Consider the following 106,560-nt stretch of genomic DNA (forward strand, 5'->3'; position numbering starts at 1 on the left):
GTACCAGAGAACAACACACCCGGGCAGTTTATCAGTGCAGAAATACCCGACAACTCACCTGCATGAGGAAAGATGACACGCACACATGTGTGTGCATTTCTGGGAGTCCACATAAAGAATTGTTAATAAAATGTTCAACATGTACTGCCATGGACTATAGCCCTTATTGCAGACAACTGGATCAGGAACAGTGAGAAACCTTTCAATCCACAGTCCCACCTGACTAGAGTGGCAGTCGGAACAAGCAGCAGTTTGGCGCAGTGAAGAAAGGAAAAAGAAGCAACTGCAATTCTTTTTTATTAGCAAATGGACAGTATCTGGACATCTAAAGGAAATCAGCCCTTTCCAACATTAACTCAAATGTCATTGTCAATTACTTGCACCACTCCCACACTTCAGTCTTTGTCTTTCATACAGCTAGAACCTTTGGGTAAACAAAGAGCACAGAAACACAAAAAAAATACAATATATACAGGTTTCCCACCAACTAAATGGACTTAGATTTTTGGAGATTAGCAATGCTTTGTTCATTTGACTTCGCAAGTAATATCAAAACATCTCAAGTTTTAAAATAAAAAAATACTACAATATTCACAATATAAAACTTAAATACATTTTTTTTAAAAATTAAAGGACTGCTAATAGCTATTGATTTATCACGGCTGTCTCTCTCAACAGAAGCTCTGCTGATGAAGCACTGAGAATTTAAGGTTCACAAAGTGACATTCACATTCTGCACTGCTCCTGGTCAGAGTTAAGACGCTGCCACGCTCATGAGACAGTGCCACTGGAGACTTGTCCAGGAGTTCAACTCAAATATGTCCCACTGAGGGGTACGGCAGGTCACAGAACAAGGCAAACGCCCACGTTCAGTGGGGCTGCCCACTTCCCGAGAGGAGAAATGCAGGTCCACACATCAGCATCTCATGTACATCTTATCTAGTTGTCTGCACTCCCAGCTCAAGCCCTTCAGTTCATGGCTAGGCAAACAGAGTGGAAATGACCAAGAGGTACATGACACTTCCTCTCCACTGCTATTCCATCCCTGCTAACGTACTCCTGTGCTTTATTACATAGTCACTGAATAAAGTGACTGGAGAGAAAAAGCTCCTGGGTCTGTCTCCTCTCTGGTCTAACTCTGCAGAGTGCAATGGAACCGCACCAACGGGGACTCTGCCCCACCGTGCTGAGTGTGCAAGCTTTACACAAACAGGGCAGACAAGGGAGCAAGAACCTACAAAGGAGAAATTCAATCCACCCTTATGCAATCTCACCCACAATAAAAGAGATCATTAAGTGTGCTTGAAAGGCAAGAGAATCAAATTTTGCCTAGGAAATCTGGATTCTGTGATGGAATCCAGGTTTGGTTATTTTATTTTCACTTCACCATTCAAAGGAAGCAGAAACTAGGACAAACAACAGCTACAGTATTTATCTCTTTGGTAACTTCTGTAGAAGAGTCTCTAAGCAATGGGTACATCTTACAGTAATCATCATAAACGCCCAATAAGATCCTGTAGAAGTTTCATAGATTGAAATAAACTGGGGCATGAACTGGGAAAATAGCTTGCCCATAATTAAACAGGGCCTTTGGGAGGGTGAGAAAGACTGCACAGGAACTGGATCCCTCAGATTCCTGCTCTAGCCACACAACAGCGCCGCAGTGAAAGTGGCTCCCAGATATACAAGCTGAATCAATAACCTCTTAGTACAGACAGAAGGTCTGGAGTGCATTTTAGGGTATTTCTTTAAGGCAAAAATGGGTGAATACTAGTTGAGGAAACAGGCAGGCTTGGCAAATAGTCCGATGGTGGACCAAGTAGCTGTAGTATACTTTCACAGCCAAGTGGCTCCATGGGTCCGTTTAAAGAGGATTTGGATCCTATCGCATCTGGTCACACACTACTTTTAAATCTGGCTCAGGTAAGCTGCAGCCTTTCTATGACAGAAAAGTACCTGTCATGTAAAATGCCTTTGCTTTTGTTTAGTTCCTTATAAATACAGTTTTACATTCAAAGTTAGTTTCCATAACCAGCTCTCCCCTCATATTGCAAAAAGACTCAGCTGATATAGCAGGGGCTGAAGAGGCAGCAGAGAACCCAACCGCTCCCACCAGCTGAAGGCACGGTTTCCTCAGAACAGGCTGCAGACAGTCTTGAGGCAAAACAGCAAGGCTTGCATTGCCACATTTCATATTTTACCTGTTCTTTGTCTTGAGTAACAGCGTAACCTGGTGACCCAGTCAGCAAGTAGACCAGCAAAACAATGAAGTCCTGTATGTCTCTGAAATTTCCAACAACATGGTAAAACAAGAGCACTGAACAAGAGGTTTGTCCAAAGTGATCTAATGCTGCCATGAAGTGCTGTTTCAGGGCTGAAATCTCAAGTACCTGCCTGAAAACCTACCTACGGAGAGGCAGAAAACCGCACTTCAGAAAGTACCCACTACCGAGTCACCCACATACAGCTGTCACTAAAGCAGCTTGCATGGAGCATATTAGAAATGTGCATCTTCCTTAAATTTCTGGAATGACAACCAACTAGCTGCACATAGTCTCCCCAGATGAAAGACTGTCGATAGCTGCTAATTGAAGACTGCGGTAATCTTGAAGTCCACCACAAAAGGATTATGCAACTGAAGCCTGCAAAGGAATGGGAGACGAATAAGCTTTCTTCCAAACCAGTGATGGCATCCACCATAAGTAAAGAATTTTTGGAAGTGGATCTCAAATAACTGTCAGGCCATGGATCCAATTCCAGAAAGTAAAAAGGCAGGAATTAATGAATCAGTAAGAAACAACCCGAAAACAACCATTCCTGCCTCTGTTTTGTGTAGTGCAGACCATAGGCTGGTTTATATAACTCTTCGGTCATTATACTGCTTGCTGTTCTGTAAAGCGTTAAATTCTGATCTTACTCAGTGACTGCATCCTTTCAGCTGAGATAAATGGACTCCCAGGCAAAAGGACCACTGGGAAATACATATGCCATGCTGTGACAACAACATGCCTCCAACTAAGAGGACGGCTTGAGGTCAGCTTTCACTTCCTCAGCCTTCTGCTTCTCTGGCTTTCTTGCCACCACTGCTAAAATTGGTTCAAGGGCACTTGAGACTTTTAGTAGAAAAGATTTTTCTCCTTGCATCAAAACCCAAAAGGTTTAATATTTACTATGACCACGCAAAAGTAGAATCTGAATGTGAATTGGAAGTTAGTGTTATCCGAGTACCATTATTGGAGAGCTGAGAAAACAAAACAGTCCAGATTTCCTGCTTAAGGGCACATCTCCATTTTGCTAGCAGCTGCAACAAAGAGCATATAGTTTATCATGCTTGAAAGCTGCACAAATACCCATCAGGGAAGAGAAATTACTCTCCTTTAAAATATACTTTTTGGTTGGAGAAAAAGAGATTTGAGAACAGTTTTTTGGCTCCACCAAGAACCACTACTCCCTGTTTTACCTTTCGGAACAAGGAGGCAAGCTAAAATTTTACCTGGAGAACAAATATTAACACATTAGTCTGACCTAACAACTGAATTTTCTTTAAAACTTCATCTGTATTTAACTGTAGTACGACACAAGATTTCACTAATTCAGGATTGTTTTCCTGAAGTGACATAAGAAAAAGCTGCCCTAAATGTCATTTCAAGTGATCATCTTCATCCCCACCTGAGGGGTCTGGGGACAAGAGAAGACATGAAAACCAGCCTGATAATAATACTCAGCCCTTTGGGCTTTTCTTCTCCCGAGTGCTTTGTAAAGAAAAAGCCTCACCACATCCCTGTGAGGTAGGTCAGTAAGTATTATTATAGTCCCTTAATACAGATACGGAAACTGAGGCAGAGAAGTTACTTTCCTGAAGGCCACTGCAGGAGTCTGTCTCGGAGATGGAACCGGGAGACAAGATTCCTTAGCTCTCAGAGAACTTCCCTTTCTCTCCCATATCTCCCCTCTTCCCCATACAAGTCTTAATGGAGAAATGAGCAACAGAGAAAGGGGCTACAGTGCCACATTTCTGACAAATAGCAGGACTTCTAGTACTACTCCACATGCTCCAAAAAGGATTATTAAATATACAGGTACCTTAGAATTAATGGCAAAATGACTGCACACATTATAAAGAAGCCAACATACAATACAAACCTAGCTTAATAAATAAGTAAAGACATGCAGCTGCAGTTGTGACTGAGTGCTGAGGGGTCCTCAGCTCAGTAAGGTCCCAGATGCCAATGGGTAAGCCCACGTCATTCCTGTGACTCTACTGCCACGCCGACAAGTGCATGTCTGATAGTGCGACCATGGAGTTTATAGCCATCCTGAGTCACCAGTGCTATTGTGCCTGGCTGCATTCCCTCGGCTGGTACATGGCAGACTATTTCGTGGTCATATGGGTCATATTTGCCACCAACAGGGTTCATTTTCTGAAGGCCATGTTTGGCAAATACACTTTGCAATTTGGCCTCTATGAGAGAGAGGCCTTCATAGATTTTCTTCAGGGTTGGATTTGGATTACTAGGCTCTGCTTCTTCTGCGGCACTCTCGGCAGTCTTCTCCAAGATATCTGCTACCTCCACAAGGTCCCTGCAGAAACTCTGGATCCCTACATGCACAAAGAAGCAAGAAGTAAATGAAGGGCAGTTTACAGAACATACAGAGCTACAGTACCAATGACAGGCACAAAGTCACAGCAGTTTGAAAGCATGTTTAAAGCTCCTAATTGATGTGAACCGTTACTTCGTGAGAGCAGACGTTGTCTTCTGTATCCTGTAGCCAAACCTTTATCATTACATGGGTAGTAATCTAAAGACTCCCCAAATCAAGGTATATGCAGGAAAGGTACATCTATACACATCAACATATATATATACACACACATAGTATACCTGACAAAGCAGAGCATTAGTGTTTCACTCCAAAAAGTTCTTGCAACTAAGACTTGTCATTTAGGACACTGTTCCACACCCTCTCATACAGTCCCACAGACATAAGTGTTTTGCCAAGCAACTCACACAAATGCACATGGGCACAGGGAACAAACACAATGGGGGGAAGTAAAAACAATACATGACCATTCAAAAGTACATCCTCAATTTTATTCATAAGTTAAAACTACTCTGGAAGGACTGGGAAAGATGGTCCTTCGGTTGGTCATGAAAAGTCACGCAGTCTTTTCCATTAGAAAAATGGGTTTAGATTGTATACATTTCCAGAAGTGGTGTACTACACAGTGCAGAAATTTCAGGAAAAACAGCCTCCTTCAGTTATATAGATGCCAAAACTAACTTACTGGAAAGACATATTAGGAAAACAAAGAAAGAGAAACAATAGTTAGGTGCTGTCTGTGGTTGTACATACATGTTTAAACATGCGCAGAATGAAGAAGCATAAAGGAGAAGCAACAAAGGAGCACACAGAAGCAGACCGGTTACTAACCATTTCATAGAATCACAGGATCATTTAGGTTGGCAAAGACCTTTAAGTCCAACCGTTAACGTAACACTGCCAAGTCCACCACTAAACCATGTCCCTAACTGCCACATCTACATGACTTTTAAATACCTCCAGGGATGGTGACTCAACCACTTCCCTGGGCAGCCTGTTCCAATCAATGCTTGATAACCTTTTCAGTGAAGAAATATTTCTTAGTATCCAATCTAAACCTCCCCTGGCACAACTTGAGGCCATTTCCTCTCATCCTATCACTTGTTACCTAGGAAAAAGAGACTGACACCCACCTTGCTACAACTTCCTTTCAGGTTTTCCTCTTGCACCAGCGTCTGTTTTAATGCTCTACAGACCCCCATGCCTCACTCTGTGAGCAACTTCTAATAAAGAACCTAATTTTTCTTCAGATCTGAAGCATACTACATATAAAATTCAAAGACCTCACCCCCCCCCCTCAAAACCAATGGTGCTGATTATCCCAGAACTCGACAGCCATTTTATAGCACAATTGGTAGAACAGTAAGAAAAATACAGCAACTCTTATTTCAAAGCTAGAACAAAACTAGAACAAAAAACCTTCCAAAATTCATGCATTGTGGAGAATAACAATTTCTCATTCTCAGAGATGGTGCTGACAGAGTGCAATGATTAAACAGCAGTTTATTTCCCCTTCACCTGCCTCTGTGGCCAAAGCTACAAATTCAGCTCACTTCACTGATTGTAAAATATTTCTTACAGAAGTTTTAAAGAATGTCTGATATAGGAATTGACAACCTTTGTCCCAGGCAGCATCTACCTCCTAAAAGCTAGAGCAGAAGAGAAGAGGCTGTTAATATAGTAAAGGAGATCACAACCTGATGACACAGCTGAGTATGAAATACACCCTGCCAGAGCCAAATCTCAGCATACAGAAGAGCCTGTAATTTCAACCAAGTCAGCAGAACTACACTCAACTGCACTGGGCCTATTTTATTAAAAAAAAAAAAAAAAAAAAAAAAAAATCACAAAACAGTCACTGAGATAAACCTGATAGGACACAGCTGGACATACAGAAAAAATAGTGAGTAAGCCCAGACACCAAAAGTCCAGGCCAAACATCATGCTAAACTTTACAATGAATGAGGGCAGGACAGGGGGGAGAGAGAAAAGCTGTTGATCAGCATTTTATGCTTAGACAGGCAGGCCACCACAGTAAGCACAGCTCTGTCTCACTTTGCTTACCAAAGAGCTTGGCATCTTCCACAAACTTCTGCGTTCTCCTCCGGACATTCTCAGAATCTGCCAAGGCTTTCCGGTATCGTTCCTGTAACCACAATAGCAAGGGGACACATCAAACAAGGAGGTAAACCCCATTTCCTGACAGCTGGCAATCCCTTCGAAACACTTTAAAAACAGCCCACTTCATGTCAGAATGTTGTGCTGGGCTTCTGCATTTTCACTACATGCAAACCCAGGTCTCTCTCCTACTGATTAATCAGCACAACTGCAACTCCCTCAAAAGACCCAAGTGAAGTCCAGAAGCATTCAGGGCAAAGCTCAGTGGAACACCACACTGCATTGTCAGGCTGCTGCTTTTTGCATGACTCACTGTGGCTATTCAGACACTCCTTTCTCTAGCAGGCAAGCTGGTAGTCTCAGCAACAGATCTGCAGCTGGCTGATTTATCGCTTGGTGCAGTAGTATTCTCAGGGCCATTATCTCCAGAATTGCCCGGTGCTGCGGTATTTAATCCTCTCCTTAGTCACATCTGTTCTTCAAAGTCCCTATAACATGATCCCTACCATTTCCACCACACCACTGTCACTAAAGAGGACTTCCCCTCTTGGACAATCTGAATCCCGTGCAACACAGCATGTGATACTAATCAGACGAACCTACTGCTATCCCCTCTGTACAACGCTGTGAAAAAACTGACAAGACCACCTGCAGCATACAGTTTTGCCTGCCAGGATCATACTATCAGTGTCTTGCTCCTAGGTGCTACTGACAGATGGTGTTTCTGAGGAAGGCAGACTGTACTTTCACAGTGCACCCTCTCACACTCAGAGCACAGCTGCTTTGAAGGCTGCCACAGGACAGCAGCGTTGTGTGTGTGTTACAGGGCTTACAGAAAAAGCCAGGGCTGAAAGACAGACCTAGTCAAGGGGATTGAACGAAAGACATCATGATGCCACCAGCAGCATACTCACAGTTAAATCCCGGACTTGTTCTTCCAATTTGATGGCTTTGTGCTCTAAGGCACAGTCAGAAAGGGGATGCTTGGGCTCATCACGGGGATCTTCTGGACCACACTCGTCTCCTGTACTTCTCTGCTGAGCTGCAGTGCTGAAAACACAGTGGGATCCCCTGAAATACAAACTAGAGACAAAGAAGAGAAGTTAAGTAACAACAGGCTCAACAAGAATTCTAGTTTAGTGTCACTACTAAAAGCAGGCTCTCTTAAAAAAGGTACACAGGATTCTAGATAAAATTTTAGCACTTTTCAGAAAATATGGACAACTAGCACAGAAACACAAAGAGACGAATGTTTTGCAAAATTCTTTTATTTTAGACTCACATGTCACTACAGAGGCTATACACCACTTCTTTGACATACCTTGAAAAGAGTCAGATTTTCACAGGAAAACAAGTTGTGAGTTGCATTTTTGCTGACCTCCTAGTACAGGTGGTCAGTATCAAATGACAAACTTCAGAAAAATGTTTGCAAGGTAGTCTTGAAAAGGATGCAGGTAGTGTAAAGCTGTTTTTACAGTTAATTAAAAAATCCCCAATGTTCTGAGCAAAATTCAGCAAGATCTGCAAACCTATGACACTTAATAAGATAGGCATGCAGAGCCTAGCCTGCTACCCAAGATGGTACAGTGACCGCAAAAGGGCAAGTCACACCAGTGGAATGGCTGTGGATTTCTGTGGAGCAACTCAGCAAGCAAGGAAAGACATACACATCTCAAACTGCTGGCTAGCGGAGGATCCAATTCCCAGATGCTCTGACCCATTTGTTCTCCTGGTTGCAAACAGACATTGTATTTGGTGTATTCAGTTTTCCTCCTATTGAGTGAAGAGGATGAGAGTCTGAACCTTTTGCCAATCAGTTCTTCTTCCAAAGTAGCAATTGCTAGACTGTATCCAGCCTTCATGTCCACTGCACAAACAACAGTTAAGAAACCAAAGAGAAGTGTCAGAGACATGACCAAGTTGTGTCCATCCCAAATATTCTGGAGCCTTCTGCCAGGATCTTCACAGCTCCATTAGCTGTGTTTGGAAAAGGGACTGAACATGCCAACTGAAAATTGTCCCTAATATTCTCCAATATTTCTAAGCACTTAAAATGTTTTTATCTCTATTGGCAATGAAAGAGTCCCAAAGGCAAAAAAACCCAAAACAAGCCCAAGCCTCAAGTGCTGAAGCCTACCCTATTTCCAGTGACTTTTTCATCCCAAGTATGCTTTTCAACTAAAAAGCACACTTGTCAGTGGTTCGTGTTGGTACAGCAGGTGGAGCTCATCTAGGAGCCTGGCTCCACAACTTGCAGATGAAATGATGAAACAACCAAAGAGCCAGGTAATTGGATTGAGCTGTATAAACACCGCCTAGGTGCTTAGCAGCCTATTCTATACTGTAACAATCTCACATGTTTTCAAAAAAACTAGATAATAGAAGTCTGTCTGAAAACAGTTTGGTCAGAAGATGATCAAAACCAGCATGCTAGACACTTTGAAAAATAAAGAAAACATTTTTCACTTCATTCTGTTCTTTTCCAGAAAGCCCTTCAGCTGCGGTAACAATGCTGTCACTCCAAGAGTGAAACCAAGAGTTTTCACTCCCCCTCCTACACCACTTGCTTTTAAAAACCAACCTAGACAGGACCCATTCCTGTCAGCATGAGGCCAAAGCCTCAGCCCACCTCCTTCTCACGCCTTACACCATGAACAGGGTCTACAGTAGAAAGTTCAATTTACTTCCAAACCAGCTCCATTCAGGAAACATTTTAATATACGCTTAAGAAGGAAGGGTGTGTCCTTTTTTGGGAACACCTGGGCTCTTCCTTTGAGCAGGGCTTTCAACATCCCCTTTAATAGAGGGGTTTTGCATATACTAAGTGCACAGAGGTCGCTGCACTGGCACCGACTCAAAATACTGTGTTTATACAGCACAATGCAACACTGCACAGAGATGCTAATTTAGGCCCCAGAATCGATATAGCTGAGTTCATGTTACCAGGCCTGCACCATTAAGCTTTCTTACTTTTCAGCAAGACTATATTGCTCAGGTACAATGTCGCAGAAGTACACACCTTTTGTTTCTGGGTCTATCAAACCGGTCATGAGACCGAAGTGTTGTTCAGCAATCCAGGTAAGCTGAGCTTACAGGGGCAACTGGGACAGGTTTGCTCCCCTTATTCCAGTACTGGAGCTGTGCAGAATGAAGGTTCAGGGAGTTAAACCAGCTGAAAACTAACCCTACAAAAAACACCCCAAACCCAACTTTTCTGACTGTGTCCCTGAATAGGTTTGCTGACAGATCAGATGAGTGCAAGTGCCAGTACAAAAGAGAAGACAAACACGTGAAGCCTGGTGAGATGTGGGAGGGAGTATATGGGGAAGGGGTGTACCCCTTTGGGTGGCAGCCAGGGCTTCGGCTGGCTCAGCTCTATGACCAAAGCACAGTTTAAGAGATTTATATCTGCCCAAAGACCACCAAGCATCTCCTACCACTGCCTGCTTAGCAGCCCAGATGTTTCCTCATTTTATCTTTAATACAAGGTTGCTAAATGTCCCACAACACTAATAACAAACTTCCTTCTCCCACCTGAAGACACTTGCATATGCAATTTTTTTATTAAGTGGGTACTTAAAACATGATCTGTATGTCAAACCACTCCTTCTCAACACATTACATACCAGACACAAGTCTGAAAGTGCTTCTGCTACCTACACTTGCTCTACATCAGGACGTTCCTCACACTAATCTTTAAAGAACCAGACAAGGGGCTGTCACTAGGCTCTTTTCAAAAAGCTGCCCAGCCACGGCGGTTCTGGGTTCCAGGAATGCCAACACAGAAGAAAACCCCACACTTTATCCCTGGCTGCAGAGAGATTTGTTTGGCGCACAAGACCCCATCTTGAATGATTTTTAAGATGCTTGTCACATTCTTTTTGTTGACTGGTTAACATCGCACTTTTTCAAAGTTATAGAAAGTAGACTAAACAGGAGTTGAGGACAGAAAACGACCCCCTTCACCAAGCCTTCAAAATCAACCTGTGAAGCTTTAAACAACTGCAAAGCTTTCTTTGTAAATAAAAGGTGCGTCCGTGGTAAGCACCAGCTGCAAACTTTGTCCTTTATCATCTTGCATTTCATTTAAAGAGCTGCAGGGATGGAAATTAGCCATGCTACAGATGAACCAAAGAACCTGAAATGCAACTGAGAAAGCAGCCTTGCTAGGTGCCTCACAGGTTAGACTCCTGTGTCTTAAAAAAGCTATACAAATGAGTTAACTCTTCTGCATCCAAGAAGCAAAGGTGAGTCATTTCCCTCTGCAAGTGATTTACACTACACACATGGGTGTGTTTCAGTGTGTAGGAGGAGAGGGGCATGAATGAGCTGGTGCCTCAGCTACGGGGACCTGCCTACGTGAAGCAGAGAGCTGCCTGCATGGACTCCTTTTTCCAGCTTGTGAAACCAAGTCAGAGAACACTCCCCCGTGCAGTGAAATGCCCTGGGTATCAAGTGCTGTTCAGACGAGCCTGCCTAAAAAGTTGTAGGCAAGAAACAAGAACCACAGACTGACTCCAAAGGGAATACTTAAGAAGGACTATTATGCACAACTGAAAATGCCACTCAGTTTACTTCTTCCTTCAGGATGAAAGAAATACACCACTAAAAAGGGCAAGTGCTATTTACAGTCTGTCCGCTGCACTGTGCTCCATCTTCTAAACACAGTCTTGATCATAGCTGCCCTAAAAATAGGCAGAAATCCCACTGGAGGAGTTGACACATCCTGAAGTGACAGACACGTGGAAGTCCCAGAGCGCGTGAAGGGATTATACAAGTAAGCTGGTGATACAAAAAGATTTACAAACTGATGTCACAGAAAGCCAAGTAGATAGATATAGCAGAGGAGTTGATTGTAGCCATATGGTTTAAGCCAATTGTCCTTGAAGATTAGAATTTAAATATGAGAACAGGTCTCTGTGGTCAGAACAATAGTATCACCTCTTTCTGGAGCACAGGCACCATACCCTAACATCCCAAACCGACGTTGCCAAGTTCCCTCAGAACACAAGGGTCCTACCCGATCTCTCCTTAAACACTCCCTCGTCCTCCCAAATCAGCATGACAAAGCACGCAAGTGCTGAGACACACAGAAACATCTGCATTGGTGTTTTAGCTCTGATGAGCGTGCTTTGGAAGGAAATCTCCTAATTACCCTCAATTACTGCGCTCTGTTTCATCAGGGAGCGATACCAGAGATTAATACCATGTGGATTCCTCTTTGATGAAACTGGAGAACAAGCTTGTGCAGTGCACTTTAATGCAGGATGGCTGTTAACTGGGCAGTAGGCTCCCAGTCTACAGCGAGCCCAGGCTAAGAAGTCCCCAAGACGCGGGCAGCATGGGTGTCTGGGCCCCACCACCCACCGCTTTGCTGTACGGAGCCACTCCTGTTGGCTGCAACGCAGCCACAGGCACAGAAAACTTGCATAGAAAGAGGAGTTTCACACCGATGGCAGGTTCTGGCAATCCTCCATGAAGGAAGCCTGCTCAGCTTCCGTCAAAGTCACCTATTTCAAACTTGGTGGACATGTTGAAAGGGGCAAAGCAGTTTTCACACATGTAAGAGCATATGAAAGAGGAAGGACTTTCAGACACGCATCTTTACATTTAGTCCCAAACGCAGATGCTGCTATGGTGCTGCAGAATTATTTTATTGCATTTAAATGGTCTTTTTTTTTCCCCCAGAAAAAAAATCTGGGATAAACTAACATGCATTTTGGCATTTTTTCTTTTCGCCTGCCCACATTCCACTCAAATAACCAAAGCACCTCTTATGGATTTCCATTTTATAAGCCATATTCCACAATGTCCAAAAATATGACTGGACACTGTTTTTCTGTCTAAATATTGACACAATTAAATGGACCCTCTTCCCTCGACCATCCAAAACACGCTGAAAGTACAGGTGCTGCATCACTAACAAAAATAAAAACTGAGGAGCACATTAAACATATAGGTCACGAATAAATGGTTCAGATGGGCAAGAAGAGACTCAGAAATCCCCCCGTGGATACGTGTAACGGCAGGAAACAACCTCACAAACGTGACTTACTGACCGCAGAAACGCTTTACCTTAAAAACGAAAAATGATTTTTTTTTTTGTTTTGTTTTCCTCAAAACGCCACTTTTCCAGGAAAGAGCTTGCTTATTGAGGGCTTATTTTTCTTCCAGGCCTTCTGAAGAGCTAAGGGCCGGCTGCGTGCCCCTCATGAAGGGTAAGTAGTTGGGGGGGGGGGGGGAAGGGGAAACGGCGTCCTTCCAGGGGAGGCCCGGGCCGGCCCACACCGCCGCGGGCGCCCCGGGCCCGGGCCCGGGGCGCTGCCACGTCTCTCAGCGAGCCCGCCACAGGAGGGGAGGGGTCAGCGCCGCAGCCGTTGGCGACCGTTAACGGCTGAGGGAGAGGGACGACGCAGCCCCGCTCCCCTCCTGCACTCCCGCCGCCTCACGTACCTGCCGCGCCGCGGCGAGCCGCCGAGGGAGAAGACGGTCCCGAAGCGCCGCAGGGAACGGGCGGCCATCGCCCCGCCAACCGACGGACTGACTGAGGGAGGGGGAACGACGCGCCGGCGCCGCCCGCCAACTACGACTCCCAGAAGCACCCCCCCCCCCCCCCTCCCCGAGCGGACTACGAGTCCCGGCAGGCAGCGCGGCGGGGCGGGCAGCGCCTCAGCGCGGGTCTGGCGCCGTGCTTCGGGCCGCTAGGCCGGGCGCGGCGGGGGCCGGGACTCGGGGGCCGGGGCTTCATCCGCTGCTCCCGCCGCCGCTGGCCGCGCGGCCTAGGGAGGTGGTAACGCGACGGGTTTCACCTCTTGTTCAGTAAAGGCTGAGAGAGGCTTGCGCCAGCAGGCTGACCTGAGGCGGAAGAAAGCGTTTCTCACCCCGTGGTGAATAAAGATTAAAAAAAAACCCCAAACCTTGGCCAAGTGTGCCTTTTAACTGAGGACTGCCTCCATGGGGGGCCTATGGGAAAGATAGGGAGGGACTCTTTATCAGGGAGTGTAGTGAGAGGATGAGGGGTAACGGTTTTAAACAAGGAGGGTAGATTTACATTGGATACAAGGAAGAAATTCTTCACTCAGGGTGGTGAGGCACTGGAACAGGTTGTCCAGAGAGGCTGCGGATGCCCCATCCCTGGCAGTGTTGCAGGCCAGGTTGGATGGGGCTTTGAGCAACCTGGTCTGGTGGAAGGTGTCCCTGCCCATGGCAGGGGGGTGGAACTAGATGAGCTTTAAGGTCCCCTCCAACCCAAACCATTCCGGGAGTCTATGACGTGCTTTCATGGGCTGTGATGGTCCAGCTCCATTCCTCCCCACTGTGGGCAGAGCCTCCTCATTTCTTTAGTGGGAGAGGCAATGCTTGAGGAGCGGGTTTTTACCTTTTTCCTAAGTGAAATGGGACGGCGCAGCTCCAGGTCTCAGAGGGGACAGGAGCAGTGACAACCGGCACAGGGAAGCTGCTGCCAAGAAGAGGATGAGCACCATCGGGAACGGGGCTTTCCTGCACATCATCCCTGGGAGCCCCTCCAGCCTGGGCAGCGGACAGCTAAGCTCACGGCTCCGAGCTAACTGCAGTCACTAATGCGGTGTACAAGATTCACCCAGCCTGCCTGCTCCAGCAGCTGCTGTCGCAGGGGTACCGAGCCCACCCCAGACGCACCCTGGCCCATTTCACTGTGAGCAGGAGTAGTTTACCCACCGTGCTCCCTACAGCCAGGGGAAGGGGCATGCCAGTGCCAGCGTTTTTATTAAAAGCTGCTTACCTAGTTACTAACAAGAGGGCTTTCGAAAGAGCGAGCTCCAAAGGTTAATTGTGGCAGTCGTTAGCATGAGTGGGCAACAGGCCTGCTCCCTTGTTCCCAGCACAAAAGCCTGGGCCTTTCCTTTTTATTCCTGTCCCTTGTTTCTGCCTGTGCTAAATGACCTTCCTCTATTTCTCTTTTCTGTTCCAGACCCCTCATTTGAAAGCACCTTTTTTTTTTTTTCAGTTTTAAACTTCCCTTCACTCCATTTTGACCACATGCCTTGGCAAACCATGTTTGACCGCAGCAGCAATAGTGTGAATGCGCTGTTGGCCAGGAGACAACACTGTCCCTTTCCCTGCTTCCCTGAAAGCTGGCATGGGGCTAGGTCAGAGAGAGCTGGGCTGCCTCCAGCCTCAGCCCTCTGCAGCACTTCTAAGCTGTTTAGCAAGGTTGAAAGGTATCTGCTGTTAATTTGCTTTCAAATGCTGACACTTGAGCTTTGTTCATTCCCAAGGGAAGCCAGCATGCCCTCACCCTTACTGCCTGGAGGACAAGAAGGAAATACTGGACAAGGACACTTGGTTGAGGCATAGCGAGCTTGAGACATGAGGAACCCTGAGATGAGACCCTGCGGAGCTGTGAGCAGTGAGCAGGGTGAATGATCGGCGTCTCTGAAGTGTCCAGTCCTGAGCAGCTCATGAACTCCAACACTGAGGGGGCCAAAAAACCCCAATAAGTCCGTGGTCGCTTTGGAAAGTGTAGCCTGGTCTCCAGCATCCCAGGGTGGCACACGCTGATCCTGATAAATCAGAGCACAGCGCCGACTGCCAGCCCCTGGGCTCTCCCCTCCTTCCTTATGCACCACCACTGGCACACACACCTTGCGTCGAACTCCCGGCCCCGTGAGAGGCTCCTCCCAGAGATGGGTTTCCCAGTAGTATGTGACCCTGATCCGCGAAGGACTCCCCTTCCCCCCCGCCTCCCAAATCCCCCTCCCGCCCCCTTCCCCATGGTTTATAGTGTTGCCCACGAGGCAGATGGTGCCGCAGTGGTGGGGCATGGGAGGGCATCACTCCCCGCATGCCTTCCCAGCACTCTCCCGGCGCCTCGGAGAAAGGGGGCTTGTAGCTCCTCCATGAGCCCCAGTGTCCGGTGGGGGCTCAGCAGGTGTTCCCGCAGCCCAGCTTAACTCTGCTTCTTTTCCCACTCCTGCACAGAAAGGAAAAAAAGCAGGGGATGAGGAGACATCGCTGGAGAAGTGAGCGCTGAGCCCTTCGAGGGCATCCCACCCTACCAGGGGCTTTGGACCGCCCCAGCATCTTCAAAGCCTGGGGTCACTGCTGCCCCAGTCATCGTAGAGGCGATGCTCTCCCCCCTGCCCACCCAGCCCTGCACCTTCCAAATCTCCCTGCAAGCCAGGCTCATGCTAACAGTGACTGCTGCTAAGCTGGGCCAGCCTGGCTGCAGGGGAACCTGGCAGTACCCCCTGCTTTTGGGGTAGGGAGCATCCCCGGTCCCCAAATTTTATGGTCAAGGAAGGGGGACAGAACAAAGGATGAGATTTCCCATGGGGCCAGAGATGAGAGGGAAAGCGAAGCAGGACCTTGGCCTTTCGCAGCACATTTCCCTTGTTGGCAGGGAGGATGGAGGGACTTCTTTTCCTCAGTTCGGCTGCACAGTTAACGGGGACCAAGTGCTCAGGAGGGCTCCCGTTTGGCTTGTTTGTAGCTTCCTATGGAAAAGGGTGAGAAAGAAGGAAGAGGATTTAGGAGACCCAGGGAGCAAGGACAGCCAGGGGGGAAAAAAAAAAACCCACAAACTGTCATGAGGTCAAAACTGATGTGGCCAAACCTAATGATGCCTTGCTTCCGACCTCTGTCCACATGGGACAAAGCAGCAGGGATGTCCCTTCTTCCCCACGTGCTGCTCCCCCCGCCACCCCAAGCACCTTGCTGGGGAAAGCCAAAGCCACGAGAGCGAGGAAGAAGGGATGCGTACCCCATTCTCAGCCTTGCCGGTCACAGCTAGCCCCAGGGCCGGCCCTCCCGCCAGCGACTGCTTCAGCTGCTCCTTCACTTCAGACAGCTTAAGCTCCAGGTCGACGCGGCGCTCCTCCTTCTGCCGGCACTGCTCCTCCAGCGCTGCCACCCGCTGCTCCAGGTCCTGCAGCTTCGTCCCTGCTTGCACAAGTGCACCCAGCTCAGCGCCTTCACCCGGGCATGAGGCCATGGGGACGGAGAAGCCACCCATCCTCCTGGATGGGGACACTAGATGGGGCTGCCAGCCCGGCAGCGTGCTGCAGCCAGCCCCACTCACCACCAGAATGCCACCGCCAGCCCAGCGTCCCCATCCCACCCCAGCTCTACAGCCTTCCCCCTGTACCTGAGCACCTTCAAGCAGCTGCAGCACTCGGATGGCACCAACCTACCCGTGCTGCCCTTTATGGCTTCCCGCAACTCTCGCTTCTCTTTCCGCAGCAACAGCAGCTCGCTGCGGATTGATGCTTTCTCCTTCTCCAGCTTCTCCTTCTCCGTCAGAAATCGCCTGGCGTCCTCCTCGGCCCGGTTCTTCCCGTACCTGTACTGGTTGGCATCTGCATGCACAAGGAGAGCCCGTTATGAAGGCTCTGGCCCCAGCTACACCGATGCCACCCGCGGTCCAGCTGAGCTGGTGCAGCACAACCCATCACCCGTGTGCTGGAGCCAGCCAGCCCCAGCCTGGTTGCAGACTCCCTTGGGGAAACAGCATCCTCCCACACTGGCCGGGGTCCCCCTGCGGAGTTTTGCAGCTGAGGGTCCCCACTCACTCGACGCGTGCCTCTTCACTTTCCCTTGCGGGTCCACTCGCCGCGACTTCTCGCTGCAGGAGGAAGCGTGGCGCTTCACCTGGGCTCCTGCCGGCCGCCCTGGCTCCTCCTCAGCCTGCGGCAGGGACGGGAGGGAAAGCGTGCTGAAACACCCGCGGGGCCATTGCAGCCTGGCCAAGGCTCCCGGGGGCACCTTCTGTAGCCTGGCCACAGTGGCGGGAGAGGGTGAGCCATGGAGCCTTGCTCACCTGAACCTTCTCATAGGGGACATCATCGTACACCACACGGGAGGAGTCTGGTCGGTGATCCTGGGAGGAGCTGGCCCACCTGCAGAAGGAGGGATGGGGTCTTTCTTTCCAGGACATCCTTGCCAGCCCCTCAGTGAGCCCTTCCATCTCAGAGGGCTTCCTGCTTTGCCCTCCCAACTTCAGTCATGAGCACCCTACCCTACCCTACTCTACCATGTGTATCCCTTAAGTCCTTCATCAGCATTCATGAAACACCTTTTGCTTTCCATCCTGCCCAAGTGAAACTGCCCTGCTTCAGGAACCACCAGCCCCTGGAACGCTGGCTGTCCCTGAGATCACAGCACAAACTGTGTCCCAGCCTGTGCCTTTTCTAGGGAACACACAGGGCTGAGGATCGCCATCCCCAGCCCAACTCTCTGTCCCCGGCACAGCAGGAGGACAGCCTTACAGGTAGGAGTGCCTCACAGCCGTCACTATGTTGGCAATCGTCTCCACGTCCACGTAGTCGTAGTGCAAGGCCTCCGGTGCCGTCCGCGAGCCCGTCTCCACCAAGAGGAGACCCAGCCAGCGGCCTAGGTCTTCGGAGCAGCTTGCCTGCAGGAGAGAGAAAGTGTTGGGGTGCATGCCCAGGTCCTGGTCCCTCGCCCTCATTCCTGCCTCCCGACGCAAAGTCCCACTGTGGAGAAGGGCCCTTCGACACAAAGCGTGTGTGCAAGGCTTAGGAGGCTCCAAGAGAAAGCGCACGGGCACATGCAAGAGGGCCCAGTCCCAAATCCCCGGCCACCACCTGCAACCTGCCTGCTTCAGCCCTGCCAGCCTCCTCCCTGCATCCAGCCTGCAAATACCTGCGTGGCTGCCCCCGGCTCCCCCAAAAAATGATGCCCTGGGCTTCCTTAACGTGCAGGGGAGCGGATAACAAGGCACTGCTTGCATGCGAGTGTTGATCATCACAGGAGATGCTCCCCCAGCTTGACAACCCCCTCCTCACAGGACCAGCACACCCTGCCCGCCCCACTGCCCGCTCACCTCCAGCGCGGCCACCTCCTGCCCGTTGCGAAGGATGCGGAAGGCGAAGGGGTGTTTGGGGCCCAGCCCCGGGACCACCTCACAGCCCCGGAGGACGATGGCGTTCACGTGGGTCCGCAGGTCAGTGCGGTCCTTGTGGAAGTAGAGGGTGTTGCCCTTCAGGCGACACCAGCGCTCCTTCCAGCACTGGTTAACCAGGACGCTGAGGTAGCCTGGGGGGTGGCAGGGCCGAGGGAAGGGTCTCAGTGCCTGCTTGGCTGGACCTCGGGCAGGCTTGAACGAGACGTGGCTGCCCAGAGATTACAGCATGGCTCTCTACATGTTTGGTCCTTCTGTGCCTCAGTTTCCCCAGCTGGGACACCCTGGTCCCAGGTGAGGTGCCAGCTCAGTGCCACACAGTCACCCGAGCCTGTTTTCTGGGACACGGGTGACCCCTCAGCCCCTTCCCCACGCAGCATGGGAATTTGCAGAGCTGGGACTGGGCACCATTTCGTAGCCTGAGGCAGTGTCACAGCCCTCCAGCAGCTCGGTGAGCTTGCCCCCACCCCACTGCCCCCTTACCCCCACCGCCTGCCCCCCAGACGGCCAGGCTGGGGGGGGAAGGATGCCAGCTCCCCACCGCTCCCGGCCCAAGCGAGCCAAGCCCCGTCTCTGCCCCCGGCCCACACGAACCGCAGCAGGGGATGTCCTCCTCGGTGGAGGAGGTCTGCGTGTCCTCAGGAGAAGGCTTCTTCTTGGAGAAGCTGATGATCCTGGTGATCTTCTTCCCCGCTGCCCGGCTCATCGAGCCCTTCAGGTCAGCCAAGCCACTCTTTTTGCCTTTCCCTGGAAGAAGGACAGGGTAGCTGTGTGCCCCCAGCACGTGTCACAGCATCCCCCCTCACCGGGAGAGGATGCTCCCCAGCTGTGGTGCACGCAGCCGGCCCCTCCGGCGGGGGGACAGCCCGCCTGGCTGGGGGCAGGAGCTGTACCGTGCTCGCCGGGCTCTCTGCGGGCTGCCGGGGAGCCGGTCTCACCCGTCACCACGCTGTCCGAGTCGGAGGTGTGCTTCTCCTGTGACAGCCGCTGCAGGGGGAGCGGAACAGGCACCCCGTCAGCAGCGTCCCCATGCACAGCCCCCAGCAATGGCCACTATCGGCCCTTTGTCCCTCCTGCGCAGGGCTGGGATGTCCCCCAGTGCCAGGGGAGCCCTGTTCCCCTTCCCCAGTGGCAGGGAGCCCCATAAGCCCCACAGAGGTCCTGCGAGGATGGGAAGGACTCCTCACGCAGCACCCGGAGCTCAGTGCTCCCCCGGCCCTGCGTTCCCCAGCCTCTGCTACAGCAGCCCCACACAGCACCTCGGCAGGGCGGTTAGAAACCATCACCTTATCCAGGTCCATCTTGCACGACATCACTGGGGACGTGGGGGCTTCCATCCCGCCTGCTGCCGGAGTGCTGGCTTCCTTTATCACCTGCAGAGACAGCCCCCAGAAACCACTCAAAATGGACCTGAGAGCCAGGGCTACTTTCCCTGGCTCAGCACACTCCCGACTCGCCGCCAGAGCCAGGCTGAACCACACGGAGAGAGGTCCTGGTCTCTGCAGGACGGGACAGTGAGCCCTGCTCGGGGCACAAGCCTGGCTTGCCTGGGGGATTGCACACACCTTGGCCCCTTCAAAACTCCAACTAGTTTTGCAGATTTTGGAAATCTCAGAGGTAAGGGACTTGGGTGCCAAGCCACACAGTCATCCTGCCAGCACAGGACACCTCATGAACCCCCGTTTTACAGGCAGGCACAGTGTAGCTTGCCCTGGCCATGTAAAATAACCCGGTTCTCACACATTTGGGGTAACAGCGGGGTTTGTGGTGTGCGCAGAGGCTCCTTTCCCACCCGTGGCCCCTTCCCCGCAGCCCCCGCCTCCCACCCCTGAACAAAGGCAGGAAAGGGCCACGGGGAAGAGGAGGGGGAGAGCAAACATTCCCACCCCATGGGGGCTATCAGCACCGGAGACGCCCAGGCCCTGGGAAATGGCTGGCCAGTCCCCCCCAGCCGATATGAGACAGGAGCAAAGCCCCCTTCCCCTTCCTGGGGGACAAGACCTTTCCCAGGGCAGCCTCCTCCCTGCCTCAGCCACGGAGGATGCCAAGGAGAGTCTGCGGCCCCCCCCGGGGCGAAGTGGGGGCAGACACGGTACCTTCAGCCACTCCTCAGCCTGCTCCTTGCTCTGCACGGCCAGCACCAGTGCCTCGGCCCCCGGCAGCGAGAACCGCAGCTCGTGCTTCTTGCGCCGCCCGTCCTTGGGGACGTAGATGACGTTGCAGGTGCCCAGGGACACCTCCACGTGTGGCTGCCGGTCCTTGGAGCTTTTGTAGCACTGGGAGAAGCAAAGGGAACTGCTCAGGGCTCAGCCGAAACCTGCCTGTCCCGCTGCCATGCCGGGCAGAGCTGGGGTCCTTCTCAGGGTCCCTCATGTGTGGCACAGATGGAAGTGGCTCAGTCTCTGCAACAGCCTTGGTGGCAGAGGGCTGCAGGGTGCCCTCTCGCTCCCTAGGGTCCCAAAAAAGGGGAGCCCCCCGTTCACTTGCAAGGGAAGCGAAGGCAGCCTCTGCATGTGCTGTGGGACAGTGGCAGCCTTGGGGCAGGGTCTTGGCTTGGAGAGTGCTATTTTTCTTTAGCTTGGACCCAACCACCCTCATAACCCACCAAGGGGTTTCTGTCCCCCACCAGCTCTGGGCTCACCAGCAGTTTGCTGTCCCGTATGATGGTGAGCTGCTTGGCCCACTGTCCGAAGCGCTTTTTGCGCAACAGGAAAGCACAAATCCTGCAATCCTTCACCAGGTTCATGGAGGCTTCCTCTGATGGCCACTGGTGTGTCAGCTGCTGGCCCTTCCCCTCCTCCTCCTCCTCATCATACGACTCATAAGAGCTGCTCATCGCATCCGAGTCATTGTCTGGAAGGAAGCAGGAGAGTCACCCCGAATGGCACCCCGGAGCCCTACCTGCCGGGCACGCTCGCACACTGCCAGGGCTCCCCACCCCCGGAGGGCTCCAGCACAGAGGCTGGGCTGGGTGCTGGGATGGATGGACTCTATGTCATCCTCTGCAAACAGCAGCGTTTTGACCCCAGCTGTCTCTGTTTCCCTTCCAAACAAGGCAGAATGCCTGCGGGCCAAACGCCAGTCCCAGGTGCCTCTATCCAAACCCCTGGGCTGGCTTATTTCTTTGCAAGGTTCAAACTTTGAAAGCCTGGATTAAACCTTCTATCTGCAACAGAGGATCACGTGCTGACCTTCTGCCCCACACCTCCCACGCAGGGCACGGAGGAGCAGGGCTCTGCAGTGGTGTCCCTGCCCCAGCCCTCCTCTGCCGTAGCACAAGCAGCTCACGCAGGGCACGAGAGCTGCGTAGGCAGGGACGCCCCTTCTCCGTGCTGGTGACAGACATGGCACTGATTACATCTCTTCCGCAGCGCAAGGGCTCTGGCTTGCATGACAAACAGCACCCCATGCTCCTTGCTTTTTGCCAGCAGCCTCTGACACGAGAGGTCCTCCAGCTTCAACCCCACCGGCCCCCAGCCCAGCGCTCAAGCCCCCATCTCAGGGATGGACTTTGCCGAAGCTCTGCCCTCCCTGGTGAGGGCACCTGGATACTTACAGGAGTTTTTTTGCTCCCCGTTCATCCTGGTGACGGGGTAGTTGCTGTCTGCATCCTCGTAATAGCCATCCTCGATGGAGTTGGGGGGGCTGGAGCTATCTGCGGAGGAAGCAGAGGGCAGCGGGGGCTATTACACCTGGTTTCCCACCAGGGATGCTTCGAGCAGCGAGCATGCGAGCCAGGCAGAGCAAAGCACAGCCTCCCAGGGCATCTCAGCATCGGTCCCCCCATGGCTCTGACCTCTCCTCATCACCCCCTTCGCAGTCGAGCTGGAGCAAACAGTTCCCTGCAATAACAGTGCAGCGGGATGGAAAGGCAGCAGGACAGGAGCGATGCCAGCGGGAGCAGCGATGTTTCCTTCCCCAGGATGAGCCGTCACACCCACCGAGGGCTGCCTGCTTTGCCAGGCGGGCAGGCAGGCGGGGGGATGCAGTGGGCAGCTTGCCGGGCTCCCCCCACCCTCCTGCCGCCCCGGTGCAGAGCAGGACTCACTGCGGGAGGTGATGTACTCGGGGGCCTTGCCAGGGCCCAGGGGCAGGGCTTCCTCGTAGTAATCCTCAGGCGGGGGAGTGGTGGGCAGCGGCGGAGCAGGGTCCACAGGAACCTACAGCAGAAGCACCACTGGTATTAGCCAGGCGGCAGAGAGTCACGAGTCCCAGCAGCTACTGCGGTGGCAAGGGACAGGAGGGGGTCCCAGCCTAGGCTACCGCCACCTCCCCATGCGGGTGCAGATCAGACCCCACAGGTCGGCATTCAGGGACTTACAGTTTTTGCTGTCTGGCTCCTCACCAGGTCCAAGCCAACGCCATCGCTGGTGTCCCCCTCCTCCTCCTGCATGTCCTGGAGATCCCGCAGGTCACAGTCTGCCCAGGGGTAAGCGGAGAGGGTGAAGGGAGCAGGAAATCCCTGAGCTGGCCTCCCCAGCCATGCCCTCCAGGGACCCCCAAGGCAAGCACCCATGGCCCCTCACTGGGAAGGTGCTGGGAGATGGGCATCACTGGTAAACACAGGTGGTGCATGGACCGCCCATGGCCAGCCCCCAAACAGCTATGGGGGAGTGGGAGCAAGCACCCGGGGTAACGACGCTCACCCTGGACACAAGGATACAGCTTTCACCCTCCTTTCCCAGGGCACCTCAAGAGCCCGTGCTGTCAGTGGGGACCCCAGGGCCAGCACTGCACCCACCCAGCGCGACCCCCAGGGCATCACTCCAAGTCAGCCACACGTACCGAACTCCTCAAAGAGAGACTCCACGAAGCTGGTGCCATTGCTCAGGGATGCTGTGTTGACGTACATGTAGTCCACGTCCTTCCCTGGGAGCGAGGGGGATGCTCTCAGCCCGGGGGTGGGCAGGGTGGCCGGGACAAGCACTGGCACCCCTCCTCCCCACAAAAACCAACCCAAGGACACAGGGCAGCTCGCCCACGGAGCACGCCTCCGGAGCAGGGGCCCAGGGAGCAGAGCAGCCCCCAGGGATGCTGCTGCCCGCCCCGCCAGGAGGGCAGGAAGGTGGGAAGGCTGTGAAGCCCCAGGTGCAGGGTCCTCCTGGCCTTCCCACGGAAACCCCTGCGCTCAGCAGAAACCGGTGGCAGGAAGACCTCTGCGAAGCAGCGTTTCCGCAGGGAGCAGCCCCCCTGCAGCCACAGCAGGGCTGACGCCAGCCCCCACGCCTGGGGTGGGGAGAAGCTGGGAAGCAAAAGCGGGGAGCAAAGTGCCCTGAGGGGGCTGAGCAGGTGCTGGGTGCTGGGCACAGAGGCAGCTCATCCTTGCCCTGAAGATGGTTTTCCCTACTCTGCTGGGGTTTTGGCCCAGGCCAGCTGCTGGGGACACCCACTGCCACTGGGGACAGCCACCGGGCACCGCAGGAGGGGGACACAGACCTGCGGGTGGCTGCAGCTTCTGCAGGATGGTGGAGACAGCCAGTTTCTTCTCCTGCGTGGTGGCACTCAGGTACTCATGGTCCAGCAGCTTGAGCAAGATGCTGAGCTCTGGCAGGAGCTGGTCCAGCACTGGAGGGAGCAGGAAAAAGCCCGTCAGCCAGGGTGGTGTTGGGGTGCTGGGGTTAAGACAAGGCAGAAGGGGCTGGAACATGTGGAAGACCCTAGAATGGGGGTCTTTCCCAGCTGGCCCAGCACAGCTCAGGCGGAGTTTGCTAAGCGCACACGTGCTCCTTCCATGCACAAGCTCTTCCACCTGCACGCAGACACCGGGATGCAGCCTGCTGAGCCCACGAATGGAAACACGAGCTCTGCAGGGCTGCTGGACCGCTATCAAAGGGCTCAGCACACATATTTTTCCACGCAGATAAAACTATACCTCTGTGTGCCTGACAGCATATCATTGCTGCTGGTGCCCCCTCGCTGTGACGGGTGCTGGGTGGTGGCGGAGAGAAGGAAGGAGGGAAAGGAAACCCAAATGCCATCTCCAGAGCCACCTGGCAATGCCGCCCAGGGAGACGCCCTCCCACCCCTCGCCTGCTGGGGGACATTCATATTCCCCTGCTGTGCTCAGACTACCTGTGACCTCCCAACCCAGTGCCACCTCCACAGGATCCCCATACACAGGCTAGAGCCTTCCTCTCCACGCTCACCAACAGCAGCTCCTCTGCCCTGCTGTCACTCCTCCCCTGTATCATCCCAGCTCATCCACACCACTCCAAGGCCACCCCACTCTTCCCTCCAGGCATGGAGTGACTGCCCCAAGGGACAGTCCCTGCCCCACACAGGCACCTGCAAGGTGCCCAGGGAGGGGATGGGGACTGCAGCACAGGAGGAGCTCTCCCTACCCAGCCCTGTGTTAGCTGAGCCTCGCTCCAACACACACAGCCCCAGAGGCGGCCAAGAGGGTCAGAGCAGCTGAAATCTTGGCAAAGGGGAACCACACCAGAAGCCACCGCTTGTTTGCTTTCCAGTGTGTGGGATCCCAGTACCCATCAGCTCCTGGGCTACTGCTGCACCTGCAGCATCAGCCCGCAGACAGAACCTGGCAGGAGAGAGAGCCCCGCAGAAAGCAGGAAAAGAGAATTTGCCACAATCATCATCACAGGCACACACATAAAACTGTGGGTCTCCTCTTTGATGTGGTGATTCATGGGCTAGTTTTTACGAAGCAAAAGCACGCTGCAGCTGTGGGGTTACCCATGCAGCAAGGCTCCAGAAAACACTTGGGTGTTAGCATATCAGAGCAGGGCTACATAATAAATTAATCACTGAAAGCAGTATGTACAGTGCTGCCAGCAGCTGACGGACAGCTTTGGGAAAATGTGTTGGCCAGGGATGGGAAGGACGGGGAGGACTTGAACAAGGTGAGCTCTGGGCTCCAAATCTCTCATGAGCTCCCACACCTCCAATTCTGCACGTGCACCGACATCCTCACCCCAGGTCTCTTCCTGTACCTTGCCTCCTCCGAGCAGGATAAGACAAAACTGAGCTGGATCCAAACCCAAGCTCCAGTTTTATCCAGGACCACATACCCGCCCAGCTCCACTGGCATCCAGGGTAGTTCCTGCAGGATCCAGCACCTGTGGGAGATGGCCTGCATTGGAGAGGCCAAGCTCAGGGACACCAGCAAACCTGCAGCTCTGGAGGCTACAGAGGGTGGAACAAAAAAAAGCTGTTTCTTCCAGTGCAAGCAGGAGCAGGATCCTTTCTCTTGGCAGCAACCAAAAGTCATCACAGCACAGCTGGGGCGGCATGCAGCTGGCTTGGGGTCTCCAGGGATAGGAAGAAAGGCCAGAGGTTACCACAGAGGCAGCTCGGACGTGCTGACTGATGGGGATGGTTTGCAAGGAGGGGAGAGTGTGCGCCCCGGCAGCACGGAGCATTGGGGACACCCTGCCCGGGCTGTACCCGTCCCCACCGCTGCCCCTCCAGGTTCTGCCAGGGGAAGGGCCCTGGCAGAGCAGAGCTGGGCAGCAGTGAGGGCTGGCATGGGGCGTATTTCCCAGGGGAAGGGCAGGATGCTGTGCTGCTGCAGCTGATGGGATCCTCCTTACTCCTGTTCCTTAACGAGCTTCTGCTGGGCCCTATCCAAACACCATATCCACTCTGCCCAACACACATCAAAAACTGGGCTGCTACAGGTTTGACCTAGGATTTTGGGTGTCCTCCTTCCACCCCTGCAAGCCATGGCCTGGAGCACGGAGCGAGTCTCCTGGGACCGGTGGGAAGCAAGCTGGCACTGCTGCCCAAAGCAGGGACGGTGCAGTAAAACCAACTACTCTTTCAAAGATTTTTGGCTGAAGGGGAGCCCAACACAAGTGGGTTGATGCGGATCAGCGCCCAGCCAAGACGAGCCCCAGGGCAAGGAGACAGCATGCCCAGCCCCAAATCACCACCTCCCCAGGACGTGAGGCAGGATGCGGCTCACAAGTCTCTCTTCCTGCCGCCCCAGCCGATGGGCTTCTATCTCCACAGACCTTCTGCTTCCTCCTCCCTCCACAGCGCCAAGCTAAACAGCAGCCTCAGCCCTTTCGGCAAGAGCAGCTTTGCCAGCGCCCATCTCCCGTGGGCAGGCCAAACCAGGACAGGTAGCCCCCAGGCAGGAGGAGAAGCCTCAGCACAGCTCCAGAAGGAGCAAGCAAGCCTGGGGAGCTGGCAGCGTCCCCCAACCTGTGGGGAAGGAGAGGGAAACCACAGGGGGAGCGGGGCTTCTGCTCCTTGAGCGCAGGACCCAGGTCCTGCTGATGCTCCACTCGCTGCCCCCCTCGAGCACACGCCTCCCAGGGAGGGGACCTGTTCCAGCCACCCGAAAGCCCCATGCCTGTGATGAGCGAGGGTAAGCACTTGGCTCCCATGGCCCTCTCCTTGCCCCTCTGCAGAGGCAGGAAGGGAGCAAAGAGGGGCAGATCCTCCCTGGGATGTTTGCAGCATGCTGCACAGGCAGGATGGGAGCAGGCTCCTGCTCAGGGATGCGGTGGTGTTCTCCAGGCCAGGTGACATCCTCCCTTGCACGGCTCAGTGGGCAGGGGGCTAGCAAGGAAGCAGCTGGGACAGAAAGCAAGATGCCCCCCTAAGTCCACCCAGCACCTGCAAGCATCTAGGGAGACACTCATCTTCCTGCCGCCCCAGCTCAGCAGGCTCTCAGCTGGCCGTGAGCTCCCACGGAGGAGATGGGGGCCATGCACATTCCCTGCATCAGCTTCCCACAGCACACCGAAGCCTAGGCCGTGGTGCTCACCAGCGTCCCCATCCCCTGCTCCGCGTAGGACGTCTCCCTTCACAGCCACCAGCTCCTGTGTCAAGGCTTCGGACCAGCCAAGAGCAAAAGGGCAAGAGGGTTCCTATTAATAGTGACAAAGCAGGCGGCGTGCGGTGAGGAGACCCCGCTGCGCACAAGAAACGAGAGTGCCCGATAAGCGAGGTTTGTCGCCCGCCGTGGCAGGCGGGTGAGCTCATCAGCAACGCCCCGAGCGCCGGCTCTGAGCCGGGGGCACGAAGCACGGCGCGGCCGAGCACTGAAGGCGCCTTTGTTTCCCCCCAGCTGAGCCGTCCCCTCCATCTCTCTTGTTAAACATCCTCCAAAATACAAGGGGGGGAGGGCAGTCAAAGAGGCCTGTGATCCCAGGAGGGCGCACAGCCTGCTGAGCCCAGCCTCTGCCCGGGGGAGCGGAGGGAGGGAAGGGATTAATTTCCTATGCTCCTTAGGCTTCCAGCCTAAATAAGGTTAATAGGGTGGCTGCAGGAAGCAAGGGGAGATTGCTCCGGGGTTGCTGCGTGGAGGGCAGCGGGGACCAATGTGACTGACCCGAGGTCACCTGGCGAGCAAGGACCGGCACGTAACTTCGGCAATAGCAGGCAGGAGCGAGCGCAGACCCCGCACCAGCCTGCGGCCGTGCCCACGCCGCGGTGGGCAGGGGACCGGGCTCGCGGGCCGCGGGTGGGCGCCGGTGTCGGTGCACGGCCCTGCCCTTGGGGGCAACTGTGGCGTGAAACCGTGGAGCCTGGGGACAGAGGCGGCGGCAGGACATCAAAGGGCTCCTGGGGGGAAGGCGGCACGACCTCAGAGCGGCCACAGGCGCTGAGCAGGTGACGAAGCTGAAAAAGGGACCTTGCATCCCCCTCCCGCGAGCCACCGCTTCACTCGTGGGATACCTCCGGCCTCGCACCTGCCTCTGATGCTGACAAATGGCTCCCACCTGCTGCTTTCTTCTGGAGCTTCTTTTGCAACCAAAATCCTGTGGGGGATTGCACGGCTTCGCTGGGCTCAGGCTTTGGACACAGCCATCCCAGGACAGGGAGCGACGCCAGCCTCCCCTCCCAGAAACTCACTCCTCTCCACATCTGCAGCCTGTCCCACAATCGTGGCGGGATGGGGAGATGTCAGTGAGGTCTCTGAGCCTGGGAAGGCCAGGAGCCGTGGCAGCAGATGGCTTTAGCATTAGCTAACTCAGGCTGGATGGGCTGGGGGGACCCAGAGTAGCTTTGCTGGGATGGGGTGAGCTGGGGGACCAGCACCAGGACGCTGCTGCTGTTCAGGACAACGGGGCAGTATTTACTCTGCTGCTAAAGCCTGCCCTAGAAGCAGCACCAAGCACAATGCTGGCAGAAGAACTGCATCCCCTCCAGCACCCCACCACATCTCTCCGCCCTGCACCCAGGCCAGCTCTATTTTTAGACCTCGCGAGCGCTCCCCACCTCAGGGACCCGCTTCCACAGTGCGGAGATAAGGGTCCGGGTGCAGTCTGCAGCTGCAGAGCCCATCTTCCCCTCCCCAGCCTCTGCTCCGTCACAGGAGCAAAAATCGGGTCTTGCTCCAGCAACCTGCAGAGAGGAGGAAGAGGAGGAGGAGGAAGAGGCTCCGGTCAGGCCAAAGCAGAAGTTTCCTGGTGTACAAACCCAGCTTTTGCAGGGGGAAAGATAAGACAATCCATGTGGAGTTGTCACCCCAAGCAAAGCCGGCCTGCAGCCCGAGAGCGAGCCCCGGGGAGGGCAGATGCTGTTTCACAGCACTGTAACGCTTCGAGGCTGCTGCAGTGGGAGGTGCACGGGGACCCCCGTCCTGCGGCCGCAGATCTCCCGTCCTCCGCCTGCCCCCGGCCATGCTTCCTCCCGCGCCAGGTGAAGGCTGGGGGCGAGGAGGACCGGGGGGAAATCGGATGCTGGGAGTAACGGCCATTGTTTGTAGCTAAAATAAAAACCAAGCAAAAATAAATCCTTCCTGTTGGCGCGGGCAGGGCCCTGGGACGCTCTGCCTGCCTGCCTGCTTGCGCAGGGCTGCTTAGAGCTGCCACCGGCAGTAAACAAACGTTTATAGCTCCTGGGATGCCATAAATAGGTGGGGTGTGGGCCAGGGAAGGGGGCTCAGCCAGGGGCTACCCCAGCACCCAGTGACAGCGGTGACACCCCAGCCCCCGGAGGAGCCCTGCAGGGAGGTCGCCTGCCCTGTGGGACAAAAAGACCCAGCGCTGCCGGAGGAGTTGCTCGCAGCACACAAACCGCTCTGCCCTCTCCACGGACTGATGTCGAGCCGCCTGCAAGGGACACCCGGGTGCCGGGATGTGCCTCCATACCTCGCTGCCTGCCCCCAGTCTCCTCCTGCCCCACCATGGGCTGCAGGCATCAGCAGAGGGGTGATGCCTGAAGTAGGTGTTGACAGACCCTTCCAGCCCGTGTGCTGCTTCCCACCCCGGCAGGGCCAGCCTTCCCCCGCCGCTGCTCCTTGAGGAAGACCATGGCCTCCTGAGCTCTTTGCTGAGCTCCCAGGGCAGTTCCTGTTCCCATTCCCATTCCCAAGGAGGTTTCTTTCCGATGGGGAGGAGGCAGGCGCACAGCCGGTGAGGAAGTGCCTCGGCGGGGGTGGCGCGGCGCTCCCAGAATTGTTCCTTTGTGCAGAAGACAGGAGGACAGACTGCTGCCTGCCTGCACCCTGCCTGCGGCCACCGCTCCTCCGGTGCAGGCAGGAGGAGCACCCTGCCAAGCAGGCAGGAGAAAAGCAGCGCTCAGCCCCCGGGAGGCGGCGGGGACAAGCAGGGCATCCCTGCCAGCCAGGCTCGGCTTCCCAGCCAGCCATCACCAGCTGGGTGTGGGGCAAACTGGGATGACTGGGACTGGCTGGTGGGGCCAGGAATGCCAGCCTGGAAAGCACCTCCTCCTCCCAGCACAGCTGTCTGTACAGCTATGGAGCAACTTGGCGTGCTCCAGCCCAGAGGGGTTTTAGAGAAAAGCCAACCATTAATGATCACACTTGAGCTCTGACAACATCCCGTAACAGTGGAAGATTTGCTAAGGGGCCACTCCGTGCACATGAATCATCTCCTCCCTGGAAACAAGGGCCCCTTGAGTGGGGCGGATGGGGGGAGCACCTCTGGCTTGGCATCCAACAATGTCGGTGGGAGCCTGACTGCTTGGGGCTGGCTCCTGCATGGCTGGGAGCCCCCCACCCTCCCTGGCTCTCCAACTGCCCCAGCCGGTGCCTCTTCCCACCCCTCACTGTGATTAACCCCCTTGCCATTAGGCCCAGGACCCTGGCAGTCACCCCTGCTCCCCCAGTGGCTCCCAGCTCAGGCACCGCAGCATCCCTGAGCGTTGGGGAGCACAAGGCGAGCTCAAATCTTTTGACTTGTCCCCCAGACTCCTGGCACCTCCCTGCCGCCTCCCCACCACCCCACAGCACACCCCGTGCCCTGCCAAGACACGCTGCAGCAGGCAGGGCAGGGATACGCATCTCCTGGGGATGTCATCATCGTGACCTTACAGTAACTAATATCCTTAGCTGATAACCTTGGAAAATCAATCCTGGGAAATGAATGTGAAACCTGCTTGCTCAAGGGGGCAGAAGGTCCCCCACCAGCTCTCCCTCCCGGCACAGTCGCCCGCTGGCTTCTCTCCTTACACGAAGGAGCCCGCGGGGTTCACAGGGCCCCTCCATCCTGCTCCAGCCCTGGGAGAGGGGGAGATGAGCAACCAGAGAGGTTAAATAGCAAGAAGGCTGCCCTGGCTATGCCTGCTGAGCCTCCTTCATCTGTGGCCCCATCTGCTCCAGACACACACCCCAATGCTGACAGCAGCTCGGGGGGGCATTCCTTTCCTAGCACAGCTCCAGCAGCACGGCCAGCTCAGCCGCTTTCAGCAGTGCTCATGTGAAGGGTCCTGCATCTGGCCCGATGCCTTTGCCAGCAGCAGCTCGTCTCCCCAGTATAAATAGCTCTGCAGAAAGCCTTATCGCATGGCCTTGCTCCCAGCCGCTCGCCCACCCCAGCAGAGACCAGCTGAGCAGCAAGTCCAACCTGGGGCCGAGCGGCAGAGCTGCCCTCTCAGCCAAGCTCTCCCCAAGCCCTCCTGCTTCACCCTGGCCCTCTGTGCAGAAAGGGTTTCTCAGAGTCCTCACCACCCCCCAAAAAGGAGAGCAAGGGGAGCTGCAGCACATGCCTGGGGCAGGTGCTCTGCCCAGTGCACCCAGCCAGGCACAAGGGAATTGGACGCAGAAGCAAGACTCCAAACATCCCCAACCTAGTGTGCTCTTTTCTGGAGGAGAGAGTTTCACATCCTCCCCACGGTCTTAAACTAGAAAACAGAAGTCCTGAATAGAGAGAAGTGTAATTACAGGCCACCAGAGCATGCAAAGGGCAAAGATTATCACCTGCATTCACGCCCCTGCCAGTTCACACACTGTAGAAACCATCGCTTACTGCTGCGGTGCCAGTCAAGCCTCTTCTCTATATAACTAGATTAAAGGAGAAACTGGAGAACAAGGGAATCGTGGTGGTTCCCTTTCTACCCAGCCCGGTGCCGGCAGCACACCCTTGCAGCATGGCCCAGAAGAGGGGTGCTGCTCTGCAGCTGAAGCCCCAAGCTGGCTCGAGGCTCTCCTTGCAATGCCCACACTCGGAACACGGCTGCAAGTGGAAAATCTCCCCCTCAGCAGCAGCAACCACATGCCCAGACCTGCGGCCTTCCCCCAGGGCTGCAGCACCCTCACCCTGCCTGCTCTGCTTGGTGCCCCAGTCCCCTTGGGCAGTGACCGAGGGAGGGGTGTCACCTCCCCAGGGAGCCCCAACAGAGCCACGGGGGCATCGGAGGGGCCGAGGCTCTCTGAACTGGCATTGCTGCTGGAAGAAACCCCCGGGGCAGCCCTTGTTGCTGCAGGGTATGTCCTTCCTCGAAGCAGCTCGCACCAAAGCACAGCAGCTTCACAAGTGGTGCAGGTAGTAATTAACAGGCTGATTAAATTACCCACAAACATCTCCTGTGACCCAGGCAGATAAGGACCCTCCAGTGCCCCGTGCTGCAGTGGGACTTCTTCTCCAGGGGCTGCCGCGGCTGTTCCCCCACCACTGATGGCTTAGCAGCCCTTTCTCTACGTCTGGGAGAAGACCGTGGTGGTTTGCTTTAGCTCACCAAAAGCGAACTTTATCCCTCTAACCCAAAGAGGCTGCAGCTACCCCCGCCCCAGAGGAGGAGGGGGTGGTTTCTGGATCGCCCTCGCTTACTGCCGAGCACAGCAAGAGGTTGAGCAAATAAAAGCACCCAGGTGAGATATCGCTGAGTGACCCTGCTCACGTCCCCAGGCAGGGCACAGGCAGCCTCCTCACTTTGCCTGCTCTGCCCCAGACCCTTGAATCCCCGGGGGGCTCCTAATCCAACAAACAAGTTGTTTCCAGCCACAGCTCAGCCCAGTCAATGCAATTAGCTCTGCAAATAACGCGTGGACCAGATTCCGTACTTCCAGGCTACACTTCAAAACTCGGTGCCAGCCTTAGCGGGCACATGGCAGGATGCTCCGTCAGGCCAGCCTGAGCTGGAGAACGCATTTAAATAATGAATGAAAAAGAGAGGTTTGAGATACCCTTTAAAGGAATAGTCAGGCAGGGGCAAGACCTGCTGAGTAATGTATAAAAAACAAGCTTCAGGCAGAGGGGAGATGTTAGGATTAGTCAGAACCCAGAATAAACTATGTTTTCTCCAACCAAAATTTTGGTGTCGGCCTTGTCCAAACAAACTCCAGAGTGCAGGGAGCAGCAGGTTGGCCCGGGCTCCCCTCTGACACCGGGAGAGGCCCCGGGACCAGTGCCACAGCCATTTGCCCACCCCTGTGACCACCCTCCGTGATGGGAGAGCACTGGGAATCCTCCCTGGGTCACACCTTCCTGCCTGCTGCTGCCTTGGAGCTGGCGGGACCTGAAGCTCTCACCTCCCTGTAGCCCTTAGTCTCCACCAAACCTCAGCCTCCAGGACAGCAGGAATTACAGCTAATTGCAGACACCGTGGTGGGAAACCTGCTGACTCAGCACCCCCGCGCCGATGACGGCTTTCCTGCAGGCATGCCCTCCCCACCGCCCTGCGCCCAGACAGGCAGGGCCACGTTACCACCCAGGGCTGGGTGGGTCCTCCAGCCCCCAAATCTCCAAAATGGTCACTCCAGCCCCACCGATGGGGGTGGAAAGCTCTCTGCATCCCAAAAGGCGGCTCTCCATGTCCCGTACATCCCCCTTCCCCGAAGCCAAGATCCAAAACATCTCGGATGCAATACCCGACCCGCAGGACTGAGACGCGGGGAGGCTGGCAGGGCTGACGCATCTTTCTAGGAGGAAGACTCACACGAGGCGGTTGTGCCTGGACCCTCGGAGGCAGAGGAGGGTACGGGAGCCTCACCTAGCAGGGTGTGAGCAGGGAGGGCGTGGGATTTGCAGGAAGGAGCTGGTGGATTAGCCACCAGCCAGCTCCGCTTTCCCAAACACTTTCAGCCATGTTGCACAATGCAGACCCCTCTTTTCAGAGGGTGTGGGAAGAGAAACCACAGACCCTCTGCGGGGGAAATATCCCCATGGAGTCAGGGGGAGGGAATACAAGCACCTGGCATCCAGCCTCTATGGTAGCATCCCTGCCCTGATCCTGGCAATGCCCAGGAGCTCAGGAGCTGTGCAGGGCACACGTCCCCCCCTGCCTGGCAAGGGGATCGGGACCCACTCAGTGGCCACCCCAGCCCTGTCCCTGCAGAAAAGTGATGTTCCTGGGCCGGGGCAGGCAGGGCACGGCAGAGGGTCTCTGCGTTTGGGGGCCGGGGCCGTGCTTCCCCGGAGGACCCTCGGAAGGCAGGATAAGCGTATTTTCTCAGCTGCAAACAGCCCTTCCGTTTCCTTCCCTTGCCCAGCTCCGCCGGGAGCATCAGGTGCAGCGGCAAGGCCACGGCCGCCAGCATTTCCTACCCGCTTAACCCCTGCGGGGCAGGGGTGGAGTGGCAGGAAAGCCAGTTTATCCTGGCGGGAAAGCTGAAACGCTTGAGCACAGGGGAAGATGCCACTGCTCTGGTTATTGCCGATGGCTCCATCACTGCCAGGACTGGTTCACCGAATCTGCTTTTAACTCCAGGACACAAAAGCCAGCTATCAAACCTGTTGCTACATAACTTCTATTCCTGGCTCTGTGCTTTACAACCTCGGTTTCCCAAAGCATAAGATGACACTGGGACCACATAAAATGGGAGGCCGAACCCACTGGACACTGGACAGCCCCAAAAAGGGGCTGTTCCCCCATCACCAAGTTGGGAGGCTTTAATGTCCAAAACACCCAGAAGAAAGCCAAAGCCATTCTCCAAGCTGCTCCTTACACATCTCCTGCTAATTGCCAGCAATCAGAGCATACCAGCATCTCCCAGAGCTCCTTCCTATCAGTTCAGGATCACATGCACATGAAACCCACTTCAAAAAAAAAAAAAAAAAAGTACTTTGAGCATGGAAACCCCTTGCAGCAAAGATCTGTTTTTGTTCCAAACTGTTACGAAACATCAGTGTTTTCCCTTGCCTGCCAAAGAGCCTGCCTTTGATGCGATGGGAGGCATATCAGAAGCAAAAAGGGAAGGGGCTGCAGCAGCCGTGCTGTGGGGGGGAGCTGGGGGAGGGAGGGCCAAAGAAGTTATTTTCATCTTTCCCCACTGCGGAGGCTGCAGATCATCAGCACAGCATCTGCAGAGTGACCTGAGCTCCCCGAAATGCCGCTGCTTTTAGCACCGCAGGGTGATGAAAGGCAGGCTGGTGGTGGCTGTGCGGGTGCCCTCCCCGCTGGTGGCAGGACCTGCTCTATTCATCCGGCGGGTGCCCTGGCAGGGGGTGCCAGCCCTTGTTTGCGCGGTGGTGGGGCAGGGCTGGCAGAGACAATGCAGAGCTCCTTGGGAGGTTTCCAACCCAATTGTCCTGCTGCTGCCCTGGAAGAGTGACATTTAATAGATATTTTGCAGGACTGACAGTTGTGCCATTAATTTTAAGGTTTCTTATATGCAGGAGGAGATGTGTGTTCCTCAGGGGAGAGCTTTAGCTGTGCCAGACTGATAGTAGCCGGTGTAGGGAAGGGTTAAGGGGTCAGGACACGAGTCTGGGATGCCAGAAACCACTTCAAACCTCCACTCTGCTAAATCGTTATCTTCTGTCCCCAGCAAGTTATTTGGCTACTGAACAACAGGCAAATCTTGAGTCAAGCCCAGTTTTCACTCCCTGTCCTCTGAAAAGCCTTCCCACTGTTTGGGATGAGACAACTTCTTCAAAACCTTAAACAAAGTTTTCCTGGGCTGGGATAAGAACTGCCCGCCAGCTGCAGGCGAGAGGATTTCAGGCACATCGGGCCTCAGTGCTGCTCATAGCAAAGGGCACATCAGCCTGGCAGCTCAGCACATTCGCACAGGAAAACAGCACTTCCAGGTCAAGAGCAAGTGCGGGAAAGAGGCAGGTTTTCCAGACAGCCCAGGCAGATAGGACATTCCCCAGGGTCCCTGGCTGGAGGACAGTACCCCTGCAGCAGTCAGTAAGGGGCACCGGCCCGCTCCTTCCCCTCTCCAGCAGCCCCTGCCGCCACAGGCACCGGTGACGTGCAGGGCAGGGCAGGTCTGCACCCCTCCGGAGCAGCCAGGCTGGCTTCCACAGGGATCCAGTACCTACAGCAAGACCCATTTCCCCTGGTTAAAGGCAGCGTGGCACCCAGAAGGATATCAGAAGATACAGAGGGGCAAATAACTCCAGTGTCTCCCTGCTCCACTTGGCGTCAGCATCCCCAGGGCCGCCCTCCCACCCTGCTTTGCCCTGCACGGTGGGGCCGGAGCAGCCCGCGGTGGGCTCAGCCCCCTTCCCCGCACGCTCCCCAGCTATAAACAGGCGGTGGCCCTGGGCAGCTGAGTTTCCAGCGGAAGGAATGGCTGCAATGCGGGGGAGAGCTCGGCACTTGCCTGGCGCGCTAACAGCTGGCCCGATCTGTGTTTCTCACCCACTCCGCACCCCCTTCCACCGGGCTACGTGCGTGGGGCAGGCAGGATTCCTGCTGCCAGCTTGCAGGCAGCAGGTCAGGAATGATCCGGGCTCCCTCCCACCAACCCTGTGGCCTCCCCATTCCTGTGGGCGAGCTGGAGCCAAGTTTATCCCTGACACATCTCTGCCGGCTTTGCTGGATTTAGACCCCAGATAAGTTTGGTGCAGGACCTAAATTCTGGTGGCACAAAAGGTCAGGGAAGAGTCACTAATGAGAAGCCTTGTGCAAGCACAGCCCTGCTAGAGCAAAGGCTTGTGGCACAGATCACCTCCCAAACCACACACACATGCACTTCTCCATCAGCACAACCTGAAACAACTCTGCAAACAGCCCACAGCACCAATTCCCCTGGGTAGCTGCTGGTGTAGAGCTGAGCCCTGCACCGGGTGCTGCCCAGCCAGCCTGGGAAGGCAGCAGGCTCAGCTGGAGCACAGAAAGCAATGAAGAAGCTGGCAGATCATAAAGCAAGAGCAAGTCAGGATACACACAGGGCCTGAATGGAGCTGCAGGTGAAGAAAGGGGCTGGCAGAGAGCAGGCAGAGGCTGGGAACAGTGCACAGAGCTCCTACCCACCACCAGACCCAGCACACCTTGTGCTAGGGAAGGGAGCCTGGTAAGACCCCCATACCTTCCCTCCATGAGCCACAGCCCCCAGAGGGATCTGGTGGCTCTGGGTGACGAGCAGAAGGGTCTGGGGGAGGTTTACATTAGCAAAGAGCCATCCAGGTGCCAACAGCAATTCATTACAAGCATTCAAGGCAAAGCAGGCAGGCACTGCTGCTGCAGGCACCAGAGAGGGGGATAAAACAGCAGAGCGGCTCTCCCCTGGCAGGGCAAGTCCACAGAGCAGCCGCACCATGCCCAGGCCCATCTCCATGATGCTCCAGCATGGTTTCCGCAGCGTGCCGGGCACCCCCTGCCCTTCCCTGTGGTGAGGTCCCAGGTTTGATTTTTGGGGTGGGCTGGGATGCAAACAGGGTAGCCTCCCACCAACTCACACAGCAAGAGAATGGGGAAGCCAAGACCCTGTGCCCTCCCCATCGGTGAGGTCCTCTGGGACCTTGAAGAACAGCTCTGGCATCACATGTCATTTGACAACACTCCCCCTCCCACAACAGCACCCTCCTTCAGAGCTGGCAAAGCCACCCTGTCTGGCTGGCAGGCAGGGTGAGCCGCAGCCGTGGGGGAAGGCTGTCCCTGTCACCATCCCTGTCCCCTCCCGGGCTGCTGGGCACTGACATTGCTCTCCAAGCACCGACACCACGCGCTGCAGCCCACAAGTCAAACTCCTCATAACAGTGTTTCCACTGCGGAAACGCCACCCCATCCTTTTACATCGGGAAGGGGAACTCTTGACCCTTGGGTCTTTCTGGTGCTGACCCAGGGCTGCAGACACAGCACTGCCTGAACCGCCCTGGGACTTTACCGTGGTCCCAGCCCACAGAGCCGGAGCGATGCCCCTGATCCCCCCGTTACCATTTTCGGCTGGTGCTTCTATAGCACCTCTGAGGACTGGCCAAGGGCCAGGACCCCCATGCTACACCATGTCACCACCTGCTCCTCCTCTGCAGCCCCAGGCCACTGTTCGGCAGTAGCAAGCAGCAGTCCCCCTGAAAGCCTCCCGCCGCTCTCTCCAGGGACTTGCCAGCCCCAGCAGAAATCCAGGACCCTCTCTGCAAGGTTGGCCCAAAGGCCTGGCAGGTTTGTTCATATCCCAGATCAAAGCCTAACAGCTACGTGAGCCCGATGCCACAAGCTGCAGGCAGGAATCATACACATGTGGGAACGCAGCCGCTTCCCAGGAGGGTGGGGATCAGGCCCTCCATGGCTTTACGAGACCACCGGCATCTTCCCCAGCTAGGGAAACTCTCCGGATCCGATCAGCTCCATCTGGAAACACCAGTTACCTCCCTTTCTACGACCAGAACTTCCCCTAACAAGTGCTTACACCCCACAGACTAATTTACAAGCTGCTGGCTTTTCACCCATCTGACCAGCAAAGGGAAACTGGTACCAGTTTGTGTCCCAACTGGCCCTGCTGCAGGACTGGTGGGGGGGGGGCAAAGGCTCCCCGGGGGCAGGGTCCCGCATCGATCCGGTGAGATGCACCCGCTTGGTTGGGAAGGGATGCGCGACCCCCAGCCCCCCGGGACCGGGACGGGCATCCCCTCTCCCCGCCGTGGCGGGCGTGCGGAGCACGCCCGCCACGGCGGGGAGAGGGGATGCCCGTCCCGGTCCCGTTCCGTCCCCCCTTACCGCTGAGACGGTCCATGGTCCCGGAGCCGCGGACAGCACCGGCCGCCCCGGGAGGCGCGGGCGGGCGAGTGTCACCGGTAGCAGCCGCCCGGCGGGGCCGGGTCTTGGCTTCGGAGCGGCCAATCGCTTGGTCCGCCCCTCCCTCGGTGCACGGCAGCGCCGAGCACCGGCACTGCCCGGCACGGCACCGAAAGACCTTCGGGAGGTGTCCCCGCCGGCAGCACGGGTGGAAAGTTTGTCCCGCAGCACCCACCTCCCTTGCGCGGCCGAGGGTGGCCTGGGGTTCTCCCCCTCCCCGTGCATCTCCCCCCGGGTGCTGCCTGCCCCACACCGGGCGTTGAGCACCCACCCCCGGCAGCGCCAGCACCCGGAGATCCCCCCGTGATGGGTGGGGGTCCAGAGCGGGCCACCTCCACCCGCCCGCTGCCTGCCCGTGGGGGTTATTGGTTTGGGCGACTTCAGTTTGGGCAAAGATCCAGAACTAATTCCCCCACCCTAATGCACACCCAGTGAGCAAGCACAGCTCCCCCTTACCACCTCGCTCCCTGCTTCGCCCGTGCTGTCCCTGCTCCCCCCCACCCAAACCCCTTCGTATCTGCTCCCTCCTGGTGTCCCTCATCTGCCCAGCCTCTGTCTGGCCATGTGCTCATGCCACCGTCACTGTCCCTCCCCAACAAAGACCTCAGGGGACACCGGGGCTTGGGAGACGTGTGGGGTGTGCGAGGGAGCGTCCCGCACGTGGAGAGCGCGTGGCAGCAGGGGCAGTGACTCCTGGCACCCCCAGGAGAGTTTCTCCCAGCCCCAGGACTGCAGCTGAGCCCTGCTCTGGGGCCAGCAGGCTGTGACAGAAATGTCATTCGGTTTCACACATACCTAGTTATCACTTGAGAAAGCAATAATTGAAATATTAGATGTGCACTAGCAACTGGCCTCGAGGGCTTCCCCATTTGGAGCACTCTTAGCCCAGGACAGTATGGAGGCAGCAGCCCCTCTCGCACCCCCCTGTGCCCAGCTGGGAGCCAGCCCTGCCCCACTCTCCTCAGGCAGCTCCTGCCCTGACTCCGCTCCCTGCCTGGCTGGTGTTTGCTGGTCCCTCCCTTCTGGATCGAGCCCCGTTTTTCTCTCGTACTGTGGGATCACCTCTGGGGCTCTGGTCGGGGCACAGGGCGCTCGCAGGCCAGGGCTGCCAATGCCACCGCCCACGGGGCTCCGGCTGCTTTGTGGCTGGGACTTGTGAAGCAGCCAAATGAGAGCGTGGGCTCAGGCAGTGATGGCTTCCAGGGCAGGCGCTAATGCCCCCGCCGCCGCTTGCCGGGTGCAGGTGGGTGCTCTCTGCACGCTTCAGGGCAATGGGAGCCCATGAGGGTCCCACGGGGTGTCTGGTGCCCATGAACGGCATTGGCCAGAGAGGCTTCCTCGACTCTGCCTCAGTTTCCCCATCTTTGCCAGGCAGGTAGTTGTGGGGAACAGTTAGTTATTGTCCATAAAAAGCTTTGAAAAGACTCCTGCTGTTGTGTTATTATTATTAACAATAATGTCCTCCAGGCTTTATCATTGAAACTGCTGCTGGAAAGGGAAGTTTCTTATAGCCACAAATGGTTGAGCTTGATTTAGGGAGCCATAGTTTATCTGCGTAAAATCATTATAAATAAAATCGGTTTATTTACTGCTGCACTAAAGCAGACAGGAGCAATTACCAGTGCAATATTGCCATCTCCACCTCAGTCCCCAGCCCCCTCCATGCCAGCATAAAGCTCCTGGAGCTGTGGCTGCTGCTGATGGGAGATCTCCTGCCCCAAGCACCCTGCACCCTGGCAAAACCCTGCAAGGGGCCCCGCATGTCTCTCCTGCCTCACACAGGAACCCAGTGACGGCTTTTTGGGCAACAAGCTGAGCAGCCTCAGCACCCAATGGTGGTGGTGCTGATGGCAGGGAGGGCATTTGATGCACCTGATGGGAGACACCAGGACAGGAGAGTTTCAAGGAGGACCAGAACAGGCAGAAGCAGAGCTGGCCTGTAGCACAGTGAAGGTGACTGTCCCGTCAGCGGAACCCTGCTAACCCAGCTCTTGCAGAGGTGCCCCGAGGCTTGCTGACCTGTTTGGGACTGCTCAGTCCTGCGGTATGTCTGAAAACTCTGCCAGACAAGCAAATAGGAACCCAGAGCACCACAGACACCAAGAAAGGTGTTTGTATGGAAATAACCCTATTAGTTTCAAGAAAAAAAATAAGCAAAAGCAAAAAACCAAGAATCCCAATAGTTTGCAGTGGAGTGAATGCTGAATGGCCCTGGTAACGGCCTTCACTCCTGGAGGCTTGCAGGGATATTGATCTGGACTTCAGGCATCAGTGATGGGGTAATCCAGGAAAAACCCCATGAAAAGGTCCAGCAGTTAGTGGGACCGGCTTCCCCAGCTCCCCCACTCTGGCCTTGCCACCTGCTCCCGGCCAGACTGGTCCCACTGCTGCTCATGTGGGTGTCGAGACCCCGGAGCAGCAGGGCTGGGTGCTCACACCATCTCTGGTAGGGCCCGCGGACAGTGGCCCAGGACGGGACGGCAGCTCAGCTCGTCCGCTCTCGGGCCTTGCCGGCCCTGGACAAACCTGAACAGCAGCAAGAAACTGCACAGGGGAGGAGGTGGCTTTGGCCGTTTCATTTCAGAAGGGCTTGTTTTTGGGATGGCACTTTGGGAGGAAAAACTGGCTCTGTAGCAATACTGGGTTTGCAGGTAAAGCCAACAGCTCAGGACACACCGGGCTCGGGCTTGCACCTTGACCCGTGGGGGTGCACCCTGCTCCCCGTGGGGTCCCCACCACTTCTCCTTGTCCCCTGCCCCAGGCTCTGTATTTCTGATCCTGAGGGTGAGGCTGAAGGTGCCCCAAAGTGCATGGCCTTGTTAAAGGCAGGGAGGGCATTAAGGAGCCCATGGTGAGATCCCGCTTTCCTGCAATTGTACCCAGGGCGTTTTCCAACCCACAAGTAAATACATAGACCAGCTGAGCAGAACGGGATGGGACACCCCCATCCCACCCCATCGTCCCAGGGCCCTGCTCTCCCCCAGCCCTGGGTGCTGTGGCTGCAGCAGGAGAACCCCCCCCCCCCACTCCGTGGGGCAGCACTGACAGACGCCAAGTGCTTCGGGGCCCACGTGGCTTTAGCCCCTGGGAGAACCCAAGGATTGATACAGAATTGGGGTTGGAAAACAAAAGGAAACAAAGAGCATAAAATGATCTGCAAGACTCCAGTTCACTCTCAGGGGTGCAGAGGGCGCCTCTGCCACATACAGCACCGAGAATCATACAGAGCTGCAATATAGAGATCTTTCTATGTATATATTTATAGGTATGTATATATTTATAGTGCGCTGCATTTAAAACAGCCGGGCCTGCTTCTTCAGCTCGTTCCTCTTCCACAGGGCCAGGCGGTCGAACTCGGCGATGGTCATGCCGAAGATCTGGTAGAACTCCTCCTGGGAGAGGTGGCGCTGGGGAGAGACGGGATGCTGGGCCAGGGCTGGGGACCGTGGCCACCGCCCGGGGCCAACGGCCACCACACAGGCCGTATGGCTGCAGTGGGACGGGAGGGCAGGCGAGGGGGCCCGATGGCATCCCCTGCCTGGCTGGGTGCGATGGGGTGATACAACCCCCAGCAGCACTCACTTGGGAGAGGGGGAGCACCCAGCTCCCCCCTGCTCCTGCCAAACAAATTCATGCTGTGGGCATGAGGAACAGCTCTGCCAGGCCAGTGCGGCAGCAGGACCGCCGTGACAGTGTGCTGGCACACGTGTGCTCCTGGAGAGCCCCTCGCAGTCCCACACTGCCTGCTGGGGCTAAGGGGACACCCCGCAGGATCGCGTCCCTCTGAGGAGATTACCCGCCATGGAAAAGGCTCTCCTCACCTCTAACCGAGTCCTGTCCACATCTTTGGGCAGCTGGTTCCTCCCCCTCGTCTTCACTAGGAGCAGCTCGTAGGGGTATATCTGCACAGGGACAGCAAGACCACGGGGTAGCTCCAGAGCCAGAAGAGGACAGTTGGGGCACACCTGGGAAGGAGGCCATGGGGGCCACCAGGGCAAAGCCTGCTCCTGCTGTATTTAGCAGGATTTGGGTGGCACAGCTGCCTCCAGGGCTTGGATGGGACAAGGCAAGGGGGGACTCGCTCTCGGCGTGATCCTAATCCACCTTGAATCACCTTGGTGGCTCTGGAATAGCCTGCTCACTCTGTGAAACCGGGAGTGACCCAGGGAAGAGTGTGAGTAGGGGACCACCAGCACAACCACCCTTCTCTGTTCCTCACCCAGGAGACACTTCTGTTTGGCCAAGTGCTTAGGACCCTGGCAGGAGGGGAAGGACTCTGGTCCGAGCCCCACCGTCCCAGGACGGGGCTGTCAGGTGAAGGATGGAGGGGTATGAAGGTAGGGCTTTGTGGGCAGAGGGCAAAGCTTCCTCCTGAAGGGCCTGGGGACACAGGGACACGTCTCTGGGACTCCCTCTGGGTGGTACTTGCACCTCCGGCTGGCAGCTGCTCCTTGGAGCAGGAGCATCTTACCTTGTACTCTGTGGGGAGAGAGAAAAGACAAGAGAGACATGAGCCACGCTGACCCCTCTGCTGCCAGGATCCTCCCCCCAGGGCTGTGGGGACCCCCGCCTGTCTCCCAACTTCTCCCCCAAGCCTGGGCCTCATTTTCCATTTCTGCCTGCGGTGGGGTAGGCAGCCACACGGCCTCCGGCTCCATGCCTACAGGGTCCCCTGCCCACGCTGCTCCTCAGCCCGCGGCACTTTACCTCGCATCCCCCAGTTGACGGCATTCGTGCTGTCGTAGTGGAAAAGCTCGGCACTGGGAGGCTGCAGGAGGGATACAGGGAGGGAGGAGTAAGAGGGGGTCCCATCCAGATGCTCAGCATGGCACCCACCCACCCTAAAGCAGGACCCACTCCCCACACCTGGCAGTGGGGAAACTGAGGCACGAGGAGGTAAACTAACAAGTACAGGTCACACAGAGGCAGGACCAGGTCTCCCGACCCCCAGCAATTGCTATCCCAGGGTATAAAGCAAAGCTCTCATCCTGGGAAGCAACACCAGGGTCCCTCTGAAATGTGCTCTGCAGGACATTCAGGGCAGGTACCTCTGTCCTGCAGCGCCTGGACAGGGAACTTTGGTCCCTAATAAGGGTCATTTTGGATTGGCACAGACCAGCAGTGACAGCAGGGGTGCAAAGAAGCGGGGAGCAGGACACCCTAGTCATGAAAGGAGAGCACCAGGGGCTTTGAGGAGCCTGGGGAGAATGACGAAGGGTGCAGAGCTGCCTGGCAGCGGCAGGATGGAGGCAGGAGGCACTTACCCTGTGCAGCCCGTTCCTCCTGTAGGCAGGAAGGGAGGCCGATTTAGAAATGAGGGGATCTGCAAAGAAGCCACCAAGGTGCATAAGGGAAAAAGCAGGGGTGAGCCCCACACTGCAGCCACCCTACCCCTCTGCTCCCACATCGCTACCCAGCTCCACATTCACCCAGCTCTGTCTCCTTCCAGCTCCGACTCATTTCCAGCCTGGCTTCCTCCTGTGCTGATATTCCTCTCCCCAAAATCCCTTTCCCATGGCAGTCCTCCCACCTCACCCTTCAGTGCAACACAATCTTTGTTTCTCTGATTTGTCCTCTCCCAGTGCTGCCACCAGCTCTGCCCCGGTTCAGCTCTACCCTGGCCCAGCCTTTCAAGGGTACCTTCTTCTCTCCCCTTCTTCCCTCCCTGGTCCCAGCATCTCCTCCAGCTCAGGCTCTGGACCCCACAGCCACGCGGGCCGAGCTGCAGAGGGCTGCAGGCTCACACACTCACCGCTGTCGGCCAGGTAGTGTGTCCGGGGAGCTGCAAGGAGAGCAGAGCCGGGTGTCAGGGAGGACCGAGCACCCCGCGCCATGCAGAGCCGCCTTGGGGCATGCGGGTCCTCCTTGGGGCTCCCGGGAGCCCAGCAGGGCTGAGGGGCTCCCTGAGCACCTCTGAAGAGCCCCAGCTCCGTGAGGGCAGATGTGCCACGAGGAAAGAGGGCACGGAGCATGCAGGGGCATCTGTGCTGCCAGGCTCCCCAGTGCCCTAGCCCCCCCTGCAGCCCCGAGGGGACAGGGGCTGGGTGCCCTGGGTGCTGTGCAGTGTGAGCAGCGCAAGCAAGGAAGGCGACCCTGGGGCCAGTCAGCAGGTCTGGGGTGCCAGAAGGTCCCAGATATGCCATTAATGAGGAGGTACACACACAGCGAGTCCAAAACGGGTCAGAGCAAACCCAGCGCGGCTGTGCTGTGAGATTCCCAAGGGACCCTTCAACCACCCCATGAGGCACTTCACCAGGCTGCCGGGACAGACTGCAACACCCGCCGGGCAATGCCCCGTCCCAGCCGGAGCACAGGGAATGGATGGAGCCCTCCAGAGAGGAAAAGAGCTTCCCAAGTCCAATTCTGGTGCCCAGCACCTCTCCCACCACCCCTTCCCAGTCCCCTGTTCTCTCTCCAGCCCAGCAAACTTCCCACAGGGGCTGGGGCCGTGCCAGGTGGGATGGACACATGGGCAGGGTTGTCCTTACAGCCGTTGAGGGAGCCCTCGTAGCCAGCCGTGTGCAGGGCTTCTCTGCTGCTGGCCGAGCTGCGAGGGGGTGTCCAGGGGTCTGCGTAGGAGTTGGACCGAGCCTTCATCTCCTCCCTCAGGATCAGCCTGCCGATGCCGCTCTGGATCTGGGCAGGGGGGGAAAAAGCCACTTTGCATCCCTCCTTTCCCTGCCCGGCCCTCGCTGACCGCTGGCACATCGTGGCAGGGCACAGCATCTCCCATCTGCTCCCCCGTCCCTGGGGACGAGGTACTGGGCTGGGGTGTCTCGGCAAGGGGGTGCACTCCCCCTCCTTCAGACCGCGTGTTGGGGGTTGCCAAGGTGGGAGAGATGGCAGATGGCAGCAGGGATGCTGGTGGCCCCTTCTTGGGTGATGGAGCTGGGCTGGGCCTCCTCCCCAAAGCCGACCACCATGGGGACAGCTTGCTGCCGCTCTGCCCTGCCAGGCTGCGGGCAGGGAGATCACTCACCTTGTGCATGCCCCGGTCGTACCCGTCCTCCTCGCCTCCTGACGAGAACCTCCGGGCCCGGGGGGCTGCAAGGAGACAGGTGGGGTGGGTCAGATAGGGATGAAGGTGGAGACAGGTAGGGAGGAGACAGTCCCCAGCTGCATGGGGTCCCAAGGGCTGCCAGGATTTTGGGGTCACTTTGGCAGGTATCTCAGCCCAACCCCACTTTCAGGTCCAGACCCAACTCGGGGGAGCAGGGGAGTGTTACCTCCCAGGGAATGGCTGGGTTTGGGGGCAGGAATGGGTTTCCCTTTCCCCCAGCCCAATGGGGGACTGTTACCTTTGGGGGAGCCTTGGAAGGACCAGTACTCTGACTCAGAGTGGTAGTATGGGTCCGGGGAGTAGGCAGGGCTATACTTAGATGACTGCGCGATGTCTTCGCTGGTTTTGCTTTTCGTGGCTGCAGGGAGGTTGTCTGCAAAAGGAGCAGGCAGAGCTGTAAGGAGGACTCTGAGTCCCACCAGCAGGACTTGCAAAGATCCACCCTGGGTTGAAGGCAAATCCTCTTCCCTCCCCTCTCCCCAGTGGCCACCAGCAATTTTTGTCTGGGACGGCATGGAACAGAGCTGGGAATAATCCCTCTTCAAACTGCTGACACCTCCTGGAGACAAGGGTGCAGAAGCAGACAGTGGGGACGGTGACAAGCAGAGGGGCTGTTGCTGATGTGGCTGGGAAGGGACCCAAACGGCTCATAGCCCACAGCACCACGACAAGCTCTGGCTCCTGCATAGCGCTCACCCCAGCCCCAGTACCACCAGTGCCACCAACCTCCCCGTGCCCCTGTACCCCAGGCTGTCCCATCACCCGGAGGGCTATAACCGCACAGGTGGGAAGGTACGGAGGGAGGCTGAGACCCGGCGGGGAAAGGGCTCTCGGTGGGTTACTGCCAGGGAAGGCAGCAGTGGGCTGTGCAGCAGGAGCGAGGAGCAGTGGGGTGACCCCAGCAGCTCCGGCTCTGGCAGGGGCTCAGCCCCCCCATGGCAGGGCCACATGCAGGGCTCTGCTCAGGCTGGGGACTTGGCCTCGGAAGCACACATGAAAAACCCAAGGGTGAGCCCTGCTCCTTTCCCCCAGAGGCCGGGAGACTCGCAGGGGAAGGAGCGCCAAGGACAGACCGTGCGGCAGAGCCATCCCACCACCTCAGGCGCAGGGGACCCTGCCGACAGCAGCTACTTACAGCAGCGGGTGCAGCCAGCAGCGGGGCAGTGGGAGTTGGGCAGGTGGGAAGGGAGAGCCCAGGGAGAGAGAAGAGACACAGTTACTGCTCGGGGGGAGCTGCTGTCCCTCTACGTGCAGAAGCAAGCAGGGACAGTGCAAGCCAGCCCCGCTGAGAGACACCGAACACCCCTGTGCCTCCTCCCCACGCCTCAACACCCCCCCACGCCTGTTTCACCCTGGAGCGTCCATCCAGGATGGGCTGTGATTTTTCTCCAGGGCTCCATGTGAAACTGCAAATTACCTTCTTCGTCCCTTTCCCGAGGCTGCTCTGGCTCCTTCTATCAGCAAACAACGGCCACCCTTGTACCCTCTGCCACCCCTCCATGGCGTTGCTCCCCCTCCCCCAGCTATCCCTGGCTCCAGCACCACTGACAGCCTTCTCCTCCATCCCTCGCGAGAGCGATGAGGTCCAGAGCTGCCTTTTTCTAGCACTGAACCCTGCACTCTGCTGCCCGGAGGGGAATCAGGAGCATCAGCCCACCAAAGCCCAGCACCCCAACATCTCGCCTTGATGCCTGCTCCCATCTCCCACCCTGCCCCTAAACGTGACTCAGCCAGACCAAGTCCCACGCTGGTACCCTGCCCCGCTTCCCCCATGGAGCGGAGCCCGATGCACGGCAGGCAGACCGTACCGTGTCGCTTATAGATGGGTGGTTTCCTGTAGATGTTACTCTCGCCGGCAGCTGGTGGAAGAAGAAAGAAAGGGAAGAAAGAAGGAAAGAAGGGAGGAAGGGAAGGTCAGCATGGGTGTGCTCAGCGCGGACAGGACGGAGGTCCTGCAGGAGACGCTACCCCTATGCCACATTTCCATCGCACAACTGCCTCCGGGTCCACGTGTCCCACGGGAGCGCAGCACCGGGCCAGGCCCAGGCGGGCTCTGGGACGGGCAGCAGGAGCACGGTCCCGGGGCTGCCCTCGGGCAGCGGTGTGCACGGAGAACATGCAGTGAGCGCCCCAGCATCAGCATGCACCGCGGGGCGGCGGGCGCTGCCAGCCCCGGGAGGGAGCGGCACAGCCAGGAACCACCGGCCGCCCCTGCCAGCCGGCAGCAATGCACCACGGCTCGCGCTGGTGTGGTTTCTCAGGGGTGCCAGCACCCGCAAGAACCGCCTGCGAGCTAACTGGGGCGAAACAACATCAGCCAAAGCCTCTTTCCGCAGCAGAGAGAGAAAACAGCGAGCTGGGAGGGAAAGCGAACTGGAGCCTGGTGCTGAGAGCTACAGCCCCCGCGCAGGGGCCAGGCAGCGGAGCTGGCGGAGCAGGGAGGGGGCCATCCATAAACCACCGACCGTCAGCGGGAGGGCAGGGCGGGCGGCGGGGCCAAGCCCTGGCAGGGATGGGATGGGATGGGATGGGAGCAGGGGACCATGGTGGGGAGCCGCTGGGTGTCCTCACGGTGCTGTCCCAGGGCATCGGCTGTACGTTGTGGAGGGTTCCACACTTTGGAGGACAAGGGCAGCGGGAGATGCCTACGGCTGAGCAGGGTGGTCTGGGGCTCTGGCCCCCCTGCAAGTGCTGAAGGATGGATGGGCAGCTCTGCCTGCTTCCCTCCCCACTCTCCCTTTCTGCCCACTCCGTCCCCATCCCCATGGGCTCTGCGTGGCCGGGAGCGGGTGGTGGCCCTTACCTGGTGGCCCCCTGCAATCCCTGCAGAAGGGGAGCAGGCATCTGGCAAGCCCAGAAGACTCTGGGGGGAGGGAGCAGCGGGCCCTAGGGGGAGTATAAAATAGTCATCTGTAGCGGATGGGTGCGGAAAGGCCTCCGGCAGACACGCTTCGGCTCGTGATCCTGGGGGGGGAGGCAGGGGAGGGGGCAGGCTCTCCGCAGGGGACTCATCTTTGTGTGGTGGGTGGAGGAAGGTCAGGGAAGAGGGAGAAGAGGGACATTGCAAGGATCAAGCAGACTGGGCAGCTCTGGGATGTCTGGGTGGTGATGGGGAGGGAGGAGGGTTCAAGCTGCAGGTCCTGTTTATGGATGGCCTCTACCAGGGGTAGATCCTGCTGCCAGCTGGCTCTAGGCAGGCGGCGGAGCTACGCATGCGACACAGGGGGGACGGCACATGCGGGCATGCCACAGACACGGCGCTTCCCTGGGGACCGGGGCGCTCCAGAGCCTACCTGGGATGTGGAAATGCTTGGGTGCTTGGTATGAGGTTGGAGTGGAGGACCTCACATCTAACTGGCTATAGTAGGGGGAGCTGCGCCCGCTCTCGGTGCCTACGCGGTGCCGAGCAGAAGCAGCCATAAGTGACCGAGAGAGAGAACAAGAGGCAGAAGAAAATGGGTGTTAAATGCAGTGGTGTTAGAAGAGCGGGGGGCGATGGGGACGTGCGCCTGGCTGTGGTCCAGGATGGGGCGTGATGGAGCAAGGGGAGATTTCCCGCATCTCCGGAGGAAGGCGGGATGCAGAGGAAACCCCACGTGTGGGTGCTGTTACAGGGCAGCAGGCTGCCCCACCGCTGGTGAGAGGAAAGCCGAGCGTGCTGCAGAGGCAAACGGTGACGAGCCCGTGGCGGTGCAGCGTAGGGGGTAGCTCAGGGAATGCGGGACCTCCAGACTTACTGACCTCGGATTTTCCCAGTCGTTCCTCCCCGGCTCCGAAGGACAGGAGACATGGCACAGACACACTCTGCTTCCCCCTGACATGCTCCAGGGCATGCACACACATGTGTGTGTGTGTGTAAGGACCCCCTTTACAGCACTGGCTGGGCAGAAGCACTCTCGTGCACACCCCTCCCAGAGCTACCAAGCCAGCTGTGGCGTCTTTACTGGACCTGAGGGGTCACCTCCCTCCCCACCACATCCTCCATGAGCCCCAACTCAGGTCTGAGCCAGAACAAAGCCTCCTCGGCCTCTCCTCTCTGTTCGCAAGACGAGAGTCGGGGGAACACAGCACACAGCAAAGCTGGTCACTGCCCGACAACTCTTGTTGCTGTCAGCCCCCCACTGACCCCCCCAGGCCTCCTGCCTGCTTGCCAGAGGAGGGACCACTGAGGTCCCCTGGGAGAAGCAGGGGACAGTTTGGTGACCCCACTCCAGTTGGGGGTCTGAGCTTAGCCCAGCCTGGAGTTGCAGCTGAAATCCTCACCTGAACGGTAGAAATGGTGGGGGGACCTTGGGATGGTGGGGGACATGCCCTGGCGGCTGTAGGTGGGGGAGTCAATGTAGCCAGGGCTGGAGGCTCGCCTCTGCCGCATGTCAAAGCTCTCGTAGATGTCCTGGGGATGGCGAAAGGCATGGAAAGAAGCGGGGTTAGAGCTGGCAGGATGAAGGACGAGGCAGGTCAGTGCCTCGGCCGCCCTGTGAGGAGGTGTCCCATGGATGGGGGTCCCCATGCTTGTGGCAGCCCAGGAGGGTGCATGCTTTGCGGTGTGACGTGCAGGGCAGCGTGCATGCCCTCCACAGCTGGAGGGGTCCCCAGGCTGCTCTGCCTCCCTGCTGCCGAAACGCAGGCAGCAAAGCCCAGGGTTTGGGACCAGGTGACAGTGTCCGTCGAGAGGCTTTCATCCCCTTGCCTAGAGATAGTCCCCTTCCCCTGCGCTTGTTGCCAGTTACTGGTGTCCCCCTCCACGGGGCAGAAGTGGCACTCTGGGTCCACTCTGCCAGGAAGGATTTGCTTGCTGCTATCCCCGGGGGCCTGAAGGACAGGACCCTGCTGGACAGGGTCCCCCGTCTCCCACCACATCAGGGCAGCACCCGGGTGGGGGGACGTTCAGCAGAGCCCCCAGTGATCCCTGGGCAAAGGGACGCCCTGTGGTGGCAGCAGGTGCCAGAAGCCCCGGTGCCCACCGGGGGCATTACCTGTGAATATGGGGAGAGGGTCCCCAGGGACTGGAGGCGGCAGGAGGCAAAGTGGGGGGGGGGGGGGGGGGGAGAGAGAGAGAGAGAGAGACAGCACACGGTTAAGGAGAGCAGTGACAGACTGAGGTCCCACAGCAGCCCGTTTTCCCCATGTTACAGCCTCATCACAGCTGCCAGGCAGTGAGGGTGGCTGGTGGCACAGCCAGAGCCCAGCTATGGCAGGACGCAGGGCAGGGAGCCCCCGGCCAGGAGGGGAGCTGGTGTGAGGATGGCACCTCCTGAATCGGCAGCCTGCACCCCTTCTCAGAGACCTCGGTGGAGTGGCTGCAAGGGGGGGGAAGGCAGTTGCTGGCCCCGCGGTGCTCCACAGTGGGCCATGGCCATGCTGCCTGCACCATCACCGGGTGGGCTGGAGGAAACCAGACTTGTGACAAGCCTTGGGACTGGAGATGTAAGAGATGCTGCTGCTGGCCATTACAAAGTCCTCTTCCAGGATGACCTCAGGTCCCCCATCTCTGTGTGAGCTGCTCAGACCCTCTTCTTCCATGGACTTACTGAATTCATCCAGCAGCCCCAGCCTGCCTGGGGGAGTGGGATAGGGCAATCCCACGCCACGTGCTGCTTGGGCATCATCTCATCACACGCTTGCAAAAACGGACTGACCAAGCCCCCTTCCCCTGGCTGTGGGGCCAGCACCCAACGGGGCAGCCCTGCCGTGCCGGGGCTGGGTGGCCAGGAGGATTGCCTGCCAGGGGCCAGGCTTTGGCCTGAGCCTGCTGGCTGTCTGTCCCTCCACGCCGGAGGGATGCACGAGTGCTGCACGCCCTCCTCCTCTCCTGCTGTGGGCTGCGATGGGTGAGCTCTCTGCCACATCACTCCCAAGGGTGACGTCTCCTCCTGCGCAGCGCTGTCTGTCCCTGCACGTCGGGTCTGCGGCACAGTGTGGGCAGGGCGCTGCCATCAGCTGATAAGGTCACTGGTTTCTTTCTTACTCTACAGCACCACCACCAAGATTTCCCTTCCAGCCCAGGCCCTCTTTCCAGTGACAGGGAGCCTCTGGGAGAGGTCTTACCCCTGCTCCTGCCTCCCTGCAGCATTCCCACTGGAGTGAGCAAACCCACGTGACGTTTTCCCCATTGCCCCGAATCAGGGCCCGGCTCCCTGCGCAGCCCGGCATTTGGCGTATCGAGACTCAGTACCTCCCCATAGCTATATCTTTCCAGCGTCTCATCCGACGTGTATCTGTGATAGGGCTCGTAGGAAATGAGGTCAGGACGCTGCACTTCATAGATGGCTTTAATCTTGGGAAGAGCTGCCAGGTCTTTGTAATTAAGGATCTCATTATCCACTTTAGCCTAGGGAGAGGGAGAGACAGACAGAGAGACGGAAAGGAAGAGGAGGAGAGAAGGAAGGGAAGGTTGGAGCGCACAGTGTGGAGCCAGCACAGAGCAGACAGAGCCCACCGTCACCCCAGCAGCAGGAAGAGGTAAGAGGAGATGCCTGAGAGGCAGCAGAGGGAAAGGGCAGAGGAGCTGGGATGGTGGGACTGTGCCCCTCCGAGCGCTCCTGGTCTGTGCCAATGGCACTGGCAGCACGGCATGCTTCTGGGGCAAGGGTGCATGGGCTGTCCGTGCTTGTCCCCAAAAGTTGGGCTTGTCCCTTGGGAGATGCCTCACAGTGCGGAACAACCCTGGGAACTGCTGCGCCCTTCCCTGGGGCCGGAGCATCCGTCCTGCCCTGTGCTGAGGAGGGCCAGAGCTGTACTTACGCAGATGACACGGTTCGGGGAGCCGATGCTGGAACCGGGGGGTGAGATGGAGGTTTCTGACGTCCTTCTGTGCTGTGGAGGCAGAAAAGCGGAGGACATGTGAGAGCATGGTGAGGAGGGACCCACAATGCTGGGTGCAGCGAGTAAATCGTTGGTTTTGGGGCTGAATTTCACTCAAGGTCCAGTTCCTCTGCCCTTTCATGTACTTGCTGCCGGTGGCCATGGCCGTTGCAGGCCACCCTGCTGTCCAGCTTTGCACTCTGGCCTCTCTCGGGGCCAGATCCGGAGTCAGGCGAGTGGCCCGGCAAGACCCAGCAGGCAGCTCTCCCCGTGGGCACAGAGGGAGCAACAGCTCGAGGGGTGCGGAGGGGTTGGTGAGGGGACTGCTGTGCCCCCTCTCCGCCTGAGGCAGGTCCCCACTAACAGCCGTGGCCACAGCCACCCGCCGTCCTCTGGGCAGCGTGGACGGAGCTCGTGCCAGCCTCGGGAAGCCACCCCGGGCTTGGACACCGCCACAACAGTTCACCTCCAGCAGGGACTCGGGGGCAACATCACCTGAGACGTGCCACCTCTCGGAGATGACCCTCACCCTGCTGCCTACCTTTAGCTTCTTCTCTGCTCTGGCCGCCTGCTTGCAGATGGGGTGCCACACTTCGGAGCCTGAAACGCAGCAAAGGGAAGGTGTTTCAGCTCACCCCTGCTGCTAGGGATCGTCCAGCTCCCCCTGCCATGGGGGAGTCCCGTCCTGTCCCTGCCGCCTCCAGCACTGACTTGCAGCCCACGGTGCCCCCGGGGGGGATGTGTCAGTGCTCTCCGTAGCAGCAGCCGCATTGAGCAACCGGTGTTATAGGAGTGCAACCCTGCATGCTGGGGCGGCAGCTCCTGGGGGGCCCTGCAGGGGCACGAGGTAGGAACCAGAGTCTCTCCATGGGGAGCAGAGCAGGAGGGAGGCAGTGAGCCCCGAGGATGCAGATGGAGGTCACCTGCTGGGTCCCACCAGCTTTCCTGGGTGCCTTCTCCACTACAGGGCAGCCACAGGCACGTGCCCCATGGGGCAGTGGGGACTGGCGTCCCTACTAAGAGACGAAACGGCTCCCAAGCACCGAGATGTAGTGGCCAACACTACTAAACTGTGACAGCAAACCCAGGTGTGGTTTTGGCGCAGCCCAACCAGTGCTTAGCCAGGCAGCTCCTGCTGGTTAAACCCGGGGTAACACTGAGCCCAGGGCATCCACAGCCCCTCGCACGCCCTCTGGGCTGGAACCAGCAAAGCCACCGAGCTTTGCCCAGGTGTGCCCAGGGATGGATGCTGAGCACACCCATCCTGCTGTGCATGACAGGGCCTTACTGAGACCCCCACTCTCGCTCTCTCAGTGCACAATTCCCCTTTGCCACCCATGGGATCATTAGTGAGACAGGGTGACAGGCAAGCACAGGTTACTGACAGAAAACAAACCTTCCCTCTGCGCTGGAAATAGCCCCTAAGGCAGCTCCAGGCAGGGATGAGCTCCTGCCAAACCCAAACCCAAACCATCCAGCTGTGCCAAGTGAAAGCCTTACCCCTCCGGTGCTGCTCGCAGCATAACCCAGACAGGGGCAGTTGGGGGTGGTGGGGAAGGGGTCCTGGACCACCCTCCCCTGGGGTTGGGGAGAAGAGGGAGCCAGACACCCAGCACCTATCCCAGCCTCTATTCACTGGGTGCAGGCCAGGGACACATCCAGGCATGCCCGGCAGCACTTCCCAGCTGTGCAGGGAGACTCCCAGTGACAAAAATCTGCCGATGATGAACAAAGTCTCCTCCAGCTCATTGGCAGGGAAGGTTTCATGGAGAGAAATGATTGCCACGTGGCCCAGGAAGAGCGCAAGGGCTGGGGAACAGCAGAGAAGGGGTCTCTGGCATTGCTGCACAGAGACGCCCTTTCGGCACCGATTGCCCTAAGGGCCTGAACCCCAAACGCCCCCACAGCCACCACACCGGTCCATGCCCTGACATGGGGCAGGGGAGTCCCTCAGTGCAGCGGGATCCCTACCTGTGAGGTACATCTCCTCCCCTTCCGTGAACATCTGGTGGCAGCGGACACATCTGGCACAGGTGGGGTGGTAGTGCTTCCCTCCTGCCTGCAAGGGCAAGCAGAGAAGAGAGGCCCCTGAACAAGGCAGGACATGGTGACCTGCTCGTGTCCCTGAGGGCACGTGGCCCTGGCATCACTTGGTGCTGCAGACAACGACAAAGTGAATGGGGCAAAACTGCCCCGGGTGGCCTCAGAGACCGCCACAACACATGGAGAAAACCAGAGACCACTTCATCACTAATACTTCTCACCTGCTGGACTACAAGTCAGACTGGGAACCTTCTGCTCTCCTTGAACTGTCCAACACACAGGAAAGCAGAGCCAGGAGGTCCCAAACCCCCAAGGAAGGTACCCCTACAAACCTCACCCCTAATAAATTGTCCTTGCGCTCTGGAAATAACTGAGACCCTCTGCAGCAAGCAGCCATTGCTTTGCACCAGCTCTATTCCTCTACAGCTTTGAAGAGAAACAGCAAATTTGGCCCAGGATGTCGCAGCAGGGAAGCAATAAAAGGAGAAGGCCCCAAAGATAAATCTCACAATGCACAGGCTTCCTTTTGCTGTCAAACCCTCCCTGGCTACCATTGCCAGCCCCTCTCCCTCAAGAAACTTTTCTCCTTCCGTGAAGCCATGCCCAAACTTCAGCTCTAGCGAGATGCTATTCCCCAGCTGAGCGGGAGCTGGGCTGCTCCCTGTGCTCTTTGACAGGGATAATAGCTTTAATTGGTAGCTTGTTTCCTCTCAAAGTGTCTGCTAGCATTTCAATTACAGGCTTATTTTCTGGGCTGGGAGCTGGGAGGCAGGAGCTGGCTCAGGGCAGGAGGAATCTGGGCTGCGCTGTTAGAGCTCGACCCCAAAGGACATTTTACTCCCATAATAATCCAAGAGAAGAGGAAGGATAATTCAAGACAGCAGAGGGAAGATGAGGCTCTTGCTGACAAAGAAGGGGGTTATGACAGACGGGGCTGCAGCCGGTTTGAAACAGAGAGGATTAACAGGAAACTTTGCTGTGAGGATAACTGAGAATCTGCCAGTTGGTTGCCCATAAAAACCAACCTGGAATTCAACATCCTTGGGATGCAGATGGCAGCCAGTGGCTTTTGCCCTCCAGTTTATGCCAAAAATGAGTGGAAGGTTTTAGGGCAGGCAGGGGAGACGAGTGGGAGAGTTTGGACCCCTCTTCCTTTCATTGCAATGCACCCCAATCCAGGGAGGGGACAGCCCTGCACCCCAGGCACCTCCCTGTGCCAGCCGGCAGCAGCACAACGTACTTCTGGGCTGGCCCGAGTGAGCCCACAGCCCAAACATCCCCGGTTGGCACCCAAAAGCTTGATAACATGGCAGGAAAGTCACCGGTGGGAGGGCTGCAGAGACAGACCTACCGTGAACGCAGAGGATCAGCAGGGAAGGCCCCAGCCCCAGTCCCCCAGGCTCTCCAGCGGGATGGGAGAGGCCCCCACGGCAGCCCCAGCAAGAAGCCACCCTGAGCCCCGGCCCAGCCACGGCACCCCACGGCAGGGGCTTGCACTGAACGCTTCGCCAGCCTGAGCAAACACACCTGCTGGTTCCAGGCTATACAGATCCTAAACCAATTTTACCCCTAAAAGCCTCATCTGGAGCCCCTGGTGTCAGTGACATTGTGCTAACGGGCTCATCGTGTATCACGCCCGTTGCTCCAGGGAGCTGACCCACCGCCCCACCGAGGCAGAGGCTCCCGAAGGACGGCCAGTTCCTCCCGCTCTGCCCGAGCCCCTGTGCACAAAGCCCTGCCTCGGCACCTGCCCACCGCAGCACCGAGCCAGCACCCACCAGCCAGTGCACCCGCGGCAGACGCAATGAGCTGCATCAATTAGAGGAGACGGCCATAAACACAGGGAAAAGAGATGAAGAATAACCCCGGTAAAGCCCAGCTCCTACTCACTTCAAGGCAGCGTGCCTGCAGTTCCCATCACCTGTATTTCCAGCTGGCTAGAGACAGCTAACGCAGGGGACATGGGGCCCTGGTGACCGATGTGCCACCTTCCCCAGTCCCTCTCTGAATCTGGGATGGGTTTGGTGCTCTTGGACCCTGTTAGTACCTGCAAAGGCTTGGTGTGCTGACAGTAAGGAAAAAAACCCTCATATATATATACATCTTTTCCTATCTAGACTATATGGGCTGCTGTCGCAGGTCAGACAATGCCAAAAGGGGATGCCTTGCAGATCGGTGTGTGGATGTAGAAGGAGGCTGGCTGCTCCCCCAGCAGTATGCACCAGCCCAGTCTCAACTTTCATTTCAACACAGACCTTCTCCAAAAACTACCCATCTCAACACGCACCACTCCTCCTCAAGGAGCAACTCTCCAAACCATGCACAAACCTTTTTCCTTTTACATTGGTTAATACTACAGCTCGTAAAAGGCTGCTAGAGGCTGCAAGGGAAGAGACCTGCTCGTTATCACTTCGGGTCCCTTAAAGACTCATTAATCATCCAAGCCTGGCTGCGCAGCTCAGAGCGGTTGGGAAAGCCCGGAGGCTGCCGGGATAGCACGAGAAGGCTCCTTAAGGCCTAAAATTATTTAAAGGCATCCTTTCCATTTCACGCTCTGCCAGAGAAGACAATTAAAGCCTCTGGTTTTACAGATCATTCAATACTGCGAGCAGGCACGTACCTGGGGAGGGTGGGGAGCGCGGGCTCAGCCCTGGCCGTGGGGAGGCAAGGGGTGCCCGCAGTGCCTGCAGGTTCCGTGGTGCTCACCCGGCACAGCCCTCCGGCACCCAAACCCTACGCTCCTCTCGGCTCCATGACGGCACCTGCGAGGAGGTGGCAGCTCGGCTCTGCCCACAGGGACCCGGGTGCCAAGGCGCGTTACTTCCAGCCCACGGTGTCCCATTGCACAAGGAGGGCTCCCGTGCCCCGGCGTGGGTGCGGCAGGCACGGTGCTAATGTGAGATGACTGCTGTCCAGAGCATCTTGTGGCATTCAGCCAGCTTCTTCCCATGGCCTGGCATGGGTGGGCAGAGCTGGCTGGCCCCTCCAGCCAGAAAGAGCCAATGTTGGGAGCAGAGCTGGGGATGGAGGGCACAGGGGGAGGCGGAGAGAACTAGAGCTACTGCCAGGACAAGAGCCAGGGGAAATGGAGGTGAGGGAGAAGAAGGAGGGCTGTTCCCTCGTCACCGTCCCAGGGCTGTCTCCAGCTTGAAGGTGGGCTGCCACTACCCCACCCGTCATGGCCTGCAGAGCTGCTCTCTATCCATCCCCTCAGACATGCAGCGGCAGGAACATCCTACGCTCGTCCTGACTCCACTGTGGTTGCACCAAGCAAGGAAAACCCCGAGAGCAGTGCAACAAGTGGCTCGGAGGCAGTGGTGCCCGATGGTGCCAGACAGGCTGGCAGCACAGCCTTCGAGCCCGGGGCAGGGGTCCCAGGCCCCCTCTGGCTCCTCTCACCCACCCTCACCCACTGAACATCCCATACCGTGTAACACGCAGCCTGCTTGCCCTGCTGGGATGGCTGAGGATGCTCTGTCTTGGCACGGGGTTATCAGGAACCCAAACACCCAGGGGAACAGCAGCAGGCCTTCAATGTCAGGGGAGCCTCTGGCTTCACCCTGCTCCATTCGGACATTTGCTGATCAAGTAGCCCCATGATGGGCGGCTGGCCCGCGGCAGCGGCTGCAGTGCTGAGCTCACGCTCACAGCAGCCAGTGCTGGGACTGCTGCCGAAGCCTGGAGTCAGCAGAAAGTCTTCCCAGGCAGAGGCAGCTCCCTGAAGAGGGAGAAGATGCTGGAGGGCTCCTGGCACCTGGCTCCAGTTTCAGGGGAGGTTCCCTGGCCAGTCTGGGTGCTCTCAGGCCAGCCCAGCCAGCAGGACTAGAGAGGGTGACGACTTCTTGGCAGGCTGTGAGTGAAACAGGCTGGACGTGTCCTGGAACAGCTCTCAGCAGGCTGGAGACCTACACAGCCGCTGCCACTCCAGCCCACAGCACCTGTGGTCTGGCTCGCTGTGGAGGCACGGTACCTCTGATTTTGGGATACAGCTTCCTATCGCTGCTGTCTCAGGACGGCAGAGATGTGGGTGCCAATGCCACCCCAGGAGCACTTCCCTTCTGCTCAGCTGCGCAGAGGGGAAGGTCTCAGGAGTGACTGAGCACGCTTTCAGCATTGCTGCCTCTACGCCACCACAGCCCAGCTCCATAGTATCACCAGGGGGTCTAAAAATCACAACAGGCTTCATTCTGACATCTTTCTCTACGCCTCCTGAGCCTTTAGTTTACCCCCAGACAGATTTTCTGGCTTTTTTTTAACCCTGCAAACATGGGGCTAGAAACAGAAAGCATGAGAGGACACCTCACCTCCAGGAGCAGGGACCACAGGCAGGATGTGACCACCTGGCTGACGGGAAGGACCAGCCCTTGTGGACCTCTGTGCCCCTCCCCAGCAGCAACTCCCACTCCCCTTGCCAGCTGTGCAGCTCCACCATCACCCAAAACATGCTCCACGGCCACCTGCACCCATGCTTTACTGCGGGATCCCCATGGGATCCCCGCACCCCTCGGTGGCTCTGCCAGAGCAGGTCCTGCTGGCCAGCGACGCGATGAGCAAAGCCCCCTCCCTATTTGGCCCAGGGAAGAGGACCCCCCGCTCCGGCTGCTGCCCCGCAAAGGGGTGCGCCATGGGGACGGCTGCCCGTGGGCAGGGTGCTGCAGGAGCGGGCAGCCGTGCTGGATGTGTTTCCAAGGCAACAGGCAGGCTGCCTGCACAGGGATGCGCTCAGAAGGCGGGCTGGGGTGAGCATGGTGGGGACACTCCGGAGTCTGGCACGGCAGCAGCTGGTTAAGGCTGGTGTTCCCACATCTTGGGCTCCAGACACGTCTCAGCACACCCTGGCCACTGTGTGCTCTGGCTGCTTCTGGAGCTCCAGTATCCAAGCCACCTCTCCAAAGGTCTGCAGCATGGCGGTGCTCCTTCCCCCACTCCCACCCCTAGAGAAGGTGGTCACACTGTGTCCACATACCCGCTGGAGGAAGAGCCATGGCCCCGAGAGACGGAGGGTAGCACGACAAGGGTGTAGGATGATGAAACTCCCACACCTCCCCAAGGCATGCACCTCTGGGTGGGAAGCATGCGGTCCCAATTACAGACCGGGACGGGTTGGCTGCAGCCCCAGGACTCACCTCCAGGACCCTGCCGCTGATGTACCGGTCACAGGTCTCGCACTTGATGCCAAATTGGGCATGGTAGTCGGACTCGCAGTATGGGATGCCATCCCTTTGGGAGAGGGAGGAGAAGGAGGTGAGTGGCAGGGGAGCCGGGCTGGGCACCCACCCCATTGCTGCAGCCCCAGCCCTGTGGGTTGCAGCCTGGCAATGGCCAGCAGGGCCAAGCCTGCTGCCAGGACGGTGGCACTCACTTGCTGATGTACTCGCCGGTGAGGATGATCCCGCACGTTTGGCACTTGAAGCAGCTGACGTGCCACTGCTTCTCCAGGGCCAGGAGGGACTGGCCTTGCTTGATCTCCTCCTTGCAGCCTGCGCAGTCTGGGGGGACAAAAGCGGGGCGGGGAGTGTGGGACCACTGCAGCTCCCCGGCGGGGGGCTCGGCAGCGCGGCAGGAACACCCACATCTGCTGGCCCACGCTGAGGCACCCCAGCCGTTTAACCTGGCGCACCTCTTGCACCCAGAAGGAAAGCCCTGCCGCAGAGGACCCCCTTTTCTAGGGGATGCTGCTGTTACAAACACCCTGCTCCTGAGACCACTCCAGGACAAGCCTCTTGGGGATCATTTCTTTATGGAGAATCATTTCTTTATGGGAATATGCCACCTCTGCTTGTTCCCAGCAAAGGAGCCAGGAGGAAAGCCTCCTGCTGGAGCTGGGACCTCCGAGGCACCGCTGGCACCCAGCCACCCCAGCCAAGCACCCGCCGCAGCACAGTGCTGGGTCTCCCTGCTGGGCTGGCGAATTTGAGCCAGAGCAAGTGCCTGGGCTGCTGGGGCCATGCTGCCCTGGCAGGTCCCCGGGGGTTTTTCTCCGGGACAGGAGCGGTGGGAAGTGTCCGGGAGCGAGCGCAGCAGAGGAAGGGCTGTGCTCTCCGGCAGCCGCGTCCGGCCCCGCTGCAGTATTTACGAGACTCCCTTCCTTCCCCGCTTCCCCTTGGCTCCCGTCAAGGCTGGGAGCAGGAAGCACATGGGCCTCGGACTCCTGACCTTGACTTCTCCTTGTCCTCTTCTCCCCCTGGCCAGCAGGTTTGCCCGGATGGGGTTTCTCCTTAACCCCATCCCTGCCGCCTCCCTCCCTGCTGCGGCACCAGGGAGGTGCAGCAGCACCGCAGAGGCAGCACAGGCAGCCTGAGCAGGCAGGCTTTTCCACTCAGCCCACCCCAGGCGGCCCTACACCAAGTCCCTGCCCGCTGCACAAAGCTAAGAGGGGAGGATTTTCGACCCCTGGCAAAAAGCAGGCTGGCCAGCTCGGCTAAGCCAGGATCTGTTCCTTCTCTCACACAGATCCTGCTGGTTTTTGAGTTGCTCGCAGGGCTGGGGCTGCAGGGAGAGGCTCAGCATCCTTCTTCTAGGGATGTCCTCCCTGCAGAGTGCACCAGCGCGGGCTCCAGCAGGCACACCTCCCCTGCCACTCCTTCTGGGTGGCACTGTGGCCACCAGCCCCAGGCCACCTGGGCTGCAAGGGGCACGCTCGGGCAGCAGGCTACATCTGGCTGCTGCCTGCAGCTGCCTATGAATAAAGCATGGTGCCCTCAGGTAACCCAGCGCTCCAAGCCGGGGAGGAGCGCGGGCGGGAAGGGGACGGGGAGGGAGAGGAAGGCAGGCGAGAGGCAGAGCGTGCGGCTGCCCTTCCTCTGCCCGCTGCCCTGGCCCTGCTATGGCAGACAGCGGGGTGCTGCGGGCTGGCCACAGCCTGCTTCTGGGCAGCTCGGGGTGCTGATGGGGGAAGATGTGGGAAGCCCTGTCCTCTGGCTGGGGGTCATGCAAACCCTGCCACATCCCCTAACTCCATCGAGGCTGTGGTAAGAGCTGGGGGCAGGCACCTTGGGGGGATCCCAGGGACCCATCTGCACCAGTTCGTAACTCAACCCAAACAGCCACCACCAGTGCCACCGTGGCGACTGGGTGACAAGGACCATGGGTCACACCACGGTCCTGGGTCCGGTCCTGGCTGCAGGACTCTGCTCCAGGCACTGATGCTCAGGGCTTGCTGAGCCGCAGCAGCATGGGCCCCCACGCGGCCCCTGCCACCAGCTCAGCCTGCTGACATGGCAGGGTTTGGGCACCATGGTGTGGCACTGCTCCCGGCTCTCCCTGCCTTCTGCCACCTGCCCACACGCTGCGCTGAGACAGCTCCCCTGGAACTTGACAGCAGCAAACATGGAGCATATGGGAGACAGTGAAACATGGACCACACGTTAATGCTGCAGTCCCCTCACTCCGGACACAGGCTGAAGCGAGCTCTGTGTGCAGCAGCTCCATGCCAGAGGGATGCTCTACCAGCCCCCAGGCACAGCACCCACGGGACGCTCCGCAGTGGCCTGGGGCAGAGAGCAGCAGCAAGGAAAAACTGGGGGGGCAAAGCATGGCACGAAGGGAGGGTATCCCAAGGAACAACCTGGGGTCAAAAGAAAGGCCAAACCCATCCAAAAGAGCTTGTCCATTGCTGTTGCGGAGTTTTAGCTTGGGTTCATTAGTGCATCGGGATGAGCCTAAGAAGCCTTTCGGTGCTTGCAGAGGCAGCAAATAATGCCAGCGTTGGGAAAGCCGGGCGAGCAGTCCCAGGGCTGGCACTTGGACACAGACCTTGGTGCAGCTGGACATACAGCAACATCTGGCCGCTGACTCAGAGCAAACCCGGCTCCAAAACCCGCCCCAGATAGCACCCACTGGGGTGGCAGCACCCGCCCAGGTCACAAACAGACCAAAGGAGTTTCCAAAACCAGCGGTGACCTGCAATCCTGGCTTGAGCTATGGGACTACCCTGTTTCTTCTCTGAAACCTCTGCAAACACCCACGCCTCCATGCAGTGCTGCACACTGGCTCCAAAGCCCATCCCGTCACCCCCTCCGAGCACCATCCAGGGGCATGCTGTCCCTCTCCTTACAGCCATCATGTAACACAAGAGCAGTCAACTTACGGCTGGGCCCATGGATCTTGATGGGTTTGGTGCTGATGAGAGAGTGGGAGCAGTTTTGGCAGACGCAGTCCTTCCCGCTGAACGTGACCTTGTCTCCGATGGGGAATGGCTTCCTGCGGCCAAGGAGAAGTAGAAAGGTGTGAGCTGCTCACTCCCCTCCATGCAGTGCTTGTGCTGCCCGTGAGCTCCTTCCCCAGAGGCCAGCGGGACCCACGGTGCTGGGGAGCAGAGGGGCTCCAGGCAAGGGCTACAAGGGGAGGCAGCAAATGCACGTGTGCTGGGGCAGGAGGACCAAGGCAGGCATTAAGGCAGGTCTGCAGGCTGCAAAGGGAAGGGTTGGAGCCATTTCATTGCCTCCCAAGGATTTCCACTAAGATAATGCAGAGGAGGTACCTCCTATGGTGCTGAGCGGGGAATGAGGGGCTGCGGGCTAACTAACAGCCCTCTCCCTGGTGCACAGCCAAGGGCTGTACAGGGCTTCTGCAGGGGGGTCACGCACGCTCAGTGATGGCTTCAGCTCACCTGCAGGTGCTGCAGACGAAACACTTGGGGTGGTAGGTCCTCCCCAGGGCGGAGATGACCTCTCCGGTGATGAAGTCCCCGCAGCTGTCGCAGCGGGTCCCGTAGAGCTGCTGGTAGTCGTGGGTGCAGATGTACTCCTGGTTCTTAAAGAAGAAGCCCGACTGGGCCAGGTCGCAGCCGCACACTGCAGGGGGAGGACAGGGACCTGTCAAGGGGGCAGCGGGCAGGTCCAGCCCCAGGGCTCGGCCGGGATCTCCGAGCCCACCTCTGCTGCCTCTGCAGCAGTGGTCCCAGGGCATCCATGAAGACACAGCTTTCTGCAGGTATCTCAGAGGGTTTCCCTTCCCCCCAGATGCGCTGGGGCCTTCCCCCAGCACCACAAGATGTCAGTGTTGGGCTGTGGTGGGGTGCAGGATGGTGCTGCCCAGACAGCCAGGGCTGGGCGCTCCCAGAGGAAACCCCAGTGCCGGGAAGGGAACCACCGCAGCCCCCCAGTCACCATGCACAAACAGCCCGGGAGAGCCTCTGGCATCCCCTCCTGGACCCACGGCACCTGGATGGGGCTCAGCCCCTCCATTTGACACTCTCATGGTGTCAGGAAGCCAAGAACAGGACCGGCACAGTTGGGCACGTCCTAGGGACAGTTGGGGAGAGGTCTTCTCCACGCCCTGGGGCGTCTTCTCTCCGCTCCCTGGCCTGGACATGAAGCCGTGCCCTAATGGGAACAGGTCCTGGGACACACTGGGGTTGGTGCTCTCACTGCTTGTTTTTCCAAAGGTGTCCAGCCCAACATTGCTTCCTTCCCTGCTGTGGGAACCGTGGGTGGTGCACAGCCCACCAGAGTAATCCAAGGAGACGTGGCAAGCCCTGGCCCTTAGTGTCATTTCCCTCCTATGTCTTCTCCATCCAGAGAGACGTCGAGAGCATCAGGCCCTGGAAAGCACCTCAGGAGTAGCACAGGGACCAGGTCCTGGGGCCTTTGCACGATGCCCATCACCTGTCCTGCAAGGTGATGGGGTGCAGGGGGAACTACAGAGAAACGAGCACCTGCTAGCACAGCCCATCTTGCTCTCTGCTTTTACCCTTCACCCCCAAGCACCCTTCTGTCCTGTCCTTGCACACCTCACCTGCACCCACGGGCCAGCCCGCACAGCAGCCACCCTCCCCAGGGCAAGGCTGGACCCACTGGCCGCAGGGGCAGAGATGCAGCTCCTCTCCCGCAGAGCATCCCCTGGCAAAGCTGATCCCTGGAGCTGTGGGTGGACAGCCGGGGGATACGGGGCCAGCACCCACTGCTCTCCGAAAGAGCCTGCCAGTGCTTACTTGTCAGCGACAAGGGACAGGCCACCAGCTCTGGGACAGCATCAGGAAGCAGAAGGAAAATAAAAATGAGGCAGGTCTGGGCCCTGTTTGCTGTGGGACCCATAGCACATCCCCAGAAGCCGCACCAGATGTGCCAGGCTCCCGGGGACACGTCAGGGACAAGCCGTGGGGCTGGCGTGGGAGCCAGCGGTGGCAGGGGGTAAGAGCTGTGAAGGAAGGCGAGACAGGAGGATTTCCTCTCATTACTTATTCCCTTTCACTTGGAAATCAGGCAGCGAGCACTGCCAAGCTCTCCCTGCTGGCTCCTGGACCCTTTGAAGCCGGCGGCTGCCTGAGCTCTTGGGATGAGCAGCTCCCTCTCGATCCTGCACATCCAAGCTCGGAAGAGGCCGGGGGCTCAGCACAGCACCCCACACGTGTAGGTCAGCCCCGAGGGCAACCCGGGGCCCACAGCCCCTCCCAGAGATCTGGGGCTGCCTGCTCCATGGGGCACAGGGCTGGAGTAGGGGTGGTGACAGCCCAGGGGAAAAGTCCCCTCCAGCCAAACCCTCTGTTCCCTGGGGAAGAGCAGCAAAGCATGGCCAAAGGGACAGGGATTTATGTCCTGCTTAGCACAAGGTGCTGGGAACTTGAAAGACCAGAGACCTTTAAAAAGCCCTGGTAATGGGATGCTTTACAACCTACAGAAGCAGCCACCGGCCTGGTTGAGAGTGGCTGCTTTAATAAACGCACTAAGGAGCTCTTCAGCCTTGGCTCTGGACCGTTAGCTTTTACAGCTCCACAGCTCTCCTCTTGTGCTCAGGGAAGATTCAAGCAACCTCCCTCTATTTCTGCCAGCCCCTGGGGGCTGCTGAGCCCCAGCGGCAGCACACAGCATCCCACGGCACCTCAGTTGCATCCCATGCACGGGTGGCAGCGATCCGTCACCCATCCCCAGACCCGTCGGGGAGCCGCTCCGGGCATCTCCCCCGCCTCACCGCCTCTCAGCCAAGCTGGCAACACCTCCTCCTCCTCCCGATTTGGGGGCAGGCAGGCGGCTGAAGGACGCGGTGGCCCCCCCCAGATCCCAGATGGGCCGTGGGTACGTTTGGGACCGGCGCAGCGTGGGCTGCCGGCATTCAGGCAGCTTGAGGGTAGTGTCGGTGCCCAGGTCTCGGCCACCCCTGTTCACAGCCTGCCGGCTCTGGCATCGCGCAGGAGCATTGCCTGCACCGTGCCGGCCCCGTGCCGTCACCTCCCCGCGCCGTCACCTCCCCGCCTGCACCATGCCACATCCACCCCTGCGGGAAACTGCCACCCCCAGGCGGGTGACCACATCTCAGCGGGCCAGGTAGGTCTGTCCCCAGCCTTTTGCTTTCCAGACCGCAGCCAGGGCCGTGGGGCAACCTGACCACCAGCTCTTCGGGCGGCACTGTCCTACCTTGGCAGGTGAAGCAGCGGATGTGGAAGTGATTGCTCTGGACACGCACCACCTCGCCCTTGCAGGTGTCCCCGCAGCGGTAGCACTGGATGACGGTGGAGCTGCTCCCAGGGGTGTAGGGGTTTTGCTGATAGGGAACTGCTGGCAGAAAGGAGGGAGGGAAAAGCAAGAGAGGGGAAGGGTCTGTTAACATTCAGGACACAGCCGGGCGTCATGGCACTGACCTCAGCTGGGCAGCTGCAGAAGACCCCTCTGGTGACCGCAATGCAGCAGCCAGACATTAGGCCATCGCTAAGGGCAAAGGACAGCTGAGATTGTGCCAGCACCCAGTGACTCTGAGCTGGGTGCATATCCCTGTGTGGATTCGGGATTTCCCTGTCCCCACAAAAGAGCCACTACCCATGTTTGGCTCACAGGTCTCCAGTCCTAAGTGCTGTGCGGTGCAAGTGTCCAGGCACCGCTCCCAGTCCCTGCATGGATAACCAGCTCACCTGCAGCATCGCCCCAAAGCCATGCAGAGCTCCCCGGACTCTCTCCTATCTCCTAAGCAGGTGCAGAAGGACAATGCAGGGACCAGCTACCCACCGGCTCTGCTCTGCTCAGCCCTCGGGCAGTCCTGGCTGGCTGCTGACCTGCTCAGAAACACGCCAGCGAGCACTGATTTGGCAGCAGCATGGGAAGGAACTGTTGTTTTTCGGAGCTTCCACTTGTTTGGTTAGGAACTGGATGAAGAAGTAATTTTTCAAGGAGCTTTCAAACATCACAGCAATTGAGTGTTTGGCGCTGGTGGGACTCTCACCTCCCCAGAGAGGAGCAGCATCCCAGCCTCGCTGCTCCTTCCGGAGCGGCACCGCGGCGCGTGCAGGCTCTGTGCTGAGCCGGGGGCTGCAGTGGAGGGGAGGGCAATATGATTCCCCTGGAGCTACGGTCAAGAGCCGACCTTCTCTTGCTGCAGATGGTCCTGGGACTTGCCTCCACTCCTCATCCCCCCACAGCAGCTCTGCAGACCACCACGAAGGGCTGATGCTCTGCAACATCATCCCACTCTCCAGGGGAGGAATCGTATGGAGGAGGGGGTCTTTCTGCTGTCTCAGCACAATCCCCAAACACATACAGAAAACATTTTAAAGAGCAGCTCCTGCTTTCCCTGCCCCACCTACAAATGCACGGGCTGCTCGCAGGAGCTCCAGGCTGGCTGACACCATGCTCACCGCTGCAGGCGGGGGCCAAGCAGCAAAGGACTTGTGTGCTGTAAGATTTCAGAGAGGGAGTTGCAATTTGGGCAACTCGAGCAGTGAAGGGCGGGATTTCAATGGACCAGAGACTTTCTAACCTAGTGCTGAACTGCATTCCCAGGAACAAGAGAACCAGTTGATTGAAACCTGGTACGTGAACTCCCTCCAGAGCAGGGAGGAAGGGGCACAGGACAGAGGAGATCACTCATCAGAGAGGCTCCTCGTTCACCGTGAGGCAGATCATGTGGCAGGGAACCGAAACAGCCCATTATTATTGGCTTCAAAAGCAAAGGAAGAGAAGTCAAAATGACATTGAGACTAACAGTAAAATCCCATCACATATGCCCAGTGCCCAGAGACACGCTCTACGGATGTGCAGCACTGCTCACCACCGGGAAAATGGGCTGACCCTCCCTGACCTTATTATTGGCTTCAAAAGCAAAGAAAGAGAAGTCAAAATGACATTGAGACTGTCTCACAGTAAAATCCCATCCCATACACCAGGTGCCCAGAGACACGCTCTACGGATGTGCGGCACTGCTCACCACTGGGAAAATGGGCTGACCCTCCCTGACCGCTGCTCCATCCCCTGGGGCTACGGAGCTGCCGAGGACTGGCTGCCTCGCCAAGACCGACCTGAGGGCTGCAAGAAAAGCCAACGTGCTTTCCTATAAGTGTCCCCCAGCCCCCTGCAAAGCTCAGGCTCTGGCCTTGACACGAACTTCCAAGAGTTGCTGGGACTTCCCTCCTGACTGTGCTCTTGCAGGCCAAGAGCTCTGAGGCCAACAGAGGTACTTGGGGTACTAAAGGGTACTGCAGTGCCAACAGAGGAGCTACAAAACAGGAGTTAGGCCAGCAGAGACACTAACTAGTCTAGATCTAAATCACCTTGAGGTCCCAAATACGATGAAGGACACCTGTAAAGGGAGCAGGGTACCCCCACCCATTCTTTTGCAGGGAGGCGCAAGCCCTGGGAAGAGGGGTCCAGGACCTTCTGCAGCGGCTGCTGCTGGGCACCCCTGAACTCTGCAGCAGCCCAGGGGGACCCAGGCCTGACCCCAACAGGATCTCTCAAGGCTGGAATAAATGGGGGAATCTCTTCTGTAGGGGTCTCCAGCAGAGCAAGAGTTACAGCACTGAAACTTCCTCCCACGCACCCCGTGCTCGCACCCTCACAGAGAATGAAGCAGAAGCCAAGCCCTGGGACACAGCCACGGCAATCCACAAAGCTCGGAGAGAAAATCAGGAGGGAGGTGGGGTGAAAGGCTAGGAATTAATCAACACTTAAGCAAAAATGAATAATAAAAAATGGGGGAGAAAAAACTAATCAATGTCAGAAAATGCAGGCATCACTTATTCCGGGCTTCTGGTCTCTAGGGGAAACTTCTTGGTGTCCATAGCAACACATCGCCAAGCCCCTGCACTGGCAGGTCTGATGGGAGGGAAGGCAGAGGAAAAGGAGTCGATGATGGAAGAGATGCGTATAGCTGTGTTATACCGCTGGCAGAGATGAAACCGATACGGTCACTCCTATTTGTACCCATGGCGATGGGTCAGGACCCAGCTTAGGCACCATCGCCCTCCCGCCTGCCAGCTTTGTTCAGCACTAAGCCAAAAGCTCCCTGATTTGTGATTAACCTCCGGCCCGTGCTGGAATTTTGCTCTGGGAACATTAATGCATTGTTTTGCTGGGGCTCTGCTTGTTTTTGAGCAGGCAGCTGCCTGCCTCATGGCCTCACGCAGGAAGTATTACACATCACAACACCCCTGAGCAGAGGGACAGCTGAGCAGGGCAAAGCTCATTACACCAAAATAATCCAGTAATAATGTAAGTAGCATTAGTGGCCTCGCAGGCCGAGATACAGCAGTCGGGGTGAGGGGGTGGGAGCTGCCCAAGGAATGCCTTAATCTCACCCCAGTTTGCTCCCGCTTTTGCTTGTAGAGCGGGAAATTAAGCTGGCTTCGTTCAGCGACTAATGCATTTGTGCTCCACAATGCAGCGCAAAAGGCTGCCCAGGGCCAGGTTCCTGCAGGGCTGACCCCGTGTCCCGGCTGGCGCTTGATCCGCAGGGTCCGAGGAGCCGCTGTGGCCACAGCCAGGCAGCGAGCTGCCGCACAGCGCTGCGTGGGCACGCAATAGGTTTCCCATTTATCCGGATTAAGGTGGCACCTCCGGTCAGGGATCGGTGCCCCGCACAGTCTTAGGGACAGACAGCGGCAGCCATACGCAAGCAAGGGAGCTTGCGACCCGGGTGGGGGGAGAGACAGTGCCCCCAAACAACACCCAAGGCTGCGTAGAGGAGCTTTGTCCCCCAGGAGGGCAGAGGGACCTCGCCCAAGAGATCCTCCACACCGTGCTGCAGTGAGCAATCTGCAGGTTCCTGCCGTGCACGCCTGGGCAATCCCCCTCCTTCCTTCGCGGAGCACCCACCTTCCGCTTCAGGAGGGTCAATAACCGCGTTTGCCTTCCTGTCCCCTTCCTGCACGGCATCCCAGCCCTCCACCGAGGAGCGGCAGGACGGGGGAATGCTGAACCCTTACACTGCCTCTGAAACACTTGGAGCCCTTCAGGAGGGGTGGCTGATAGGAGATGATCCCCATCTACCTTGGAAGGACGGCAGCTCAACACCAACAGGGCACAGCTCCCCGCGGTGGCTTGGGGCTGAAAGGCTGACATAAAGCAAGCTCTGCTAGCTGCTCAGGCCCCCCATCTCCTACCCAGGCAGCCCCATACCCCACCAGCAGCAAACCAGGACCAAGTTTCCAGGAGCACAAGCTGCAAGGAACAGAACACCCAGGGGCTTTTATAAAGACCCATCCATCATCCCTTACTGGGATCAGACCAGGTCCTGCTGGTTTCCCACCTATCTCCCTCTCCCAGCCCATTAGCCCTCTGAGAAGCTCAATTAGGTAGAAACTGCTGCAGGTGGGGTTTGCATCATTAGCAACAGGTAATTGGAAGCTCCCACCCAGCTCGGAGAGCCTGCCCTGACACCGTGTTTGCTATCAGCATGTTTATGAGACAGCATCTCCACGGGGGGATGGGGAGGCCTGATTTAATTAATTACCAGTAATTAATATTTGCATAATGCTCAGAGAGCCACAGGTGAAGGGGACTGTGGAAAAGCAAAGCATTCACCCTTTAATTAATAACGAGAGGTGGTACCACGGTGGGAAGCTGAGGTGGGCGGGTGCCAGGGGTTGCTGCTGGGGCTGAGTGCTGGCAGGCGCAGCGAGGTGTGAGCAAAGCGGGTGCTGGCTGCGTGGAGGGAAGATGTCCCCACTGGGTGCTGTGGGTGTCAGCGTGGGGTCCAGGTCCAGGGAGTGCTGGGTGCGTGCCTGGCTGAGACCCGAGTTGGGGTGGGTGCCCGGAGGCGAGGGGGAGCAGCAGCAGGGTGTCAGGGCAGGCAGTGCTGCCAGGAGTCCTCGCACCTCCCTGGCGCTGAGCTCTCTTCCAGCAGCCGCTGCCTCCCACTCCTCCCCGCTGCCCGCAGCGAGCGATTCACCACAATCATCCTCTGCACGCTCCCTGCGCTAACTGGGGCTGTAAATCATCCTCTCGCAAAATCCCACTGGGGGTGGTGGGACCAGGATGGTACAGGGTGCGTGCGGGATGCAGCTCCCCTGGGGAGGGTGAGGGCAGCCGGGCACCCGAACCTTGAGGTGGGCTCAGCTGGCAGACCTCGTGTCCCTAGGGAAGAGCCGATGCCACAGCACCGGCATCGCCGGGCGAAGGCGAGGAGGGGGCTGGGAGCGTGGCGGGGGCTGCGGCGGCTCAGGAAGAGGAAGCCCAGCCCCGCCAGCACGCCAGAGGCGTCGAGGCCGAGGGGCCGCAATGACTGGCCAGAAAGGAATTTTGCTGGAAGCACTGGAGGCTGAGGGAGAGGCTGGGGTGAAGCGCTGGTGATGGGACACAGTGTGCTGGGCTGGGGGCGGAGAGCGAGGGGGCGCAGAAGAAACGCCCGCCGGGATGTGGGGAGAAAGAGGTGGTGCTCCGGGAGCCTGCACCCCAAAAATCCTCTTGCCGCAGCAGGGACGCAGGGCGACCTGGCCGGCTCCAAGCCCCGCGGGAGATGAGGTTGAGGGGGAGGATTTCCCCTCCAGGCAGGAGCTGCGCTGCGCCCCAAGGGCGGCCGGGGAGGAAGGGTGGGAGCTCCAGCGGCTGCGGGATATGGGTTTCTCATCAGCGGCGGGGCTGAGGGCTCCTGCCTGCTGTCCTGCAGCGGCCAAAGAGCTCGGCCGCAGCCATAAAAACGCCTTGGGGAGGAAGGGAAAGACGAGCTTGGAACCAAACGATGCTGGTGGTGCAGGGGTGACACGGGGAGAGCTGCAGCCAGCCATCCCGTGGGGCTGCCTCCGACCCCAGCACGTGGGAATGAGCCTGCTCCGGCCACCCTGGCTGCTTGCCCACCCCAGCTCCCTGCTGGGCAGGTGACGGTAGGCAAAGGTGCTGGGGGCTGTCGGCAGCGGACAGCTGGGTAAGGGGTACAATGTGGGCACGTGCACCCTGCCCACACTGCCTGCCGGTGCTGGCGGTCCAGTTGAAAGATCAGCCGAATTACCCCTGAAATAAAGGAAGGGGCTAATCAGGACGCACAGCTCCAGTGGTGAATCTGACACCTGCTGTGACATCTGCATGGCCATCTCGGTGCTCAGGCAGCTGACCACTGCTTTCCATCAGGGTTCCACAGATAAAAGTCATTTGAATCAAGGAGAAAATAATATATATTTACCTTTGGTCAAATATTTTCTCTTTTGATCTTTCCAGATCCAGAAGTGTCACATGATTCCTTACTTAGTATTTACATTTTTAAGCTTGGGCAGGCCAGGTGCTCCTGATAAAGGCATGGGCCGAGGGCAGGTACCATGGATCTGCTGTGGGATAGTTTGAGCCTGGAGCAGCTCTGGCTGCTTCTCCCAATGTTTGCATTGCATCTATTGCTGTCCCCACGTGTGCAGCACAGGAGTGGGCTGTGAGGGGCACCAGCAGGGCGGGCAGGGAGCGGGGCAGTGTGGGGAGCATGGGCTGGGAGCAATGGGGAACACCCGCCTTACGCGGACCAGGCACTGAGGTATTTCCAAGCAAAACAGTCATGTTAGTCGGCACAGAGCGTCGTGCAGGCAGGATTACAAATCCCAGCAAGTCCACGACAGCTTCCCCTCTCCTCTCCCAGCTCGCAGGCAGAGCCATCTGTGGCTTACGGCTAAAAACCGTGTCACAGCTCCTAATCTAGCCCTAGGATTCCCTAATTAGATCATGACCAATTATTGCTTCCACCTGCCTCACACTGTCCCCTTGCCCCCCACCACTGTCACTCCCGCACTGCGTCACCTTCCTCGGCGTGACACAGGACACAAGATGTGGGTGCTGCGAGGATGGTAGTCAGCAGAGCTGGAGCGGCAGATGCCAGCGTGGGCGAGGGCATGTGGCTGCCGGCAACAGGACAGGGTTGGGATGGGGATGCTGGGCCAGCACTGGCATCGTATGGGGGAGAGAGTCTTCCTTAGCTGGGTATCGCGGGTAGGACCTGAATGAGTGTGGCTGGATATCACAGAGGATAATGGCAGCTAAACCCTGTGCAAGTCCTTTCTTTGCAGAGGTAGGTCAAGGATGCAGGGCAGAGGTGCCAGCCCCATGCTCCCACTCCACAGCACCCTTGCTGCTCCCCATGTGCCACCGCCCGGCCCATCTGCACCTCTCCTGGGAGGGCTGGCAGCCGGGTGAAACCACCGCAACAGGCTCCTAACGAGCTCAAACGCACGCTCTGGCCCTGCTCCAGCCCCCAGCTGTGGGGCTCACTGCGGCTGTGGACCTCGGGGTGCTCGAAGGCTCACACGCTGCCTCGGCAGGATGGCAGGCGGGAAGGATGGGGGCTGGGGGTGTGGGCACCGTGATTTGCACTGCACAGGCAGTGCTGCCCGTGCAGAGGGGTGGAACGGGCAGAACCAGCCTCTCCTCTTGCTCTGTTCCCCAACCTCCCAGCGCCGTGCTGGGAAGCAAAGCAGCCAGTGCTGGGGGGGGGTTCCCCAGATCTCATGTCAAGCTGAAACTGGGAGGAGGCAGCAAACTGTCACTGTCACACAGACTCAAGCGGTGGCAGCTGCTGTGGCTGGCCAGTGATGCGGGAAGGTGCCCAAATGGGTGCCAAAGCCTCGTGCTAACAGCAAGGGCACGGCAGGACCATGTGCTGGGGTAGGAGCTGGTCTGCAGGGGGGACGCACTGCTACCACTCCGAAAAGAGAGAGGAGGGAGCTCAGAAACACAGTCAGAGGAGACAAAGGAGAAGGGTAAAGAAAAAGAGGGAAGGAGAGAAGGAGAAAAAGAAAGAGGATAGAAGGAAAAAGGAAAAAAGATGGAGCAGCAAAGGCCCTGCCCGCACAGCAAACTTTGTTTCTGGCTGCATACATGGAAATTATTCTCCAAATGCGAGTGGTGAGGAAGCCGGCGATTGTCTCCCCGCACTGACCCAGCTGCTGGCAGCTGCCTGTGCCTGCCCGCAGGATGTTTACTTCCCCAGCGCAGGCAGCCCAGGCAGGGCTCTAACTTGCTGGGGAAACCCGAAGACCCCACTGTCAGCTGAGGCTGCAGCAGGTTTTACCTCCTCCCCTGCAGAAACCTGCTACCCCCTGGGGAACCCGCTGCCCCCACCACCTCCCAGTCCCAGCCCCACTGCCAGCAGGGCCACGGGGTGTGCTGGGCGAGGGGCCCCAGCATGTCCCTGGTTTGCTGAAACCACTGACTGCTGCAATTGTGATTTTTCCAGATTCTCAAGAAAAAGAGGAAAAAGTTGCTCTTCTAGTTTTCGCAGCTGCAGGGAAATTTGAAGACCTCAGCGCAAAGCAGCATGACAACAGAAAGCCTTGTGTAGCGCTCACAAGCATCCACAGCCTGACAGCTATTCCCTGGGCTGCCCAGAGCTGGCGAGCCAGGGAGCATGCTGTCCCAACAACCCCCAACCACCCAGCCCAGCAGCGGCCAGGGAGCACCGCAGGGAACAAGCCTGCGTGTGGCATCCTCACTTGCAGGGTTGCAGCAACTGTCGCACCCAGAGCACCACTGTGGCAAGAGTCATCGTCCAGGGAAAGAGGTCCTTTCACCACTCACCAGGCAAAGGAGGAGGATGAGCATCCTGCCGCAGGCTAAACAGCATCCCCAGCCCCATGCTGATCTGTGCCATGGGGCACGTGCCCAGAGCTGGGCTGCACCCCTTGCTACTGATGCTCTCATCCCAGTAGCAGCGTCCGCTCAGAGGCACCAGGGTTTTTAACAGTGTTTGCTTCCCAGCACAGAACCACCCTTTAAAGTTTAATCATCACTCACCAGGCCCTGCTACTAAATAAATGAAGAAGTGGAGGGCTCGGTGGGCGCGAGCCTCCGCTGCCTGGCGAGCGCTGCGGCATGGGGCTGGCATCTCCTGAGAGCTTCGCTAACACCTTCTCTTTCCTGCAAGGGCCCTGCCAGGATGGCTGTGTGGGACCGGAGGAGGGTGAGGGGCTGGGAGTGTGGCTGTGCTGTGCACCCCCACGTGTGGGAGTCTGGGGGGCACGGAGCTCGAGAGGGGGCTGGAGCAAGGCAGGAGGTCTTGGGGGTGTAACACTGGAAGATAACACGTGTTAGAAGGAGTTTAACATCTGCATTTGAACACACGTACTTGCAGCCACATTAGCGCATGGCTTGCATGGTATGTAAGTGCCCTCCACACTGGCTGCTTTTCTCCCATCTCCAACAAGCACTGCCGAGGTCTTTTTTTCCCAGATAATACTTGTACAGCTTGTCATGGCAACAAGATCTCCTTGAACTGCAATTGCAGCCGGGACGCCTGGTGCTAGCACGTTTGCCTGTCTGCAGACATCACGGAAGCCCCTTCCAGCAGAGCTCTGTGCTCCACAGATCCCCAAACTGGGTGCGAGCAGAACCCCCAAGGGAGGGCGGCAGCCTGCCTCCCTGCGCCCAAGCTGCCCCCCGAGTCAGATGCAACAGGGATTTGGGGATTTTTTGCAATGACTAACAAACACTACCAGGCAGTTCCTCCCATCTCATCCCCTCCAAGAAGGGTCTGTGGGATGCTCAGCCCCCTGCACTGGGCCAGCTGCTCCCCACTTTGTGCACGCCGCCCACCCCCGCAGCAATTTGCAGGAGGAACGGAAGAACTGGGTGATGCGGGAGAAGTAAGGCTGTGCATCCAGCAGCCCCCTCCTCGCAGGCAGGGCAGGGGCTGGGGCTGCTCCTCCCACGGTCACCCTCCTGGGCACAGTGCTCAGAGCTGCAGGCAAAAATCCTCTTGGCTGCTGCCCACCTCTGCTCCCAGGACCTCACTTGCTCCAGGAGCCACTCTCCACAAGCAATATTGTTCTCATCCTAACATGTGGTATCACACCCAGAGTGCCTGTCCCATCGGGGCCCCAGGCTGCATCCCAGAACTGACACCGAGCGCTGCAGATAACCACACAGGTTAGAGACAAGGAGTTCAGCCCCTCCGACAGCTCGTGAAAAAGAGATCCCCCAGCACCTGGTGTACCATATCTACATGCAGGCTGAACGTGCCGCAGCTGCCTGTATATCTTACATGGCATGCCCAGTCTCCCAGGCAGGCATGGTATTTCCACTGAGCGTGGGGCTGGAGACGTAGTACTCAACAGGGAATCGCAGGCTCTAGGAATGGCAATAAATCTCCAAAAGGCACAGCTCAAATTTCACAGTAACTACTTAATTCCCCTCCCTATTATCCCTGAGAATATTTTAGCAGTTCTTGGCGTCTTGGGGAGAGGAAGAGAAAGGATAGATTGCATTTTAATTAATAATGGCTGAAATGCATGGCTGCCCAGGGCAGGAGCCATGGTGAGCCCGGAGCAGGGAGTTATGCCGAACAGAAGGGGATGGCATGGAGGGCCCCAGGCATCAGAGGGCTGGTGCTGGGTCCTGCCCCAGGGTGGCTCCGGCAGGACAGATGTGAGCAGCACCCTCTGCCCCATTCCCAGGCAGGAGCAAGGATGCTCTACACCTCTGCAAGCCAGGCAGCTACCTTCCTTCTTCCTCTTAAAATCTTTGCGAGGACATTAGCTAGACACAGCCCTGAAGCTCACACCCCACTCTGACACGAGGTCAGGCTCATGAATGGGGAAAAAAGCCCAGTGAAGGGGGAGGCGCCCCGATGGTGAAGCTGGGGAGTGGCAGCCGTCCACATAGCCAGCCCCTGCTGCAGCACCCGGAGGTGGCTAAGGCTCTTGGTTGTCAGAGCCTGGGATCACTGGGGCACTAGCAAGGACCGTGGCAGTCCCAAGCATGCTTTTGGGGTGAGCAGGACTGCTCCTTGCCGGTGCAGCTCCCCAGCATTTGGCTATCCAATTGCTATCCAGATCCACTTCAGCGGTAGGAAGCCCCCACCAGCTCCCTGGGACTAGCAGTGCTGGGAAGTGAGATGCTTCCCCCAGGATGTGGAATACGAGTCTCCATCCCCTGACGGCTATGAGTTGACTTGTGCTGCCAGTTTCGCCAGATCCGCCTCCCCCCCGCAAGAACATCCCGGCCAGGAAAACTCCCTGGCTTGTACAGGTACCAAGTGCAGCAAGGGTGGAGGGGACCAGATCAGAGCTGCTTTGGCCCCATGTGCAAGCCTCCAGGGCCAGCTGGACCAGATCCACCGGGCTCCCCAAAGCCACGCTGACATCCCTCCACAAGGCACCTTCACCCTAAGCTTGGGTGCCTGGTGGCTTTGGTGCCACAAGCCACTCCTCACAAGATGTGCAGGGCTGAGAAGGGCTTGATTCAGACACCCCGAAGCACCCTGCAGCTCCCACGGCCGGGGTCAGGAGCCCAGGGGCCACCCGCGGTCTGGGAGCCGGCCAAGCTGTGCAGGGACTGCCACCGAGCTGGTAGCCAGGCAGGGCACCATGGCAGCACGCCGGGCTGCATGGCACAAGCAGGCATAGGGCTGGGGAGCTGCACGGAGCCTCCCAGGAGTCCAGGCAACTATCGATTTGCTTTGCTTTCAAGAAAAACAGAGCAGTGAAGCCATGGGGGAGAGAGGGCGAGAGGCACGTGTGTGCGAGCTGAAGGAGAGACGGAGGATGCAGACAGCAAACAGGCGTCCCCAGGGGCCGAATCCAGAGCACGTGCACCGCCCAGAGCTCTCCTCTGCACCCAGAGGTGCCCCACCACCGTGGGGGACACGCGCATTCAGATACCCCAAGCAGATGCCTGCACGCACACACATCAGCTCTTCACTCGGGAGGCTGCTAAGATGCTGGATCCAGGCCCAGAAAGCCAGAACAGGTCCCTCTTGAGGGACTGCCTCTCGATTCAGAGGGTCAGCCGCCATTTAGGAGGTCTGATGAAGCAATAAGCAGCAGGAGTGAAGCCCAGGGCGACGCAGAGATACAGGAGCCAGCGGGGAGCTGCCTCGTACTGTGCGTCCCAGCCCTGCACCGGGGTGAGGGGGGGGTCACAGCCCTCCGGTCCACAGCCCCCACGGCACCTGCCAGGAGATTCAAGACCGGACTCCCACAGCTCTGCACAAAACCCACCCTTTTACGCACAAAACCAATGACAATCCGGCCAGGGACACAGCGAGAGCCGACAAACACCCTGCTGCCCTCTCGCCCCCGTGCACATCTCTCTGCGGAGTCCCAGCCCCGACCCACAGCTGGAGGCATCCCTTGCCTGCCACGTGCAGCCGGGGCACGGTGCCGGAGCCGCTCCCGCTGTTGGCATTTGCTGCCGCTCCCACTGACCGCTGCCTCCTCGGCAGATGTGCGGCACTCTCCGAGATCAGCATTTTGGGCTGCAGAAAGGTTTATTTGAGGCGGGCGAGAAGGGATCCCTGCTGAGAGGCTGAAGATGGGATTTCATCCTTACATCTGCTTCAGCTTAAAAAAAATCTTGCCCGAGCTGCTATAGATACAAATAAATTGTGTATGAGCGAGGGGGCGTGAGGCGGATGAGCGCATCCTGCACAGAAACACATTGCACATCCATGGCTTGAACTCTGCCTGGGTCCCAAAGCAGGGCCGGGGTGTGGACTACCCTGGGACAGGGATCTGGGTGAGCACAAACCCACACGAGCAGGCAGAGACACATGGCTGCTCTTAGCGGCCCTCTGTGGATCCCAGGTGGAGGAGGACCACTTGAAGCCACGTTCTCTGGAGGACACCTTGCTGCAGCGTGCAGCCAAATCCTTGGTAGCAGCCTCCCTCTGCCCTGCTCTGGACTCCGCTGTCCCCAGGGCATGCACGCCTCATGGGGCGACACACAGTCCCAGCCCTGAATCTCCAGGGCAATGGGATGCTGCAGAGCAAGAGCAAATATGAAAGCCTTCCCCACGTTCCCTCCTCCACTGCGGCCATCCCGTGACATCCCCATCCCTCAATACACGCGGCCACTGCATCCCACCCATCCTCCGAGTGTGGGGCCAAACCAGAGCTGCTTCCCCCAGCAGGAGCTTAGGGCCACCCAAGAGCCGCATGGGTCCTACCAGCCCCACTGCTGCCCTTGGCCACCCCACCCTTTCTCCTGCTCACCTGGGGTGATGCTGGCTGGGGAGGGGACCTGGCAGGGTGGTCTCAAGGGAGGCAGCCCGCTTGACAGCCAGGCACTGGCCAAAGCCCATCTCCTCCCCCAGACTTTATTCATGAGGCATGACAAGTGGGTGAGCTACAGCCAGCCAAACAGCTCACCCAGCAGCCTCAGACAGTGAGAATACAGGAGGAACGTGCCTCGGTTGGAGGTTGGACCCAGCCCACATGATGCTATTTTCTGCTCTAACCAGGCTGGACAGGTTTGGGGGGGTCCATGTGAGAGGATGCCCTTGGGTCCCAGAGTCAAGGGATGCCAGATGTGCGTGGTAGAAGAGACTAAACTTGAGGTTCTGGCCAAAAGATGAAAACCGTTAGCTCATCGTTTTGCCGAGGCCAAATTTCCTGCTAAATAGAGTCTATGTTCAACGCTGGGAGGCAGTCCGTGCTGCGTGGGAGTGCAGGGAGCCCAGGGAGACTCTCCCCTCCACTGCCAAAGCCCACCCGCTGCCACCAGCCAGGGAGGCAGCAGACCGGCTGAGCTTTAGCAGGAAGGATCCATCCCAGCCAAAAAAGAGAGAAAAAAAAGAAAACCCCCAAACCCAGAAAGGGGTTTTCTGAGGAAGGGAAAGGGCAAAGGAGCTGTCAGATGGTCTCTGACACGGTGGCATCTCCCGCTGGGCCTTGGAGGGGGCTGTGGAGTCAGTGCCAGGGTGTCCAGGACAGGAGCTGACACAATGGAAACATTCAGGCTGGTTCCTCGCACGCACACAAATGTGCCGGAGACAGCCAGGACAGAAAGGAGCTTATTTCTGGCTGATGCATGGAGGGATTTTCTGTTTGCTGCTGTGTTTTGTATTTGCGGCTTCCCGTATGGAAATGCTTTTTCCCTTTAACCTCCACCCACAAGCCCAGTGGATTCTGTTGCAGTTTTCAAAACATATGGTGCATACATCAAAAACATAAAGGATGCTATATTTAAAATATTACAAAGCAAGCCAGGAGCCAGCATTTTTAAACTAGGGCAGGGTCTGAGAGTGAAAAATGTGGGGATTTAGGATTTTCTATACCAGATCAGAGAAAAAGCCCCGTTAGACAAGATAGAGCCAGGCTGGCAACCCGCCACCTTGCAGCAGACTGTTGCTTACATAGTCTGGTACCAAATTCTGGGAGAGGATCCACCTGGTTAGCCTGCATGTCTGCACCCTGCTATTTCAGAGGGGCCACAGTGCTGCTGAGTCCAGCACCTCTCTGCCCTGATCATACAGTTTAGCATCCAGCTGATACTTGGCAAGGTGGTCTGCATGTGATGCTCTAGAAAGGCAGCCCCAAACCATAATCCACTGAGCTACTTTCTTCCTGGCTTCTGCAATCAGTTGATTCCCTGATGGGCTGAATACTGCCTGTATTACTCCACTAATCGCTTTGTGCATAGCATCATTTAGCTGGCCAATACAAGCACGGGAAGGATGAGAAATTCTTGCCTTTTGCAAGCACAGGTTAGAAGACCAGAAACTCCTCCATGTCATTTCTCCAGCCTGGAGCTTGTTCTATTCTGCAGAGTGCAGTACACTCACTTGCTTTATTTTAAACCATACTCACACTGGCATTGTAACTTCAACCCAGGAGACTGCGTCATAGCCAGGGAATGAAGGGTGTTGGATTTGCTATTTTTAACTCCTTCTACTCCAGGGGGGAACTGAAATCAAATCTCTATCCAGAGACACTGTATAGATATTAGTGCAATGAAATGGGAATTTGGACTGGAGGTGACAGCTGGCAAAGTGAGCCCTGGCGTCACAAAGGAGACAATCTCCCCATAAATAGGATGCATAGAAGGGATATACGTTACAGAGCAATCTCAGTACCACCAGCCTGTGCTCAGAGGGACAGGAGGTTCAAGACCAGCCACCCCCCAGCCAGTCCCATTCCAGGGGATGAATTATGGCTCAGGGCTGGCAGCAAACACCATCAGGAGCTTCCCCAACAGGCTCCAAATTCCTCTATCCACTCTTATATCCTGGGAAGGTGCTTTCTAAAACAACTGGGATCTCATCAGCTGTGGTCCTGGGAGGGGGGGCAACACAGCCCAAGGCTGCAGCGCAAAGGGCATTGCCACATCCCCTTGGAGCCCTGCTGAACTGTCAAACTGCCTGCAAACCATGGGGTCGGAAGAGACAAAATATACACCTGCAGCCAATTAATACAGACCATCCCACAAAAACTGTGCAAACCTTCTTTCAGAGAAGGGCTTGTCAGAGCCCCAGGCCTCCTGACCGCAGCAGGGTCCCTGCAGCCGAGAGCCATGCAGCACAGAGGGTGTTTACTGCTTTTCTTAATCTGCTGTGATCCCCGCTCTAACTCTGTTAAATGTAGCAAATGGAGCCTTTAAGTGGTCATAAAAAGATTGTACCCACCCCCCATGGAGCTTATTTGAGACACCTGGCCATGCATATGGGTGACAGAGAGGGGAGCACAGCAGGCACCAGGGCTGTGCAGGTGGTGGGGTGCAGTGGGGGACAGCACCGTGCCAGGAAAAGCCCCATGGCCACCAATGGGTTTCAGGCACCACAAGCACTGCAGGATGGCACAAGGCATCAGACAGGCGTGCTGACCCACAGGATCCTCAGGACAGTGCTAGAAAACACCACATCACCAGCCCCTTGCTGCCTGATGTCCATCTCGCCCACTCCACCCTTAGGACCTGCAGTTAGGGTAAAACCCCACGGGACAGAGCATCTTTTACAAGTTGTGAAGAGCACAGCCCCTCGGCACTCCAAGGGTCAACACAAAGATACCCCGGAGGGGATGCTCCCCTGCCAGCAGCACCCCTCCCTGAGCACAGTGAGGAGGGGCTGGCTGACAGTGGTGACAATGTCTGATGGCAGCATCTCAGGTCTCTCTGCAAGCCACTGCCCCAACCCACCTACCAAACGTGAAAGGTGGGTTCAGAGGGAGGGAACTCCCTCCCTGCAATGCAGGGATGCACTAAGGAGTCTCTGGGACGGAGCAGGCTGGAGCAGCCACGGGCCACCCCGGTGCTCTTGGCAGCCTGCAGCTGCAAGCCCTGCCCGCGGCTGTCTCCTAGCACACGTAGATGTGCACTCACGCAGGCGTGCGTGGCCAGCCACCACAACAGCCTGGCCTCCCTGCTCCTCCACCAGCGACTGCTGCAGGCTCAGGTCCATCCCGCTGCCCCAGGAGAGGCAGATCCCCCCTCTGGGCTCTGCAAGGGCTCCACGAGATCCTGCACAGACTGGTGAGGCACTCCGGTCTCACCCAAAGCTGTTAGCATTTAGCTTCTACGTTGGTTTCAGTTGGCCGGAAAGTGAGCTTTTGCTATTAAAAGACAGCAGTTTTTGTTCTTCTTGCCATCTGTATGTTTGTGTATTTCCCCTACCACCATAATTAGCAGGCTGGGCTCCAGCCAGGCTCAGGAGGAGATCTTAGTAGATGTCTTCCCAGCAACTTGAACAGCTTCATCGTTTTGGTTTTTTTTATGGCTCCCCTAGTGCAGTCCCCATCACCAAGATCATCACAGCCCAAGCTGTCACTCCCGGCAACCCGGCAGAGGCAGCAGGGATGGGGACACTGCGCTCCAAAGAGCATCAGCCCCTGCAGCTGCAGGGGCCAGCACCCAAGCAGCACAGGTGAAGGCCAAAACCCCACCCCACGAAAGGAGGTGGGATGTTTGCCATACTCCTGCCAGGTCTCCCAGCACAGGCCCATGTCACCAGCACCTCCAGAGCTCTGCCACACAAGCCCAGCTCTCTCTGCCCTCTCTGGGGTGTGCACCACTGCAGCTAGCTGTGTACTATTTACAAAAACAAGAAGACAAAATAAATAAGTGTGGCCCCGACAACAAAGGAAGCCCAGCTGATGCCTGGAATCTCCCTCCAGCTCCGAAGGAAGCTGGCAGCACTGCATCCCGCTAGTCCAGGGCCAGCCACCTCCTGCCTGCAGCATGCCCCTGCTTCTGCCCCCTCTGCCAGCACTAAGACTCGAAAAGTCACTGCAGCTGGCCCAAGGGTGGTCAGGACTCAATCAAGCTCAACAAGACCTCAGTTTCCATCCCAGGCTAGCACAGTTGAAAGCTTCTGCATGGGTTTCGGCAACTGCATCTCTCCTCCCTGCCCCTCCCCGAGCACACCCATGCCCATGCACCTTGGGCAAGCCTGGGTTGCTCCAGGTGCAGAGTCTCCTACAGTTGCTCCTGCTGCCCTCACTGCAAACCCCAGCACACAGACAACGGCCAGGGAAGGGCCATGCACAGTGATGTTTGCAAAGCACTTGTGTTTGAGCAGCTCTGGCAGCAGGAAGCCGGGATGTGCTGGGTTCTCCATGTGGGACCACAGGAGAGGAGTGTTGCTGTTACTGTAACTGCTCCGCCTTGGCAAACCATATTCTGGTTTTAGGCTGTCTGATAAACAGACTTGAGCTTGCACATACACAGACATCTGCCTGAGGCAAACAGCAGGACAGAAATGTACACGCAAATTTGGCAACTTTATGTGAATTAAATGTGCATTTAATTGAGATTTATGGGGGGGTTGCAATAGCAATTGATTATCAAAATCAGATTATTTATGGGGGTTTAGCAACTATACAGGAGATTAATGTTGCTTCCAGAATAAATCCTCACTAAATATATGCCTCCCCAGTAATCAGCTAATAACACGTCATCCTAATTATCTCATGAAAGGGGCACAGAAGCTTTGACAAATACTGAAAAGATATATTGTTGTCTGCAAATCAGCACCAGAAGGCCACAAGCCGCGCTCTGCCTCCAAACCACGGCTCCACTTGCATCCTCCAACACTAGACCATGGCTAGGGGATGCATCCAAGTCCCTGCTGCCAGCCTTAGTCCTCCACATGTCATGAGCAAAGACTAGATCTAGGATCCAGATGACACTTTGCCCAAAGACACAAGGAGGTTTGCACCCTGGGGCCCTGAGCCTGACCAAGGCAAGGTCAAGTCACTGCAGTCACTTGCATGGCAACAGGTGATGACATCAAGAGAAGAAATAGCATGGCTCCTAGAACGGGAAAAAGAAGGTTATTCGCAAGAGGAAAGGTGCATGTGTCCTGCAGTGGGGTACAGCTCTGTATATAAATACAGTTTTATACTCCTCTCTGCTGGCAGGTGGTGGTGGTGCCCCATTGCCCCATTAAACCTAAAGGGACTGTCTGTGGTGCAGCAGCTCCTCTATTTTCTTTAAGTAGCACTCGCTCATTAAAAAAATATGTATTGAAGATTAACAGTTCTGGCAGCAAGAGGCAAATAAAGCTGTGCCATGCAGCCAGCCCTGCCAGTTCCTCCCCCAGACCCCTGCACAAGGTGCTGCACAGCCCCATCCTGAGCTGGTGAGGGCCACCCCGTGCCCTGTCCTCTCCCCTCCCCAGACACCAGGATGTGTCACAGGGATGTCCCCAGGGACCTCCATCCCTGGGAGGAGGCAGCGGCTGGCCCCTTTGAGGGGCAGGAGGGTGCCCTACCACTCCCCATGGCCAGGGCAAGCGTAGGACCACTACTCCAGGATGCAGAGATGCTCTGGCAGTCACCATGGCAACCCCGGTACACAGCCGGCCGAACAAAGCTGACAGGAGAGAAACAGAGAGAAAAAGGAAAGGGAGGGGGGGGCAAAAAACAAAAAAAAAAAAAAGAAGGAAAGGGAAACAGTCTCAAGTCATGGAGCAAAGGCTGTGGCAGGAGGGAGTGACAGGGTGGGAAAGCACAGGTATTGTGGCAGAGGAAGAGAGCTGCCTTTAGGCTGCTCACCTTGGGATGACCTTCAGCAAGGTGACCCATAGCGTGCACCGAGTGCACCACCAAGACATCTGTTGGCCCCGCTGCGACCATCCCAGTTAAGGGTCCCTCCAGGACATGGCATGTCCTCCCTGCCAGTTCCCAGGCTGGCAGCCAGAGGCTGCGCTGCAGGACAGGCAGGCAGGACCCTGCTAGAGACCCAGGAGGCTGCAAGGAGCTCTTCCCATGCCCTGAGGCAGCTCTCAAACCCCAAACTGAAGAGACCCTTAAGGTGATGGACAGATGGGTGTCTTGGGCCAGGTTATTCAGCACCTTCCTTCTTTCTCTAACACAGATGGACTGGACTGGCCTAGCTTTTGGGTCACAGTACGTCACACACAGCATGCTAGCTCAGGGCTGCCCATACTCCCACTGCACCCCAGTTTTGGGGTCCAGGCCCATTTCTCAGCTCAGCTGTACCAGCTCTTTGTCCTGCTACTTCCCAAGCAGAGCAGGGCTGCCTGCATCCCCTTGAGCCCACAAGAAGGCATTTTGGAGGCCAGACTACCAAGACCCTCAAATGGAGCACAGAGCCCTTCAGAGCAATAGTCAGTCCCAACCCCACAACGGTGGGCCATCTCCATGGCTGGTTGTGAAAGGAGCCCAGAGGCAGCAGGGGACAGAGTATGCTTTGTCACATGGCTTGGGGCTCACCTGAAGCCCTAACCCAAGGTCAGGGTAGGGGCAGAGATGCAGCAACAAATACATTGACATAAGCCCTCATACTGCAAGAATGCAAGCTGCGTCCACTGCCAAAGCATGCTCTGCTCTCACTTCTCCATCCCACTTCATTAAAGGCAGAGAATTAAAGAACAGACATCAGGGTTTGGGTCAAAAAGCAGCAACTACAACCTCTCTCAGCTGGAATGGAAAATAACATCCCACTTGGCTGTTTATTCTAATGAAATAACAAATCCCAAAGGGAAGCTCCCCCTCTGCTGAGCTGCCCTCACAATAGCTGAATGGTAAACACAGAAACAGCCTCTTGCAGGCAGATAGCAAGTGCTGGGGTGGTGCCTCAGCCCACCGATTGCGGGGACGAGAGCGGGTGCCCAGGGAGCGGGAGGTGGTCAGTGGGGCTGGCTGTGCATGAAAGCCTGGCAGGAATGGGAGAAAAACTGAGAAAACTCCAAGGAAAAGCACTGGGTGAAACAGCTCAGCCATTTTAGCAAGAGAAGATGAGAGAAACTACTGAAGTCATTTGCACAGATGCTACAGGAGCAGCTGGAGCAGGACAGCAGGCGATGGGCACCTGCAGAGCTGCTGCTGCTGTGGGAGAGGAGAGCCTGTCCCCACTGCAGCACGGGGCTGTCTCAGCAGGTAAAAGCACACCTCTGCACCAGTGCTCACACAGCACGACACTAAGGGGGCTTAATATCCCCCCAGCCACATTCTGAGCCTCCGCTGGTAGGACACGGGGTGGCCCAGCGATGGGGCCAAGAAGTGCCAAGCAAGGCTCGGTGCTGGGCAAGGACAAACCAGGCTGGGGACAGTGGGGGACGTGGCAGGACGAGGCACATCTAGAACAATAAACTCCCATGAGCATATGAGGGGTTTTGGCACAGACGTAATCGTCTCCCCTCCTCCTTCCCGCACTCATGCTCTCCTCGGCTCCTGTGTACGCCCAGAAACACGACTTCAAAAGGAGGGGGGGCTGCCAGTGTGGGAAGCAGCAGGCAGACGTGGCTGTCTCCTGCTAAAAGCCTTTGGTGCCTTTCATCAGGGCTGGGGAAAAACAGCCTTCAACTGTCAGGCTGGAGGCAAATGGCCAAGCCCTGGCATCAGGTCCTGCTGCCCAGCAGCCCTGTGCTCCCAACATGGGCCAGCCACAGAGATTTAACCCTCCCTCCCAGACAAGGTGGGTTTAGCCCTCCCCATCCCACCTCCCTGCTATATATATGTAAATAAATCCATCTGTGTACAGTAAGCACCAGAGATCCTCTTAACCCTCCACGCTCTCTGCTCTGGAGTCAGGTCTAAGCACTGCCGCCCCATGCCATAGGCACGGGAATTGGGGCATTCTCCAGTAACAAACCCATTCATGCAGCTCAACTCGCCTGCACCGAGGTCACGGCCCCCTTCCCCGCTGAGATGTCCCTCCCAAGCCAAAGCGACGTCTGTCCCCAGCAGCCTCTGGAAGCCACATCTCCCAGCTCCTCATTAGTGACAATTAACAGGCAATCAACAGGCCCAGCAGAGCTGGCACTTTCCAGGGAACAAGTCCCCTTTCAGTGGGGGAAAATGAACATGTGCTTTGTTATGCACGCTTTTGGCTTAAATGAGCCAAAACCTGCCTGCCAAGGAACAGAATTATTTCCCAAACCGGACCCTTTATGCCACCTGACCAACCAAGCAGGGAGCGAGGGCTGGGGCAGCCGCAGATGACCTCTCTTGGCAAGCCCTTGCTCTGCCACGTGCCTGCACGATGCTCTCACAGCAGCCCAGAAAAGGGCAGGCAAGGTGGGAGCAGGGACTGGGGGTACTCCCTGCCTTGGGGAGGGTAACGGGCACTCACCAGCAAGGACTGTGCTGCTGGCTCAGAACCACCCGCTGCTCCTCCAGAAGTTATTTCAGACCAGGTGAGAAGCTCTTCAGAGTCAGCAGAAGCCAGCCAGGGCAGGAGGCACCTCTTCACCCTCCCCAGGCTAGGGGCTGCCCCGGGGTTTGGCAAAGGAGGTAGGGTAGAGACCTCAGCACCCACAGAGGGCAGTTGGTCTTGCACTTCAACTCCCATACTACAGCATTAAAAGAGAGCCGTGGCCTTGAGAAATACAGCGAGATCAGTGCACAGATGAGTGGCAACCCTTTGCAAGAGGCCAGCGCAAGGACCGGGCAGCACACGCTCTCTCGCTTTGCCATTCCCCAGCCGGGAGCCGGGCAGGGCTAACCCATCATCAGCCTCTGCTTCCCTGGGTATTTGCCTAGCTGATAAGGAAGAAAAAGACAAGAAAGCAAGCAAGAGGGAGATGGCCTGGATGTGACAGGCTAGCAAGTTTGACAGGGGAGTCTTGTTAGCAGCATTTTTTCCCTGCAGTTCGAGCAGGGGCAAAGCCAAGGAATGCTTCCCAACAGCCTGCACCAAACGAGCCTGGCTGCACAGAGCTTTAATTGCCAGTGACAGAGCAGGGGTGGGCAGCAGCAGCTGAGGGGTCCAGGAGGACAGACAGCAGAGCAGTGCTGACGGCTTCTGCCGCAGCACGAGCTCCATCCTCATCCCCCAGAACGGGAAAAAGTCCTGTTGTCTTTCCAGCCACCCTTCCTCCAGCACGAGGGGTGCATCTCACCCCACAGTGTGCCTGCCAGGGGCTGAGCTTGGGGTGTTTCAGCCCAAGGCTGCAACACCCCTATGAGAGCGCACCATGCCTTGTGCCACCGGGTATTTGGGACCACAGGTCTGGGCCAGTTTGGGTGCAAGCCTGCAGCTCAGCGGGGGCCCAGGGATGTGGGGATGAGCAACAGCCACAGCAGACCTCCACTGGCTCTCCAGGGGAAGGAGAGGAAGGATCTGGCAGATCTCTAAGCTGACTAAGAGCTCTGAGTGCCCAGTGGCTCTGCTGTACCAAGCACAAGCCAAAGCAATTAGCATTTCTTGGAGACACTCTGTGTAATCTTCCCTGAGTGGTGGGGAGAGCTGCCACAAGCACAGGGAAGGGCCTGGAGCCACTTCCCGGGACCGGGGAGATGCTGCGCTGGCAGTGACGCAAGGCAGAGCAGGGCTGTCCCACTGAAGGGACCTCCTGCCAGCAGCTCTGGAACTGCTGCTCCAGCCAGGTTCTGGGGAACTGCACCCTCACCCAGCCACAGCTCCAGACCCACCACCACCAGATCTTGCCTCCGGGTGCTGCAAGCTGTCAGGCAGCAGAGAGCCAGAAGACAGAACAGGGAGGCAGCTCTCAGCATCTTTCTTGGAGCACAGCCCAGGTGGGAAAGGCCACCTTGGGGAAAGCCAGAGCCAGGACCAACCTCACCCATCAGCTCCCAGGCAAGGCTGTCAGCCCGAGCCTCAAGGCAGGAAAGGAGCACGTATGAGCCTGGGGCTGTTTGAGGAATCACGCAAGAGCAGCAGCAGCCAGCCAGCCAACCAAGAGTCACAGATTATTTTTAATGGCTACTTGTAGAACACAGCGAGCACCCATAGGAGAGACAGCCTAAGCTGATGCTCACCCCATCCTTCTCCCCAGCACGTGCAAGGAACATCTCACAGCCAGGCTTTTTATAGGGTTTCCCATTCCCGCTGGGCATGCAGCTCAGCGGCTCAGTACGACCACACCACTCCCTCCCTCAGTAATCACTCACATGCCGTTCACGAAAGTCTTTCCATTCCCTCTCTAGCTGTTTCCTCTTCTCTCCTTATTAGGGATCCACCTACCTATCCATCTTCTCATTCTCTCCCCCTCTGTGGCTATTTTTAAAATGCCATAAAAGCTTTCAACTGGTAGCATCCTCAGGGATGCAAGGGATTTTATATGTAACCCATCACGAGCCGTCATCACCACATAACTCACCATGCAGGCAGTGACTTTTCTTTTTTTCAAAAGCAGGGGGGGGAGAACATCCACACTCAGTCCCTCGGCTCTCCCTAGCCAGCTCACCCAGGGCAGCACTGCCAGGCATCTCCTGTCCCAGAGGGGAAGGATCAGGTCCATCCCACTCCTCTCTGAAGGGGGCAGCTGGGCCAGATGGTGGGGCAACAGCGCAAGTCCTCTCAAGTAGCATCTGTGGGAGTATGAAAGGATGGTTTTGCTCACTGACTAAAAGACTCTGAACTGGGGATCATCCAGCTTCGTGCCTTAGCATCTGCTGCCAGATGGAGGAGGGCTTTCTTGCTGAGAAGATGGCTGGGCTCCTCCCTGTATGCCCATGCACACGTAAGCTGCTGTACTGCTTGGTTCCCATGCTGGTTGATGGTCAAGGGGTGGGGGATATTGGTGCCGCCAGCAAAACTCCCTCCAAAGGCACAGTCTGCCCCAAGAACTGAATCTGGTGACAGCCTGGATAGATAGCTAGGAACAAGGTTTTCCTGAGCAACCCCAACCTCCAGCCCAGCCTGGATGGATGGAGTGAATAAGCATTCAAGGACCACAGAGGCACTGTACCAGCACCACAGAAACCACTTTTCTCTCCTCAATCTGGTTATTCCCTACGGAAGAGCTGCCTCCCCCTTCCCTCCCAAACGTCTGGCCAGAGACCTGACACACGTACCAAAGACACCCCATTGCCCTGGCCCATCCATGCCACCTGCACTCCAGCACAGCTTGGCAAGAGCCGAAGGCAGCTTGCTAAATCTTTATTGCAGGGGGAAGGCTCCCTGGTGCAAGCTGTCTGGCTGCCGCTGCCAGCGAGGTGCGGGCATGCTGACCCAGCCGCAGGATGCCAGCCTCGGCGGCTGCCAGATGAAATTAGGCTGTGCATAACCTGAGAGGTGTCCTGCAGCGCGCTAATGCGATGACACGCTCCCTGTCACCAGCGGGACCCGCGGGAGCCCTTTTGACCAAGCGTTGGGTGCATCTGCGACAGGCAGCAGGTCTCCAGGAGCCCGAACTTGGTCACATCACTCAGATGATGCTTGGGTAACGCGGCTATTTATAGCACGGAGGAGGTTAGAGGGAGCTCATCTTACCTTGCTCCACCTTCTTCATCCTCTGAGGACCAGGAGCTGATGCAGAAGGTGCCGAGGCGGCGGGGGGAGCGGGGCGATGCGGAGGGACACCCCAGGGCCCCTGGCACAGCGCAGGGCAGCCGAGGTGGAGGGAGGGAAGGAAGGCTTTGCAGGGACCAGCGCTGTGCCGTGATCTGAGCACAGACGAGAGGCTGTGTGAGCGCAGACGAGAGCCGGGGAAGCCTGTACTCTATCACACTCTGAGGACTGCTGCGATATGAGCAGAGAGAGGGAAAATCCGGAGCAGAGCTGCCTGCTCGGATGGCAGAAGCCAGCGCCGAGCTGCACAGCATGCTGCCTGCCCAGACCTGGCTCCCACAGCCCTGCACAGACAGCTGCCCTACCTGGGCTGCATTTCAGCTGGGTGCTGAGAGCAAGCAGCATTTGCACCACCTCCAGAGGGGCTCTGGGACCTCTGCCTGCCCCAGCCCCCATTTCTTTCGGCCAGGCAAGGAGAGCCTTTCCATGCCTTTGCTGTACTCAGCACCTGACCGCTGATCTCCAGTTCGCAGGGCAAGCATGAACCATGGGGACCTGCTGTAGGTCCTTCCTGGCAGCCCAGAGACCTGTCTGCCTGTATAGTCACACACAGGCATCCCAGCTGATGCAGACCTTGCAGCCACACCAGCCTGCTGAGAAAGCCACTCACCGCCCCAGCTGGGCACCGCTGTGGCCAAGCCAGCCGGAGGTTATTTTACCCAGGAAGAGCACTCTGATTCGGTGCAGCAGGAGACAGGCAGGGCAGTAGCAGCTGACAGAGAAGGCCTGATCCAGCCCTGCCTCATGGCCAAGGCAAAGAAGCCCCTTCTTTTGGAGAGGGGTTGCTGGGGGGAGGCAGCTGCCCCTCTCACACAGCTCTGGGGCTTGGATGGGCTGCAGCTCCTGATGTGCAACAGAAATGGGTTTCCACACAGAGCTTCCTTCCCTCCTCCTCCTCTAAAGCTTTTAGCAGGGAAAAGTCCTCGACCAGGGGGTGAAACACGGCCGCCCTGGGCCAGCCATCCTGCTGGGACCCTCCCTGCCACTGCTGAAAATCCAGGCTGGGGAGCAGCTGCAACTGGGAGATCCCCACCACAGCACCCAACATGTCCCAGCAAGTGCTGCTGAGCCAGGGAACAACCCACTCGGTCCCCCAGCTGCTTTAAAAATAGCTCCCCTTCACAAGCAAGCACCCCTGGGCTGGGCAGTCCTCCCTGGGACACCTCTGTGCAAAGGGGTCCCCAGGGCTGGTAAGGGGATGGATGCCAGGAGAAAAGCAGCAAGATCTTCATGGTCAGCTAGTACAAAACACAGATGCTGGGAAGGACAGGCAGAGCCTTGCAACATGCTTTCACAAGCAAGATGCTACAAGCGTGTTGTGAGGGGTGCTGTACTGCAGAGCCTGGCACAGGCACTTCAGAGCTCACACTTTGAGTCCTCGTCTAGGTTATGCTTGTCTCATCCAGCAGCAGACTGCAGCCTGGCTGCCTGTATCTGAGAAACAGTCACATAATTCCCTACTGTGAGAATAGGTCAAACCCTGAAACTTAAATTCAGATTGCAATGGACTCAAGTCGGGGTGAGGAAGGGCTCTGAGGCTGGCATTGCACCAGAAAAGCCTTTCTTGCCCCACAGCAGTGTAGTGCTCTCCAAAATGTGCCACTTGTTGGCTTCTGTTCTTTCTTGGCAACAGGAGGGCTTCAAACCCTCAAGCACATGCTCCCCTCTTACACTGTCCTGTTCCTTAGAGTAACCTTCCCCCCCTGCAAGGACTTTCCCGGTTGTCCAAGTCTCAGAAACAAGATGATTCAAAATCAAAGTGGAGTAAAATGTCCATGAACAGAAAAACAAGTGATGCTTGGGGCTCAGAGGACCTTGCCAGGGTGGAAAGGGTAAGAAGAAAGGAAGGTCAGACAGGCTGCATAAGGAAGCCATAGTACCAGCTCCTTTTTCTTCCAGATCTCCGCCCCAGGAAGCAGAGAAGGCACACCAACTCCCAGACCAGAGCTTACAGCTGATACTGAAAAAGCATTCAGAAGACTATACCCAAACTGAAAAATGCATGTATAAACTATGGCCTACCAAAAACCTGAGCCACCATCAGATAAACGGTAACTGTGCACTCAAGTTTGCTGCCATGCTAGATCAGTTTGGTCCTGTTAAGCTTCAGACAGCCCTTTTCTAGAAAGCAAGGCATATCCATCAGGGCTCTGCATCAGTGCATTCAAGCTCTTCTACTTCCCCAGTGATTTACTGAGCCTACAGACTCAAGAGGCAGAGATGCTGGGCACAGGAGGACTTGGGACAGCCTAGGTATCCTCCAAGGAAGAATCACCTTCCCTGCTGCAGGCTGCCAGTTACCCTGCCATGCTTGCCCTGAGCTGCTCACAAGCAAACTTCCTGGGCCTGAAACATCTGGACTTGGGCTCTGCTTTCCCTGTGGCTACTGTGGTCACTCCCAGTCCCCTTTCATCCTGCAACGCTCTCTCCTTCCACCATCACTCGCCACCTGAGTCCTTGCCATCACCAGTCTATCCCGGGATGCTTTCTGGAGGTGCTGCAGTGCTCACAACTGAGAGGCACTGATGTATTTAGTCTAAAAATATCTAATTAGATGTTCCAACCACTTCATTATGGCACCGTCATGATAGGACTGCAGGGTCTGGCAGGAACTTGGTGGGTTTGCCTTCACTCCTTCGCAGCTTTGCAGAGACCAAAGGCAGCACCACACTGACTCCTTGCTGATAACAGGACAGTCTGTCATTAGTCCAGCCTGCTGGCATCACAAATACAGTTATCTGGCTAAACCAATTGTCACTTTGTCATTAGAAAACTTGCTATTTATTTTATAAGAGCATGGTAGGCCTTTGAAATAATTCAATTGCTTCAATTGACTTTGCAGCATGCACTTCATTGGCCTGCAGGGCCACTTTCCATGGCTTCTGTTCTTCAAAGGGCAAGCTGCCAAGAAAGATGGTTTGCAGGAGAGCCTGAACACAGCTTGGTGAGAGGACGAGTCCATCCACCAGCCTGAGGACAGAGAGAAGCTGCCCAGGCTCTGAATTTTCTGGCACCAAAGTGAATGCAAAGGATGATTGTCCCTTTGCTAGGCTGCCCAGGAGAACAGAGGGGACAATTTGTATCACGTTGTTTGTGGCAGCAGAGTCAGGCTTGGGTGTTGAGAGGACCACGATGTGGGTGGAGAGCCTGGAGTTCCCCTTGGTGCCCAAATTCTGCAAAATGCAGTGCTAGAGCCCTCCTTGGAGAAGCATGGATGCTACATAATGTTCATGGCTGGGTCTAGAGAGAACACACTAGGAAGGGAGCTCTTCATCTCTTGCAAGACTCTGTCTTGCATCTGTGTCCCTTCTTTCTTCTCTGTCCCACCTACACCCATACCTTGAACTCTGAGTCTACTCCAGTGCTTCTGAAAGCTCTCCTCCTTCTACAAGCCTCCTCCATGGTAACCTGCCAGAGAAGGAAGAGCTCGGCTTGGAGACCTGCCTCTTTCCCCACTGCATGTGAAAAGCCTGTCCAGCAGCTCCTGGGGGAGCAGGGGTGAGGGGTGTGAAGGTTTATCCAGAGCCAGAGCCCACCTCACCAAGCACCCAGGGACCAGGCAGCAGCACCACTGCTCTAGTCAGCATCTCAGTCTGCTGGGTCCTCCCTCACGGGAGCCGCGCTTTGTCCCCAGTTCACTGCATGCCTGTGGCAGCCTCTCCAGCATTGCAAAGATGAAACGGGAACCAGTGTCAACCAGGAACCACGAGTGCTATGACTGAAAAGGCTCATCTGTACCATAGCCCTCCATGCCCAGTGTCACCCCCACAAGAACTAGAGCCTCCCCACAGGGAAGACACTAACACCACTCATCACACTGACAGGCTGATCCCTTCGGGTTCACTGCACTTCTGAACACAGGAGAAACACCATGTCCTTCTCAGCAGGTCCTACCCACTGGGTGGGGAGACCTGGTGAATCACCCTGCCTGATGAGCTGTACAGAGCAGAGCTGGAGCTCCCAGAGATGTGCAGCACCATGTGATTTCTCTTTAATTACACAGGGACTTAATAGAGTTTGCTGGTAAACACCTTGTAACCACATGTGCCTAGAGATTACTGGGTAATTATGCTTAGTGGATCACCATGTAACAGGGAGCATGATTTAGGAAAGACAAAAATAACCAAGCAAACATGCTGCATTCATTAGTATCTGTCATGAAGCCTTCCTGCCCAAATGCTTAGCTGGCCAGCCTTTCCTCATGTCTCCTTTCTCAGCTTTCTAAGACTAGGGGAGCCTCCAAGCAGGAATTTGAGAGGTGCCAGGGGTTGGGATGGTCTGGGGAAACTTTCCACTTCGCATACCAAGCCCTCTGCAAGAGCTCTCTGTGCTCCGATAGGCTGTCAGCTGCTCAGAGGAAAGAGGATGGGGGATAGATGGTACTGGTTCCCCCCCACCCTGAATTAACTTGCCGTGGGGACAGATTCTGGTCCCCCTCTTCAGGGTGCATGTTGGAGACAGGAGTCTGGAAGATCCCTAGTTTGTGAACCAATTTCAATCACCCATTGCAATGCTGATCCAGAGCCTGCCAAACCCGGTTTGATTTGGGAGTTCACCGGGGTTTCACCTCCCCCAGGAGTTGCGCGTCTTTGCTCACACCAGCGTGGCCCATAACAATGAGGGGCACCTTGCTCCTGACAAGACCAGTGCCAAGGCTTCCAGCAGCCCCTCTCCCACCCCAACAGAGCTGGACCGAAAGAGACCACGTGCAAATGCCATCGCCCATGGGTCCCACCAGCGTAACCCCTACTCACAGACTGTGCTCACTGCATGGACCTGCAGCACCCAAACGTGAGGCTACCTTCAAAGCAGCAGAAGGGATTATTCACACTCCTTTCAGAGAGTCTTAAATCCCTGGGGCAGTTGACAACTTCAACTCTTTGCCTTTTAATGAGCACAAACACAGCATTGGTCACGTTAAAATCCCTGCACCAGGCCAGTTTCCAAGGGAGAGGTTGAGCGCAGAACGTAGGAGTTTAAGGGGTGATTTTAAGGGATGTTCTCTTGGGCAACAGTTTGTACTACAGGATCCAGGTTCAATGGAAGTGCAGAGCAGCACCAATAGACCCGTTTATGAATGTATGAATCCATTTGCAACCAATTAGCAGTGCTAACCAGAATGGGAGGTATAAATAGAGTAGCTAATGTAAATATCAACACTGTGCCCTCCAAATGCTTGCTGCACACCTGGTGAGCCCAGGAGGAGAGGCTGCCTTCCCAGCCAGCACAACCCTTGCACCCTCAGGGCCATCTGGTCTGCTCTGCAGCCCCAGGATATGAGTTTACACCCAACATCACAGGCCTTTTCTTCTTCCCCTTAAAAGCAAGATCTCCATATGGCTTTGCCTTCCCTGTATCATGGGAAAGATGACAACATGGGGCTTCCAACCCTGGGACCCATACCGAGGTGAAAAAACAAACCCCCGTCCCCTCAACAAGGGCAGGCAAAACTCCTGTGTGCTGTGCACGAAGCATCTTCAGAGATACACCTGTACAGTCCAGCAAATCCTGCAGAGCTTCCTGAAGGCCTCACAGATAGTTTTGCACAACAGCATGGCTTAAGGCCAGCCAGGGCCCACAGTCCCAGGTTTCCTGCCTCACATCAGCTTCAGACAGAATAGAAGCATTATCAAAATGCACCAAGTAAAATGGAAAGGAGTGGTGGGAATCACAGACCAGATGGTGGCATTTTATCCCCAGCTGAGGATTGGCCTCATTGACCTGCCAGCCCCCAAATTTTGGTTCTGCAGCCACAGGTACACTTGTATGTCATCACCCCACGCACAATTTGGCTTCATCATCCATCCTCCTCTTCCTGTGTCTCCCTCTTTCCTCATATCTGCACAGGTAGGGTCCTGTGCACCAGGGGAGAGACCAAACTAGGGAGGCTGGAGTGCAGTTGAGCCTGCTGGCTGGATCTCACCACACCTAAGCCCTCAGTCACTACAGGGGCTGGGGGAAACAAACAAACAAACAAAAAAATCAACACAGCAGCAGAGCTGGCCATGCCCTAGAGGCAGAGCTGCGAGCAGGGCTGGGAAGCCTCCGACCAACAAGTGGCACGAAGCTCCCCTGAGCCATTGGCAGCTAGCAAAGAGCTGCAAAAGCCATTGCAGGTCACCGCCAAGTAGCGTCAGTGGGGTGAAATAGAGATGAAACAGAGGGCACTGACACAAGACTCCTGGGCTCCTTTTTTGCCTTCCAGGCACATGGACCTAAGGGATACAGGCTGGATAGGGATGCGCAGAGCTCAGCAAGGCAGCAGTGAGAAGGGAGAGACAGCTTTTGGCAATATTCACACCAGTCACAGAACATGCTGGTGGAAGAGATGGCCCTGCACTCCATGCCTTGCTCACAGAACCAGCTAGTAGAGGATCATGCCATTGCTAAGAATGGACATGAGCCAGCATTTGGGTATGGGAAGCCCTGCTTTGAGCTCCTCAGCTACTGGGAAAGAGTCTGGAAGCCTAACAGGGCAGAGCCCACTGTCTTGCAGGGTTTGCACAGCCTTTGTACCAGGTGTGGTCCCAAAGGGACCATAAGTAATCCATAAGTAATCAACCCACAGCACAGGAAGTGATTAGCAGATGTTACAAAGTTCCCAAACCTTTACTAAAACACATGGCTACTTAGAAAGACGTAATGGCAATATTTAGGCAAAGATTGCAAAGCCATCCAAAGGGCTGGGCAAGAGCCACGGTGGCAGCCTGCTGCTGGCAAATCCAGAGGCTGAGGCACAGCTGAGTGATGTGCCCAAGGTCACAGAGCAAGGCAGTGGCAGAAAAAGGAACACCTCCCAAGAGACTCCTAGCTCTGCACTCGCTGCCTGCCTGGTGGCCTCCTCCCATGAGTCATGTCAGAGCCACAGGCAGGCAGCACATTTGGGTTCAGTGGAACCTCTTTCCATGTGGGGGAGGACCCAGTAAAGGAGCTTTGCAGCACAGTCAGATAGCTGTAACACACCAGTGCCATGAACAGCCCTTATCACTATCAGCAGCCAAGTTGGCTAATGAAGAGCTGGAAAGGAATCCCAAAAGGAGCTAACACACATTTGTCAAAATTGGCTTAGAGGAACCTTAATGGTCCCACCTGACCACCGTGGTCACTGACCCCAGCTAGCACTGGGTGCCATCCTAGCCCTCCGCACTGGACCCGAGCTCCTCACCCAGAGAGACAGAGGGAGGACCCTTTGTTATCAGGCATCCAGCAGGCTCAGAAAGAATCAGTCCCTATTGTTTCCTGCCTGGGCACTGCCAGCCCTGCTCCCCCGGGAGGGGGGCTAGCTCCTGTCCCAGGTGTGGCTGGTGCAGAGGGCACCTGGAAAGTTTTCTCACCTCTGACACAGCTCAACAGAGCTGGAATCACCTGTTCTGTTGCCTTGCAGCATGCCAAGGCATTTTTCACAGTGTTTTGCTTGGGAACCACCCCAAGCCCTTGGATTGAGAAACCTCAACACACCAATGCAATGGAGAAGTCACTGCTCTGTCGCCTTCTGCATGGGAGAGTCCTCCTTTCTTCACATAGCCTCTAGGACCCACAGGAGGGAGGGCACCTTCCTTGGGGAGGTTATCCCAGGAGAAAGACCCTCAGGTGGCCTTCAGCATCAACTCCTTTGGCTGGGGACTCACTGCTTTTAAAGGAATAGATCAAAGCTGTGCTAGCAAGGTGGGTACAGCTGTCACACATCATATCAGTGAGGAAAAAGAAATTGATTGCGACTTGATCAAACCTGATCAATCTTTCCAGACTTTGCAACAAGGACACAAAACCAGAAGTAACCAGACTAGTACCAGGTGCCAGTTCTCATCTTGTGCAGCACATTTCCAAGCTCTGCTTCTTTAGCAATTCATACACAGTGCATGAGTGCCTCTGTCCTTGTCTCTAACACACACAATAGAAACACCCGCATCCCCAATTGCAGAAGGTACATGTTTTTCAGTATTGCACCTGTGCTTTGCTCAGATCCCTGGTTTCTGTGTCTCTCCTTACCGTGCTCCTCCTCCCCATCGACTGTTCCCCCTATGTCCATTTATACGTAGGCAGTGGCATCAGCAAGTGAGCCTGCTGCCTGTCAGAGTGCTCCTGGCTCCCTCTCACCATGTTGCATATCGACATTTTAGTCCATGATCTGCCCTCCAAACCCCAGAAATACAAGCCAAGAAAAGTACTCAGTGGAGATAAGCACCGTGGCTTAGCACCTATGAAAGAAGGGCCAGCAAAGCCAGACCCTGTCAGAAAGCAAAAGGCAGGCAGGAAAATAAAAAAAAATCCATCCCATTGGGCTCGTCAACCCTGTTGTGACATTTTCTTTCCAATTCCTCCCAGCCAGATCAGTGCAATACCAGCCCCATTCCCACAGCAAAGGCAAGGGAAAGCCGTACTTACTGCTAGTGCTCATCTTGCCGGTCCTCCTCCGTCCTTCTCATTCAACAAAGGGGGCAAAGATGCTCTTTAAATCCTCCTTCTCTTCCGCCCCCCCCCCCCCCCCCGTCAGCGGTTGGAGGTTGCCTCTCTCCTTCCTAGGAGAAATGTTTCTGTGCGATCCGCCGGCTAACGCATCCCAAGGCAGCTCCGCGACCCGGCGCGGCTATCCTCCCGGCTGCCGCCGCTCTCGCTCCCGAGCTGCCGGACAGCAAGGTCAAGGGTGTCGGCGGCCGGGAGGGGGGCGAGGCGGCAAGGGGGACGCCCGGGTCCGGCCCGGGGGAAGGGTCCCGGCGGGGCCGCCGCGTCCCGGGCGAGGCGCTGCCATGCACTGCGGAGCGCGGCCGCGGCCGCCGCTCTTATAGCGGGGTGTGGAGCCGCGGCGGGGGACGCGCAGCGCCGCGCAGCGCCGCGCCTCTCCCCGCCCCGCCCCGGCGGCTCAGCCCGCGGAACGGCCGCGCCGGGCGGGGCAGCGCGGAGCGGCGCGGGGGGCAGCGCGGGGGGCAGCGCGGGGGGGCGGCCCGGCCCCGGGGCGGGGGGGGGGGGGGCGGCTGCGGGCCGCGCCGCCTCGGCACCGCCTCGGCACCGCCGCCATCTGCTGGGCACCGCCTGCCCGCTGCCCTGCCTGCGGTCCTGCCTCCCGGCCGGCCCTGCCTGCGGTCCTGCCGCCGCGCCGGCCGGCCCTGCCCGCTGCGCTACCCTGCCCTTCCTGCCGCCCTGGCTTCAGGCTTGCACGCTCGCCCTGCCCGCTGACCTACTCGCTGCCCTGCCGTCAGCCCTGCCTGCGGCTCCCGGGGGCCCCAGGCTGGTCCCTCCTTGCCACGGGGCTCCCACCCAGCCCTGGCTGAGACCGGCTGCCAGTCCCGCACCGCTCGCTCACCGCCTTGGCCCTGTGGGGGCTGAGCGTGCAAAGAAACGCTGTCCCAGGACGGGGCGGGGGATACCATTTACGCAGAAAAATCAGATTGCCTCTAAGTGCCGAGGTTGCCCTCCAGCAGCCGTCCAGGCTGGCCACCCCCGCCTGTCCTGGCAGTGCCACGCGAGGCAGCCCCGGGTGCCCGTCCCACGCCGGGAGCAGGGAGGGGGCTGTGGGTGTCTGCGCGGCATCTGGCTGCGGGACGGAGAGGGGCTCTTCCCTCGGCAAACAGCAAGGAGCCTTCTCTGCTGGCAGCACGTCAGGGTTCCCTGGAAGGGCTTCAAAGCCATTAGCTCCTTGTTTTGTTTGTCAGATGCTATCTGTCAGGATAAAGCCTTCCCCAGCGGAGCAGCTCCCAGGGTGCGAGCGGAGCGGGGCTGTGCCTGCCCTGCCTGCGGAGCCCCCGAGAAGCTGCGCTGCGATTCAGAGGCGAGCTACGATCTTGCCACTAATGAAAGGGGTTTTTCATGCAGCGTGACAGGCTCCACATCTCTCCCGCTCCTGGGGCTTGAGTGCCGCCCAGAGAGGGCCTTTTGCTTTCCCTTTCTCTTGCTGTTTTGTTTGCGGCAGCAGATGTTTGCGGTGACATGACAAGACAGGTAGCAGGTCGTGTGAGCTACGCCTGTGCTGCCGGTAAGGCAGCCAGCTCGCTGCAAGCCCTGCTGCCTGTCCCCTTCGGCTCTGTCCCCTCCCCAGAGGCGGCGGGTGTGTGGGAAGAGTGGGACCGGCAGCAGGGCCGGGGGTCCGGGGGTCCCTGCAGGGCTGGGGGGAACAGGCAAGGGGAAAGCCGTACTGCTGATTCAGCACGGCTCGGGCTGACCCGTGGCGCAGATTTGGGGCCCTCGGTGAAGCTTCCCTGTGCCTGACAAGTGCCCGGGGTGTCCCCTCGTCGAGAGAAGAGCGCAGGGCCCCGTCGCAGCGATGCTCACGCCTATCGTATCAATAACGTCCGTTCGGGGAGTCAATAAAGCAGATACGATGTGAGCTGGTCCCCACGGTTCAGTGAGCTAATTAAGCTTCTTCCGCTGACCTGGTTTCCAAATCTTGTTAACTTGCTGCCTTCAGAACAACTTGAAATTTCCAGCAGAGACGGACTGGGATTGAAGAGGGCTGCGCAGGAGGACAGGGTGCTTTGGCAGAGCTCAGGGGGCACCGGCTCAGAACCTCTTCCCCTCCGTCCCCTCCCAGCACCGCGGCAGGTAAGGGGCAGTGGGTGCCGCCAGTGGGGCAGGCCGGCAGGGCATCGGGTCCCCCCCGCCATGGTTTTTTGGCACTTGTGAGCTGACAGCAGGGAGCTCAAATTCCTGCCACCCCTCCCACCTTGGCCAGTGGCTCCTGCGCAGGGTCCCGGCCCCCAACCGGGCTGCAGCAGGGGCCTGTGGTACAGGGCACTGGTTGGAGCCCCTCACCATCAGCACTGTCCCAGGGTGTTTTGGAATAAAAGGGTGCTAGGGATGCCTGAGACAAGAAGTCAGAAATGAGGAAATGTCAGGATGTTAACGCAGCCTCCTTTCATCCCTTTGTGTCTGTGCATTGCAACACAGTCTTTCACGGCAATTATTAGATGCGTATTTTTCCCATAAGGCGCCTGCCTCATTCAGTACCCAGCATGTACCACGTAGCTCACGCTGTGCAGAGGATGCCGCTGCCTGCAGGACCCTGCATCGTTCAGTGAAAAGGGACATAGTAGTGATGGGGGTAAGAGGATGGAAGAGAAAAAGGTGCTAATTTAATTTAATTTTACTGACTATTTCTCTGGACACTGGCTTTCTTATCCCTGCCTCCGTGCCCTTGTGAGATACTGAGAGAGTCACCTGAACCAAACTTTCCCCACCCGGTCGATAATTGTGTTTCTTCTTTCCCTCATGCCCGACTCAAACACCGGCTGGCTGATCACTGGGAGAGCTGGAAGTTGCTGACTGCATGTGGAATCACTGGGAGCTGGGCTCGAAATGTATCTTGTGCTATACCAACACCAGGAACTCGGAGAAATCAGGCTCACGGCCTCTCCCGCCAGTGGCTTGGGTAGCCACCACCCATGTGTTTCTGTGTGAGGCTGCACTCAGCTGCTGTACCTGGGAAGGGATGTTGGTCCCCAGGGCTGGAGGGGGAGCCCCCGTCCCGCTGCCGCAGAGCGGGGTGCCTGGGGAAAGCCCTGGGGAAGGGGATCCCTCCTCGCTCCTACGGGACTTGGGGACCAGGTGAGGAATGGAGAGGGGAATGCAAGGGAAATATCGGATAGCAGGTCCCAAGGCCAGGAGAGACAGGGTTAAGAGAGGTCAGAGAGTTAAATGATCATGTAAGCATCTCTGTCCTCAAAGCGCATAGGGGGATGGTTCATCAACAGCCTTAGCTCTGGCATTTCTGGTTTACTTGAAGCCATAGCATCCCTTTCAGCACACCTAGGTACAGACACATGCATACATACATATTTGCAAACACACATACATACAGTATGTGTACAGCTTATACATACAGTATATGAACAGCTTTCAGAGGTCTCTCTGTAGGAGCCCCAGGCTTTCCACCCACTTTCTTTCCCCTTCAACTGGTAGTCATCTTGGTGAACGGCCTTCACTGCTGAATCACAGTTGCAGGAGGAGTGGAAATGCCTTGGCCAGAGATCCCAGCTGCAGCCCTTGCTCCAGGGTGCCATAGCACAAATGTATCTGTCTGTCCCAGAGGCACCAGCTGGCCGAACATGTCCCTGCCAGCCCACGCTCCCGGCAGACCTGCCTGCATGTGCGCTGGCAGCAAAAAGCTCTCCTTTCTCAGCAAGAAGATTTAAGGCCAAACAACGGCAGCGAGATGCCCGTGGGGACCCCAGCACGGCGCAGCCCGACGCCTCGTGCGAAGCACTGGGCAGGCTGCAGAGAAGCAGGACTCTGACTCATCGGAAGCTGGTGACATTTTCCAAAAAAAGCCTGTAAGTCCGGGGCTGTAATGTTCCCAAAAGGCAGCAGAGAAGCCTAAGGGGTCTGGAGACCCCATTATACCACAGCACATGGTCTGTGTCATGGGATGGAGGAAATTCTGCCTCACTGGGCAGTTCCCCACCCATTTTTCTCTTGTTCCCTGCCTCCCTATGAGGTGGGATCTGGCAGAGGTGAAGTGAGGAGTGGTCAGATGCTGCTGCCCACTGCCCCACTGCAAAGCCAGACTCACTGTTCTGGTGATGACAGAATTACTTTCAGATGATGTAGGTCAGAATTTTACTTTGGGAGTCCCTGGAAAACATAGCAACTGGGACCAGAGGCAATGAACTGGGCAGTGGGTGTTTTAAGAGGGGGCCCTGGGAGGCTATGGTGGGACCTGACAGCACAGTTGGTGCCTCATCCAGCGCAGGACCCCACTCCTTTTCCTCAGTGACAGCAACCACCAAGTCATTCACCAGTGGTTTGGCTTTCTTCCAGTTTACACAGCAGCACAACAGCCCTTCCCAGCAATTCCCCGTGTCGGCAGGAGGAGTCACAGACAGGCAGAGGCAGATGTTCCCCAGGCTGCCTGCATTAAAGTGATAATCAAATGATAGATTATTTTCAAGCAAACTCACATTTTCAGTCATTAATTTCAGTGCTGTGCAAATAGTTTCAGTGAGAAAAAAATACCCAGACGGTGAAGAATGGTTGTGAGCTGGATCTGCTCCAGGCCATGCTGGTGAGCACCATAGCCCATCTGTAACCTGCAGCCATCCTGCAAAGCCAGGAAGGGATACCTATGCCGTGCACGGGAGGAGCTACAGGTCCTCTGGCATTATCCATCTTACCATCACAGGCGCCGAGTCCCTAGGTCAAGTGCAACAAATGTTCCCCGATCAGAAGCAGATGAGTGAAAACAAGTGCTGCAGAAGCTCTAGAGTGACTTGTCTGCATGTTGGGAGTGCTGGGCCTTCACCTCCCCTCCTGAAACATCAGGGCACCGGGAGAAGACTGGTGCTGCATGATCTGCCTAAGGAAGGGGTGGTGGCAAAGGCTTCAGGGCATTGGAAATCAGTGTTTGTCCTAAAACCTGCAAGAGTCTTTCACTCTCTTGCCCTTCAGGAGAGCTAATGTCCCTGTGCAGACCTCTGCCACAGCAGCATGCCGCAAAAGCCAAAGAGCACACTGTTGTGTCACGCAGAAAGGCTGGGGCTCCCAGGCGATATCAGGGCTTATTGCCTGAGGTCAGGCATCTCAGGGCTGCTTCGTTTCCCCTTCTGCATGTGTAGCTGAGTAGCTGAGCACACCACGGTGGTGCGGTCCCTGCTCCCGGCCCCGCTGCAGGGCCAGCGAGGACCCACTGGGGACAGCCGCCCCGCAAAGCCTGGCTAGCGGTTCCCGCCAAGCAGCATCAGCAAAGCAATGCAAAGGGAGATTTATACCAGCCGCAGCTCTGGCCCCCAAGGTACCTGACCTGCTTTCCCATTGCCAACTATGTTTCAACCCATTAAAGGTCATCGGAAGTTGGGTTTATTTTTAGTTTTCTCTTTTAAGTTGCCCTGAAGCAGCGAGGACTGATGGAAGGAAGAAACATCCTCCCTCCCATCAGCCGTTAGGTCAGGATCCCGAGATGTTGTTAATGGACAGCCTTGCCTATCACGAGCCACTTGTGAGACGCGCAGCCCTTGGACCTCTCCGCTCGTGGAAGCTGGCTGGCACACCCCCCATCTTCCCAGAGCTCCTTGGGGAGCACCACCTTCTCAGAAAGAGCAATTTAGCCTTGGCAAACGCTGCTTCTTTCTCATTGCTGGAGTGGTGTTATCATGATAATTTGTTTTTCCTTTTGTTCCTTGTATTGTTTTGTGGGGAAACTGAGAATCAGGGTGATGCTGGGAGAATCTGGGGGACCTTCGGACCGGAGCATGGCACTCCTCACTCTGGGGGCTGGCGGCAAAGCTCAGACCAGGTCTCCGGACCATGCTGCCCATACAGTTCAGAAGGAGACCAAACGATGTAATTAAGAAAAGATAATTTATTTTTACACTTCTAAGCATACGAAATACTGCAGAATAGCTAGCCTCGGGTAAGCAGCGGGTTATCTCTTTTCTAGGAAATCATGCATTTTTTTTCCCCTGGTCTAAAAACGGAATGCAGACACTTAAAATAAATTCCCAGAGAACAAAACTGAGAAAACACAACGGGATTTGAATCAAAGTGTTTGGATTAATTAGTTTAAACTGAAAGCTTTCATTCTGATTTCAGCCTCGGCTTTATGTACAAAAAATTAAAGCAGCAAAGCTCTGTAAGTTGAAAAATCAAAATGTTCCACCCTGGAAATATCAAAACGAGATGCTTAGCCTCACTGAGCTGCTTTGTTGCTTTCTAAAAGGAAATGGCATCAAGACCAACACCTTTACAAGCAGCTTGGATCATTAAGAGCTTAAAAAAACCCTAGATCAGCATAAGCAATTATCTTAATCAGTTTTTCTCTTTTTCTTCCAGAGGAAAGTCTAAAAATATTGATTTTTTTCCAAATTATCAACATATTTCTTTAAATATGTTCCCTTTACTGTATGGTTAAGCTTGAGCTTGAGCTGTGTGAATTAAATGGAGTGGGTCATACAAATCATGTCTTTGCTCAGGCTCCATGGCAAGCACTGCTCGTATCAACGCTTGCTGGGCTGGCGGTGGGGAAAGCAGCACTGGATTTGCTTTTTGGTGCTATATGTGTGGGAGATGGCTATTCAGCCCCTTGCAACTCATATCGTGGATGTTGGAAGGAAAAGTAATGCGGAGGTTGGGATTTTATACATTTGTAGTCTAAATATGACCAAAATGCATTTTCGTGACCATTTTCCTACTGTGGGTGAAATTGAAAAATGAAAAATTGGAGATCTGGGGGGTTGTGCTCACTTTGTCATTTTTAGTTCTCCTTCCTCGTCCTGTTCATTTCTGTTTCAATGGCAAAATAGGAACAGGGCAAAAGCAGAGGACAATAATAAAGGCAAAGAGATACTAGAAGGGAGAAACACAGGGAAATTGAGAAGTTAAAAATGAAATATTTAGAAAGTTTGATTTTCCTTTGGAAACCTCTCCAAGGAGAACAACTTGGATGTTTTGAGCAGGTTTTGCTTCTGATTTTCAGTCAGCTCTATCCAATGCAGCACCTGAACAACATTGGCTGCACATCCCAGGCGGGATTTGCCCGGTGTGTTACCCGACCTGTAGTGTCTTTAACACAGAGGCAATAAAATCACCGCTGGAAATGAGTGCGGCTTCACTGACTGCTCGTTAGCGCGGTGCGCAGAGGCTGGCTTTTGCAAGTCAGCAACCGGCGGTTCCCAGCTGTGTGCTCGCAGCAGTCCTTTGCAGATGGACTCCAGAGAGTCATCTTCTCCAGAGACATCCTCCGGACCCGGCTGGTCGCACTCGTGTGCCCCGCTGAGCCCGACGTTGCTGCTCGGGATGCCGGTCCCCTATTTCGGAGCCTTCCCTCGGTTTTTTCCTTGGGAGCCCCGTTCTGCAGTCCCACAGCGCTTGCCCCATCCCGGGGTTATTTCCCCAGCCCGTGGTGCAGGCGCTGGTGCCCGGGGGCTGTGGGCAGCAGGGCTGGGGCCTGGCCCCAAACCCGTTTTGGCACGGCTTGGACCGCGCGGGGAGCGGGACTCTGGTGGCGCGGTAGCTGCTGCCATCTAATGGCTCTGGCAATTAATATGCAAGAAGGGGAGAGCCCGGCTGCACCGTGCACCGCCGCCGGCGTGGGAGCTATCAGGTAACGAGCCCTCCCGTGGGGCTGCTGGGGGGCATGCGGGGCCGGAGAAGCAGCACGATGTCCCGTAAGGTGACAGTGGGCACACAGGGGAAGGCAGCGGTTCCTATTTCAAAGCCTAGGACAAGAGCCTTAGAGGTGATGCTTGGGGGTCCCAGCAGCTCTGCCCTTCCTGGGGGAGGTCGAATGCAGCATCACACCCTGCCGTCTGCAAACTCATGGAAGTAGCAGGATTTCCATGCTGGAATGTCTGCGTCCCAAACTCACCTCGGGAGATGCG

At 56.9% G+C, this 106,560-nt stretch overlaps 3 protein-coding genes across 17 annotated transcripts; all 3 read right to left on the reverse strand.

Annotated features, from left to right (window-relative positions):
- Window positions 1-280: 280 nt before the first annotated feature.
- GRPEL2 (GrpE like 2, mitochondrial) lies at window positions 281-14,346 on the reverse strand. 2 transcript variants are annotated; one of them, XR_003921036.2, is made up of 5 exons: window positions 13,174-14,346; window positions 7,635-7,803; window positions 6,667-6,748; window positions 4,144-4,600; window positions 281-2,642 (listed from the first exon to the last, which is right to left on the reverse strand). XR_003921036.2 is itself a non-coding variant. In XM_029997897.2 (4 exons), exons 1-4 carry the CDS (start codon window positions 13,239-13,241, stop codon window positions 4,245-4,247), a joined length of 675 nt encoding a protein of 224 aa, XP_029853757.1. In that variant the 5' UTR covers window positions 13,242-14,346; the 3' UTR covers window positions 281-4,244. The 2 variants fall into 2 exon arrangements, 1 of the variants encoding a protein (XP_029853757.1); XM_029997897.2 differs by having other exon boundaries at window positions 281-4,600.
- A 101-nt stretch (window positions 14,347-14,447) lies between these two features.
- Window positions 14,448-38,752, reverse strand: AFAP1L1 (actin filament associated protein 1 like 1). 3 transcript variants are annotated; one of them, XM_029997896.2, is made up of 20 exons: window positions 38,666-38,752; window positions 28,814-28,939; window positions 24,059-24,187; window positions 23,408-23,491; window positions 22,944-23,041; window positions 22,671-22,782; window positions 22,179-22,277; window positions 21,264-21,475; window positions 20,719-20,898; window positions 19,909-19,995; window positions 19,516-19,609; window positions 19,217-19,369; window positions 18,545-18,756; window positions 17,967-18,112; window positions 17,519-17,597; window positions 17,271-17,385; window positions 16,893-17,057; window positions 16,463-16,644; window positions 16,068-16,196; window positions 14,448-15,673 (listed from the first exon to the last, which is right to left on the reverse strand). In XM_029997896.2, the coding sequence occupies exons 4-20, from the start codon at window positions 23,472-23,474 to the stop codon at window positions 15,650-15,652; spliced, it is 2,154 nt and encodes a 717-aa protein (XP_029853756.1). In that variant the 5' UTR covers window positions 23,475-23,491; window positions 24,059-24,187; window positions 28,814-28,939; window positions 38,666-38,752; the 3' UTR covers window positions 14,448-15,649. The 3 variants fall into 3 exon arrangements, with proteins under 3 accessions (XP_029853756.1, XP_029853755.1, XP_029853754.1); XM_029997895.2 differs by lacking the exon at window positions 28,814-28,939 and having other exon boundaries at window positions 16,463-16,641; window positions 38,666-38,751; XM_029997894.2 differs by lacking the exon at window positions 28,814-28,939 and having other exon boundaries at window positions 38,666-38,751.
- A 3,231-nt stretch (window positions 38,753-41,983) lies between these two features.
- On the reverse strand, window positions 41,984-99,124 carry ABLIM3 (actin binding LIM protein family member 3). 12 transcript variants are annotated; one of them, XM_029998083.2, is made up of 23 exons: window positions 98,642-99,124; window positions 66,005-66,142; window positions 63,262-63,445; window positions 62,740-62,852; window positions 60,013-60,139; window positions 59,777-59,870; window positions 54,579-54,666; window positions 53,149-53,207; window positions 52,548-52,619; window positions 51,979-52,134; window positions 50,780-50,809; window positions 50,067-50,196; window positions 49,097-49,195; window positions 47,612-47,662; window positions 46,042-46,176; window positions 45,723-45,787; window positions 45,232-45,379; window positions 44,496-44,525; window positions 44,008-44,066; window positions 43,451-43,511; window positions 43,215-43,222; window positions 42,565-42,645; window positions 41,984-42,150 (listed from the first exon to the last, which is right to left on the reverse strand). In XM_029998083.2, exons 1-23 carry the CDS (start codon window positions 98,652-98,654, stop codon window positions 42,037-42,039), a joined length of 2,055 nt encoding a protein of 684 aa, XP_029853943.1. In that variant the 5' UTR covers window positions 98,655-99,124; the 3' UTR covers window positions 41,984-42,036. The 12 variants fall into 12 exon arrangements, with proteins under 12 accessions (XP_029853943.1, XP_029853942.1, XP_029853944.1 ...); XM_029998082.2 differs by having other exon boundaries at window positions 66,005-66,145; XM_029998084.2 differs by lacking the exon at window positions 98,642-99,124 and adding an exon at window positions 90,179-90,212 and having other exon boundaries at window positions 46,042-46,161.
- Between the last annotated feature and the right edge of the window lie 7,436 nt (window positions 99,125-106,560).

Source organism: Aquila chrysaetos, chromosome 22, assembly GCF_900496995.4.
Source record: "Aquila chrysaetos chrysaetos chromosome 22, bAquChr1.4, whole genome shotgun sequence".
Taxonomy (NCBI): domain Eukaryota; kingdom Metazoa; phylum Chordata; class Aves; order Accipitriformes; family Accipitridae; genus Aquila; species Aquila chrysaetos.

Excerpts from the sequence above, each read along its gene's own strand:
- ABLIM3 (XM_029998081.2), bottom strand. Across the intron at positions 52,620-53,148 it reads GAGCAGAGAAGAAGCTAAAG|CACAGAAGGACGTCAGAAAC; the intron begins GTAGGCAGCAGG and ends CTGCCTCCACAG. Across the intron at positions 50,810-51,978 it reads AAAGATATAGCTATGGGGAG|TCCCTGGGGACCCTCTCCCC; the intron begins GTACTGAGTCTC and ends TGCCGCCTCCAG.
- GRPEL2 (XM_029997897.2), bottom strand. The coding sequence starts at position 13,241 with ATGGCCGCCCGTTCCCTGCGGCGCTTCGGGACCGTCTTCTCCCTCGGC. Across the intron at positions 7,804-13,173 it reads GGCTCGCCGCGGCGCGGCAG|TTTGTATTTCAGGGGATCCC; the intron begins GTACGTGAGGCG and ends CTTTGTCTCTAG. Across the intron at positions 4,601-6,666 it reads GGAAGATGCCAAGCTCTTTG|GGATCCAGAGTTTCTGCAGG; the intron begins GTAAGCAAAGTG and ends TTGTGCATGTAG.
- AFAP1L1 (XM_029997894.2), bottom strand. Across the intron at positions 23,492-24,058 it reads GAAGCTGCAGCCACCCGCAG|GGAAGGACGTGGACTACATG; the intron begins GTCTGTGTCCCC and ends CCTCGCTCCCAG. Across the intron at positions 19,996-20,718 it reads AGGCTGAGGAGTGGCTGAAG|GTGATAAAGGAAGCCAGCAC; the intron begins GTACCGTGTCTG and ends CTGTCTCTGCAG.